Raw genomic sequence first — 144179 nt, 5'->3', positions numbered from 1 at the left:
TGTGTCCTTTGCTGGTGACAGGCCCATTCTGATTCCATTTGCACCCATTTGATGATTCTTTTTTAGATTTTATTTACTTATTTTTAAAGAGAAGGGAAGAGAGGGAGAAAGAGGAGACAAACATCAATGTGTGGTTGCCTCTCATGCAGCCCCTACTGGGGTCCTGGACTTCAACCTGGGCATGTGCCCTGACCGGAAATCGAACCGGCAACCCCTTGCTTCGCAGTCCAGTGCTCAATCCACTGAGGCACACCAGCCAGGGCTGATGATTCTTCAGGAGAATCAACAGTAAACAAGATGAACATGCCGACATCTCTGAGGTATGACACACTTTGCTGGGAGCTCCATTACTGAGAAATTCTCTGATAAAAAGAGAACTGGAATCCTCAGAACACCTGAGTTGTAGTCTTGGCTCTGTGGTCATAACACAGTACTCTTCCTCCCTCCTTATCTGTAAAAGTGATGATGACAATACCTAGTTACCAGAATCCATGTACACAAAAGTGTGTGTGAAAGCACTTTGTAAACAAAGAGATAGGTTGGCTTACTTGAAAGGTTTGTTACCACCAACAGAGGGGCCAGGGAAATAGCTCTCTGTGTGCCACTGGACTGCCTTGGCTTGGAAAGAAAAATAGCTCACAACATATTCTCAACAGCCATTAACCTCATTACTTCATGCATTCACTCTCCAATCAATTAAGCTAGAGTTGCCCCAGGGTTAGTCATTTGAGTGCTAGCTGCTTTCGCAATTTTTGCCATAGACAGCTGAATCTCACCTGTGCTACAATTTATCATATATTTCCCCCTACATCAAATTTAAGATAACTTTACTTCTGTACATTTTCATCTTGTTTTAAATGATAAATCACCGGTTTGACATGCGGGTAACATGTGCTTCTATGCTGCATCCCATATGTGGGGAAAATTTGTATTAAACCAAAAATCACTGTATCCCTTAATCCACATAGGAATAATTGGAGCCTGCCAAAAGATTGTGTGGGCTGGCACAAGGAATGACTTGGATGTCCCGAAAGCTGAGCAAAAGTACAGTACAAACATATTTAAAAGCAACATAGATAATTTAAACCCATTATCTAACCACATATAATAAGAATTATTTACACTCCTATAACACTTTATAGTTTTAACATATTCATGATCATTATTCAGTCTGGTCCTGACCACAACAATGGCAGCAGATGGGGTGGCTGATACCATCCTTTCACACATGGACCTCAGAGGTGTTAAGGGGTTTGTACAAGATCACATTAGAAATCAGGGCATTTCATTTCACTATACCTCCTCAGGGAATTTCCTTCTCCCTTTTTAGGACAACTCTCTCATGCTACCCTTTTATCCATCTAATTTTTTACTTACCTATCCATCATCTACCCATTCATTCACCAATTCATCCATCCATTTACCTATTTATCCACTTATCCATCCATCCATCCACCCATTCACCCATCTTTTCTTTTATCTGCCCTTCCAAATATGCGGCCATATCCATCCATTCATTTATTCCTCCACCCATTGATCTATCCATCCATCCACTCAACTTTGGAGAAACTTTTTTGTGCTTATCACTTTATAAAGCACTGAAACTACCTACCAGTTTTATTCATATAAAAAGAAAAGTTTTCATTTTCAACAGGAATGAAAATAAGACTAATATCTGTATCAGTTACTTCTCACTTGAAAATCTCCCATAGATTTTCCCTGATGATACAAAACAGTAATATGCTCTAATTCCTCCTGTCAAGTGAAATAAAATACTTGGGAGCCTGACAGAAGAATCAGAACAGAAGAATCAAGAAACGATCTGGTTAAAAGAAGTCCTTTCCTTCACAAGTACATTAGAAACATAATAATTATGGTTATGTTGCTGGATCAATTTAAAGGGCACGCTTCCAATTACTTCCAATAAATAACAAGTTCAAATAATTAGAACCATTACCTAACAAAGTCTTGAGACTTTCGGGAAAAACTAATTTAAGCATCTAGACGTTTTCTTAGACTACCATTCAGATCCACTTGTCTTCATGATTGCACTTGGGGTATTTTAATTCTTCAGTTTCCGGGTTGAGGGCAATGGACCAATTATCAATGATGAAAGTGGCCTCACATATTGAGACCTCAAAAAGGAATGTATTTTATAGTAAACAAAACTTCAAAAACCATCCAAAACAGAGTGAAACAAAATGTGAATCATTTATCAACTTGCATATAAAAGGAAAAAACTCAAGCATGCAGAAAAAAACATTTGAAACTTTTAAATAAAAAATAAAACAAAACTTTAACACCCCTATTAAAAATTTTCCCAAACAGGATGTAACCCCAATGAAATTACTGCCTTGTATGTAATTTCAAATTTACACTCCGTAAAAGGAGTGTAAGTTTCCCAGTCACTCAAGATTTCCTGTTCAATTAATTAATGCCTTAGATCAGTGGCTCTCCCACATTAGCATGTCTCAGAATAGCCCAAAGTCTTGTTAAAATAGACTGCTGGGTCCCATTCTCATGGTTTCCAAGGCAGATTCGGTGGTTCTGGGGTGGAGCCCAGGAATCTGTATTTGTCAGTTCCTGAGACCACTTCCGCTGCTGGTCTGGGGAGCCCACTTTGGGAAGCACAACAGTAGACCATTTCTTGTCCTCATCTTACGTAACTTCTCAGCTGCATGTGACACTGGAACCATTCCCTAAACTTTTGAAGACAATACTTTTCTTGCTTTCCCTGCCATCTGTGTATTTTTTTTTCTCTCCACTTTAGTATCATCCCAATGTTCCTCGGGGTTTGATCCCAGGTTTCTGCTCTTTCACTGAAATTGACTGAGCATCTACCTTCCCTCTGAAGCCTTTGGTCCCCCAGGCTACAGAGCCAGCTTGATAAAATGTGAGGTTCACAAGGGCACAGTTCATTTTCTCTTCACAATTGCACCTGAAGTGACCAGGGCAAGCCTGGCATGTAGAACGTGCTCCGCAGGTATTTGTTACAACTTTGTATTAGATATTTCTACCTAAATGTTCTACAAGCTAGCTGGCAACTGAAATTAAATGTGTTGGGAAAGGAATATATCAAAGAAGTATATTATATAAACTAGAGTCTTCCCACATGTTTCCAATGGTACCATCATCCACCCATTTTGTAAGATCTAATAAACCTAAGGGTCATCCACGAATCCTCACCTGTCAAACACCAAGTTGTGTTTTGAACTTTGAGGATTTTTTCAAGTCCATTCATTTTCCCCATTCCCACTGCCACTGCCTAGTCTCAGCTATCCGTCTCTCCCATGGATGACCATGGCAGACTTCCACCCAGTGCCTCATATAATCTACCCACCACACAGCAGTTAGTGGAGAAATCCGTTCTCATCCTGCCACACCCACCCTCGAAGTCTGGCCATTCTCCATGTCCTGAGAGCAAAGCTTCGGCCCTCGCTCTTCTCCTCCCGCCCTGTACTCCAATTGTTTCCTACACAATTTTGTTCTTCCACCCTCCATGCTCTTATTTCTGAGCGTGAATGAAAAAGGGGCCACATACTAAACCTGTGAAGCTCGGGGAGGCCTTCATGGTGGCCCTACAAACTCAGATACCTAAAGTAACTGTGGTAGGCAGTTAGACAGACATGAGCAGAGCAAGGACATGGGCCAAGTATGGAAGGTCACCAGGGCAGAAAGTTCCAGGTGCCTAGCAAAGGACAAAACTGGGAAAGCAAGGACCTCATACCCAGAGTGGTCTTTCCTCCCCTAGCTTAGCAATGGCCATACGGCTTAGACCCCCTAACCTTTCATAAACTCCAGTCAAGTGACTCGGACCCTCCCCTGACCTTTCTTCCCCTGGAATGCTGCTAGTCAGGTGGGTTAGGCTCCCCTCTTAGAGGTGCAACAAACGGGTGGAGCCAGAGAATAGCTCTTAAGCAATAAGCCTCACAGACAATGAGGTTCTGACCCATGTCAAACATATCTAGACCTCAGCTGAGTTTCAGCTCCAGGCCCCAGGCCCAGAAAAGCCGCACAACCAAACACACACCACTATGGCTGAGATCAGGACCAGCTGCGTTGACTAATGAACCCCTGCCCTGGCGCTGACAAATCATTAAAGTCCTTCACCCTAAAAGGGCACACTTGGGAAGCTGATGAACATTCTATTTGGATCCTCTCCTGAGACCTCCAGATAAATACCCTCAAGACAGAGGACCCAGTGTGGCTCTCCCTATGGAGCACACCTGTGCCCTTCCCCACCCCTTTCCCCCAAGTTCGTTTTCTTTGCCCCTCTCTTCCTACTAAGCTCCAGTGACCCTTCTTTTGCCTCTGTAACTTGCTTCCTGAGCCCATTTCCTCTACAGCTCACTTCTTCTACCTCTGTGACCTTCTAAATAAATTGTCCCTTATAGTCTGAGCCTTGACCGTAAATTCTTTCTTAGCCAGAACTCAAGTACCAAGGTTGCTAGACCAAGCTACAGTCTGACTCCCTCAATCTAACCCCTGCTGCCATTTCACCACCAACAGAAACACACAGGATGGTTTGAAATTAAAACTTTTCTAACTAAAAGCAAGTCATGGTGGGTAGTCATGTCCTAGGCTGGTATCTTCCCTGACAAAGGTCAACCTTTACCTTAACTGAACCTATTATCTTTTTTGCCTCTATGATTACATACCTTTGGAATGTCAGGGCAATTTCCCCCTCCCCACCCAATCCCCTTCCCTGTACCAGAACAGAGACCACAAAACCCCTCATTGCTATTGTTATTGTGTTAATTGTTAACTACTAACCTATATCCACAAATGTAAAAGTACTATGTGTCTACTCTTTTTGCCTTTTATCCATTTCCAGAGATTTCTTTGCTTGGCTTTCTCTTGGCTCCTAATCTACCACCAACAGATAACAAGTAACCTTCCTTATGCCCCCTCCTTTGATTGTGATGTATAATATAAGGTACAGCTCTGGCTGCTGTGGCTCAGTGGATTGAGTGCCAGCCTGCAAACCAAAGGATCACTGGTTCGAATCCCAGTCTGGGAGCATGCCTGGGTTGCAGGCCAGGTCCCTGGTTGAGGGCGCACGAGAGGCAACCACACATTGATGTTTCTCTCCCTCTGTTCTTCCTTTCCCCTCTAAAAATAGATAAATAAAATCTTTAAAAAATATATAAGGTACAAAACTGCCATTCTTCGGAGCATTTTCTTAATCTGTTGAGATTTTGCTTCCTGGCAATTGTCGTCAGTTTGGCTCCAATAAACTCATAAAAATTCTCTACAGGTTTAAACATTTCTTATGTTGACATGAGCTATGACTCATGTTACTTCCTGCTGGAATACTCTTTTTTTCCCTCCTACTACATGTCTTAGCTGACTACCTTCTACTCATTTTTCAGTTCCCAACTTAAAAATTCACATCCTCCAGGAAGCTTTCCTTTTCCCCTTCAAATAAACCAAACACCCTGCAAAACCAGGATACAGTCTGCCTTGAGTTTCTGGAACCCTCTGTATCTGCACATATGGTGATAACCATTTGTTTAATTACCTGCCTGACTTACCTCTTCAGGGGAAGGTTCATGTCTACATAGTGCTGGGCCCAGGACCTGGACTGTCATATTTGCTAAAGAAATAGGCCAACTAGTTTTAAGGGGAGCAAACTTTTTTAAAATTACTTAAGAACTACTATAAAAGAAATTATGTTTCTGTGTTGACAGCAGTCAGAGTAGCAGTTATATCCAGGAAGGAGCGTGAGGGAACACTTTGGAACAATGGAAATATCCTGTACCCTGTTCTGGGTGTTGGTTATATGGGGGTGCACATAGGTAAAAATTTATCAAGCTGTACATTGAAGAGCTGTAAATTTTATGTATGTAAATCATTCCTCAATAAAAAGAAATGAATTATTTTAAAATTATAATATAATTCATATGGAGATATACATATTTATATGGGTTAAAACATTTGTGTGGCATTAACAATAGAATTCAGTAACAAACAAAGACATCAAAGTTCCTTAAGATGTTAAGTATTTCCCAAAGATCCAAAATTACAAACATTGTGAAGTAATTCTTTAAGTCTTTGAAAACCTCATTTTGAAACTTATAGAGGTTTGAATGAATGTTGTACAGTTAAAATTGCAGTGTTTGCGGTATCTTAAACTATGGAAATGACAACTGCTGCTCAGCTGGGCCTGCATTATTGTTAATATTATCACTTTCTTTCTCAAACTGTAGCAATGAACCATAACATCTGGGAGATTCCTTCATTGCCCTATTTAAAAAGAAGTCCTGCTACCCTTACTTTGGGAAAAGAAAATTTTCCAAGCATGTGAAGAAATTTAGGATTGTCTAGTTGTCTTTCTCAGATGCGTTCAAAAGTTCAAGGTTCATTTTCTACCTAGTAGGCACAAAGGCAGAAGCCTTGGGAGCTTGTTTTCTGTAAATTACTTTTAACACGGTCCCTGTGCTCTCTCCTGCTTGGGCTTCCATCTAACCTGGCAGTCTCCGTCAGTGTGTATGTTCTGAGACAATTAAGACATTCTTCAGGTTGGGTGAAAAACACCCAAGGCACACCGTCTGCAACTAAAACAATGAAATTTAGAGCCACTAACAACTAAAACGACACTTTCTATACTTTAGAGTCATTGCCTCCCTCAGTCTGGTACCTGTTTTGCTTCTATTCTTGGTATTACTTTATCGAAGTTTCATGTTCTTCATGTCTCTATTTCCTACTGGTGTTTTGACACTCAAAAATCAAAGGAGAGAAAATTGCAAAATTGCTGATTCTCTAATTTAGTGAAAACATTACTCTATCATCATCATCATCATGACCAAGTGAAAGAAACATTTTAAAAAAATATATAAAACCCTTCCAGTAGCAGGGTTAGCAAAACCGAAAGCACCCGGTCCCTGTCTCTGTCCACTAGGAAGAATGAAACATCACCGTGCCCCTTTTTTTCTGATGGGAAAACTGAAGTAACCAGCTACTGCAAGATGTCAGAATGTCCCATAGCAGATGTACTTATTCCTAATGTGAGAGACTCTGTCGCTCTTTCAAAGTATAACCCGTGAAAAGGAAAAAATCTGATAAAGTTGGCGTGACACAGGAAAATGAGAAGGGAGGGGACGTCGGGGGAAGCCAGGATGGGCGACGGTCAGTGATGATGATGGAGATGGTCCGTGATGGTGGTGACGGTGGTGATGGTGGTGACGATGGTGATGATAGTGACGCCGGCCGCTCCCTCTCCCGCTTCTCCATCACTGACTGTTCTCTTTGCCTCTTCGGTCCCCGCGTGCCTTTGCCCGGAGAAACACAGCCGACAGGATTTGCATCCAAGCCGCAGAGCGCGAGAGCAAGGCTGCGGTGCCCTGGGAGCCGGCGCCCCTGCCCAAGCCCCGCAGCCCAGCGGCCCAGCGGCCCCGCGGCCCCGCAGCCCAGCGCTCCCCGCGACCACTGGGTGATAGCCCCTTTGCGCTGCCGGAGCCCCCGGCGCGGCCACTGTTAAGCCCCCACCACCCATCCGCCGGGGCCCTACGCGGTGGGATGACCTGGGGCCCAGCATCCCCCGCCCGGAGCGCCCCGACCCCGGCCCGTTCCCCACCGAGCTCCCCGCGCCCGGCCGCCGATCACTTACGCCTGCACTGGGCCCCGCCGCCTGCCAGCCTCGAGACAAAGGCTACGCGGCGCTGCGCCCCCGGCTGCTGCTGGAGCCGCGGCTGCCGGGACCCGGAGGAGGATGGGGGCGGGGTTGGGGGACCCACAGGGGGGGCCGGAGGAGGAGGAGGGGAGCGGGGGAGGGGCAGCGGCGGCGCCTGCCACCGGAGTCCTGCGGCCCAGGTTCGAATCACTCTCTCCTGCCCGCCATCCTCCAGGGCGCAGTCCTCCTGGGTCTTCAGTCCAGGAACCCCACCGGAGGGACCGGGGTACCTACCCGTGGCAGGGAAGGGGGTGGGGCGCGGAGTGAGAGGAAGAGGAAAAGAAGGAGGGAGGGCGATGTGTTTTCACGTGTTCACTTATTCCTTCTTCCTAATCAAGATCCTCTATATCCACCTCCGCACCCCTCCGAGCAATTTAGGAAAATGCCAGACTCTGCCTCACCTGCACAATCTGGAGATGCTCCTACCTCCTCTCCATCCACAGACACCTCTCCACCAGACTACCGACCATTATAGGACGAGCAGGACTGCCACCGGTACGGTCCAGTGCCAGACGCAGGGCTACTGTGAGGCAAGAGAGGAGAGAACGCCGGGATCCTGAGCCCTTGAAGAGGGGCCACGTCTTGCTTGTGTTCTTCCCTAGTGGGATAGGTCAAGAGTGGAGGGTGGGACACACCCATGCTGCCCTCCACAGTCCTGCGGGGAGTGACACGCCTGGTAGGCTTCCCTTTCCGGGAGAAGTAACATTTCTGCTTGGTTCAGTCATCCCACCTTGTTATGAAGAGTAGCTTTGATTTATTTATATTTTTACATTTTTTTATCATGGAATTTTAAAAGCTCAGAAGTAGAGAGAACAGTATGATGGACCCACAAGTGCCCAGCTACAGCTTCAAACTTTCTTCTTCCTTCCTTCTCTTTCTCCTTCCTTCCTTTTCTCCTTCCTTCCATCTTTCCTTCTTTTCTCTTTTTAAATTATATCTATTGAGGTAACACTGGTTAATGACATTACATAAACTTCAGGTGTATGACATTATAATTTGTATTCTGTATACTGTATTGATTGCTCACCACCTGAAGTCTACTCACCATATGTTGGCTTAGCCAAAAAGTTTGGCTTGTTTTGTTTTGTTTTTTTTTTCTGTAAGATGGCTCTAGTAGTGCTTAGTTGTCTTTAACTTCATTCAAAACAATTTTGCTAGATTATATTGTGACAGCTGTCATATCAGCGTGCATTTAGGAGAAAATACTTAGCTGAGTTCCAGCCAAGGTGGAGGCATAGGTAGAAATGTTTCGCTTCCTTGCACAACCAAAAGAAGGATAACAACCAATTTAAAAACAATAAACAACCAGAGCTACCAGAAAATCAAAATGCATGGAACTCTGACAACCAAGGAGTTAAAGAAACATTCATTCAGATTGGTAGGAGGGGCAGAGACAGACAGCCAGGCAGAGAGGACCAGCAGCAAGGTGCAAACCCTAGGTGAGGCCGGCACTGGCCGATGATGAAACTAAAGACTCAAAAACCTCTAGCTGTAAAATTCTGTGGGGGTTGCGAAGGCAGGAGAAACTCCCACAGGATTTCCTTGGAGAGGTCAGCTGGGATCCTAGAATGTACACAAACTCACCCGCCTGGGAATCAGCACCTAAAAAGGCACAATCCGCTTGTGGGGAGTGAGGGAAGAGACAGAAAGTGGGGCTAGACGGCAGTGAGCTAGCGTTAGCTCTCTGACCCCTCCCCCACATACAGCACCACAAGGCAGTAAAGAAGGTTGCCCCGCCTGGCAATACCTAAGGTTCCGCCCCTTATAACATAACACTTTCACCAAGGCAAAGAAATATGGCCCAAATGAAAGAACAGATCAAAACTCCAGAAAAAGAAATAAGCGATGGGGAGATAGACAACCTATCTGATGCAGAGTTCAAAACATGGGCAATCAGGACGCTTACAGAATGGATTGAGTTTGGTCACAAAATGAAGGAAGAAATGAAGGCTACACAAATCGGAAAAAAAAAAAGGAAAATATACAGGGAACCAACAGCGAAGGGAAGGAAACTAGGACTCTAATAAACCATTTGGAAGAAAATGAAGAAATAAACCTCCAACTGAAACAGAATGAAGAAACAAGAATTCAAAAAAATGAAGAGAGGCTTAGAAACCTCTGGGACAACTCTAAGTGTTCCAACATCCAAATCATAAGGGTGCCAGAAGGAGAAGAGGAAGAGCAAGAAATTGAAAAGTTATTTGAAAAAATAATGAAGGAAAACCTCCCCAATCTGGCAAAGGAAACAGACTTCCAGGAAGCCCAGAGAGTCCCAAAGAAAATGGACCCAAGGAGGAACACACCGAGGCACACAATAATTAAATTACCCAAGATTAAAGATAAGGACGGAATCTTAAAAGCAGAAAGGAGTTACCTACAAAGGAGTTCCGATAAGATTATCAGGTAATTTCTCAAAAGAAACATTACAGGCAAGAAAGGGCTGAAAGGAAGTATTTGACATCATGAAAGGCAAGGACCTATATCCCAGAGTACTCTGTCCAGCAAAGCTATCACTTAGAATGGAAGGGTAGATAAAGTGCTTCCCAGATAAGGTCAAGCTAAAGGAGTTCATCGTCACCAAGCCCTTATTATATGAAATGTTAAAGGAACTTATCTAAAAAATAGAAGAAGATAAAAAACTGTGAACAGTAAAATGACAACAAACTCACAACTATCAACAAGTGAACTTAAAAAAAAGACAAACTAAACAAACAACAGGAACAGAATCAAAGAAATGGAGATCACATGGAGGATTATCAGGTGGAGGGAGATGGGGAGAATGGGGGCGGGGAGTTACAGGGAATGAAAAGTCTAATTGGTAGGCATAACATAAACAGTGGGAGGTTAAGGATAGTATAGGAAATAGAGAAGCCAAAGAACTTATATGTAGGACCAACGGACAAGGGCTAAGAGGGGGTGGGAATGCTGGAGGGTGGGGAGATGCAGGGTGGAGAGGGGATAAAGGTGAGAAAAGAATTGGGACAACTGTAATAGCATAATTGATAAAATATACTTTAAACAATAAAATAAACTTATCAAAATTTGTGCATGTTTGTGTAGCCATTTTAATATTGAAGATGGAAGAAAATCCACAACACTTTTGGTATATTATGCTTTATAATTCAAGAAAGGTAAATATGCAACTGAAAAGTAGAAATAAAAAAAGAGATTTGTGCAATATATAGAGAAGGTGCTGTGATTGATTGAATGCGTCATAAGTGGTTTGGGAAGTTTCTGTGCTGGATGAAAAGACAAGAAAGCCCGTTAGGCCTCTCCACCAGTGCTAGCTATCTCTCTTTCCTAAAGTCTGTCAGGCATAATTAGCTGTTGTTTCTCTGAGCCTCTTCTCAGGATTGGGAAGATTACTAAAAGCATCCCCCAGGCAGGTGTTTGAAAACTTACACAAACAAGACATACCAGACTGAAGCACACAGACCCTTAACCCAAAGATAACAGAAAAACAAACTGAAGACTGTGATCTCAGCCTGAAACCTCCTGATTTACAACTAATTGCCATGACTACCCAGCTACCCCTCAGGGCTGGTGCATTTCTCCACACCTAACCCTTTCCCTCTCTTGGGAAGGTAAAAATAAAACTACTCTCTGCATATTCTTCTCTTTGTGAATTCTTTCACAGCCTTCGTCACTGCTGACCCTAACGCTGGAAATTTCTTGTTGGATGATGCTCCACAGTCAGGTAGCAATCAAATCGAGACATTAATTGAGAACAATCAAAAGTTATACCATGAGGGAAATGGCCAACATACTCTAAACATCCAAATCAATAAAGTTATTGTGAAAATGAAAAATGTGTCTTTTATTTTACGGAAAAAACCATCTGGACTTTTTGGCCGACCCGATATTTGACCTGCTTTACCTACTTTGCTCTCTCCTCTCTCCCCTCTTCCCCTCTGTCTAGTTACTTACCATTCTGTTGTCTATATCTGTGTTTGTTTTGTTAGTTCATTTGTTACTTTTTTGTTTTATATTCTACATATGAGTAAAATCATGTGGTTTTTGTCTGTTTTCATTTGACTTATTTCACTTAGCATAATATCCTTAATATCCATCCATATGGCAATATGTCACTTTACAGCTGTGTAATATTGCATTGATTTTATATTTAAAATGCAATACTACACAGCTGTAAGGTGACATATTGCCATATGGATGGATATAAATATATATATAATCAATGCAATATATATATAAAAATATGCCACCTATATATATGTATAATGTATATGCCACATTTTTTTTATCCATTCATCTGTCGATGGACCTTGGGTTGCTTCCATGTTCCATGCCTGGACTATTGTAAATAATACTGCAGTGAATATAGGGGTACATATAGGGTTCAGCAGAAGTAATGGTTTCTTGAGTGTGGTTGGTAAGGTAATAATATGGGTGTAATAATTTATAGTTTTAATTTGAACATTTCACCTAAAATGTCATGTGCTTGAGTGCGATATTGTTATGTTGCAGAATTATGTTTATGATTTTGTAATAAAAATTTTTTAATTAAAAAACACCATTATTTGTGCTGGACCCTATATATTTTTTAGAAATAAATGTTTTCATGTTTTCCAGCTAACAAGAGTGTCCAATCCACAGCCTGTAGGCATCATGCAGCCCAGGAGGACTATGAATGTGGCCCAACACAAAATCATAAATTTACTAAAAACATTATGAGGTTTTTTTGTATGATTTCATGTCATAATGTATTTAATGTGTGGCCCAAGACAACTCTTCTTCTTTCAGCATGGCCCAGAAATGCCAAAAGTTTGGATACCCCTGAAAACAAGGAATTGTTAAATCATATAGTAGTTCTATTCTTAATTTTAAAAGAAAACTCCAGACTGTTTTCCTTGGTGTCTGCATTCCACTCTTCTTTCTACTCCCCCTCCCTCCCTTTCAGAGAGGCTACCTAAAAACTCTTTAAAAACAATTGCAGTATCATTATTCCACCTTACAAAAATCGAGAATAATTCCTTACTGTCAGCTGATTATACTTATGAACAGCTGGTGGTTATTTCTTGAGCAGTAATTAATTTGTTTTTAGTGCTTTACCTATGTTGCTCAGCTTTGGTAGACAAGAATTGAATTGTTATTGGCCTGCAGTAGCTGACAGAGCATGAATTAGAGGACACTGATTCCTTCAAGGGCCAGACACTCTTGACCAAGTCCCAGGCCTCTTTGATTAAAGCCTGTCCTTCCAGAAAAATGCACGCACAGAATGTTGACTTCTATCCCAGGGGTTTCCCTCCAATCCTCACAGACTGTTTGAACCCAAGTGCAGGTTATGAACTACAGAGCTGGGCTGAGGTGTTTCTTGCAGCCCCTTGGAGCCCCACAAGTGGGAGCCTAAGGATTCTGATGGGCCTGCCCCCTCACCAAGAGAGCTGACTCCCTCTTACCTAGTGGGAGCCCTGGGGCCTGAGCACAGCAAGAGAGTAAAGCTAGAAAGTGGGCCTTCTTTTCCTAAGGGGGAGCTCTGTATTTAAGACCTGTGCAACTATGGGCTGGAAATGGATTTTCACTTGTATCCCAGAAGAAAATCTTTCCAGGATGAACCCTGTGCCCAAGGTACCTAGACACTCAGCTTATCTAAATTCCCTAATGGCAGAACTGAGTCATGCCCATCAGCATCAGGCTTTGGGAGCGCAGTTAAGAGGTAGCCCTGCAGAGCATTCAAGACGCAGGCTCTGGACTCAGATTGCCTGGCTTTGAATCCTTCACCTCTTGCTAGTCTTGTGACCTTAGGCTGGCTGCTTGATATCTCTGTACCTGTTTCCTCATCAGAAAAAACAAGGTTGTCATTCTAATCTTACTACTTCAGCTACTGGAAGGCATTTAGGCATGCCCAGTGCTTGGCACAGAGAGTTTGAAAAGGTGCCTGGAGCATCACACTGCTTATACCCTGTGGGGTCGTAGTGAACATGGCTCTTCAAACCCCATAATGGAAGGCTGGCCAGGGGCCCCTGGCCAGAAGGAATGTGTATTGTTTTGGAGATGGATTATAATTCCCTCATTATCTCCTTTAGAGAGTGGCTTTTCGTCCTGTGTGACTGCTTGACTTTTTCCCTCTGCATGTACACACTGAGGTAATGTAACCTACAGTCACATGCAAGGCATGTGCCCCCTTTGTCTGGGATCCCTTAAAACAAGTCTCAGACTCAGGGAGGTGCAGTCCTGCTTCACTAATCTGCCATCATTGGTGTTCCCTGTAACATGAGTAATAAAGGCTATGTCTGCTCCATCTAATCCTCCTTGTGTTTTTCTTGGCTTATCCAAATGAGCAGTCAAGATCTCTAGGCTTGACCTCCTGCATTCATCCCCTGTAAGTGGCTGATACCCAGAAGGACTGCTGCTTCAGAGGAGTCATAGTCTTACTTGAAGCAGACAGAAAGGGCCCGGCCTGCTGTCTAGTGCAGCAGAAGCAGAGCATACACATGACAGCGTGACTCTTCTCTCTGTGCCAGAGGGCTGGGGCAGGGGTGCAGGTGCCTCCTGGAAGCTGCAGGAGTTCCTAAATCCTGTGGGTTTCCTAACTGACACGGCTCCAGGAAGTGATCTCTGACATGCTGAAGGAAGAGTGTTCATTCTCTGTCCACCCAGCCCAGCTAGACTGATCTCAGTTAATGGAACATGACGGCCCCTCTCCAGCATCCCCAAGCCTTACCTTCTTGCTGAAGTTGCCCCTAAAGACCTCAGGCACAGGGAAGTCATTCAGTTTTAGCTCTCAGGCCTGCCCTGCATTAGTGGTTAGAGCTGTGGGTTGCTGTGTGTGCTGTGGCAGCCCAGCTAGGCCATAAATGTATTGAGAGTTTGGATCCTAATCAGCTGGATCAGCATCCCCGTAACATTCTGTGCATTGCCCAACCCAGCACTGGTGCAAAGAGTACTTCCTATAATGTCCACGCAGCTCACAGACAGTCCACCCAAGGGGGTTGGAGCCAGGTCAGGACTTCCATGTCTTGTAGCCAGCCCAGCAACTATCACAGGTGACTCAAACCTGCATATTTCTGGGCCTTTCCCAAGGGGCAGGGCAGGGCCTGAGGAGGCAGGAACACACCTTTTGGCTGAGGCGTCCCAGTCATCCTGAATATGATTCTGTGATTCTAACTTTTCACCTCCTGGTTGCTCCACATTCTCCTTCCTGGAATGGAAAACATTGTTTCTTCCCTGGTGTGACTCTGCATTTCAGAGACTTTTCTGAAGAAAATCAACCTTTCTCTTCCCTCTATACCTTCCCCCTTGCTCTCTCCCACTTCCCTTCGCTCACTCACAACTCTCTTTTCCTTTCCTTTCTCACAATATGAATTTTATTATTTTTTTTAACTGTTTGATGTACTCTGCTTGTATCAATTAAGGATGATGTATGTAAATAGAATCAACACAAAGGCTTTTGTAGAATGAGATGAACAGATGGAATATAGTGCCTAGTTCTACAGGGGAGAACTGTCAAACTGTAGATTTTCTTACAGAATGTAAAATATTCTAGGGATACTCTGACCTTATGGGTTTTGTGGAAATGAATTTACTAAAGAGCCCTAGGGTTAAGAGAAAACAAAATAAAGAACATTATTAGCATCCATTTGTTCTTTGTGGGCAATCTGACACTCTGTGCCAGCTTTAAGAAAGAACTCTGAACTATTAACATGACAAAGAACTTTAGCCATGATAAAGAAATAGAGTTTGGGTTAGCTACACAGAAGACCATACAAATGTGAAAGGAGAGCTTGCTGTGATAAATGGATTCAACAGCTATAAAGGTCAACTTACAGAAGATTAGTAGAAGGGGAGATGTATAATATCTGGGCTTCCAGCTGGTGAAGAATGCTAAACTTATTGGCATCAAAGATAAGCTGAGATAAAAGACATTCAGTCGAAATGGAAGACAAAATACTTTAAAATAAGCTTAATGCTGGCAACTAAATTAAGGCAGTAAATATATCTGTGATTCCAGCCCATTTGCAATTATAGAGTCTACAGATCATTATAATGAACAGAAGATTGTTAACCACAAAGTGCCCTATGCATCACAAGAAATTTGAGCTATTCACTCTTTCACATCAAAAGGAACCCAGTTATCCTGATAAGGATGTTTTCACAAACTAGTTGTAAACTAAGAAAATTGAGAATGTCATTTGGGATGGCTTTAAAATATCAAGAGAGGAAACCTATGTTCCTTCCCTTGAATCTGGATGGGCTTGAGATGGCTTCAGGCAACAGAGAATGGCAGAAGGGTAGATATATGTCTTCTGGGGCTAGATTATGAAAGGTCTGCAGCTTCCATCTGGCTCATTTGGAGCACTTACCCTCCATGGCTCCCTCTTGGAATAAACCCATTCAGAACCCAGCCACCAGGCTGGGAGAGGCCCAGGCCATATGTAAAAGTCATGGAGTGGAGCACAGGTTGACAGTCCCAGCCTTCGAGGCACCTCAGGCAAGCCACCAGATGTGTGAATGAAGATACCTCCAGATGATTCCAGGGTCCAGCCTTTAAGTTGCATCCAGCTGTTTAAGTCTTTCCAGCTGGGAATTCAGACATCATGGAGAAAATCATACCTTTGGTGCCCTGTTCAATTTTCTGACCCCAAAAATCTGTAAGCATAATAAAATGGGTGTTTAATGCTGTGAAGTCTGGGTCATTGTTGCATAGCAATAGATAACAGGAATATTAAATAATAAACAAAAGTAGGCCAGGTGCAGTGAGACAGAGATTGCTTTCAAAAAGCTTTCAGTCTCAGGAGGCATTAGTGAGATATCAATGAATAGGAAGGTTGGGCTTGCTGAATTCCAAGCTCTACTCTGCCCCTCCAAGTTTCATGGCCCTGGGAAAATTATCGTCTCTGTACTGGTGTTCTCACCTACAAAATAAGGATAGTAATAGTACCTGCTTTACAGGTCGGTTGCGAAGAGAGAACACATGTGAAGCACTTAGAGCAGGGGTCCCTATTAGGAACTGAGCCGCACAGTAGGATGTGAGTGGCAGGTAAGCATAGCTTCATCTGTATTTACAGCTTCTCCCTGTTGCTTACATTACCACCAGGACCCCTCCTCCTGTCAGATCAGTAGGGGCATTAGATTCTCATAAGGGTGTGAACCCTACTGTGAACTGTGCATGCAAGGGATCTCGGTTGCATGCTCCTTATGAGAATCTAATGCGTGATGTCTGAGGTGGAGCTGAGGTGTTGATGGTAGCACTGGGAGGCAGATGCAAATACAGATTATCATGAGCAGAGAGGTTTGACTGCACAGAGGCCATAATAAATCAATTGCTTGCAGATTCATATTAAAAACCCTATCAGCTAGCGACAAGTGACAATTAAGCTGCATCTGGTGACAGGTTTTATACTGGCAAGTGAGTTGATGTACTTCAATTGTAGGCTTCATCTAGTAGCAAGCTTTAAGTTAGAATCCAACACTTATTTGTGGCCCACCCATTATTTTATTCACCACTTCTGTCCCCGACTCTTTTCTGCACTGTGCTTAGCTCAGTCACAGTTATGGTAAGCCTACAAGTTAAGGTTACCCAAAATGAATAAAAAGCAAATGTCACTAGAGAGGTTTTTGAAAAGGGAGAAAGACCCACTGATGAGACAGCAGAAGATTCTAAGGCTGACAACAGAAAGAAAGCTGCATTTAAAAGAAAATACTAGAGTCCTACTCAAATTATGGATTCATTGCAATAGGTGATTCATATTCTCCAAGCCCACTTTGTATGATACGTGATAACCAGCTATCCAATGAAACCATGAAACCTTCAAAACTGCTTTGCCACATGGAGACCATACACCTTGCACTAAAAGACAAGCCTTTGGAGTTTTTCAATAGAAAAAAAAAATGTGAGCACAAAAGACAGAAGCAATTATTGAAGGCCACAACTTCATCAAATCTATCTGCCCTGAGAGCATCATTCTTCACGGCTAACTGCAGTGCTAAAGCTAAGTAGCCCTTTACTACTGATGAAGAGTTGATCCTGACTGCTACTAAGGACATTTGTTGCGAACTTTTAGAAGAGGCTGTGTTGGGGACCACTTTGTGTGGTATCAGGAATTGTAGCCCCACAAAGGCCCTTGAAAAAGGGCCTGTAAGTCTCGACTAGAAAACTGGGAATGCTGGGAGGCAGGCATGATCCATTGCTAACACTGAGTGTTCCCATGAGGGATCTGACCTAAAGAATGCGTTGTATCCACTGACACTTGTTCTGCTTTGCACTGCCCTGATAAGGAAAAACCAATGTTTAAGCTTCAAACAGAAGGAGTGAATTCCTGAATTCAGAAGCCATACCTCACAGTTCCTTTCACAGTCATCAATACTTGATATTACCAATATTTTTAATACTTAATCTGATTGTGACAATGATCTGTTATTTTAATTGTTACTTTATTATTTGTTGAAACTAAACCTGTTTTTGTATATTTCTTATCTATTTCTCTTGTTTCTAAAAAGCTTAAAATGACTGGTATTTATCAAGTTTTTGATTAAATGTTTGTAGAATATTTTTCCCTAAAAAACACAACTCCAAAAACTATTAACACTTTTTTAGATGTGTTGCAAATACTTTCCTATTCTATCACTTGTTCTTTAACTTTTTTTATATGTATATTAATATATATTCTTAAATGTTTAGTATGGTCATGTTGTCAATATCTTTCTTGATAGCTTCTGCGTTTGAGTATGTTACTTCAGGGTAAGAAAAATATTAGTTTGTATTTTCTCCTAAAACTCCTTAGATTTTACATATTGATTTTTAACTCACCTGAATATTTTTTGTGTAATGTGTGAAATAGGGCTCTCTATTTGTTATATTTCAAGTAATAGTGGTTCATGCGCCTTATTTGTTGAATAAGCCTTATTTTACCCATTGATTTGAAATATTGTAACGGGGCACAGCCAGGGCCCCCCCAAAGGGTATTTGTTATGGGGTCCAGAGATTGGGGTGTCCAAAAAAAAATATATTCTCCCCACCCCAGGGCAGGCTGCCATGGGGGATAGGAGCCTTGAGCAGGGCCATTGAGAATCATTTTGCATGTCGATAAATGGATAGCTTCATTCCTTATATGCAAAAAGGGTTATTTTGCATATTATCAAAGCTAATCAGGAAGGTTAAAAAAGACTTAATGCAGAATGTAGCTAGAGAGGAGGAGGGAGAGACAGGGGCCTGCAGGAGAAAACAAGGGACACAGTCTCTGGGAAACAGTGTGAAGACTACACGTGGGAAGAAAGAGGGGAGAAAGGACTCTTGCTAGTGGGCCATGAGAAGGTGCCACATGGTTATGGATTAAGAGCTGGAGAGCACCCCAACACAACGGATGGTGCTGAGAACTGTGAGAGGCCTGCGTAGCCAAGCCCTGGACTTCGGTTCTTTTTCTTCTGAAGGACTGTACCCCTGACAGACCTGATAGGCCTAACTGGGCAAAGGAGTGGAAGGCAAGACGATGTGTGTGCTGGTGATTGTTTTAAAGGGATTTTGAGGTTTGAGAGTGACATTTAGCCATTAATCAAACCTGTATACCTTTTGAATAAATAGCTCCTTTCCTTTTCACCAAACTCTGCTATTCAGAGCCATAATTCCAAGGGCGGTGGGCAAAGGACCCACAACTGAGGGACTCCGGGGAAGGGGGTGTTGTTGTTTCAGTAATAGCATCTGGGCACATACCCTCCCCTCCACGGGTCCATTTGTTCGGTAACAATATCGATTTCATCATATATTACATCGTTAGACAAATATATACATTTGTTTCTACAATGCTCATTTTATTTCATTGATCTACTTGATTATTTCTGTGCTGGTGTCATGTTGTTTGAATTGCTGAGAATTTATAATGGATTTAAATTTTTTTAATATTTTATAATGGATCTTGACATTAAAAAAAATCTGCATTAAAAAAAAAGAAAGAAGGAACTCTTACCTTTTGCGACAACATGGAGGGAAGTGGAGAATATTATGCTAAGAGAAATAAGCCAGTAGGTGAAAGACAAATACCATATGATCTTACCTATAAGTGGAATCTATTCAACAAAATAAATGAATGAACAAAATAAACCACAAGCACAGAAACATAGAGCAGGCTGAAAGTGACCAGAGGGGAAGGGGAAGGAGGACAATGGTGGAAAGAAGGAGAAGGGACTAGACAAAGAACATGGACATGGACAACAGAGTGGGAATTGACTGTGGGAAAAGGAGGAAGGGTAGGAAGAGTGTAGAGGGCAAAGGGGGAAAAATTGAGACAACTGTAATAGAATAAACATGATTTAAAAATAAAAATAAATAAAAAATTTTTTAAGAAAGGAGCGATACCTTAATGACCATCTGATGGCAGCAAGTCTAACAGACCCTGACCTGAGGAAAATCTCTGTGTTCCTTCAATGGTTATCTATGATTTCTGTTTTCTGTAAATATAGCCTTTAGGCATTGATTGATAAGCTTCTCATGCAGGCTGTATACTATACCCCTGTGCATATCATATCATTCTCAATAAAAGCCACTTCAGAGAAGGGCTCAGGGCACTCTCCACTAGAGGGAATTGCCTTCGCCTTTTCCTGACAGCACTTGGTGTCTGGAATGATTCTTTATTTCATCTGCAGAGAATTGGAGGACTCCACAGGACCGGGTCTGCCACAGGCTACAGTTCAAAAGGTGGCACGTGTTCCTCTCTCGGCTAGCACCATAACTAAATGAATTGATGAAACAGCAGAAGATATTGAGGCACAATTGTTAGAGATGATTAATGAGTCACTGTGGTATGCAATCCAGGTTGACAAGTCTACCAATGTTGACAACTAGGCAAGAATGCTTGTTTTTGTGCAATATATTTTTCAGGAGGATGTGCATGAGGATACGTCATGTGCACTTTTGTTGTCAACCAACACCTCAGCTGCAAAACTATTCAAGTCTTTGAATGATTACATGTCAGGAAAACTGAATTGGTCATTTTGTGTCAGTATATGCATGGATGGAGTGGCTGCCGTGGCTGGATGGCTTTCTGGTTTCACTACTCAGGTCAAAGAGGTTGTTTCTGAATGTGAGTCTATGCACTGTTTCATCCATAGAAAAATGCTGGCTAGCCAAAAAATGTCACCTGAACTTAACAACATTTTGCAGAATGTGATTAAAATTATCAACCACATTAAAGTACATGCCCTTAACTCACGTCTGTTTGTCCAGCTCTGTGAGGCCATGGATGCAGAGCACACATGTCTTGTCTTACATGCAGAGGTAAGATGGTTTTCTAAAGGTAGATCACTGGCCAGAGTTTCTGACTTACAAGAGCTGCTCCAGAGATTTCTTTTAGGAAAACAGTCACCAGCGGCAGCACATTTCAGTGACAAAGAATGGGTCGCAAAACTTGCTTATTTGTGTGACATATTCAACCTGCTCAGTGAACTCAATCCATCACTCTAGGGGATAATGAAAACTGTGTCCAAGTCAACAGATAAAGTGGCTGCATTCAAAACCAAACTGGAATTATGGGGACAATGAGTGAACATTGGGATTTTTGACATGTTTCAAACATTAGCAGGGATTCTGAAAGAGACTGAGCCAAGGCCTTCATTCTCCCAGCTGGTACATGATCACCTATATCAGCTTTCAAAAGAGTTTGAGCATTATTTCTCAACCACAAAACACCCCAAACTGGGAAGGGTGGATCCACGACCCATTTGTGAATAAACCAGGTGAATAGTCTTTGTCTGTGCTTGAGATCGCAAATGACGGTGGCCTTAAAAGTACGTTTGAGAAGACTTCAAATCTCTATATGTTCTAGATTAAAGTTAAAGCAGAGTATCCTGTGATTGCCATAAAAGCTCTGAAAAACCTGCTTCCATTTCCAACATCCCATCTTTGTGAAGTAGGGTTTTCTGCAGCAACCAAAACAAGATTGCAGAGCAAACTGGACATAAGCAACACATTTCAGGTGTCACCGTCTCTGATCACCCCTAGATGGGACCATCTAGTCATAGGAAAACAAGCTCATGGCTCCCACTGATTCTGCATTATGGACAGTTGTATAATTATTTAATTATTTATTATAATGTAAAAATAATAGAAATAAAGTTCACAATAAATATAATGCACTTGAATCATCCTGAAACCATGCCCCTCCCCTTTGTCCATGGAAAAATTGTCTTCCATGAAACTTGTCCCTGGTGCTAAAAAGGTTGGGGACTGCTGACTTAGAGCATGGTGAGCAGCCCATAAATGCATGATGTTATCATGCACCAGGGATGCCAAGCAGGAGAAATGGCTCCTGAACCTGGTCATATTACCAGCTGATGTCTGTTTCAAGAAAAGTAGATGCATATAATGGATTTGAGTAAGAAGCTCTATGGTTTTACAGTAAGTTCACAACAGATCCTTTATTTTATTATTTTTTAAAAGATTTTATTTATTTACTTTTAAAGGGAGGGAAAGGGAGGGCAAAAAGAGGACAAAAAACATCAATTTGCTAGAGAAACATTGATCAGCTTCCTCTCACACACCCCCAACAAGGGACTTGACCTGCAACCCAGACATGTGCCCTAACAGGGAATCAAACCACCGATCTTTCAGTTTCCTGGATGATGCCCAACCTACTGAGCCACACCACTCAGGATACAACAGCTTGCTTTAAATCAGAGTTTTACAATCTTTTTTGTACTGAGACCCTCATTAGGAAACACATTTCTCTTGTCACCTAGTATACACAGCATCTACCTCTATAAAAAGAACATTAAAAGTTTAATGAAACAACATTTGCCCTTATGATGTGTAATGCACTTTGATATTTTCTATTCTGTTTTATGTAATGTTTCAAAATCCACTGAATTGATTTTATAACCCACCAAATGGGTCAAATCTAAGCCTTAAATAATAGTTTTATATGGTTTCCTTGTCCTAGACTTTTTGCTCCTTTTTGCTTTGTTCATTTAACTCATTCTCCACTTCCTGGAAGCCACATCTTTCTGGAACACCCAGTCTGCTGCCTCCTGTCCTGTTGGGCAATTATTAGCTCTGGCAGAGTCTCGGTCCAGCACGATGATGCTGGGCCTTATGCAGCATGAGTCACTTGTTGCTCTCAGTGCAGTCCTACTGTCCCCACAGGTCCCAGCACTGTGTTGACATGTGGCAGATGTCAGACAAGGATTTTTTCATTGACCTTAGAACAAGGGTACTAGCCCTATTTTTCTGCTCATGTTTTACACGTGCTAAGCACTTAGTTAATTCTCACAGGATTTATAATTTGATGTTGTTTTGATAATGATGCCATGTGAGTGTCAGGGAGAAGGGATTCGGCTAGCATCCACATTTTGGGTGTCCTAAGCAAACACGTAAACACTTCTAAATCATCAATGGTGGTCATGCCTTTCTTGAAAGCTGTTTTTACTCTATAACCATAAAGCATTTAAAATCAGACTCCAGAAAGTATCTCACAATTAAAACTTTACACTGCCTGTTGCCACATGCCAGCTTCAATACTGCTTTTGTAGCTACCCATTATAAATGACTCTGGCATGCATTTTCTTATTAGAGCCATTAACCCAACACACTGTTCTGCTCACATGAAACAAGCTGGACATCTGCAAAGGTAACTCGTTGGATAGTTTCTCTCTCTCTCTCTCTTTTTTTGTTTTCAAGTTTTTCAGAACTTGATGATAATCAATAAAATGAACAAAGCAGAAATTTCAAGGAAATGCAAATTAGAACTATTGATCCTTGAGAGGTATCTACATTTGGCTCACAGTACAAAACAATTTTACCCACTCTTTGCACTGCTGTACCAAGAGCACATGATTGTATCTGCACAGGGGTGTCCTATCTTACCTCCATTTTATCTACAGATAAAGGATTTGCCTTCTCCTCAAGGGATCCATGATGGAGTAGGAAGAGGTAAATTTTGGTGTCACAGATCAAAGTGTTGAATCGCAGCTCTACTATTCATTAGCTGAGCAACTAGGAGCCAGTTGCCTTAGCTCTTTGAGCCTCAATTCCTCCATCTATAAAATGGGAGCTAATCATTTATCTCTCAGGGTCATGGTACTAGAGAAAAGTTCATGTCACACAAAGTGGTCAGAAGGTATTTCTTGTTCATGTGAGGGATGCATGTCTTGTACTATATCAGTCTCACTTCCTGAACATAATTGAAGGGCCAAGAACTGGTGGCCAGCCCCAGTGCAGCTCAGTACAGGCTGGCTGGTGATCATGCTGCAGCCAACTAGAAAGCCACTAGATAGTGATGAATAGGCCAATCAATTTAATTTTTTAAAATAGCTTTATAGTGTATGTGACAGAATAATATCAACCAAAGATGCCCATGTCCTAATCCCGGGTATTTGTTAATATGTTATGATACTTTAGCAAAAGGGGCTTTACAGATGTGATTAAATTAAAGATCTAGAGATGGGGAGACTTCTGGGTTATCTGGGTGGGCCCGTGTAATTCCTAGAGTTCTCAAAAGAGGGAGGGATGCAGGAGGGTCAGAGACAGGGAAGAAGATCTAAGGACAAACAGAGATGAGAGAGATAGCCTCCAGCAGCTGGAAAAGTCAAGAAAGTGATTTTCCCCAAGAGCACCTCAAAAGGAAGCTGCCCTGACAACACCTTGACTTTAGCCCATAGATTCCAGTTTTAGACTTTTGATTGCCAGAACTGTAAGCAAATACATTTGTGTTGTTTTAATCAACTAAATTGTAATTTTTTTTACAGCAGCAATAAAAACTAATCTCTGAATGGACAAAGGGGATTGTCGTGGGAAAAATATATAAGGTCAGGTGAGCTTCTGGAATGCTGGCACCTTCTTGTTGTTGTTTTTTATTAATCCTCACCTGAGGATATATTATATTTATTCATTTGAGAGAGAGAGGATGGGGAGGGGGCAGAAGAGAGAAAAAGGGACATCAATCAGTTGCCTCTTTACACACCCTGACTGGGGACAAAACCTTCAACCTACATATGTGCCCTGACTGGGAATCAAACCCTCAACCTTTTGGTTCATGGGATGATACTTCAACCAAATGAGCCACCCGGCCAGTGTGGCATGTTCTTGTTCTTGATTTGGGTGCTGGTAACATGGGTGTTTAATTTATAACTACATATCCAAGGGTTAGATAACTTTTCTTCATGGAAGTTGTATTTCACAAATTAAAAAAATAACTTCAACGATAGTTCTTATTTGGAAAAACCTGGAATGTAGCAAGAAGTAGAGGACACTCTCAAACTAAGTAATTAAGGAAAGTTTAAAGGAGTAGACATTTACATGGATGTTGCCAAGGGTTAGAGAAAGAAACAGAAGGTAGTCCAGTGTCCCGAGACTAACAGTAGATAGAAGTTATTACCACCGTCAGGGCTAGAGGAGCAATGGGAGAGGGTGATCATCAGGCCCCGAGGAACAGATCTGTGGTGGTTGCAATAGGAACTGCCAGTGGAGGGACCAGCAATAGGGTCCTTGGTGGCCTTGATTTTACCATAGATTTCTGTGCATGAGAACTGCTAGAAAGGAAGAATTGTACTGAGATTATAGTCTCCAGGAATCCCTTGGGCAGCCCACATATTCTTCCCTTGCCCCCATTGTGTAGCAATAACTGAGATTTTTCCCTGGTAATTAAGATCAATCACCCTGCTCAGTCCAGTGATCCTTTCTAGGTCTTTGGGTTCAACAGCATAAGAGGCCCTATATGACCTGGGGCCAGTCTCAACTTCTAATTTAATAGAAGTTGATGTTCCCTGGTGACATGTTCCTCTCTTGGGTTCTAGGCCTTCCAGACTGACCAATTCCAAGGTCACAGAATGAGAAACAAAATGTCCTCTAATGAGTTTTGGGATATAATACCCAGGGACACTGCTGCCTCTACCCTGTGGTTTCTAGACCCACGTATCTGGCTACTGGGAGAAGGAACCAAATATTGACCACTGGTTGCAGACATATGCTGAATCTTGTAGGAAAGCCTACAACAACTTTCAGGGTATTTCTTCCCATCCGTTACCATAACTGAGCCTTCAACCAGATATTTTACCATTCTAATAGAGCTGCTTCTGCGTGGTGGTGGAACATGGAGTCAGACTAGCACATTCCACGAACTTTCACCATCATAAAATGTGTCTCCTGTTTGGAATCAATGTTGTAAGAGATATCATGGCTATGAATAAGGAATTCTTCAAGCCCACAGTTGGTGGGTCTGGCAGAGCACTGAAAATAGAAAAGGCAAATTCATACCCAGTTTATGAGTTTATAATTTTAAAGACAGGTTGCTGCCTCCTCCATGATGAAAGAAGCCAATGTAAAATGAAACTCTTAAAAGGCAGTTGTCCATCCCCTTGAGAATGGTGCTATATCAGGGTCTTAGTGTTGTTGGAATTAGCCAAATCCATATTGGTGAGAAGGCCCTCTTGTTTAGTGATGCATAACTCCCATTTCTGCCACCAGGGCCAGTTGGTAATTGTATAGGGTGGTGGGGAAAGGGCTGGCTGACAACTACAAGACATGTCATCTTGTATAACTGATAATTGAGCACCTTGCTTTTGGTGCATCTCTCTTATGAGGATTTACATGGTATTTGAATTACTTCATATTCTGTGACCATTTAAAGAAATTGACCATATTCCTCTAAGAGCTCCTTGCCACCAGTTCTCCAGTTTTTATCTTTCCAAATCCCTTATCAGCAGCTGATTCTGAGCCACTACTCATGAATCAGTGTAGATTTGGAGCTCTTCTTCCACACAGTGGACAAACTGGGGTACCATCTGAGTTTAATCCACTAGAAAGAATTCCCCTCACCAATGACTTTCAGGACCATCCCTGAGTGTGACTGCAGTGTCATCTGCCTCTTACAGTCCAGGTCCCAATTATTACAAATAAGATTGGGGAATCTATGCCTTGGCATTATCTCCCACCCTTACCTTTTGCCTACAGAGGACGCCACCACAGAGTGCTTCAGTGGTTCTGATGGCCTATTCCTTAATGCCTTGGTGAGGGGAGTATCCTTTAGACCCTCCCAGGGGCTGTGCTGGAAAGGAAGGTATGCAGGTTGCACATATCTATCCTTTCTAACATACCCATTTCCTTAACTCTATGACCTTCTTCTTATATGGAATACCTGAAGCATTCTGAGAGTTTGACCTCATTAACTGCAAGTCATCACTGAGTCCAGATCTCAAGTTGCTAAGTATGTTGCTATTAATATATACTGTTAATAGGTGCCTGAGTGTGTGGTAGACACAAAAATGAGCTTCTTAGTTCCCACTTCAGGGAAGAACTTGCTGTTGAGCTCAGGACATGCAATCAGTAGACAGCCTCCAGAACTACCGCTTCTGGATCATAAATTTTCAAGCAGCCTCCATCCTGTGATTCAACAAGGTGAGGATGTGAAGGCCCAGTCATTTTGGGTTGCCATGGCACCAATCTGATAGGATATACTTTTTCCAAAACTCCCCACCAGATTGTATTAAAGTATTTTCTAATTTTGTATGTGATTTCTTCTTTCTTGTATAGGTTGATTAAAGTGTGTTGTTTAATTTTTTTCTTTTTTTATTAATAAAAGCATGTAATCCAACGTTACAAAGTCATCTTGGTAATTTATGTATTCTAATCTTCCACCTGAAGCAACTTTAGGGGGAGAATTCTAGGATCATGAGTCTCTAAAACTGTACTTTGTCTCTGCCCTCATGCTGGTTTCACAGTAAAGATAAAGCTCCACCTTTGCAGACTCCTGTGGTGCCTGACATTTCCCTGCCGAGCCAGTTACTGTGTCCTGGAGACTACATCAGGTAGATCTGGGAGAGTTTGTGGCTTTGGTGTCTAAACAAAGAACCATGCTTCCTTTCGCATGTCTCCTTGCCATTTTTTAGGAACAACAGCTTCCAGTGATTTCCTGTAATCTTGGTAAGGTAAATGCAGTTTTAAGAACTGCCTGGATATTCCCAAATTGCAAGTGTTATCTCTATGAGACAGTTGAGAACGGCATCACAATTAAAACAAAAACAGGCCTTTTTATATTGGATTACCAATTCCATAAGCAGACAATGTAATTGAGGAAAATATATGTGTGTTGTTTAATTTCCACATATTTGTGAACTTCCCAGTTTTCCTTTTTCTATTGGTTCTTAATTTCATTCCTTTGTGACCAAAAGATATTTTTTATAATTGAATTTAAAGAATTATTGACTTATTTTGTAGCCTAACATGCATATCTTCCTTATGCACTTGAGAAAATGTGTATGGTGCTATTGTTGGGTGGAGTGTTCTGTACATCTCTATTAGATGTAACTGGTTTCTAGTGTTTTCAAGACCTCTATTTCCTTATTGATTTTCTGTCTGGTTCCTCCCTCTTATTATTAAAAGTGAATATTGAAGTGTCCTGCTATTATTGCAGAAAAATTTTCCCTTCAAGTCTATTAATGTTTGCTTTGTATAGTTTGGGAGTCTGTTGTTTGGTGCATATATGTTTATAAGTATTATATCTTTTTGATATATTGACCCTATTAATAAATAGATAACAATCTTCTTTATCTCTCATAACAGTTTTGATCTAAAGTCTATTTTGTCTGATATTAATATAGACACTCCAGTTATCTTTTTGCTACTATTTGCATGAACTATCTTTTCTCATCTTTTTACTTTTAATCTATTTGTGCCTTTGGATCTAAAGTGAGTCTCCTATATACTGTATGTAGTTGGATTATGCTTATATTCATCGCCAATTTCTGCCAGTTGGTTATGGAGTTTAATCCATTTACATTTAAAGTAATTACTGATAATGAAAGACTTTCTTCTGCCATTTTGCTATTTGTTTTCTGTATGTCTTATATCTCTTTTCTACTTTACCACTATTACTGCCTTCTTTTATGTTCAGTTGATTTTTTTGTAGTAAATTTTGATGCTCTTCTCATTTTCTTTTGTGTATATTTTAAAAGACATTGTCTTTCTGGTTACTATGAGAATTACATTTAAAATCCTATATTTATAATACTCTAGCTTGATTTAAGTCCAACTTAACTTTAATAGTACATAAAAGTTCTCTTTCTATACTGTTTGTCTTCCTCATCTTTATGTTATTGTCACAAATTGCATTTTCAACAGCATGTGTCCAATAATAGAGACATAATTATTAGTATACATTTGTCTCTCAAATCCTATTGGAATAACAAGTAGAGTTACAAACAAAAATACAAGAATACCATAGATTTTTATTACTTCATATAGCTTTGAGTTACTATTTATATTCCTTTTATTTTAATATGATTTCCTTTAGTATTAATTGTAGAGGAGATTGAGTAGTAACAAACACTTTCAGCTTTTGTTTATCAGAGAATAACAACTTTTCTCTCATTTTTGGAGGACAGTTTATTAGACAATGGAATTCTTGGTTGACAGGTGTTTTTCTTTTCGCACTTTATCTATGTCATTCACTGCCCTCTGGCTTTCATGGTGTCTGATGAAAATTAGCTATTAAACTTGCTAAGAATACTTTATCTGTACATGATGAATAGCTTCTATCTTGAGACTTCCAAGGTTCTCTCTGTCTTTGGCTTTCAACAGTTTGGTGTGTGTCTTTTGAATTTATCCTACTTGAAATTTGTTAAGATTCTTGGATTTGTTGATGCATGTATTTCATCAAATTTGGGAAGTTTTGAAGCATTATTTCTTAAAATATTTTTTCTACCCACATTTTTCTAACTTCTCCTTCTGGGGTTCTCATAATGTGTGTGTCTATCTTCTTGATGGTGTCCAACAAATTCCTTGAACTCTATTTACTTTTTAAAATTATTTTTCCTTTCAATCCTTTACATTTGATCATTTAAATTGTCCTATCTAAAGTCAAGTGATTCTTTTCCCTGTGTGCTTGACTCTGATATTGAATTCCTCTAGTAAAATCTTCATTTTGGTTATTGTGCTTTGAGCTCTAGAATTTCTATTTGGTTTCTTTTTATATCTTAATTAATATTCTCATTTGTTCATACATCATTTTCCTGATTTCCATTAGTTCTTTGCCTATGATTTCCTTTAGCTCCGTAAATATATTTAAGACAGTTGGTTTTTTAAAAATAATTTTATTGTATATTTTTTTTCCCATTACCATTTTGTCCCCCTATAGTCTTTTTCTAGTAAGTTCAATGTCTAGATTTTTTCTAAGGATGGTTTTTGTTCATTTATTTTGTTTCTTTGAGCAGACAATATTGTTTTGTTTCTTTGCATGTCTTGTGACTTTGAGTTGAAAATTAGACATTTAAATATTATGGGGTAACTCTGCAAACCAGATTCTTCACATTTGTCAGAGATTTTTTTTTTAAATTGAAGGATGTAGCAGCCCAATAGTTTTGTCCTTCCTCAACTTATTTTCAAAAGTTATATTTCTTATTGTGTGTGTTCATTGAAGTGTCTGTTCCTTAACCTGTGTTCAGCTATGTTTGACAGAAATTTTCTGGAGTATCAGGAGCAAAAAACAAAATAAAACAAAACTGCAATACCTCTCCTAGTCATTGTAGATGTATTCTGTGCTGGGGCACTCCTTTAACACTTAGCTATATTTGCATTAAGGCTAAGGGTCAGGCAAAGGTAAAAGTTTAGGTCTTCTCAAGTTTTTTCTGAGCATTGATCTTGCCCAGGGGATATTTGTGGCTTCCTAATTTTTTCCATATACACAATTCTTTTGTCACTGGAAAAGGACCAGCCTGGAGCAGATTTGTTTCAGGCTGGCTTGTAGTGTGTGGGTTCTTGGCTTCCTGCAGGAAAGATCTCACAACATGAGTTCAGATAATTTTGAGAGTGTATTTATTAAAGCTGGGGACAGTGAAACAAAAGAAGGGCTTAGGGTAGAAGAAGTAGCAAGAGAGAGCATAGGCAGTGCTCTGCTTTGGCTCTCTAGAAATGTTACAGGAAAAAAGTGACCCATGCTGGGCTGTGTGTACTCACTGAGAAATAAAAGTCACAGTGAAAGAAGTGAGCTAAGTCAGGGCTGTTTTTAGCTCACTTAAAACTCTAGGTGAGAAGAGGCAGCAGAAGAGAGCCTAGACTGTGCACTGGTTTGGCTCTCTAAAAACACTATAGAAAGGAAGACACAGCAGAGCTGCTGTTATCTCATTGAAAAGTCAGAGAAAAGGGGCTTTGTAGACAGGTTCAGGGAGTAAGCTGGGGACAAGCTGCCACAGCCCATTGCTTCATGGTGGCACGTCTCATGGGGACCCTGAACATTTAGGAGAGAAAAGCAAAGATACATAACTTTAGAGGGAAGAAATGGGTAGGTCTGCTCTAGAGAGAGCCCCCGCTGGATCTTTGTCTTGAGGATTCTTCTGTTCTCTAAATGTGGGAATTTTATGGGAAGTGTTATGGGAGGGTTTCAATAGAATATTCATCAGCTTTATGTTGATACACCAAAATGAGACTTAATCCTCTCACTTTATCCATCCTTGGGTGTGGCTGGCACAAGTGGCACTGTTATATATCTTCTTGAGTAGGGTGATTTAAGCTATTTCCCTCTGATTGGGAAACAGAAGTATAAAACATTTACTTTTAAACATTCTTGGTTAGGGAGGATAAGATACTGAGATTTACTAAATGGCTCTGAACTGCTTGGATGTTTAACTGTCTCAGTTTCCCTATTCCACTTGTCCTGGCTTCCTAGCCTGTCTCACTTCTAAATACTCGAGTTTCCCAAAGAAACTCTCCAGCTTTTGTTCCCAGGCCTTAAGTCAGCGTTGTATGTTTTGACCATAAAATTTTGTCACAGGCATGTGCAAGTTATTTATTTGGCTTGCAGTGCTCTGAAAAATGTCTGTCATCTATCTGGTCTAAGCTCTGAGTTACGTAAAATTCAGCCAAGTTCTAATTATAGTTATTATGACCAAGAGGAAAAAGGGTGGGTCCTAAGGGACCTATATGTTATTTTGTTGAAGAAAGGTCTCTGTATTTTCTTCCATGTTATGGCTGAAAGGAGTGATATGGTTCTTTATGGAGAACTGGACCGTGACTGCAGGCTCACAAGTTTAAATGTGTCTATGAGTTATGTGTGGGCATTCACCTCCATGTTCTTATCCTGTTGTTACCAAACAATAAGTGGGGTCATGCTACATGACACCATCTTATAGGCAAAATTCTGGAGGCAAAGGTTTGTTGATAAAGGAGTCTTTATTCAAAAGCTGCAAAATTTGGCCATAAGCATTATTTATGTAAGCCAATCAATTAAGGCTAACCTCTTTAATTCTTTAAATACAGCTTCAATCACTTAAAGCCTATCAATTCAGGCTAAACTTTAAGTTCCATCATCATAACCAATGTTATTTTTTTATTTTTATTTTCATTTCTTTATTGTTCAAACACATTTCTCTCTGTTTTCCTGCCACGGCTTTCCCCTGCCCCACCCACCCCCACTGCCTACCTTCAATCCTTTCCCATTTTGGCTTTGTCCATGGTCCTTTATACATGTTCCTTGATCACCATTCCCCTTCTTTCCCCTGTTAACCCCCTCCCCAGTCCCTTCAGGTTACTGTCAGTTTGTTCTTTATTTCCATGTCTCTGGTTCTATTTTGCTCTCTTGTTTGTTTTGTTGATTAGGTTCTACTTATAAGGGAGATCACATGGTATTTGTCTTTCACCCCCTGGCTTATTTCGATCAGCATAATGCTCTCCAGTTCCATCTATGCTGTCACCAAGGCTAGGAGTTCCTTCTTTCTGCTGTATAGCATCCCATTGTGTAAATGTACCACAGCATTTTGATCCACTCGTTTATCTATGGGCACTTAGGTTTCTTCCAGCACTTGGCTATTGTAAATTGTACTGCTATGAACATTGGGGTGCATAGGTTCTTTTGAATAGGTGTTTCAGGATTCTTAGGATATAATCCAAGCAGTGGAATTACTAGATCAAAAGGCAGTTCCATTTTTAGTTTTCTGAGGAAATCCCATACTGTTTCCACAGTGGCTGCAGCAGTCTGCATTTCCACCAATGGTGTACTCGGGTTCCCTTTTCTCTACAACCTTTCCAACGCTTGTTTGTTGATTTGTTTATGTTGGCCATTCTGACCAGTGTGAAGTGGTATCTCATTGTGGTTTTAATTTGTATCTCTCTGATGGCATGTGATGCTGAGCATCCTTTCATATATCTCTGGGCCCTGTGTATGTTCTCCTTGGAGAAGTGTCTTGTCTGTTCAGGTCCTTTGCTCATTTTTTTAACTTCATTGTTTGTCTTCCTGGTGTCGAGTCATGTGAATTATTTATGTATTTTGGAGATCAAACCCTTGTCTGAGGTATCATTGACAAATATATTTTCCCATATGGTTGGTTCCCTTTTCATTTTGCTGATGTTTTCTTTAACCATGCAGGCGCTTTTTAACTTGATCACGTCCCATTTTTTCATTGTTTCCTTTATGTCCCTTGCTCTAGGGGACATTTTAGTGAAAATATTGATGCATGGAATATCTGGAATTTGCCTGCCTATGTTCCCCTCTAGGACTTTTATGGTGTCATGACTTACATTTAAGTCTTTTATCCATCTTGAGTTTGTTTTTGTGTATGGTGTAAGTTGGTGGTCAAATTTCATTTTCTGAGAAAGAGAAAAACGCAGGTCCAAAGGGAAAAATATGAATAAGTACCTATCAGTAATAACTTAAAATGTAAATGGTTAAGTGCTCCAATCAAAAGACATAAGGTGGATGAATGAATTAGAAAACATGACCTACACATATGTTGCCTACAAGAGACCCACCTGAGAACAAACAACCTACACCAACTAAAAGTGAAGGGTTGAAAAAAAAACATTCCAAGCAAATGGTCAGGAACAAAGAGCTAGGGTAGCAATACTTATATCAGAGAAAATAGACTGCAAAACAAAGACCATAAAAAAAGACAAAGAAGGAGACTTCATAATTTTGAAAGAAAGAATCCATCAAGAAGACATAAACATTATAAACTTATATGTACCCAACATAGGATCACCCAAATATAAAAAGAAAATCTTGGAGGACTTCAAGAAAGATATAGACAGCAACACACTGATACTAGGGGATTTTAACATCCCACTGTCAACAACAGATAGATCTTCCAAACAAAATATCAACAAAGATATTGCGGCATTGAACAATGCCCTAGATTATATGGACTTAACTGACATATATAGAACCTTTCATCCAAAGAAGCAAAATACACATTCTTTTCAAATGCACATAGAATATTTTCAAAGACAGACCGCATGACAGGACACAAAACAAGCATCAAGAAATTCAAGAAAATTGAAATTATATTAAGTATTTTCTCAGACCACAAGGACCTAAAACTAGAAACCAACCTCAAGGAAAAAACTAAAAAAAATTCAAATTCATAGAGATTGAATAGCATGCTACTAAACAATAAATGAGTTAATAATGAGATCAAGGAAGAAATCAAAAATTTTCTGGAAACAAATGAAAATGAACAAAGGACAGTCCAAAACTTATGGAACATAGCGAAGGCAGTCCTGAGAGGGAAGTTCATAGCAATACAGGCCTACCTAAAAAATATAGAAACATTTAAAATAAACAACTTAACCCTACATCTTCAAGAACTGGAGAAACAACAACAAAGTTCAGAGCGAGTAGAAGAAGGAAATAATCAAGATCAGAGCAGAGTTCAATGACATAGAGACTAAAAGAACAATTCAAAGGGTCAACAAATCCAGGAGATGGTTTTTTGAAAAGATAAATTAAATCAACAGGCCTTTAAGCAGACTCATCAAAAAAAAAATAAAATGGGAGAGGACCCAAATAAATAATATCAGAAGTGAAAGAGGAGAAATTACAACTGATACCACAGAAATACAAAGGATTGTAAAAAATTACTATGAACAACTATATGCCAAGAAATTTGAAAACCTTGGTGAAATGGACAAATTTCTAGAAAAATATAACCTTCCAGCACTGAATGAAGAAACAGCAGAAAGCCTGAACAGGCCGTTAACAGCTGGTGAAATGGAAGCAGTAATCAGAAAACTCCCGGCTCACAAAAACCCTGGATGGGACGGTTTCAAAGGAGAATTTTAAAAAATATTTAAGGAAGATCTAACCCCTGTCCTTCTCAGACTATTCCAAAAAATCCAAGAAGAGGGAAAACTCCCAAACTCTTCTTATGAGGCCAGCATCATCCTAATCCTCAAAACAGGTAAAGACACAACAAAAAAAACTACAGGCCAATATCGCTGATGAGTACAGGAGCTAAAATTCTCAACAACATATTGGCAATCTGCATCAAGCAATACATTAAGAAGATCATCCACCCTGATCAAGTGGGGTTCATCTCAAGGATGCAACATGGTTTAATATTTGTAAATCAATAAATGTAATATATCACATAAACAAAAGTAAAGACAAAAAATCATGCTATCATATCAATAGATTCAGAAAAAACATTTGATAAGGTACATCATCCATTTATGATAAAACACTCAGCAAAGTGGGAATAAAGGGAGAATAACTCAACATAATAAAGGCCATATATGGAAAACCTATAGCCAACATCATACTCAAGGGGCAAAAACTAAAAGCTTTCCAACTAAGATCGGGAATAAGACAAGGATGTCCACTTTCACCACTTCTGTTCAATATAGTATTGGAAGTCCTAGCCACAGAGATCAGACAAGAAAAAGAAATAAAAGGCATCCAGATCAGAAAGGAGCATATAAAACTGTCATTGTTTGCAGATGATATGATAGTGTACATAGAAAACCCTATAGACTCCACCAAAAAATTCTTGCACTGCACAGCGTTGAGATGAGGTGCACTGCTGCAGGGAGCCCAGAGCGGCTGGGCCCAGGCCCGAGCAGCAACTGCCACGTCGAGGGGACGGAGCGTGCCGTGAGAGTGCAGCTCTCCTGGGATCTGAGGGATACTGTCAGGAGCCAGCTGAGATGGGACCAGGGGCTCTCAATCCCACAGAGCCTGTCCCAGGGTTGTCATGGGTGAGGGGAATAAACACCAGTCATCACAAACACTTCTCTGTTTCCCAGGAAAAGGGACGTAGCACATCCCGGTAGTGGGGAAGGCCCCATGACCCTTTGTTCAAAGGCTTTTATTGAAAAGGTTATCAGTGGGGCTAGGTTAACAGGAATGCACAGGTTATTTCATTACATTCCTATGTTAATATTCACAGAGAATGGGTGGTGTTTTGAAGAAAACAAATGGCAGGAACACACTGATTTACGAGGGACTTACATGGGTCCGAGAGAAGACTAGTGAACAAGAGAGACAACTAAACAGGAGAGCAAAGTAAATATAAGAGTGCCTAAGGGTATAGGGTTAGAACCTGTGAATAAGGTAAATTTCATTCCCAGCATGAGCTGGCTAGAGCTTTTGAGGGAAGAACAAAGCACACTTTAAAGAATTTACTTTTAGGTCTGAATTCCCTGGGAACCGCCAGATCTGGTTCAGAACTTATTGAGCCAGGCAGGGGTAGGGAGCCACCAAGAGACAGGGAGACTTCCTTCAGATGGAATGAGGACTGCAGCCATGTTCTAGCCGAGCCGAGGGGTCTGGGTCTTTTTGCACTTTCTCCATGTCCCCCAATTTCTTGTCTGCTACCAATATTCGATAGGCATCTGTCTTAGTTTGTATACCTCATCTTGAGATAACTTACCCATCATTGATCACCATTCATCCATGGTAAAGCAGAGAGGCAGGAGCTATGTCTCTGCCAGGGAGGACAGGTTATGTCTCCTCAGCAGCCTGTTTATCCAGGACCTCCTGGTTATTTCCAGCCTTGGGGCTCTCCAGCCTGTCAGCAGGGTTACAGTTCCTGAAACCAGACACAGCATCTCCCAACAAAGAACTACTGAATTTAATAAGTGAATTTGGCAAAACAGCAGGATACAAAGTCAATATTCAGAAATCAAAGACATTTTTGTACATCAAAAATGAAATATAAGAATCAGAAATCAGGAAAACAATCCCATTTGCTATAACAACAAGAAAAATAAAGTACCTAAATAAACTTAACCAAGGAGGTAAAAGACTTGTACTCAGAGAACTACACAACATTGAAGAAGAAATTAAGGAAGACACAAATAAATGGAAGCATATAGCATATTCATGGATTGGAAAAATTAACATCATCAAAATGTCCACACTACCCAAAGCAATTTATAGATTCAATGCAACCCCTGTTAAAATACTGATGATGTATTTCAAAAATATAGAACAGACATTTCAAAAATTTATATGGAACTATAAACAACTCCTAATAGCTGCAGCAATTTTGAACAAAAAGACCAAAGTAGGAGGGTTCACAATACCTGACATCTAACTATAGTACAAGGCAAGTGTAATCAAAACAGTCTGGTACTGGCATAAGAACAAACACATTGATCAGTGGAACAGAATAGAGAGCCCAGAAATAAACCCATGTCTCTATGGTCAAGTAATATTCAACAAAGGGAGCAGAAGCATAAAATGGAGTAAAAATAGCCTCTTCAACAAATGGTGTTGGGAGAGCTGGACAACTACATGCAAAAAAAAAAAAAAGAAAGAAAGAAATTTGACCACCAACTTACACCATACACAAAAACAAACTCAAGATGGATAAAAGACTTAAATGTAAGTCATGACACCATAAAAGTCCTAGAGGGGAACATAGGCAGGCAAATTCCAGATATTCCATGCATCAATATTTTCACTAAAATGTCCCCTAGAGCAAGGGACATAAAGGAAACAATGAAAAAATGGGACGTGATCAAGTTAAAAAGCGCCTGCATGGTTAAAGAAAACATCAGCAAAATGAAAAGGGAACCAACCATATGGGAAAATATATTTGTCAATGATACCTCAGACAAGGGTTTGATCTCCAAAATACATAAATAATTCACATGACTCGACACCAGGAAGACAAACAATGAAGTTAAAAAAATGAGCAAAGGACCTGAACAGACAAGACACTTCTCCAAGGAGAACATACACAGGGCCCAGAGATATATGAAAGGATGCTCAGCATCACATGCCATCAGAGAGATACAAATTAAAACCACAATGAGATACCACTTCACACTGGTCAGAATGGCCAACATAAACAAATCAACAAACAAGCGTTGGAAAGGTTGTAGAGAAAAGGGAACCCGAGTACACCATTGGTGGAAATGCAGACTGCTGCAGCCACTGTGGAAACAGTATGGGATTTCCTCAGAAAACTAAAAATGGAACTGCCTTTTGATCTAGTAATTCCACTGCTTGGATTATATCCTAAGAATCCTGAAACACCTATTCAAAAGAACCTATGCACCCCAATGTTCATAGCAGTACAATTTACAATAGCCAAGTGCTGGAAGAAACCTAAGTGCCCATAGATAAACGAGTGGATCAAAATGCTGTGGTACATTTACACAATGGGATGCTATACAGCAGAAAGAAGGAACTCCTAGCCTTGGTGACAGCATAGATGGAACTGGAGAGCATTATGCTGATCGAAATAAGCCAGGGGGTGAAAGACAAATACCATGTGATCTCCCTTATAAGTAGAACCTAATCAACAAAACAAACAAGAGAGCAAAATAGAACCAGAGACATGGAAATAAAGAACAAACTGACAGTAACCTGAAGGGACTGGGGAGGGGGTTAACAGGGGAAAGAAGGGGAATGGTGATCAAGGAACATGTATAAAGGACCATGGACAAAGACAACGGGGTGAGAGAGGATTGAATGTGGGAGGTGGGGGTAGGTGGTGTGGGAGAGAGTAACAGTAATTGAATAACAATAAAAAAGCTTAAACTAAGAAAAATAAATAAAGAAAGAAAACCTACTGTTAACTAGCTTGGGTTTGCTCGTAAGTTTGTTTGGTAGATGGAGCCTCAGGGAATCACCAGCGTGGGGCAATTAGTTTAACCAGATTGATGGAGTCTCAGATATGGCACCCACCTGCTGACTCTGTGGCTGTGCTAGGGGAAGGTTTGATGCGCGAGTCATGAGTTGGAAATTTTTAGTGTTAGGTAATAGCCAAAAAACTTAGTAATTAATGTATGTAAAAAGCTATCGTTTCAGGAATTGAAGTTATGACTCACGCTGACTCCAGGAGACCACAAGTAGTTCCACCTTCATGCCTCAGGAGGACTGCAAACAATCAAGATGGTATCTGGGCCATTGTATTCTAGGGTGATATGTCCACAGTCCAGAACACAGATAATCTCCAGTCAACAGATGAAAGAATGCTGTAGCTTTTTATCTGGTTCTCCTTTTCCCTGAATTCCAAACCCTTTACCTACACTTTCCTTCTCCTTATAGAAAGGGTGAGTCTGAAATGGAATGTGAGATGGTCTGTTAAGATGCATAACCCACCATCTTCTGAGATCACTGGCCATCTGAATAAAGTGCCCATAAAGATTCAATCTCTGTCTCTGCTTATTGGTTCTGATATGAATGCCAGCATTTTTGGTTTCAGGTTCAGGAAAAGAACAATGACCTCTGCCCTGCATTCTGTCTGGGAGAAAGCTGTCCCCCAGCACCCACGCCCCTTGATGCCAGACACTTTAGTTTCTCCTTGTTTGCCACTGCTACCACAGTGCTGGAGCTCAGAGGAAGTGAGTCTGAGTAAGTTTGTGTGTGGGCCCTTTAAGAGGAACTGCTTGGGAATCCAGAAGTTTCTTCCACTGATCAATCCCTACTGGTTTTTACAGACAGAAGTTATGGGGTCTTATTTCCTGGCACTGGAACCCTCATCTGGGTGGCCTGGTCATCAGGGCCCTCAGGGCACTCATCAGGGGCTGAGGCCCCTGGCCCCTGAGATATCCCTCCCAATTTTTATCCACCACATGTGGGTGTAGGACCAGGCCCTTTTGCATTTCTGCTTCTCCGTATCTCCACATCTCCACCTCTCCTACCAGTGTGTGTAGATGTGATTTCTTTAATTCCATAATTGTACATCCATTTAATTTGATTTCTGATGTTCTCTATGATGGTTGTTCTGTAGCTTAGTTCTAATTTTGATGTGGTTGTGCAAGGAGTTGAGCCATGCTTACCTATGCCTCCATCTTGACCAGAAGTCCTCTGTATATCTTCTTTTTTTTTTATTGTTATCCCATTACAATTGTCCCAATTTTCCCCTGTTGCTCTCCCCTGCCCCAACCCCTCCACCCCCATAGTCTATCCCTACCTTGTTGTCCATGTCCAAGGGCCATTTATACTTGTTCTTTAACTAGCCTCTTTCTCTTCCCTCCCTTGTCTTCCCTCCCCCCAACCCCTCTGGTCCCTGTCAGTTTGTTCCTTGTTTCCATGTCTCTGGTTCTATTTTTCTTACTTGTTTGTTTTGTTCATTAGGTTCCTGTTATAGGTAAGATCATATAATATTTGTGTTTCACTGCCTTAAATCTTTTGTGTGGTGTCTGCTGAGGTCTTTGGCTTATTTTAAAATTGGGTTAATTTCTTTTTGTTGAGCTTTAAGACTTCTTTGTATATTTTAGATAACAGTCTTTTAACAGGTGTGTCTTTTGCAAACATATTCTCCCAGTCTTTGCTGAGCCAGTTTTCAGACCTGTACCTCAATGACTGAAGAGATAACCAGGTTCCTAAAAGAAATGCTACAGTATCACAGTAAGTATACAGAGTAATGTCCCTCCCCAAAGGAATCTACAGTTATTCACTCAGGTATAGTTACAGTTGTACACTAGGAAAAAAGGAATACTCGGTCATTCTGAGGACTCTTGGAAACAGGTTCTAAATTAATATTGATAATTGGAAGATCAAAGCATTATCATGACCCTGTGTTGTGATGGAGTCATATGGAGGCCAGGTAATAAACAAAGTCCTGGCCAACGTTCATCTTTCAGAGGGCCCACTGGGCCTGCAGACCCACCCTGCAGTCCTTTCAGCATTCCTCAAATGTATGATTGGTTTGATACATTTGGCAGTTGATGTCACCTTCACACTTGGTTCTTGGCCTGTGGTGTGTGAATCATGGTGTGGATGGCCAAGTGGAAACCTCTGAAACTGCTCACCTCTATCTACCCCAGTCAAGATAGTCTATTAAAAATAATACTGCATGAGGTGGTGGTGATGGTGAAATTAGTGCCACTTCTTTACATATAAAGGATACAGGAATCATATTCTCTGTCATATCTCCTTTCACTCACCAGTTAAACTGAGTAGATTCTGGAGGAAAACTACAGACTATAAAAGGATGAATCAAGTAGTTACCGTATTTGCAGCTACTGTGCCAGATGTGTTGGCTTTACAAACATTGAATATTACAACTTGAGGCACACACTAGGCAACCATTGTTTCCTATCATAATTGGAGAGTAGCAGAAATAGTTTGCCTTCACATGGAATAGACAGCAATATGAATATAAAATTTTCCCCAAGAGTATGTTAACTCATTTACCTTCTGTCATAATATTGTTTAAAGATATGAGGATCATTTATACATTCCATATTGATCTATGATATAGATGACATGTTGATTGATAGATAAGCAAGGTATGGCTAGTTCACGGGGGACCATGGTAGGGCACATATTAAAAACCCTACAAATGTCAAGGGCTAGCCTCATCAGTAGAAATTTTAGGGGTTCGGTGAATAAGGATATACTCACACATCTTCAAAATGAAAGACAAGTTATTCCATCTTGCACCTCTTACAATGAAGAAGAAAGCACAATGCATGGCACACTTCTTAGTCTTTGGAGACAGCATATTTCATAGCATACTCCATACTGCTTTTGTCATTGTGCTGGGTGACAAAAATGTCTCCCATCTTTGTCATCAGCCTCTATCACTAACCACCCCAGTGTTGGCATGGTGGGAGTACCATGACAACAGGGATAAATGCGACACAAGGGTACAAAAACATGGATTCCAACTTACCAAGGTTAATCATCTTGCTACTACTCTTCCTACAAATATCTGACCTGCCAGCAGGGGAAACTAACACTAAACTCCCAATGCGCCACCGTTCCTCAAAGAGCCCAACTAGTCTCCTGGTGGTTAAATGACTATCTTAGACCTCTTTCTGGAAGGGCCAGTGGTTCATTTTCAAAGAAGACATACATTCTTTCTTTTTTTTTGTTAAGTCGAAATCATTTTATTTATTTATTTTTATTTTTTTATTGTTGTGCAGTTACAGTTGTCCCCACTTTCTTCCCATTCTGAATAAGTGTTTGTCTTTTCTGCTGATAGAGCTATAGCACCACAATCCAATGTCTTACATAGTATTTGATTCACTGGTGTGTGAACCTGTATTATGCATGACTTTAATTCTGATGTTTTGACATCTGGAGCCTTTATAACTCTGGAAAGACGCCATTTCCAGAGTTGGCTAATTCTTAGAGAAAATAAATACTTTCAGCATGCTTTTCACATGCAAGCTGACCTATCCAGAACCCATCCCGCAACCATCTCCACTATCAGTTCTTACACTGAGCCACTGTTCCCGTGCTCTAATCACCTCAGTGACAGGAACCAGACAACTTAGGACAGCTCTTACACCACAGAGCCCATTGAAATTATTCAAATTAGTCCACTTTAAGCCTGGTTACCCAGTCTCACCTATTCTTTTTCACAGTAACGACCTTTACTCACATCTCCCAAACCTGTCCCTGTCCCCTGCCTCCTGACCATCCCTGGTGCCCCCTGCATGGTGGTGTAGCATGCCCCCTATGCTTGGGAAATATGAATGAAAAATTATCTTTCCAATGTCCATTTCCTAATTTATTGGTCTCAATAGACTTAAATAATAATAAACCCTACATTTGAAACCATATCCCACATAGCATCAGACTAGAGGACATACTTTACAACAAAGGAGGTGTGGAGTGAGTCCATGACCATGAACTCCACCAATTGTATCACAAAGCACATCACCCAGAAGCTGCCAGATGGTTGAAGAAGTAACCAAAGCACCAGCTCTAAGACAATATTCTGTGAAGGTGAAGTGCCATCCTCCAGCCTATAGATTATTTATTGAACACCTTATATGGTGCTGTGTCCTCAATGGAAATAACATATTACAGCAACTTCATTTCTGTAATATGACTTTTTTCTTGATTCAAACTAGCCTTGTCCAGTCTAATAGGACCAGGGCTTACTTGCCTCCTTTCAAGCAGATTTCTCCAGCTTTTGCACACACTGCATGTCTACTCCTTTAATCATTAAACCCTTAGGATATCAGGTTCTGTTCAGCATCAAACTGCCTTAAGAATAAAGCCTCAGGTCTGTTGATCATGAGAACAGAGTTTTAGTGAAACTGAAAATAACACTTTGACCTCAGTTGTAGTTCAGCCTCATGCCCATGAAAGCAGAATGACCCTCCTGACCACATCCTTACAAAGCCAGACATCACAATGCCATGGCTGACCTCAGGACCAGATGCAATGATAACTACTTCCTACGCAGTTCCCAACCGATCAGTAGAGTCCAGGACCCTAACTCCCTTAGAGATCATAATTAAGACTTTTTCCTGTATATGGTTTGTTCTTATGCAGGACACTGGGGAGCCAGGTCTTAGTCAATAGCTCACATGTGTCTCTGGGCTTGATACCATTTCCTTAAATAAGCCTTAATTTTTTTGCTGTAAACTCTTGTTTGCATTTAATTGGGTTTGATATGTGCAGGCAAACGAACCCCTTTAGTTCAGTAACAAATATATAGGTCCAAGAATTAAGTGGGAGAAATAGAAATAGTCCCATTGACCGTCCTTCAAATAACTTACAGAGGGACTTTGTGCTTCCTGTTCTTACAACTCTAAGCTCAGCAGGGTTATAGGTCCTGTTCTCCAAGTGGACAGCAAAGGTCCCATTGAATTACAAGCTGTGTCTGCTGCTTTAGGTTCTCTGTTTGCAAGGACCACAGAAAAAGAAGATAAGTTACATTTTTGGCAAAAGTAATTAATCATGGTCATAGGAAGCTGTAGGGTGGCTCTTACACAATAAAGACAGAGAAGAATGTCCAAGCAATCCAGGTGACCCACGTGGATACCACTTGGTACTCCTTTGCCTAACTTAGACTGTAAATGGACAGGTACAGCCACCTTGGCCTGAGAAAGTCATGGAAGCCAGGGGCCACTGAGGGCAGCGGAGGTGGTAGCTGAAGGTGAGAGAAGTTTGAGTGCTATGAATTGAATGTTTGTGTCCTTAAAATTCATATGCTGAAGTCCTAATCCCCAATGTGATGGTATTTAAAGATGGGACATTTAGGGTGAAGCCCTCTTTGCGGGATTAGTACCTTTTCAAGAAGATACATGAAAGATCTTTCTTTCTTTCTCTGTATCTCTCTCTGTCTTTGTCTTCCATGTGAGAAATAAATATTGTTACACCATACAATCTATGGTATTTTTGTTATAGCAACCCAAACAGACTAAGACACTAGATAAATGATAAGTATTCGCTGTGACTCTGACACCAATTGCAATAGTATAGTTTTTCTCAATCACTTCCCTCTTCTAAGCTTCTTCTCAGGGATGGAGGTCCACTGGACTCTTGGAAGAGCTGCTCCCTGAACATGTATGGAAAGCTTGTATCTGAGCAGGGCAAGGGGTAGACTGTGACAGACTTGGAGATGTGTCCCTTGCTTCATGGCAACACCCGTGCCTAGTGTGGAAAACACAGGACGAGGAGAGACCCTGCTCATCAGCCCCTCCAGGTCCACCTCAGCTGCAGAGAGCCACCTTGCCTGAGGTCATGCCCCTAGGAGGGCAGCCTTTGCCTGGTGACTGAGGGAGGGGGGAGTATGAAAGCAGAGCTACTTTGTGATTCTGATGAATTGTTCCTGCTCCAGAGTTCCCTGCCAGGTCAGCTAAGTCTTTGCAGTTCAATTTCTTTCTCTGCCCAATCTGCCCCATCCTTTCTCCTCCCTTTCACACGTGTTAATATCTGTATTAGTCAGTTAGGGGTGCCATAACAGTGTACCAGAGGCTGAGGGGCCTTAAACATATGAAATGTATTTTCTCATAGTCTTGGAGGCTGGAAGGCTAAGGCAAGGTGTTGGCAGCATCATTTTTTTTCTGAGACCTCTCTTTTTGGTTCATATATGGGCATCTTCTTCCTGTGTCTTCATATTGTCTTCCCTCTGTATGTATCTGTGTCCTAATCTCCTGTTCTTATAAGAATACCAGTCATGTTGGACTCAGGACCACCCTATAACTTCATTTTAACTTAGTCATCTCTTTAAAGCCCCTATCTCCAAGTATAGTCACATTCCGAGGTACTAGAGATTAGGGTTTCAACCTATGAATTATTGGGGGGGACACATTTCAGCCTATAAAAATCTCTGATGAGCATTCAGTGCCCCATCTCAGCATCTGTTTCTGGAAAATCTAGTCCTTGCACTGAGCCAACACAGTAAGCCCTGATTCCCAATGTTGATAGGATTTGCCTGATGGAGCTAATATTTCTACTCTTCAATCTACTGCTTCTGCCCCTGCCCTTCACTCTTCCAGTACAAAAACTGCCTCTTCCTAAAACAAACAATCATGGGTGAAGCCTTACTGACTCAATCTTAATATTTTAATATTAATTAAATTCTTTAATTTCTAGTCTAGCACCACTGCCTTTGTTAAATCTTTTGCCATCCTTTGCTCTGTGTTTTGCCACGGCATCCTAAATAGCCTCACTGCCTCCTGTCTTGTCCATGTTTAATTCATTCCCTGTGCTGTAGTCTAGGTGATCTTTCTGAAGAATCTACAGGCATAATATTTATAGGATATTAAACAGATGTGTTTTTCCTTCCATTTAATTTGTGGCATTTAGAGCTTGAGGGGAAGGCTGAAAAATACCCAGGAAAAAGGGTATCTACTTAGGTCTGCATGACAAATGAGAGAGATGTCTTAAACACATGGCAAGAATGTACTTATAAACCTAGCTGGAGTGAGAAAGAAAAGCATTATTTATTATTTCCTTCTATGTTTCAAAATTATTCCACTGTATATCACGAGCCAAGCTGAGAGTCCTGAGCAGTTTGTTGAGAACAGAGAGTAGCAGCAATGTAGGTGCTGACATGGGAGATTCCCTGATGGGGGACCCCGGGGAGCATTTCTGGAATTGGGAGAGAGCGGAGCAGTTCAGATGTGGGGATTCCCCTTAAGCGTGAAGTTAGTCCCACTTGTCCCCACCCCATCCCCACCAGATATGTCTAGACTGCTTTGGAGGAGACCAGTGGACAGAGAGAGCATCTTCTCCTTCCTTTGGGCACAGTTTTGTGAACAGCAGAACTCTTCCTGGAGAGGATTGGCTCCTGGTTTGCATTCATGGCACATGGGGGGAAGAAGGTGGCTGAGGGAAAGGAGGACTGGAAGAGCCCCAGGGTCAAGGGGAGAAGGTCTCTGAATGAGAGGGCCTCATGGGAGTGGCTGAGTCAGGCTGTGCAGTTGGACAGCTGCTGCCAGCCTGGTATCCATAGTGCAGAGCAGGGAGGCCTGTGCTGGTGACCCTCAACCTGCACCACTGGTTGCAGTGAGAGACTCGAGAGACTTGCAGGACTCACAGGGATACATCCGAGTCTTAGGGCTCTCTTACAAACTGGGGGAAAAGTTGAGCTTCTCCCTGTACCCAAACCCCATGTGGGAAGAAAGGGTAAGGGAGCTGCCCTAAGAGGAGAAGCTGCTGGAAGGGCACTTTCAACTTGGGCAAGTGTTTCTGGTGCCCTCCTCTCCCGCATAGTCAGCTCACCAAGGGAAGCCAGAAGACAATGAAAGGTCAGTTACAGAAAAGGCCCTTTTCAGTCCCTCCCTCTCTCCGACCTCTCCCTCCCGCCCTTCCTCCTCTGCCCCTCCCTCTCCCTCTTTCTCCTGCCACCTTCTTCCCCTTCCTTTCTTTCCTTTTTGTCTCTCAAACTGTAATTTTGCATGTTAAATTTGACCCCTCTGTGATACATGACTGATCGTGTCCCTTTCTTGCCAATATCCTCCAGTGCTCTCCCAGTGGTGAAACCCCAGCACATACCTTTGCTACAGAGAGAGCTGGGAAAGTGAGTACTGGCTTTGAAGTTCCTAGAACAGAAAGTGCAAGGGAGAAGGAAGCTGGGAAGGACTGTGGTGAGTGTCTGCCACAGAGATACTGGTCTACCAGACAGGACCAGGGGTATAGCATGACTATGAAATAGAAACATGCAGGTTCAGCTGCCTAAAACGACAAAGGCCAAACTCATAAGACAGGTGCTCATGAAAAAAAAAGGTTTATTCAGGTGCTGCCACCTGGGAGAATGTTGGCCTCCCATCTTGAAGACCATCTTTCTTGCTCAGGAGTTTTTGTTCCTACCAAATCATCTTGCTAGGTTTTGGCATGCTCAGGCCCTATCCATTCATCTTTCTAGCCTTTGGCAGGCCAAGGTCCCGTTCATTTCTCTTTCTAGCTTAAAAATCTCTCCCTGCACCATGTTGGCCAATGGGGAACACCCCCTGCCCCCCCCCCCCCATTCTCCCTGTCTATACTACCAAGGTCAGTGGAGGTGGGTGCTGCAGGACCTAACATCAGGAAATGCCGCAGCCCTCCCAATATTAGACACAGTGGTGGTGGCGGAAGTGGTGCCGGTGCTGGTGCCAGGACATCCAGGGAAGTCAGTCACCCCCCCTCTACATGGGTGCTCGGCCTGCCCCTCTGACTGACTGTCTACGGTAACAGACTCTCAGAAGGAAGACCCAGAGGTGCGGACTCAGAGCAGGATGCTTCAAATAGTTTTGACTGCCCCTATGATTGTTTCATCTGATTTGCTCACTATGGGGAGAGACTAGTTGTAAATATTGTCATTGTGGTAAACAGACTCCAGGGAGTTATTCCATGATCCCCGCCTGCTGGTGTACAATCTGCTCCTCTTAAATGTAGGTGGGACCTGTTCCAACAACTGAAACTCAGGGTTGGCTAGGAAGGAAAGACTAAAAAAAGAATTAATTATTTGGACCAGGGAAAAGCAAGCTTCTCAGTGGCAAAGCCCTCTTCCCAGAGAGTATCAGCAAGTATTATACTTCCTCTCAGATGATTAGCAGTACTTGGGGTGCACAGAGCCCCTAGGATGCCCTGGGGAGCACCAATGGTTGCCCTTGATTCAGAGAGGACAACAAGAAGTCCACGGGCTAGAGGGGTTCTTTATCTCTTCTTCTGTCAGGAGTAATACTCCTGTGCCCTGGAGTTAGGTGATGGCTAAGGAGGGGGTCTTTGGACCCAGGGGAGCAAGCTGCTCACAATTTTTCCATTAGACGCTTATCCTGTGTCTTATTTGTCTAAATTGAATCCCCACACTATTAAACATAAGTATAATCAAATGTAAGTACAAGCCCATGTTTGAAAGTCAAATATAAAAGGTTTCTGGATTTATATCATTTTGCATTATCCAGGCTTCTTCTTTCATCCACCAGGATGAATAAATAAGACTTGTCTGAGACCAAAATAATTTCCTGGGCAAAGAGGAATAAATGTTAAAATGGAGAAAAAAAATATGCTCCGGAGACAAATGGGTTTTCGCCCAAGATTGCGTTGGGATAGATGGAATCTGCCTGTTATTTTCAATTGTTATCATCTGGTCTTTTGTTATCCTGGTAATGATAAGGGTGTACAAAACAAGATGGGGGGGGGGCGGGGCGGACGGGAAAGGAGGAAGGCAGAAGCGAACAATGGCGTTCATCAATTAGCCCCAAGCAGACGCTGCTGGAGCCCCATGTGAACCTCAGAATGCGTTAGACACTAGTCAGTTCTCCTCAAGATCCTAGTCAAATTCCTTTTTTATGAAAATCAAATTTATTTTGATAACTTAGTTATATTTTTTTCCAGAGGTAGCTTGGGAAAGCAACCCATTTCAGACTCTAAGTTAGCTGGATAATTAAAACAGATGAAAATGATTCTTTATTCTGTTTCCTCTTCCTCTTCCAAAAAAGACAAGACATTTTATAGCCTGAGGAATTTTTGATGCCTTCTAAAGAGAGGAGAAACTATAAAGCTATTTCTCTTCTGACAACTTGATTATTTCTCATCTTAGATTATCTGAGAAGCCCTACCTGTATTTTAAAAAATGGTTTGCTCAGTAACATTTATGTAAAAATTAGTTCTATTTTAAATTACATATATGTCTCTTTTTGTCAAATTTAATAGGCACTTTAATTAGAGAAATGGAATCCATGGACTGAACTAGTATTTTTAAATAGGCTACTTGGGTTTTTGCCGCTTCTCAGAACATAGAAGGTATACTTTTTACTGTAAAATATAACATCCATACAGACATATGAAGCTTAACAGGTAATTTGAAAGTGAATAGTAGATATAACTATTGCCTGGATCAAGAAATAGAACATTATCAACCCCTTAAAAGCCCTCTCTGGGCTTGCTCTCTGACCATGACCGATGACTTCACTAATAGTCATTTCCTTATGAAAGGGTTCAGAACAGACCCCTCCAAGATCTGCCAATTCAGCATGTGGATTATTTTGAGCTGAAGGCTATCAAGACCTTACAGGCTCAGGAGAAACTTCTTTTCCCTCTTTCTTAAATAGTTTAAATCAGGGGACTTGCCCATAATAAGATATTACCACAAATAAGTTTTTAAGACCTATCTATAGGGCAGGGCAAACATCTAATTACTGACATCTGCTTTTCTTATTGACCTGCAACAACCTTCCTCCCCTCTGAAGCCCCACCCCCAACGCCTACCCCCCACCCTGCACTCCATGCCTTACCTAATCCTGAGCTCAGAATGTCATATATACCTCATTTTCCCTTTCTGTCTCTAAACTTTTCTGTCTCTAAACCTTTCAGGTATGTGGGGTTCCCATACCTAGTTAGGAAATTAAATGTGGTTATTCTCTTATTAATCTGCCTCATGTAGATTTCATTATTAAACCAGCTTAAAGAACTTTGAGAGTAAAGTTTCTCCCTCCCCCCACCCCACATTTTCCTACTACACATGGATTCCTGAATAAAGACGATCTCCCCTCTATTTCTCTCTCTCCTTTAAATGCTAGTGGACCTTGGTTCTACACCTTTTCTTTTTCACTCAACATACTCTCCTCTCCTAGTAGGTATCATTTGCTCTCATGGCTTCAAAGACCACCTATATGTGTATATCTGGCTCTAACCTTTCCCCTGGCCTCCAGACCCTTCCTCCTCTGTCTTCATAAAGACGGCTCAGTGAGTGGCCTCAAAAGAAACACTGGCACCTATCTTTGATTCCTCTCTCTTTCTCCCATTCTAATCTCCAATCAAATTGACATAATCATTGGATTCTTTCTCCCAAACCATCTCTCCAGCCCATCCAGTCCTTTCTATGGTTGCTACTCTAGTCTATTCTATTTCCTTCAGGATAACTGTGACACTGTGATTTGTAATAAGAAATGTGCATTTGCTTTTCATTCCTGTTTCCGGCGCAGAGGTCCTAAAATCATGGGATTTCCTAAGTGATGAGAGCCATGAGGGTGTCTTTTGTTACTCATAAGGAGCTCCCTTTTGAGCACACCTGAGCTATGCTAATGAGGTTGTAACAGTAGGAAATTGTAACCCACCCCACTATTCTTTTGACGTTTTTTCTGTGAGTGCTGAAGCTGACTAAGATGTAGCTTGTAGATGAACAACATGCTTGTATAAGAATCCTAGGAACTAGCTTCAAAAGATACAGACCCCAACCTTTAGGCTCTGGAAGATTTGCTGACTTTCATCCATAGAGCCAGGGTGACTAAACCAGGGTGATGCACACTGATCAATCACCTGCCTTATCGGAATGGACCATGCCAGTCTGCACACAGAGAACTTTCCAACCCCCACCATGGATCTCTTTGTTCTGTTCCCCTCTCCCTCCTTATAAAAACCTCTGCCCCCACTGAGAGGAGATGGGCTTTGAGACATGAATCCCTGGTCTTCCCAGGAGATGGGCTTGGGGACGTGAGTCAGCCATCTTCCAGGTGGCTGGCATCTGAATAAACCACTTTCCCTTACATCAGCATCTGCCTCTTGAGGATTGGTTTTCGTAGGGGCAGGCAGCCAGACCTGTGTTTAGTTACAAGGTGACTTAGATTGGAGCTGGTCACCAGAAGGAGCAAGTAATTTAAGGATTAAAACTTCCAGCCCCACCCACCAACCTCTGGGAAGGGGGTAGAGGGAAGGGGTTGAGGATTTGGCTTTATAAAGACTTTTGAACAGTGAGATTTGATGAGCTTCTGGATTAATGTATCAACATACCTGGAAGGTGGTGTACTCCCATTTCATGGGGACAGAAACTCCTGTGCTTGGGACCCTTCCGGACCTTATCCTATGTACCCCTCCATCTGGCTGTTCATCTGTACTCTTGATAATAGACTGGCAAATGTATGTAAATGTTTTCCTAGGCTTTGTTAGCCATCCTAGCAAATTATCAAACCTGAGAAAAAGGTTGTAGAAATTCTGATTTTAATCAGCCATTTGGAAGTACAAGTGACAACTTGGACTTGTGATTAGTATCTGAAGCAGGGACAGTCTGTGGAACTGAGCCCTTCACCTTTGGGAACTGATGCAGTCTTCAGGAAGATACTGTCAGAATTGAGTTACATTTGTGGGACACCCACTCTGTCCATTGAGAACAGAAGAATTCTTTGGTGGTGTTGGATGACACGTCAGAATATGCTAAATCTTCATAAATGCTACTGATTATAGTACTTACTATTATTTGTAATTACTGTATTTATTCACAAGCTCTTTTAATAAGTGTTGATTATTTATCTCCATTATTAAAATATAAGCACCATGAGAGAAAGACCTTTCCTGATTTATTGACCTAGTCTTAGAACCAAGAACATTGCCTGGCAAGGAAGGAAGGGAGGGAAGAAGGGACAAAAGGAGGAGGAAGCACAGAACGATGTGGGACTGAGTTTCTTAGGAAAAAGAGGAAAAGCTAAAAGTTTTCTCCATTATGATACAGAAGAGTCTAGACAAGATTGAGGAAGTTAAGTGTGGAAACTGAGTGAAGGGCTTTGAGTGGCCAGGCCCTGAGCGCAAGATTTAGGCTATAATCACCTAAATCTTTGAAGGACAGAATAGGGAACTTATGTGCCCTCTATTACAGTAAGTGTGTTCCCTGCCCCCACTCCATTAATTACACCCAAGTCAATACCTACTCAGCCCCCTGGTTTTAGCTTTTTCCACTTTTTCCCAGGTGATACGTTCCATAGCACTTACCACTCTCATGATAACTGCCTGCATCCCATTAGCCTGTAAGCTCTTTGAACAACAGATCACACTCCATTGTTCACAATATCTGACTGCAGGTCCTGAGCTTGGCACTGGGTGAATGCTAAATAAAGTTGGAGAAACTGAAGGTCAGAGATTGATGTACTTTCCCAAGTCATAATGGCTATAGGGATTTGAACTTTTATTTTAAAAACTACATTCCTCTCTACATGGCTACCTGTTCTGTGCACTAAATTTTAGATATTCACCCATTCACATTTTCACCAGGCCTACCTCTGATGGACTCATTGCTACCACCTGTTTGTAGTCCTGTCTTATGAATGAATGCTACTAGGGAAATCATGTAAAAATAAAATTTGCATTATTTGGAATTCTCTTACTCTTTTTCTTTCTTTGGTTCAAGATGTGAGATATCAAGGCAAAACTGAAGTCGTTACCCAGATTTCTCTGAGAGACTGCTTCTGGCTTTGTTGAATTTGCTTCTGGCTTTATTGAATTACTCTTTATGTGAGATTGCACTGTTTTTCAGAATGTTCACCATCCCTTCCTGTGGGAGAGTTATGCTTTCCCATCCTACTGAGGTCTGACTTGGCAAGGGACTTGCTTGGGCCCCTGAAACTTTAACGGAGTCATGTGCCATACTTCTCTAAGCAGGAGCACAAAGCCATGGTGTGGTCCTGCCATTTTCTTTTCCCTCTGCCACAAAACCAGCAATGTCTCAGACAGGAGCTGCTCTGTCAGCTGGCATCTGAAGCAAAGAAGCCTTGGAACAGAGATATGGCTGATCCATTAATGATACATGGTGTGAGTTTCTGTAAACCACTGAGATTTATGCCTGTTACTGTAGCATAATTTAGTCTATGCTTACTGATAATCCTTTTAAAATTCATCTTATTTGTAGTCAGCAAACATGAATTTTGTCAAATGCCCCTTGCCTCCTGTCTGAAAGCTTTTTAGTTAGACAACGGGATAGGAAAACAACTTGGCACCCATGACTTTCAACAGCATCAGTTAATTGGGTATTTTTTGTTTGTTAATGTCAATGGGTGCTGTGGTACAGAGGAAGGATTTGAGGTTCAGATTCAAAATCTTTCATTTAACATATAATATGACTTTGATATTGCTCTATATGTTTGTTTTTATGCAAATACCATGCTGTCTTGATTATCATGGTCTTGTAGTACAGTTTGGTATCAGGTAGTATGATTCCTCAAACTTTGCTCTTCTTTCTCAAGATTGCTTTGCTAATTGGGGGCTTTTGTGGTTCCATATAAATTTTTGGAATATTTGTTTCAGTTCTTTGAAATATGCCATCAGTATCTGGAATGGAATTGCATTGAACCTATAGATTGCTTTGGGTAGTATAGACATTTTAATGATGTTAATTCTTCCTATCCATGAATATGGTATGTGCATCCACTTATTTGTATTTTCTTCAATTTCTTTCTTTAATGTCTTATAATTTTCCCAGTACTGGTCTTTACATCCTTGGTTAAATTTATTCCTAGGTATTTTTTTGAAGAAATTGTAAATGGGATTGTTTTCTTTGTTTTCCTTTCTGTTAGTTCATTATTGGTGTACAAAAATGCAACTGATTTCTAGATATTTAAATTGTATCCTTCTATTTTACTGAATTCATTGATTGATTCTAGTAGTTCTTTTTTTGGTAGAATCTTTAGGGTTCTCTCTACACATTAATGTCATCTGCAAATAATGACAGTTTTACTTCTTCCTTTCTGATTTGGATGCCTTTTATTTCTTCTTTTTGTCTGATTGTTGTGCCTAGAACTTCAAGTACTCCGTTGAGTAACAGTTGTGAAAGTGAACATCTCTGTCTTGTTCCCAATCTTAAAGAAAATGCTCTTAGCTTTTGTCCATTGAGTATGATGTTGGCTGTGTATTTGTCATATATGGTCTTTATTATGTAAAAGTATGTTTCTTCTATTTCCATTTTGCTCAGTGTTTTAAACATTAATGGTGTAGATTTTAGCAAATGCTTTTTCTACATCTATTGATAGGATCATGTGATTTTTATCTCTCCTTTTGTTTATGTGGTGTATCACATTAATTGGTTTGTGGATATTGTACCAACCTTGCATCCCTAGAATAAATCCCCTTCGATGATGGTCTATGACCTTTTTAATATATTGCTAGATCAGGTCTGCTAATATTTTGTTGAGGATTTTAGCATCTATATTCATCAGAGATGTTGGCCTATAATTTTCTTTCTTTTTTGCAGTATCTTTATCTGGTTTTGGAATTATGATGATACTGGCTTCATAAAATGAGCTGGAGAGTTGTTCCTCCATTTGAATTATTTTGAGAATAGTTTGAGAAGGAGAGGTGGTAGTTCTTCTCTAAATGTTTGATAAAATTCACCTGTGAAGCCATTCAGCCCAGGATTTTTGTTCATTGAGAGTTTTAAAATTATTGCTCGAATTTCACTAGTTGTAATCTGTCTATTCAGATTCTCTGACTCTTCCTGATTTAGTTTTGGAAGATTATATGCTTCTAGAAATTTATCCATTTTGTTCAGATTGTCCAATTTTTTGGCATATAGTTGTCCATAATATTTTCTTAAAATCCTTTGTATTTCTTTGGTGTCAGTTGCTACTTCTGCTCTTCCATTTCTGATTTTATTTATATGGGTCCTCTCTCTTTTTTTTCTTTTCTTCTTTTAAAGACTTATTTTATTTCTTAGAGAGAGAGGAGGGAGGGAGAAATGGAAGGAGAGAAACATCGATGTGAGAGAGAAACATCGATGTGCGAGGGAAACATTGATGTGCGAGAGAAACATTCATTGGTTGCCTCTCACATGCCCCCAGCTGGGGACCTGGCCCACAATCCAGGCATGTGCTCTGACTGGAAATCGAACCAGCAACCTTTTGGTTCATAGGCTGGCTCTCAACCCACTGAGCCATACAAGTCATGGCCTCTCTTTGTCTTACGAGTCTGGCTAAAGATTTGTCAACTTTGTTTATCTTTTCAAAGAACCAAATTTTGGATCCATTTTGTATTTTTAAAAATTTTTTTATTATATTTATTTCAGCTCTGATCTTTATTATTTCCTTCCTTCTACTCTCTTTGGGCTTGTTTATTGTTCTTTTTCTAGTTTCTTTATGTACAAAGTTAAATTTTTTATTTGAGTTTTTTTGTTGTTTGTTTCTTAAGGTAGGCTTGTAATGCTATGAATTTCCCTCTTAGGACTGCTTTCACTGTGTCCCATAGATTTTGAGTTTTTGTGCTCTCATTTTCCTTTGTTTCAAGGTATCTTTTGATTTCTTCCTTGATCTCATTGTTAATCCATTGACTGTTTAGTAACATGTTATTTAGCCTCTGTGTCTTTGTGTGTTTTCAATTATTTTTCTTGTGATTCATTTCTAGCTTCATTCTACTAAAGTTAGAGAATATTCTTGATATGATTAAGTCTTCTTAAATTTACTGAGACTTGTTTTGTGTTTTAACATGTGGTCTATCCTAGAAAATGTTCCATGTGCACTTGAAAAGAATGTATACTGTGCTACTTTGGGATGAAACAGTCTAAAGGTATCAATTAAATCCTTCTGATCTAGTGTGTTCTTTAAGGCCACCATTTCTTTGTTGATTTTTCTGTCTGAAAAATGTATCCATTGATGTCAACGGGGTGTTAAAATCCCCTACCATGACTGTATTACTGTTAATCTTTTTTTATCTCCATCAAGATTTGCTTTACATATTTAGGTGCTCCTACGTTGGGTATATAAATGTTTACAAAGGTTACATTCTCTTGTTGAATTGTTCCCTTTATCATTATGTATTATCTTTCTTAGTCTCTTACTATAGCATTTGTTTTAAAGTGTATTTTGTGAGATATAAGTATTGCTACCCCAGCTTTTTTCCTTTCCTTTTGCACAAAAGAATTTTTTCATTCTTTTTTATTTTATTTAATTTTTAAATTTTTATTTACTTATTTTTTTAGAGAGAGGGGAAGGGAGGAAGAAGATAGAGAGAAACATCCATAAAAGAGAGAAACATCGATCAGTTGCCTTTCGTACATGCCTCAACTGGGGACTGAACCTGCAACCCAAGCATGTTCCCTGACTGTCAATCAAACCAGCAACGTTTTGCTTTGTGGAATGATACCCAACCAACTGAGCTACATCAGTCAGGGCCATCCTGTTGAGAATCATCCCGCCTGGTTTCAGGGACTGTAGCCTCACCAACAGGCAAGAGGGCCCCAAGGCTGGAGCTGAGCCACGAGGCCTTGGGAAATTGGCCACTTAGGAGACAAAACCTGTCCCCTTGGCAGAGGTGCAGTCCCTGCCTCCCTCTCATCACCATGCCTGGCCTTGGAGTATGGCTGGTTAGTCAACGACGGGTAAGATCACTCCATACCAGGGACAACTTAAGACAGGCACAGTTGCATAGGGGCTATCAGGGAAGGACTTGGGGGACACAGAGAAGGAGGAAAAGACCCTTACCCCTTGGCTTTATCATGGCCAGAGTTCTCATTCTATCAGAAAGAAGTCTTATTTCTTGGCTGCTCTGCTCCCCGCTCCTGAGTCAGACTTGAAACAATGCTAGAGGCAGGTGCGGTCCTAAACTGGATCAGGCAGTTCCTGGGGGCAATTAGGATTGGAAAAGGAATGCATTAAATCCTATGAAATCTGCTTTGCTAAGAATGCCCTCAAGTTAATGAGTACTGGTATTTGGGATCTGAGCAGAGGATGAGTTTATTTTCTCAGGTTTTAAGGCTGAATGGGCATCACTCTATCTATCAGACCCTGACTCAGATTCTTGCAATCCCTTTACTGTTATCCTGAAACCATATCTCCTTTCTTTAATCATTACTGTTTAACTTTGACTGATGAGCTTTACATGCATGTTTTGTATCCCTATATGAGCTAAACTCAGTAAAAGCCCAAGGAGAAAGCTGCTCAAGGCTTTTCTCTTCTGAGAGATTATCCAGCCTTCCCTCTCCAAGCAGATCTTGTATTGAGCATTTTCATTTCATCTGCGACACTGGGAGACACCGTGGGACAGAGCTCCCCCTTCACCATCATTTCATTGTTTAGCCTGTGTGCATATTTTTGTTCTGGAATGGGTCTCTTGTAGACAGCATATATATGAATCTTGCTTTCTTATCTATTCAGTTACCCTGTGTCTTTTGATTGGAACATTTAAGCTATTTAGATTTAAAGTGATTATTGATAGGTGCGTACCCACTGCCATTCTATTCTTTTAACTATGTTCCTGGGTTTTTTTCTTCTTTTCCTCATTCTTAATTCAGCCCTTTAACATTTTTTGTAATACTGGTTTTGCGGTAAGAATCTCCTTTACTTTTTTACTTATCTGGAAAGCTCTTTATTTCTCCTTCAGTTTTCTTTCTTTCTTTCTTTCTTTCTTTCTTTCTTTCTTTCTTTCTTTCTTTCTTTCTTTCTTTCTTTCTTTAGAGCCTATAAATTTATTGAGTAAAAACAAAATCGAAGACAGACGTACTAAATTTGGTTTGGTTCAAATTTGGCTGTCCATTTGCAGCAGATATGAACTGAGGTGAAGAGAAGACACAGCGATGCTGGCAAGGGGACACTGAATGAAACAATCTTCCATTTATTATAAAAGCAGGCATCACGCAGCAGTGCGAGTCAGTTAGCAAAGGCAGAGCGCACAACATTTAACGAGTAGAGATAAAACCAGAGTAAGCAAGAACTTCCAAGAGAGGAGAGGGCCAGAGCATGGAGAGAATAAGTAGCAACAGGAGCTACTTGGAGAAGAGGGTTCCGCGCAGATCTGCTGGTTCACTTGGGGAACACAGTGACCACGTCGTAGCCTTCAGGTGGGGTGACCCACTCTCGGGTGTGCTTTTCACAGTAGATCTGATCTTCCACAAAGAAATGGCCCTTCTGTTTCAGGTTTGTACCACAGTCGGTGCATACATAGCACTCGGGGTGGCGGTAATGGTTCCGCAGCTTCACAAACACACCAACAATGCTGGTGCCACATTTGTCACACATGGGCAGCTTCTGAGCATTTCCAATTGATGCGGCCACTTTGGTGACCGGAGCCTTAACACTCCTAAATCCCGAGGGCTTGTTGGGATCCCCTTTCTCCTCAGATTCCAGGATTTCCTGAAAAACCAGGAATGAAGTGGACTGTTTTGGGGGCTCATTTAATTCCTGCTTCTCCTGAAGCATCTTGTAAACTTCAGATTCTTTGTCGATAACCAGTCCACTTGGAGACTGAAAATGCTCTAAGACTCTGCCATTTGTCTCTGGCCCACTGGCCATCGTCTTTGACTCCAAGGCACTGTTGAAGTTGGAAATGTTTTCAGAAGAGTAGAGGCCGGAGGGGTGGTTGTACTGGTTTGTGATGATCCTGGCGCCAGAGCTGGAGGCAGGCGAGACAGTGAAGGGCATGGCACTCTGGTTGTGGGCGCTTCCTATGTGTTGGACTTCTTGTGGCTCAGGGGCTAAATTCATCTTGTACGGATGACATTTCTCTTCCTCTGTCACTAGAGACCAGACTTTATTTTCAGATCTGGATACTGTGAGAGTCGTGTTGTCTACACAGCCCTTGATTTTGTTCTGAGCTTCCAAGTGCGTCATATTACTGGTGTTTTCCCCATTGATGGCTATGATTGTATCTCCAATATACAAATTAGCTATAGCAGCCTTGCTTCTAGGAGTGACCTGGGAAATGGCAAGAGGCTGCTCGAAGTCCTTGTCCCCAACGAGGCAGAAGCCCCATGGCCCTGGGCCCTGGAGGACTATTTGCTGGATGGTCATGGCACAGCAATGGCAAGGGGCGACCCACTGGGACAGACACAGCAAGACCCAGCTGGGCTCTCTGGGCTTCCCAGTCAGCTATCCCAGTTTTCAATGATAGCCTTGCTGGGTAAAGCAGTCTTGGTTGTAGGTTCTTGCTTTTTATCACTTTGAATATTTCATGCCAATCTCTTTTGGCCTGAAATGTTTCTGGTGAGAAATCAACTGACAGTCTAATGGGAGCCCCCTTGTAGGTAACTGTCTTTCTGTTGCAGCTTTTAAGATTCTCTCTTCGCTTTTAACTTTTGCATTTTAATTATTATGTGTCTTGTGGGTCTCTTTGGGTTTATCTTGTTTGGGACTCTCTATGCTTCCTGGACTTGTGTGTCTTCTACCGACACTAGGTTAGAAGTTTTTGGTCATTATTTCTTCAAATAGGTTCTTGATCCCTTGCTCTCTCTTCTGTTACTCCTATGATGTAAATGTTAATACACTTCATGTTGTCCCAAAGGTCCTTTAAACTATCTTCATTCTTTTTAATATTTTTCTTTTTGCTGCTCTGATTGTTTAGTTTTCTACCTTGTTTTCCAAATCACTGATTTGATCCTCTGCCACATCCAACCTACTGTTTATTCCTTCCAGTGTATTATTGATGTCAGATATTGTATTCTTCACTTATGACTCATCCTTTTTCATGGTTTCTATGCCCCTTTAATGCTATTGCAGTTCTCACAAAGTTCTTTGAGCATCCTTATAACCATTACTTTGAACTTCATATCTGATAAATTGCTTCTTTCCATTTTATCTAGCTGTTTTTCTGAAGAGTCTTCCTGTTTTTTCATTTGGAGCCTGTTTATTTGTCTCCCTATGTTGGCTGCCTCTTTGTGTTTGTTTCTGTGTATTTGGTAGATCTGCTATGACTCTCATTCCTTGTAGTGTGGCCTTACATATTAGGTGTCCTGTGGGATCTAGTGGCACATTCCCTTTGATCATTTGAACTGGGTGCTCTATGAAGTCCCTTGTGTGGGTGATGTGGGCCCTTCTGTTGTGACTGAGTGTTGATTTATAGTCACCTCTTTGCACATGGGACTGACCCTCAAGCTGGCCGACTGTGAGGCTCAACCCTGAATGCAATGTGTGAGCTGCTGTGTAGGTGCTGACCACACAAAGTAGAATTAACTTCACCAGGGGTTTGTGCCTTCTGAGATTTCCTTTTGGATATACTGCTTGTGAAGCTTATTGGATCCTGCTCTGATGTTTTCTAACACTGGCCTCGTGGTGCGTCAGTTCTGGGCCTCTTGGGAGGGACTCTGGAACAAACCAGTGTCAGACACTATCTGTGTCTAGCCCTTGGCCATCTATTTGGAGTTACAAGTGATCCACAGTTTGTGGCTGCCTCTTCTGAGTTTGGATGCTCATGGGAAGACCACACTGTGCACCAAGGCTGGCTTTTTCCAGCTCCAAGCTTAGTGGCGTGTCAGCAAAAGCCCAAGTCACCCTGAGATCTGCCTCCATCTGTGGGCTACGTATTAGGTTCAGTCATTAAAAGAGCCTCTGGAGTTGGGTAGATGGGGCTAGTGGATCTCCCATGAGAGGGAAGTGCTGCTGGTCAAGCTTCAGGGAAGGTGGTGAGTGTAGTCCCCACCCCAGAGCCCCAGGACTCTGTCCCAAATTTTGTCCTGACTTTGGCAGAGTGGAACCACTAGGGGTCAGGCAAGTGGTACATCTGAGGCCCAGATGTTGGGTCTGCCAGAACACAGGAAAATGGTCCTATCAGATCTCCCATGAAGGGGAAGCACCAGTCAGGATCAAAGGAACGTAGGGGAACTGGCCCCTATCACAACACCAGAGAACTCAGTCACTGAGAGTCCCTGAGTCTGCCCAGACCTCTGCACCCAAGCTAAGGCAGCTGACTCCTCATCGGGGCTTAAACTTTGCAAGGTTGGGAGGAGAGGGGTCCAGAGGGTGGGACAATTCCTTTCCCTGAGTCTGATGCTGCTTGGAAGATCATGCTCCACCCAAGAAAGATGGCATCTGCCGTCTGGAAGAGGGCCTAAGCACAGAGGTCCTGGTAGCTGTCCCCTTAGCTCCCTTCCTAGAGCCACAAACCCTAGACTCTCCTCACACAACTCTAAGTCTTCTCCGCCAGAGCCCAGGGTGAGTGACTGCAAACAAAATTTTATACGTTGGGCTTTTAAGAGGGTGATCTGTGGAGCCAGATATTATGTGGGTACCTCTTCCTGGCTCTTGTGCCCTGGGCCCCACACTTCTCAGGGGAAATTCCCACTGAAGTATTACTCTGCAACATCAACTGCCACTGTGGGAGTAGAGCCAGCCCTTGTCACATCTTTGTCCTTTCTACCAGTCTCAATGTGGCTTCTTTAGTAAAACCTTGGTTATAAGACTCCTCCTCAGTTAGACTTCAGTTGGTTATTCAGGATGGTTGTTCTTTAATTTAACTGTAAATCCAGTTTGGTCCTGGGAGGAGGTAAGTATAGCTTCCACCTACTTGCTGCCATGTTGAAAAACCCATAGAATAATTTCTAATATTCCCCAATTCTATGTTTTGATTTGTCTAAGTGAAAGTCCAGAAGTACAGGAAGTAGGTGTGAATCAAGTCTCCTAGATATGGAAGGCAAGGAATTTGAGCCCTTTGCAGAGTTTTAGTGTTGTCAAAGTTCATAGCCTGAGTGGTATCATGAGAGATACCACTGTATATCTCTCAGGGAGAGGTAGGAAAAGATGCCAGAACAGATGAACTGAGACAGAGCCTCAGGGCTTAGACCACTTTCTTTGGTGTTGCAACTTTGTAGGCAATGGAGACACACTGAAAGGCTTTTTTGTATTTTTTTTGTTATGGTAAAAATTACATAAATTTTACCCTTTTCACTATTTTTACTTGTAAATTTTAATGGCATTGAGTACACTCACACTGTTGTGCAACCACCAACACCATCCATCTCTGGAACTTACTCTTCTTCCCAAAATGAAATTGTGTCACCATTCAACACTAAATCCCCATTCGCTTTCCCCCAGCCCCTGGCAACTCCCATTCTACTCTCTGACTCTATGAATTTGACTATTCTACGTACTTCATATAGGCATAATCACACAGTATTTTTCCTTTGTGATTGGCTTACTTTACTCATTATAATGTCCTCAAGGCTTATCCATATTGTAGCATGTGTCAGAATGTCCTTCCTTCCTGAATAATATTCTGTTGTATGTATAGACCATATTTTGTTTATCCACTCTTTTGTCAATGGACACTTGGGTTGTTTTTACATTTTAACTATTCAGAATAATACTGCTGTGAACATGGGCATACAAAATATCTGCTTGAACTGAATGGTTTTGAGTAGAATCCTGGTTAGACCAGATTTTTCTTTTAGAAAGACCCTCTAATAGTGCAGAAAATGATGGTGGTGGTGATGGTGATGATGATGATGATGATAATGATGATAACAAGAAACATTTAATGGGTGCTTAATAAGTGTCAGGTACTGTCCCAAGTGCTTGACCTATATTAACTCTTGTAATCCTCATCCCACCCTCAGTCTTACTCCTCTGAGGTAGATACTGTTATAGCCTCCACTTTACTTATGAACAAATGGAGAGCAGTTAAAGAACCTGCCCGAAGTTGCACAGATAGCTGAAGACAGAGTGTAATCGAGCCCAGAAAGTCTGCCTGCAGTCCCTGGCCACTCATACTGCAGCCCTTTACCTCTATAGACTGGGAGAGATGAGTTATGTAATGGAAACCATATGCAAGGCAGCTGGAAAAATCTAGGCAGGGGCTGACAAGAGCTGTGAGGTGAACTCAGGAATCAGTGAAGGATGAGCATGAGGGGAGAGACTGGAGGGGTTGGGCAGAGCAAGCTCCAGGGAGAGAATGACCACAGAGGTAAAGATGGCAAAGGAATGTGAAGTAATGGACAGCTTTTGAACTTGATATCGAAGAGTGGTGCCATTCACTAGGAGAGCATGGGTAAACCAGAAAGTTAAAGGGAAACTAATGCTTTTATTTGGGATCTGCTGAATCTGAGTTGCCCATAGCACATTCATATAGAGGTATCCAATAAGCCGTCCAATTCCGTTCAGTTTGAGGCACGGACGGGGAAGTCATTAGCGTGTCTGTGGATCATGTGTGTAAAATGAAAAGAAGGTGGAAACTGAAACCAAGGGACTGGAGAGCCACAAAGCCAGGGCAGAGGGCATCCATTTGACATGACAACATGGAGAGAGGGGATGAGACTTCATTGCATTGCCCCATGTGCCATTTACCACCATGTTCCTATTTGGGGGAACTGCAGTGATTGGGGGCTGGGTTAACAAGGAAGAGATGGCAGACATTTGGAGAGGAGTGTCAGAAGGGTAGGAAGACATGGAAGCAAGGTAGGAGAAAATTTCTGGGAGGATGGTGTCAAATGCATCACAGAGATCAAACAAAAAGGGCCTGAAAGATGTCCACTGACTTTTGCGTTACAAAGAGCCATTCTGCAGAAGAGGTAGAAGCAGGAATCAGATTGCCTTGCACTGGGGCATGACAAAGAGGTGCAGAGAGTACATGCGTGCAGCGTGTGGAGAAGCACACTGGGAGGAGTGGGAACAGCCAGTATTCTGTGGGGCCCAGGGCCTCTGGAGGGTTACTGGGGAACACAGAGCACGATCGCCACTGAGGGCAAGGAACTGGTGCCGAGAGAAACCAGGCCAGCCAGCGGGACCAGGCCTGGGAGGTCAGGGAATGTGGCAATGAGTTGCATGGTGCAAGCATGAGCCTTCTGTGGAGGGACACCCTGGGGCAGAAGAGCTGGGAAGCATGGCCATCTGTTCACTGGGCAGAGATAGTGGGAAAGTTTTTTTGTTTTTTGTTTTTCTTTTTCCTGAGACATTATAGCAAAGGTGAGTGGCAGCTGCAGGTATTACACTGACCTGAGCTGTCAAAGTCTCTCCAGGTTGCTCTCGCATACAGTTGGAGATCCCGTGGCTACAACCAGCCACAGCCCTTGGAAACATGCTGCAAAAAGTCTGGAAATGAAAATGCTCAACGTTAATCTAGACACAGTGAAGCTGGTACAGTCACACCTTGGAAATGGCAAATTGCTTTTGGAAGTCATTTGACAATAGGTTTAAAGTCATAGGTCATACCCATTGATTCAATGAAGTTAGTTCTGGGAATTTACCCTCGGGATAAGTTAATGAAAAAGCATACATACATACCATGTGCTTGTGGCATATTATTTACAATGTTATTTTTAAAAGCACATGCAGCTAATGGTATGGAAACTAGTTAAGTAAATTATGGAACATATGCTCAATGGATGGAATATTATGAGGTCATTAAAATTATAATTATGAACCTTATAGCTACACAGAAAGATGATTATGATAGTAAATGGGGAATCAATTTTAAAATTGTACACGTACTCTAATTACAATGATGTGAAACATGCTTTTCCATATAAATTCACTACAATATAATTCCTAAAAATGATACTCACTATTGGTTGGGGATAATGGTAAGATTATGGGCGATTTTTTTTTTCTTTCTTCATTTGTAAAACTCCCTTTGATTCCTGGCACTGTCATTCTGATTAGAACAACAAACAAGTAGACTTATGTGTTATTAATTATTGTTCTACTGTAAAAAGAACAAAATGAATTTTTCCCCTCAGCACTAGAGTCCAGTAAGATGGATTTTACGTGATGCAGTGATTCCATTAGAAGCCCCTCCCATATTATGTGGAGACTGAGTGTCAACAGTAATGGGTGCCTCTTCCTGATCACTATTCTTCCCATGTGGATGCAGCACATGGCCAGTGTAGCTTTCCTTCCACTGGGCACGTCTCCAGCAGAGCCCACCAACACACTCTCATTTGCTACCACAGCCTTCTCATCCAACTCTCAGAGTGGAACAGTCCTGAACATGCTGTTTGGGGGTCTATCTCTTAATGTTTGTCTTCCTCTATTTTGAGTTAAATTTTTTTTTAATAACATTTAGAGAGTTTAATAATGGTTGTTAAAAAATATTTTCATGGTTGAAAGCTTTTCTGAACAAAAGGGTTTTTTGAGCCATATGCTAGCCAGAGAAGGAGCGGGTTCTGGGGTGTGCAGTCTAAACCCCCAGGAGCAGGGATAATGAAGAAGGCATGCCTCCCATTCTGGGGTTGAGAGGCTCTTTTAACATTCTGCAGACAAAAGATGTAAGCCATTTTGAAAGAAGTTACATTGGCTTAGACATGGGGGTGGGAGAAGGTGAAGGGGTGCTAGTTCTGGGACAGGAACCGTGTCTGTGAGGAAGAAGTGTGTGCTCCCTTGGAGTAGTTGTGAGCAACAGTCCAGAAAGTTTACTTTGTAACCAGGAAGTGGAGGCGCCTGGTGATAGGTGGCACCTGGGTATTCTATTTAGCTAATTGCAAAAATAGCCCCCTTAAAGTTGATTCAAAGTTCTAGCATTCACTTAGAAATGTGAGCAGTCTTCTTGGCGTTCCCCTGCAGTTGTTAACTGATTAACCCCTCTTGTCTCTTCCTTTCACCCTCTGGCCTGCTGTACTTTTATTTAGGGCATATCAGAATTTTTTCCTTGTTAGGGTTCACAACATTAATATAAATGTTCATTTTGACGTGGCAACTGGAAGTCAAATAGTAGCCATTCTATATTAGGGGCAGGGCAGCGTGAGGTGTAAGCAATGGATACCATACTTTTTTATGCAAGAATTTTCCTTCATTAGAAGCTGTTGCTAAGACAGGGTGTATTATGACTTCGGTGTCTAGTCTTCTCAAACAACTTACCCTTGATTAACAGGAACTAACTTAATGTGTAAGGTAATTAATGGTAAGTTGAAATATACATATAAAAAAGTTGGAATTCAAAGACTGGCTCCAATAGATGGATTTAAAGATACAGTCAATATGTCAGATGCTTTCAAGATGCATTACAATGTACATGAATTCCCAAACTGAATTTAAGAAAGGGGCAGGAATCCCATCCTCTTCTGCCTTTCTTTTCATTTAGTTGCTTATTCAGTTGTAAACTGCTCCATCTTGTGGTTAAACAGAAAACTAATCACTAGAATCTGGACGCTGTCATTTTCACAGAGGAAACTTTGTATTCTCTCCTGTTATAAAAGTTATGAATAAGTTTTAAGCAACTCAAGCCATATATAAAAGAATAAAGTAAAAAATTATCAATAATTTCATTGTGTAGAGAGATCTATGTACATGTAAATTTTAAAAGTCAAATATAAGCACATTTTATGTGCATTTCTTTTACGTAAAAGAAAGTTATCATAGGCCCTTTTTCACTTCAAATGAATCACTGTCTCAACACAATTCAGGAATGAGAGCCACTCAGTTTTACATTATGTTAGCAGATTAGAATAAAAACTCAAAACATTTTCAAAGAAATTAGGGTAACCACAATCTCCTTGGGCCTTAGCTTCTTGATCTGTTCAAGGGGGTGGATGTCAGGGGTGGATGCACACCAGTGGGACCCTGAAACCCACTACCAGACCTTCTATGGTCTTACACTAGTTCACATCCTTATGTGGCCTCCCTGGGGAAACATTTGGTTTGCAAAGTTTGATTACATGTTCCTAAGTTCTCCACTTGAGACAGTAAGATTCCTACTGATGCTTTTCTCAGGATGAAAGGCCCGATAAAACAGGAGGTGAGGTGAAATGAATGTGCCTCTTTAAACACTACCTGAGGGTCAGGACTCACTTTCTCCTCCAAGAGGTTTTGACTTTGTGGGTCAACACTGGTAAGACCTATTCACCAAGGATCTGTCCCTTTCAGAAACTCCGCTAGGTATTTCACCTAAGTTCTCTAAGTGATCCACAGAACTCTGCAAAGTAGGGATACTGTCTCCATTTTTCAGACCAGAAAGCAGAGGCCCGGTGAAAGCAGTCATGCTTTCCTGAGCACGTGTCAGGCCTCCCCAACCTCAGAGCCCTGTGAGATGTGAGCAGGGACGCTCCCCTGGCCAAGTTTCGGCTCTGAGCCCAACCTCACAGGTGAGGTCCCTGCCTCTGCCCGGGTCGTGCCCTCAGCTCTGAGTCATTATCACACTTACAGCCACTTTCCAGCGGGACTTAACTGCCTTCTAATTGTTTTTTGTGTTTGTTACAGTTCTCTATTTAGACTGTAAGCATGATGGTGAAAAAACTATTTTTTGTAACCCTTAGGGGAAATGCAGTCAGGTTTCCTCACCCGGATGTCTGGGTAACTGTGACTTGGCAGTATTCACTTAGCCTTCAGAATGGGCCTCCATGTGCAGAATCACACTCCCTTACAGATACCTGGGAACCCTGCCGGCTTTGTGTACATTGAGTATGCAAGGGAGTCAGGACTTCCCGCAGTGGGACACGTGGCTTGCGGTAAGGGCGGACTGCCCCACCCCTGAATAAAAGCGTGTCAGTCATCCCCATGGCTCTGTGTGTTTGAGGTCAGCCATCTGGTTTCAGTGGAAGCTTCTGGAATCCAATGTGGTCCCAGCTGTCAAGAACCAGTTTGAGACAGAGGAGTGAGTTCCTGGCATGTTTTGGAAGAACACTGAGAGATGGAGTGAGTTGCGAAGTGGGGCTGATGTGGAGTGTTTCCTTCTGAGCAGAGGGCAGAAGCAGAGGCCTGCATAAAAGTGAAGGAAGCAGAGGGCGCTGAGTTGGGAGTGTCTCATCCTTGACACCCAAGGCACTGCTACCTTCCTCCAGGGTGGCTCTTGAACTCTTTCCTCTGTAGGTTAGATGCCCATCCAAGAAATTCCCTTTTTCAGTTTAAAAATAGTGCAAGTTTTGGGCTTTTGCTACTTGCAACCAAGAGAGTTCTCTTATAATTTAATACCACTGACTGACATGAAATACTCAGCTTCATTTACTTTATTAAACACCACTATGGAAAAAAAATCTTCCTTCCACCATTTCCTCCCCTCACTTCAAAGAAGTAATATTCTGAAATTATGAGAGAAATTCCACTTACTAGTGGGGAAACAGTTTGCTCCACAAGTTATGATGGTGTCCTCCGTGGAGAGGATATGCAGTGCTGCTACTAGGAAGTTTGGTATTAACCTTTCATTCTTGGCAAGGAAAGACCTCACCCTGAAGCTGGACGCCTGGGGAGGTTTCAGTCTTGCTTAGAAGTACAATTAAGTCTTGGGAAAATGAAAAGAATAAATTTGAAGTTCTCACGAACAATTTTCATAGAAGACCCAGAAGTGGCCCTAACTTTTGTTAGAGCTTAAGTAGCAGGGAATTAAGGAAAAGTAATACATAAATTTACCACTTTCACAACAGGGTCTCCTACCTTCCTTAAAAAAAAAAAAAAAAATTCCTAGAAGGAACTCTTCTGGTCTATGTTAATAACCTTGGTAAATGTTTCATGACTAAAAATCAAGTAACAAAAGGCACTAACACAGCAAAGTTACATTATGATCTTTGTATTTTATTGTGGTAACAGTGCCTGTCTGAAAGGTGAGGCCTTGTTTAAAATGTTGGTTTTATTACACTATTATTCAGGTATGGTGCAGCCAACAGATCAGGAGACAACTGCCACTGAAAAGTTCTTCACAGTGGAGGAGCCCACCACACGTGCAGGGCCACACAAGAAGCACCAGGGCTGGCGAGGAGGCAGAGGGAGCACGCAGAAAACTCTGGGGAGACCTTCGGCTGTTGGTTCCAAGGCATGAGACACAGAAGGCAGGACAAGCAGGCTCAGAACAGCTAGTGTGAATAATTTCAGTGGGCTCTGGGGCACGGGCGCTGTCCCAAGCTGTCTGGAACCAGGCCTTGAGGTGATTGGAGTAGATGGATGGTGGCCTGGAGTGTAAAAGTCTGATAAAGGAAGTAGTTTGGGCTCTGGACACTGCAGTAGTTGGTTTGCACGTGAAAGGCACACCAGCAGCCATCTCTAGGAAGTGACTAACCCTGAGAGGGCCACTCCCTCACGAGTCAGCCAGAGACACATGGTCAACACAGGCCTTCACTCCATAAATCATGACCTTTGTTTTCTAATTCTAAAGAAATACTACCTGTGGTTCCCTTGTTTTTGATATAACATTAATTGTATTGATTAGTTTTAAAAGCTAATGGCCTGTGTTGAAGGAAAAGTAACAGCGATATGAAGTGAATTCTTTTAAAAATTTTATCACATTTTGCACCTCAGTAATTTATATTTTCTGTGAAATGCTAGAAAAAATACTTTTGCTAGAAAAAAGATTTTGCTCAGTGTTGAAGTTCAGTAGTTTTTACAGCTTGGTGTTCAAAGATTACTTGCAATTTTTAGGAATGAATTTATTGTATTTAACCAAAGGCTTAGAATAAATTCTGCAGCCCACAAGTTGTTCACCAAAGAAGGTGGCAGTAATTGTTGCAAGATGATTTGATGATAGCAATTTTTATTTTTATGGTTCTTTTCCTGTTAATTTCATGGAATGTTACAGCCTTTCTGTTAATGGCACTTGACTTCAATTTTTATAAAATACCACATACTGATCCTTCCTTATGTTTGTAAGTTCCTCACTGGTTGCTGCCTACTGTGGTTCCGATGGCTTTGTGAGAGGCTGAGTGCATTCAGTGTCTGGGGGGCTTCCTGAATTGAGTCTACCCTACGTGTTTTACTAGATATGGAAACACTTAGTCTACAACATTAAATTACTCAAAAATTTTTATCATGTTTTGTTTTTTCTGTAGTCAAGTCAATGAACAGTGCTAAAAGAGGAGGAAAAACATGGAACAGCTGTCATTCTTTCAAGGAAACCACCTTTTACATCATCATCTCTATTTCTTCCCTAACTTTTGGATTACTGTCTGCTTTTGTTTAACCAAATGACAGAGGTCAAGGAAAGATTTTTGATGAGAATCAAAACCAACATTTACAGAGCACTTCCTATGGGCTACATTGCTCACATGGACTTCAGCGGACCCCTGTCGTCCTTGGAGAGGCACGGCCATTCTCCTCATTTTCACATGAGCAATCAAGGTGTAAGGAGGTCAGCTTGCCCAAGGTCACACATAAACTCCAGAGACTGTGTTCTGAAACCTACATATGGTCTTCAGGATGGCCTTTTATTTATCATGTAATAGATTAAACGTCATGTGTACCACCTCTGGAAGGTATAATAAAGTAGACACTCATTACCCACCTGCCAACTGAAGATACAGCCCTTGACTACCTGCTCCCACCTGGTGCAGACCCTCTCACCTGAGCATCCTACCAACACCTGCTCTACTTCACCTGCTGGGTACAGTGTTGTACACAAAAGACTGGGCTTATTTTCCTTAAGAAAAGCAAAAAACCCTCCTTATGCCAGGGTTCTTAATATCATCAGGATGGACCCTTCTGGGCATCTATGAGAGCAATGACTCAATAGAGCCCAGAAAGAAACACATACACGAGACTTTGGAAATATTTCAAAGTTTCATCACAGATCTCCTAAATCTACAAGTGACCATATAACTTACACTTCGACCAGCACACCAGGAGAGTAAAAAGGGGAACTCTTCAGTAGCTACACTGAGATAACAGGAGGCGGCTGCGGCCACGTGGGCAACCTGATGGCGTAATCACCTTACTGACTCCATCACTGGACTCTCACAGCTGTTCCTACCTCACCCAGAACCTCCTGCTCCAGTCACATAGTCCACATCTTGTCCTTATAATGACCCCATCTTGATGGCATGGCCTGCTTTCTTTTTCTAGCCTCACTGAAGTATAATTGACAAATGAAATTGTAATATATTTAAAGTGTACAATGTGATAATCTGACATACGTATAAATTGTGAAAGGAGTCCCGACATCAAGTTAAATAACACAACCATCATTTCATATAGTTATTTATTTATTTTGGTTGAAAATGCTTAAAGACTTATCCTTTTAACAAATTTTAATGATACAATATAGTATTACCAACCAGTAACCACTCTGTATTAGATCCTCCAATCTAATTTACCTTATAACTGAAACTGTGTACCCAACTTGAAGGGTATTATGTTACATAAAGTAAGCAAGACAGAAGACATATACTGCAAGGCATCAATTATATGCAGAAAAATAGAAACAGGAGAGTGGTAGCTGCCAGGGGCTGAGGGAAGCAAGGCTGGCTTGTTATCATAATCAGCTCTCTGGCAGTTCAGCCCTCTCCAGCTTTGCTGAGCTCCTGACAAAGGCACTCAACTTAGTTCATCCTTCTGAGCAAGCACTCTCATTTCTCAATGGTGAAAACTGTGTTGTAAACAATTACCATGTGGGCAAACAACAGAATCAAGATAAATGAGTTCAAGTCCAGCTCAATCATTAAATTAGCAATGTGGCTTGTCTACAAAATGACATTACTTGACTGGGTTTTGCTCAATGTTCTCTTCAGGCCTAGGATGCCAACATTCTATGAATTATTCTTTTAAAACTATCTTCTGAGAAAGTTTCAAAAATAAAACAGCAGATTGAAGCTAAACATTTAAAAAAATTATTTTTATAAAGTAACCTCTACAAAGTAGCATTTAAAAATAAATAATCTCAGAGCTCAAGTGTCTGACAGTGTTGCCCTCACGCTGTGTGTTCACCACATGCAGGCACACGCACAGCATGCCTCTCCTCTCTTGAGCAAACACTCAGCGCTTCTTCCAGGTGAACTTCCTGCGGGCTCCCTCTTGGCCTGGTTTCTTCCGTTCTCTGATGCGTGGATCAGCAGTAAGTAGTCCGGCTGCAGCATGAAAAGAGAAGCCGTTACAAACCATGGAAAACGCATGGTGCCAGGTAGAAAAGGAGTGAACTCCACGAATTTATAGGTACTGTTAGAGAAAAAAAAATAGAGGAAAGCAAGCAGACCTACAAGGATTTACCAGCCTGGTATAAATCTCATGACAACAGTTTGCTTTCACTCTTTTAGGATATGTTTCCAATTTATGAGACAAACACCAGGTACGTTATGGTCTACTTTCCTTATCCTGTGAGGACTGATTCCTTTTTGGTTTTTAAACTTATTCAACTTCAGATAAAGCTGTTCTTGTGTGGGCAGTCACTCTTCACTCCAATGGAATTCATCCTGCATAATTATCATTACTTATGTGAAAGTTGTAATGAAGAGGCAGAGAAGAAACACCTCTATGGTGACGTAGGAGAAAGTATACAGATATCATATATTAACAGTATATATGAATATTACATATACTTAAAATATGACTTACTGAATATATTTGAGAAAAAATCTTATTATTCTAATTTGTGTGATAATATCCCTGGTATTTTGTTTCAGAATCTAAAAAGTAAGTTTTAGGGTTGTAACCTCAGCATAAGCTGTTTATTCTAGAAGAATAAAGTCAGTTTAAAATAGAAGCTTCCATTCTCCTAATCAATCACCGGGAGCAATTATGATTTCTGGGCAATTAAGGCATTACTTTCAGTATACAGCTCAAATGAAGCATCCCAGTTGTGGATGGAGTCACAGTAATTAGTAAAAACTACAGATTTCAAAAATACCAGTGATGAGAAAGCTCTTAAAATTGATTTTATAAAGATGTAAATAGACCACAGTTTTTCATTTTTTTTTTGTAACTTTTCCAACTCTAGCACATCTTTTTATTGTGTACAAGGTTAGAGTAGTTCATCAGGGGTCATATAATGGCCATACAGCAAAGGAAAACTTCAAGTGCTTATTATATACCCATAGCTTTTGCAATTTACTTGTAGTTAAATGGCATGGAATAAAACAAATAATATTTTGAACAAAATGAAGACAAGACCTGTCTAAATTCTACTTTAAATTACAAGTAATTATGCTTTATTAATTTTCAATATGCACAGTAACTCAAACTAGCAGAATTGTTAAGATCCTATCAAATTATTTTAATGATGAAATATGAACCCCACAAAATGGGGTTGTAAACAAATGGATTAAGAGGCTTAAAAATTAACCATCTTAAGCCATAGGCAGCACTAATCTGCGGCACAGCATCAGGACCCAGTGGCTGGGGGAAACAGCAGGGGAACGGGGAGGAGCTGCAGCTAATGTGTAAGAGACAGGTCCAGACCACACAGCACCCAGCCCTAATGAACAAGTCGACTGCATATTTATTCTCACACTTGTATCCACAATCAGGTCATGGGGTCACACAAAGTGAGACAACATAAAATTTGAACTAATATCACAATGGAAAAATGGAAATCTCCAATAATTCTGAAAAGAAATACCTTAAGGACTTTACCATTAAATCAAATAATTATTGTAACTTCATGATTAAAAAAATCAACCTGTTAAACATAATTGAGCAATGTTTAAACTGTTCTGTTAAACTGGCTCTGCCTTAAGATCAAAATTAACCTCCCCTCCGCCCCCAATGCGGACAGTATCTCCCTTTTCCTGTACTAAATCAAGTGCACTTTGTAGAAATGGAAACTGAAAAATGTGATGGTTCTAGAGCATGAAAAGAGAAGGCAGCAAATTGCAATACTGCATATTTAACTGAGTGTTTTCTCACTAATTTCAGATAAGTAGCACAACAATAAAAGAAATACTTATAGACAATATGGGACGACTGGGTCCCCTCCCACCACAACCCATACCTTGTCTCATCCACTCGACCTCTTCCTCGGTGACAAAACTGCACAAAGCTCTGGCCACTGCCAAGCGTATGGCTCCAGCTTGCGCCGACCTCCCACCCCCTGAGACTGTGCAGGTCACGTCGTGTTTTCCAAGTCGGTCAAGGAAGTGGAAAGGGAACATCAATTGTTCTCTAAAGCACATCACCAGAAATGCAGTTAAGTTTATTGTAAAATACATAATTTTAAAAATGGTTCACATTGTGACCATTTAGAACCAGAAATGCAGTTAAGTTTATTATCAAATACACGACTTTATAAATGGTTCACATTTTGACCACTTAGAATGTTTTGCTGAGAGCAAGGTTTATTTCTCCAGGATATAGCGATATACTTACTATCTCTCCATTGATTTCTTATATCTTCATAAGAACTTTTTGAGGCTTGAAAATAACCTTGTAAAGAAATCTTAAATTTGGGAAACTCCATTCATCAACTGAATCTAACTCTCTGGAATCAGTGATCAGGTATAACATCAATAGGCTGTCCTACACAGTTATCAATTGTCATCTGGACTCACTAAATAAAGTATATTGTAATTCATTTGTATAATGTATATATAATGCTCATCCTGACATGGTTGGTTTTTAAAGTTACTGAAATCACATTCCACTTTTTTCTCCCCACCGAAACACATGTTGCTATTAATAGTTCTCTGAGCTGCAGGGTCCTGCTACCTGCCTGACTGCACGTGACACACTGTATAACTCCTGTCAGGCCTGCTTCCCTCAATAGTGAGTGCCTATGTGGTCTCAGGATGAGAGAAGGAGACACAGACTGTGGCCCTGGACCTTCTCTTGCTCAAGTGAACAAGGATTTGTTGAATACCACTTATGTGCCAGGCACCACCTTTGTCAAGCACTTTGATTTTGCTACTTTGCCTTAATCTCTCTGCTGAGTGTTTATTTAGAAAGTTGACTGATACTGCATTTTGCTTGCTTTTTCTGACACTGTAGCTTTCTAGACCCCAAACAGAGCTTATTATAACACAGTGAGGTCGAAAGATGGATACAGATGGAACATTCAAGTGTCACTCCTTGGATTACAGTATGAAAATAATGACGTGCAGAAAGATGTACTGAACAGGACCTTCAAAGGCAAAGGTGATGGGAATTTGCAGTAATATTGTGTCAATATTGATGTTGTTTTAATAAGGAAACAACATAAATCTTTATTGTTTTTTTTGAACAAATGTTTCAAAGCAACCACATAAAAAATAAGAATGTCATAAAAATAGGACAGTTATAAGTAATAGCCACATTATCATAATAACTAAAGAGAATTTAGAGACTGATTATCTAGTCCCACCATTTCATTTATTCCAGCAAGGAAATAGAGGCCAAGATAAAATCTGTGGGACTGCAATGTGCACATGTCACGGGAGGTCTCTGCATTGCCTAACACAGTTAAGTGAGTTACTGGCTAGTAACATTACAGAAAGAAACTCTGGTCACCCACTTGTTTGGGACTTTAAACATTTATCTGTGTTAGTTTCTAAAATTTTAAGACTCCCCAACACAAGTTTATTAAAGAAACTTAGACTAAAATTCAGGAAAAAATACTTAATATATTTATATCAATTATATTTATAATTAATTTTCATTTTATATTTTACATATTTAAATTATATTTTATAATGAGTTAACATTTTAGAATTTATTTTATATATATTTATATATGCACACACACTCACAATATATCATTATGGCAGTCAAGGTAAGAAAGAACTATTTAGAAAAAGAAAGAACCATTAAGAAAAGTCTAGATAGTTGAGAAGTTGGTGTACACTGAGGTACAACACTAAATTTATAAATATGAAAAAATACCCAAAGGGTAATAATAAAAAGTAATTATATTGTTATTGATTTTAATTAATCTGACTACAAACGGGCAAGTGCAAAAATAGTTACATGGCTTGAAAATATTTCACAATTCATCTTCTCTACTTTCAGGGATCCCAGATAAAATCCTGAGTTAAAAGAATCAAATCTATTTTGTTCCTTGTTATATAATGAAAGCTATTTTGAAAAAAAAAACAAAAACAAAAAAATTTGTTATTTCTATCTTCTCTGAATGCTACTCCAAGGGTACCAATTCTATTATTAGTGTGTAACTTAAAATACATATAATCGCATAGTTTCTTTTATTTTTCTGTAATTGCTTAAAATGATAACATTTCTTCTGCTGCATGGTTAGTGCTGTGTAAGGAATGTATTTCTTTAATACAGGTGATTAATTAGAGTTTCTTTCTAGGTTGACTGACAGAGCAAAGGCCTTTCCAAACCAGAAAGGTTATTAATCTTTGTATTTCATAGTACCAGACACATAGTAATAATTGGCTGTTGTTTAAGTGAGTAAATGAATAAAACATTTCTGAAGATGTTAGGAAAGCAACATAGTCAATATTCCCAATATCTGTTGCTGTTTATGTAAAAGCAGCCCAAAGAAAGGTCCCTGGAAAGATAAGTAAGTAGTTCAGTTGACTTTCAGGCAAGCATCTTGGAGATCAAGGTCAACTCCCACCTACCAATTAGAAGTGACCTTTAAGCATCTTGGCTATGGTCACACAGCTAGGAAACAGAGCTAGAACCAAGATCACCCGAATTTTGGTTCAGTAGTCTTCCTACTGGTCAGTGTCACCTTACTGGTGAACCTGTAAGCTCCTGAGCTGCTCCTACAAGAGGAAAGGAGTCCACAGCTACTATGGCTGCCCTAAATCCCTACAGCTTCTTAAAGATGATGAGACAGTTTAGCCACCCATTCCCATGAAGACTACACTTAGGGTTCCCAATCAAGCAGAAAGTTTCTTGATAGAAGTCAGATGATAAATAGCTGTGATATCTTCACAATACCAAGAACAAGACTGGATCACAGACATTCCCTATTAAATGTCTGTTGAATCCAAAATGAAGAGTTTGTTCTAAGAATATATTTTAATTGCAAAATCAAGCCAAAATTGAGACTTTGTGTTAAATCATCAGAGTTGTATCTGAAAACAAATTAACAGGCAAGTATCGGTCAAATGCCATTCCTCCTCGCAGTCCCCAATGCTGAAGCTATGTGTCTCTTGGGCTTTTCATAAGGCAAAGAACTTCCTCCATCTGTTCCCTATGAAGATGATCGTACAATTACTTTTAACTGAATGGAGTTAGAGTGGACTACTTCCTGACACAAAAAAACACACAAAAATAAAATAAACGATCCTTTTCTGAAGTAATGATTCTGTACAGGAGCTTACACTACATTAGCAGGGTCCCCTTTCCCTTACATAAGCACTGGGAACATAAGAATAACAACAGTAAATACTGGAAAAATAACAACTGTCTCAAGAATAGGCCTTTGCATGGGACTCGAGATGAGTATATGTAGACCTAAGGCGAGTATATGTAGGGGATATGAATTATAACACCGATTTATGATTCATATCTGTTTCCATATGGGATACACAGTTCAAAAAAATAAAACTGTCCATATTTAGCACTGGGAACTAAGCAAAGGTTGATGAGCTCTTATTTTAAGGCATAAATGGCAGGTTTCTTTGGTTGATTATATAGATATCTCTACTTCCTCTGAATAGGAAAAAATCCAAAGTGAGAGCAGATTTTTTCTAATATTTGTGATGGCAAAGGCTGGTTTTTGTTGTTGTTTTGTTTGGCGCATGACCAACCCTAGAAATCTACTTTTTTTACGTTTTTGCAGTCTGCATTTTAGAACATAAGATGTATCTGAAACACCCAAATTCCAGTAGGAGCTAATGAAAAGAAGAGGAAGATTCAAGTAAGGAAAAATTTTTAGAAATACTTTTTAAAAATCTGAAAACCACATAAAAAAAGAGTGGTAGTTTCCCCCTCTAGCTAGTTTGATAAATTATACTGGTAAAGAGAAATAGTCATTGGTAAAGACAATCAGAAGATCAAAAGCCTTAATGAACTGATCATGAGGTATAATGAAATATTTTCTTTAAAAACAAAAGCAAAACCAGACACTAACCTGTCCTGTGTCACAGGGAAGTAAAGCAGGTAATCGATTCCATTAACTTTTATTCTTCCACTTCCATGTTCATAAACAACTGCCTCTGCTTTTGCACTCTTTCTTTTACCTTTGAAAATATAAAACTTCTATTAGTAAAAAGTCAGAAAAACCAGGGCTTTGAGACAATAAAACTATATTAAAAGTGTTTTCTTCTGAATAACAGTATATAGCAGTGTATACAGAAAAAAGTTCTAGGACTTCTACAAGTCAAATAAAAATAAAGCAGGTAAACTACACCATAATCAATGTAATAAAGCTTATTATAAGGTAATTTTTTTCTGCCATTTGAGTAACATTACAGTAACTTTGAGTTAGTTTTCACAAGCAACAAAGTAATTAACATTTATAGAACTTAAAAAAAAAATCAACCAATTAACAGTGTTTTTATATTCACTAAGAATATATGTAATCATACAATTTTTTTAAATATTTGCAAAGTATGATAAAATATAATTGATAGAAATGACAGAAATCCTTAAAAAAGGTCACATTCCTCTGAGAACATTAGTTAAAAATGACAAAGCAATGATGTTAAATTTTTAAGAGCTGCAGATAGCTCATTTAATACTTTAATTTTTAGGTTATGCCATGTTAAATGTCTTTGCACACCTACATGAGAAATGTGAGTGAAGATCTAAAGTTTTCACGTTTCACAGTTTTAGCATCTGATAATGCAGACTCTGAAAATGCTGAGCATTTTCATTTTATAAGAAAACTTTATTATATTTTTTCCATCAGTTGAAATGTGAAAATAAAAATAATTAACATAAATAAGTGAAAATAAAAAGGTTTCAGATGATTGTGTAGGAATGTGTCCAAATTTTTTCTTGGGACATTCTAAGGTTCTATTTTTAAAAACTTCCAAAAGAATCTTTGAATAGAATCTTTACAATGAGGAAATCCAATGTTATAGTAGCTAAAATAAACCAATAGAATGGACAGAGTAACTGTAACTTCTCAATCATCACGGAATCTATTTTTCCTCCATGGAATGTCATTACCTTCACTTGTGCTGAAGGCCATTCCCTGCTTGTCATACCGCACTGGCTCAATCAGCTGTTTCTTTGATTGAATAGTTACACTCCTACGAAAGCTCTGCAAAAATTCTTCTTCAGCAGCACCACACTGCAGTGTCAATAATCTTTCCAGCAGCCGAATGAACTGCTCATACTGCAGACAATAAAAATTCATTAGAAGATGCAAGTGTAATTGCATTTGCTAAATTTCTTCTATTTTTATAGACCTGATCTTTCCAATGTTTCTCATTTTGATGAATTTTGACAGGATGACACTTCAGCACCTTCATGCTGCTTTTAGAATATCATGAAGATGCAGCACTTGCCCCTTGGATCTTTAGTGCTCAATCTTTTCTTCTGAGAAATAAAGAGATTTATCATTCATAGAAAAGTCAATTTCTCCACATATTGATGACATGAAATTGAGATTTAAATTCATTTCCCCCCCAAAATTTAGATGATCTTCAAGTGTAATTTCTACTCTTTTATTAGAACCGTATCTAGAGAAGCTTCATAAATAATTTCTAGTAAGTTATGTATAGCAAAATGGGAAGAGTTTGATTTTGAGAAAATGTACCTCTTAAATTATATCTCATAATATATTTGGCAAATATATCTTTAGCTGTTCAAGCTGTGTTACTTTAATGTTTATGATTTCCTTTAAAACTGAACAATCAAGCTATTTAAAAATTCAAGAGATACTTGACTTAAAGGGCAACCTCTTGAAATAAATTATCCTTGCTACTCTGCATTTTTTTTAATAGTTCTTGAACATGTGATTAGAAAGTAAACAACTTGGTATTAACCCCTTAAAATTAGAAGCCAGAATAATCATTCTAAAGTGTTTATGCAGAAGGAAACAACTAATACTCGAAATCCTTAGTTAATATGAAGTGTGAAACCTAATTTTGATAACCTTATTTATGTTTTTTGCCAACCCTACAAATCATATTCACCTTTGTTACCACTGCCTTTAGTGTGCAAATTTGCCATTAAATATATAAGAATCTCACCAGTAAGACTAAAAGGGCTACTTCAATTATTGTTTCCTGTGAAATTACAATAAAAGAGAAAGAAATTGCCCTGACTGTTATGGCTCAGTGGGTTGGGTGTTATTCTCGCAAACTGAAAGGTTGCTGGTTTGATTCTCAGTCAGGACACATGCCTGGGTTGCAGGCCAAGTCCCTGGCTGCGGCACGTGAGGCGCAACTGGTCAATGTTTCTCTAGCATGTTGATGTTTCTCTACCCCTCTTCTTCCTTTCCCCTCTCTCTAAACCTAAGTAAATAAAATCTTAAAAAAAAAAAAAAAAAGAGAGAGAGAGAGAGAGGGAAGGCAATTTTATAAGCAAGGGTGAACTACTTAGCCACCTATGGTACCAGCCTTACAAAGCTTCATATTTCCCCTCCCTTTCAGTCCTATATCCTTTGTTCTCAGGTATTCTCTCAATTCCATCGCACACATTGTGACTACCAGTGAACCTACTAAGGAGTAACTACAGGTATAACAGAGCCTCGCTATTAACTAAGAAGTTATTGCCTGCTCTGCCTCCTGCATCTTGATACCAGTCTTCAGCTTCAGGGTTTCTTCTAATGGCCAGTACCCCAAATGTACAGAAGACATACATACATATGCACACCTGTGATAAAGTCTTTGGGATGTTTTCAAAATGAAAACAAACAAACCTGTATTATAAAAATCAAAGTGGCCAGGAAACAGAGGAAACAATAAAATGATGTATGTGTTCAATGAAAAAGGAAAGAGAGATTTTTCAGTTAGATCCAAGGGCAGCAATACTGATTTCAAGGTTAGTGTGTTAGAAATTAACTCTAGACCTATCATTCATTCACCAAATGCCTGACACCTTTGTTAAGCAAATTGCAACTTTTCCAAATCATTAATTTATCCAATATGTTAAATGAGAAAAAGGGCAATTTCAATACATAACTTAAAATACACAGGGTGGCAACATATTAACATGTTAGCCACTGCCAAGGGAGAAAAAAACTCTTGGGGCAATTTTGAAATTAATCTACACTGAAGTCTTCCAAAAATAATCTAAATTTAGAACATCAAAATATTTAAACATCAAATTTCCTCTGATGATACTGGCATATATTACAACATTTCACAAAATAAGAATCTGAGCCCTAAAGAGGACGTTAACATTCACCTGGCGAGCTTGTTAAAAACACTGATTTCTGGATGACAACCCTAGAAACTGAGCTACATCTGAACCTCAAAACTGTATTTTGTAACCAGCATTCCAAGTGATTCTGACACAGGTGGTTCTGCAGATTCCAGGATGAAAAATAGTGGCCTCAGAGATACTGCACATAGGTAAGCCAAAAAGCAGTAAATTATATGAAGGTAACCATCTGCTTTATTCCTTTTCTACTTAACCTGTAATAATAGCTCCTTACACTTATCATTAGCTTGTAAAATCAGCTATCTGCTTTACTGAAGGAGATGAAAAATGATGTCTACCATGCTTCCCTAGAACAACTAGCAGAGGACACCACGGCACTTACATAAGGAGGGTCTGGAGAGCAGGCATGTCACCTTCCTGACCACAAGTAAGGTCCTTCCATGGCTGAAATCAACTATAAATATGTTTTAAAAAGAAAAATTATCTAAGGAACAACTGCCTCTGAGGAACATTACTATTAGGATCCTAAATACAGCCATAGTCTGCATTGCTATGGCACAGGTCCCCTTGAATTTAAAAACATTAATTACTCACATCTTGATCTGACAGTTTTTCCACTAACATTTCTTCTAGTTCCTCCTTAATCAGCCATCTGCTGCCAATCAGGTCTCTGTTAAAATATCACATAGATTCTCTTTTAAATTAACCATGCAGTTCCAGTTATATCACAAAAGATCTCAGATGTAGTAGCAATTCTTGATTGGGGAAAGAAATTTTTATACTATATTATATAGCTATAAAATTTCACTCAAGTAAACTACTTTTCAGATATAATATTTCATGTCCACAATCTACTCTAGAAAAAATATCAAATATAGCAAATGTTTTGTCTGGAGAGTTAACATGTCTTTATGGAAATCATTTGATATTAAAAGCCACAAGATTTCTTAAAAATTAAAATTTCACTTGTTTTTCATAATTTACTTCAAAGGGGATGTTATGGACGCAAAGTTAATCTGTCAATGGACTAAAGTAGTAATGAAGTCCAAAGAAAGGGCAAGGGGTAGTACTTCCAAGGTAAACAAGTTATATTCAAAGACTTGTGTTTTTGCATAAGAAGATATATATGAATAAACTGGCCAAAATTTAAAACTGGTTGCTCAAGAAGATAGATCTAATCTATCACTGTTTGCAAAATGATAGTATAACCCTTGAACTACTGACAAAACAAACAAACAAAACCCCTCCCCCAAAACAAAAACCTACGACCATGTAAAAGTTAAGTAAATGTGTAGCTATATAGCTATATAAGGCCTGTCCAGAAAGTATCCAGCCACGTACTATGAAAATTAGACATTTACTGAAGATACAACATACAAGAAACACTATATATCGGACAATGACACCTAAGTCCCCTTCAAAATAGGCACCTCGGGACCTCAAACAGTTCTCCCAATTATCATCAGCTGCTCCATCATATTTCCCTGAATCTCATCAATGGTCTGAAACCTCTTTCCTTTCAAAGGTGATTTTAGTTTTAGGAAAAGCCAGAAGTCACAGGGCGCCAAATCTGGGCTTTGGGGATGCTGAGTCACCTGGGTGATTTGATGTTTCACCAAAAAACTGCACGAGATATGATGCATGAGTGGGTATGTTGTGATGAAGCTGCCAATCACCAGTTGCCCATAGCTGTGGCATTCTAATCATCTGAACAGTTTCTGTGGAGGAGTTCAAGCTTAATGCAAAATCTGATGGAGATTCATTGCTCTACTTGCTCAGTCCTTTTGAATGCGACAGTCACACAGTACACATGATCATTCAACACTGTCTATTACCCCCACTGACTAGTACAGTGATGTTGTCATTGTTCACGCATGCACATTCCAGTCCACTCTCATTGGCTGCCAGGTTACATTGATGTGGCTCAGTGGACTGAGTGCTGGCCAGAAAACCAAAGGGTTCGTTCTAAAAGAAGTGTTCCTTTGTCTTTTATTCACATGATTACAAGTCAGGGTACATGCCTGGGTTGCAGGCCAGGTCCCCAGCTCGGGGCATGCAAGAGGCTACCACACACTGATGTTTCTCTCCCTCTCTTTTTCCCCTCTTTTCCCCTCTCTCTAGAAATAAATAAATAAAATCTTAAACAAACAAACAAACAATGGTTGGACTTTTTTCAGACAGACCTCATATAAACAAAAATTCTAAGGATGATACTCAAATATAGTTATTAAATACCATTTAGTATAAGTATGGAGTGAAGTAACATAAAAATAATAACCTTTTTACTTCCTCTCAAACAAAAAAAATCACCTATTATTTTGACCTCTAACTTTACCAATTTTTAGGCATAAGCTATGCTTAAAAAACATCAATGATAACTGCCATGATTTTAGTCCAAATTTTTCATATATTTTAATGCAAGAAAAGAACTTACTTGGTTTTAGCTTCTTCTGAAAATAGACCTTTGGCTTGCAACTCATTTTTATGTTTTTCTAAATTGAGTAGCTTTCCGTATGCGTCCTATAGCAAATAAAATACACATGCTAAAATAAGAGAGATGGTACATTACTACTTCTACTTTATATTTTCCTTGAGCACCCCCTTACTTTGAAAGTGACCTCCTGAAATTACACAGCTGCACAGCAAATAATACTGAAGATACTTTTTAATTATACAATTTGCATTCGAACTAAAAATGGGAGAGTAATTTCAATGAGAATCTAATATAATGCATACATTAACTGATTTTTAAGTAACTCTATAAGAAACAACTCCGGTGCAGTAGATCAAAACAAAACAAAGCTATAAAATATTTTATTTGGAGTTCCACAAATAGAAACAAAAATTTCCAATAGAAAACAATCTTAATTTATATAGCAACATCCACTTTAAACTTAGAGACTTAACCAGTAAAAGTTATGGTGTTTACACCTGAACTACTTATCTAATATATATTTACATAATATTTAAGTCCTCACTATATAGTGTGTATCTTAAAAAGTTTTATAGTATTTATTTTTAATTATCTGATTTGTTAATATACTTTTTAATGAAGTATGTGAATATATAACACTTGTTAAACTGTAATGCAAGTAGGGGATAATTTGCCATTTTGTTAGAACTTGGCAATAAAGATTATCAGTGAAATATTTTCCAGAAAATGAGTCTACAACAAACAGAATGCAATTGTCTCCCATTTCATTTTTGTTTGAACAAACTTAAGTATTTGAAGACTCACATCCAATATGTGAGTATTCATTTATTATTTACCATGATAATATCTAATGATAAAATAGGTAGTTTCAAAGAAAGAATTAGACATGATATAAATGACATTTTTTCTCGCTAATCATGACACTTTCCAATGTCATTAGCTAATGTCAGAAGACACAACTTATTACTGATATGTTCATCCATATCTCAGCCTTAATCATTTCAAATTTGAGGGGCAGTTTGTTAAGGGCTCTGATTAGACTGCCATATCACATCTATGTTGTTAATAAAGAGTTCGTTCTAATAGAAGTGTCCCTTTGCCACTGTCTTTTATTCACCAGTACTTGCATTTTATTATCTCCATTCCATAACCTCTTTTCAGGACTTCATCTCTCTCGTGGGGAAAAAATGTTAAAGAAAGAAAAAAGAATGTAAACACTGAGCCTTTGAGTTTCATAAATATAGGTGACAAAAGCTGAGACTATACTCAATGGGCTAAAAATTCTCAGTGGTAAGGCTGTAAAAGTTCATTTCTTGTGGCTGAGGAGACTCAGAAGAGCATTTTTTTGTTTTGTTTTATTTTGTCTTTCAGTAAGGCTAGTAGAATTGATTGGTGAGTAAAGACAAAGAAAAGAAACAGAAAGGAGCAGCAGCAGTCAGAAGTTGTAAAACTGGGCCTGAGCTACATATTCTAATGTGGGTATGAGTATTTCAAACAAACTAAAGCAATCACTAGTTCAGGAACCATAAAGGTTAACTCCCAGGACAGCAGCGGCGGCGGCGGCGGCGGCAGCAGCAGCAGCATCCAAGCCTAAATCTGGTATGTGTGAATTTGCAGGTCCCACACCAGACTTTCTGATAAGGACCCTCTGTGGAGGGATCCATTTCAATGATGCCTCCAAGAGATGTGCACTAAAGTTTGCATTTGCACATTAGAACTAGGGAGAGCTGAGTTCAATGCGAGAGCAAAGGAAAAATTAAGTCAATTTGATTCTAGTGCCCTTATTAAGGATAACTATCTCTAGAACTATATTCAAGGTACCAATCCATCAGCTGTAGCATTAGAAGGTACGTGACAATTTAAAACAAATACCTGTCCACCTTGAAGAAAGCAAGAACTAATGTCAACAATCCATATAAAGCATGTACCTGCTATTCAACTTAAAATTTTACAGCTTGTCTCCGAAGAACTAGTAAGCCTCATTTGACTGGTTGCAGTTAGGGTACTTCTCAATCATTTCTAAAGGCGCAGATAGTAGTTTGTGACTCTCAACTAAACAGCGTATCAGAAAAATTTCTAGGCACCTCTGTTCTGAGAAAGCAATTTTCAAGTGCTCTGAATAGGCAAAATAAAGGGGGAAAACCCACAAAATAAATCCTGGTATGAAATGGAGAGACACAGTGCAAACAGCATCTACTGTGTACCAGACCCCAGCCAGAGACTGCTATGTCTGGGGACTCCAGTAAAGGCATGGTGCCAGTAAGATTCTGAGCACATAATTCAGAGATGTTGTGTCTTTCAAATTTAGCTAAGAAAATATAAATCCAAGAGAACATCAGCAACAGTAATAAGATACCCTCCCCTGCTTGTAAGGGTCTATTTAATTTTCAGGAATAATAAGGCGACTTAAAATAACTAACCTGCTTCACAGGCAAGTTTCAAGTCAAAGTCTGGGCTGCTAAATTCATCTTCATTTTCCAGTGACATCTGAGCAATTTTACCTTCAGTCCATTGTTTTTCTTAAAATTTTCTTTCACTATGCTATTACCATCCAGTGTTATATTTAACTCCATAATAATTTATAAATAGTGTAAGTAAAATAATCAGGAAAAGTGCAGGGTGTGAGAAAACAACCCATGAAAAGTACATGTGAAATTTCAAACATGGCAAATTCTATGCATTTATGACAAATGTAATTAACACTTTGATGGTTGTAATCCTTCAAATTAAATAATGCTCATTAAACCACCCCTTATACTTCTTTAAATAGGAAAATATACACAAACTACTTAGCACAGTGCCTGACCTACGCTAATGGTCAACAAATGACAGCAGGGGTAAGGTATGGCATTCAAGAGTCTAATAATCGAGAAGCAATTTTATTGGTGCACCATTTCTATTTTCCTTTATTTTCTACATAATAAAATCACTCTTCAGATTCTATCTTGGTTAGAAACAACAGTTCTCTGGAAAGCAGATTCTATAGCTTCCATTCCCTGAAGAAATATATACTAATTTACATCAAAAAATCCTTGAGGGTATAAAATATGCCAGGAACTGTCAACATCACAGGTTATCACTGGTAGTTTTCGTTATACTGTTAAATTTCCACTTACTTCTTAAGGGACACTAGAGAATTGGTATGACCCACCTACGCTAAGTTTATATACTATATTTAATAGTATAATTTTCAAATATGACAGGAATAACCCAGATGTGAAATGCTGAATCATTAATCACAGTGATGATTAATATTTCATAAAATCAAAGTGAGCCTACCCACCCTTGTGTCATCAGATTTCCATAATGTATGAGTCAAATTTAGAAGGTGCTTAATTTGAAAATACCAGATGCTCAGGTTGCAGAAAAGAAGTGCTTAAACTAAACCCTTCCAAAAGTGTGAGCAATATGATTTTTGGTCTAAAGATCTGATTTCAGTCTTCTAAAATCAGTTTTGGTTATTTTAATCCTGTAGAAATTCCATTTTCAGAAGGGTAAAAGAATGACATTTCTTGGGAGCGTAGTACAGGAAAGTCAACTGTATTCCGATATACAATTATACATATCCTACTAATACTTATCATCTTAAGACACTAGATCAAAAACAGAAAAATAACACACAAAATATTGTTTTTACAGAATCACAGAAAGTCAATTTCCTAAATAACAGTCTTCTTAATTTTTTGGCTACTGGCATATACAAAATCAAATGAAAAAATATAAATATAATTCATTTTCATGGTTTCTGTTATTTATCCAAAGATTCAAGGGACATATTTCTATTGTAGACCCTTGTTATCACTTTGTAAAAATAATATACTACATAGTTTACATATCATATAATGCTACTCAACATAAAAAGGAAATAGTCTCATATGTAGGTCATACAGAAAAGTACTCTGGGAAAGTACACACCTACGAGAATTACATAAAAATGCTTGTAACTCAGACACCATGTATTTTTACTACTCAAAGTAATATCTCACCATATATTAGAACAATTATACCATTATAAAAATAACCTGATTAAAACAAGAGGCGATAAGTTGCATGTTTTTAAAAATTATTTTTGAAAATTATTACTTTTAGTACATGCAAGATATACAATGGTAATTATTCCTATGTGACGAAATGTATATTAGAAGATACTTCTGTAACAGCATTTTTTATTGCTGAATTAATTCCTAAATTAGCTCCTCTGTCAAGACAAGTCTGAAAACAGCACACAGATATGTCAGTATTAGTCTGTAGCTTTATAAAACTAGGCACTTTACATAGCTGTAGTTATTTCACAATTCTTAACTGTGAGAAGGGTCACTATTTTAATTCCATTTTGACAGATAAAAGCACTACATCAAGAGCTTCAAATGTTCACCACAGGTTACTGAGGAGTCACGAAGAAGTGAGAACTCTGTGACTCCCAAGTCCTGGACTTGTGCTGGGGCTTCTCTCCTAAGTCATTTAAAACAAACTGGAGATTTTCTAAATGAGCCAGGAGCTTCTTTCAAAAGGCAAATTAATCCTGTTTATGCATAAGTTATTAGAATTAAAATTACTTGGTTTTGTTTCATATTTTAATTCAGCAGAGTAGTTGAATAATCATCTTCATCCTCTAATTTTATACACATTTTTTGGTAAAAATTTCATCTGTGGCCATGTTATTCTTTCAATTTATAAAAATTCTTTGAAAATAGTCCACTGTTTACTGTAAAACTTGCCCTAAAATATAAATGAGATTTCTATAAGATGCTAAATTCCACTGCAGTTTTTAGCGCTAACCTTATCTTAAAGATTGGGGAGAGGGAGCTTGTGTAAAATTTCAATAAACACTTCTTTGACAACTTACAGTGTTTTCAGTATGTTGCACAGCCTTTCCCAAGCACTAGTTTCATGGGATTTTTAAAAAGGTGTTCTGGGTAGAAAGGGCTCCATGATCTAGTATGTTTGAGCAGTGGGTTAATGCAACAGGTTTCTTTACTGAAGGACTTTGCAGAGCTTTTTAATGCTAATAAATATCTCCATATTTGAGTTTCCCAGTCCACAATAAGCAGCATTCCCAAACTAACTTAATTACAGAGACCCTTTCTTGAACTCTGGGAAAGACTGCATTATAGACATGCTCTGACTTAACGAGTAATATTTTACAAAAGGTTCTCACTTCGGAGTGAAATAATCACCTCCCATAATGAGTTTTAAATAATTTTCAACTCATTTTTCATGAGGGAATTAAAAAAATTTCAGAAACACATATATTAATAAAATGAGTCAATCTGAGTTAATATTTTGCTAAAAATTAAAGGACCTGCACAAACTCAACCATGACTACCCAGGTTGTCAATGCCTTGCTCGTGAAAGCAGCCCACGCTCCCCTTCAGCACCAGCTTTACTGGCCTGGCAGGCTGGCGGACCAAAGGGCACATCTTTCTGGCCTATCCTTCACTTGTCCCTCATGTAGACCTAGGCATGTTCTTTATTGCACAGACATTTCTCTTTTAATTTAAAAAGTCTTCCCTTTCCTTTGTACTTCAGCTCAGCTATTTCAGGACACTTCTTTTATTCTTTATTTCTTCATTCTGTCCCTGAAACCCTAAACTGACACTGTAAATTGTCTGAAAAGTACACAAATTCTACTGGTTAAGTTGCTGTTAAAGAAATGGAAAACCACCCATTTCGGGTGAAAAAAGATGAGATAGCGCCATCCAGCACAGAGCTCCCTTTTCAGTACTCATCTATCCTTTGAGAAACTCCTTAAGTCTCTTATTTCTTCTCAAATTACTTTTCACTGCTTAAGAAATTAGTTGTTAGTACTGTTTTATACTTTTTTTAATTACATATGTACGTCATATTCAGTATAAGTGGTTTGTTACTGACTTTCCCAGGAACATGAAGAAGGAACACTGTCCATAGGAAAATGTTCTAACTCCCTGCCTACTGAACCTTCAGAATGTAACACATTTACAAAGTCTGAGACCCCATGGATCAGCAAATTTTTCTTCACTTTATTCTTTCCTATCACATTTCATTTCTGGGCAGGGACAATAAATTGCTTCTTCCTTCTCATCTTCATCTTCTCTCAAAAATCTTCTTGCTTCTCTACAAAAATTAGATGGGTCAATTGGAAAGTGTTCACTAAAGCATTATATAGTATCCAAAACTGTAAGCTGCATCAGGACTATCTTTTGTTAGTTGCTATCATGTAATACATAAGGTTAATATGCAAACAGTGACCAAATAATAAAAAGAAGATCTGGCATAGAAGACAAAAAGGGTAACTGATATCAGAAGGATCTGGCAGAAATGCCCACATGCTCTACATCTGTGTATTTTTGTCAAAATGCCTGGTTGATGAGTGCCACATCTCAATTACAGTTAATCAACGACATGGGGAAAACTGATTTGGCTCAGTGTCTTTTATCCTGTCACAAGGGAAGAAATTTTATTAACAAAAAGAAATGATAACAACAACCATTCACTTCCAAGTATTTAAAGGCCACCACAGTCTTTGGGGGCCAATTTCCTTGCTGCAGTGGAAGGACAGTAGTGGATTCATTGTCACATATATAAGGAAACAGCAGCCCCCACCACCAAGAAAAAGGAGAGAACACACACATGAAGCACTTTCAATTTTTACCATTTTACTTTATATCCAATGCTTGATTTCACTACAAAACCACTTTTGTGAGTCACATACTATGTCAAAGTAAACAATCTAGGATGATGGTTTGCATGATCTAGGAAATGAGACTGGTACGACTATAGTTATAATTAATAACAATTGAAAACTGAAGCTAAAGTTATTGGCAAATATTTAGGAAAACATTTATCCTTTCCCCCACACATATAATTATTTTAAAATCCTATAAAACACATTTTTGAAAATACAAGGTTTTATTAATTATCTGAATTAAAATACTCAAATGAACCCTAAATAGCTGTAATTCCTATTTGTAAACTGTTCTGATGAGGAATAAAACAAATGCTAAACCCCATATAGTTTGTGGAGTCAAAACACCCAGCAAAATAAACTGACCTAAATTTCTAAATTTTAGCTAAAACATAAAAGCCCAAAGAACAGTCCTATATAGAAGAAAAACTGTATTACTCAAAAAGAACGAACGTTTATTCATGAGATATAACGGTTTTTCAGTCAGAGTACACTAATATTTTATTCACTGAGAAACCGACCATTTTTTTGAGCAATACCTTTTAAAAGACATAAACAAACTAAAAATAAAGTTAGGTCTCTCCTGCAATGTGTAATTTCTTCATTATGATGGAATGCAACAAAATATCATGCCCTTGGGTTGCTCAGTTTCAGCCAAAACAAATGCAAATGGCTTGTCAGATGACAGCTGTTTGATAAGGCTCCTCTACAAGACCTGCATGCTTTCCTTTTTCCGTGAAACTTGGGATGAAAGGCAGAAGGCAGGAAGGGAATTAATGTAGCATACAGTCTAAAGGCAATGCTACAACCGTGATTAAGTAGAAAAGTTAACAGGCACAGATTTTCCATGGCTTCGCTGCGTGCAACCCATCCGTGTAACAAGTTGACAGGCCTAGCGCGTCAGCTCCATCATCCCCTCCGACAGCTAAAACAGAAGCACTGCATCCCTTTTCGGAGAAAATTTGCGTTTGCACCATGAAGCGTTGTACATTATTTCTTGGCACTGCAGGGTGCTTAGGTCCATATGGAACCTTCACAAATACTACCACAGATCAAACCAGCAGCGTTTGCAGGCAGATTTGACATACCTATTTAAATGAACAGCAGGGGTCCTTGGGCAGCCTCGGGCTGTGCAGAGAAAACCTCGGTGGAAAGCTTGAACCTCAGCTCCATTACTCAGCAAAGACACACACTCTACATTTATCATTCATTTCATTTCTGCCAGGGCAAGAAGCTCATTTGCCCAAGGTCAACAAAAACAAAAAGAAGGTTTTCTTTTTTTTCCCTCCCCTCAAGAAATAAATGCACCTGACAAATGGGCATTTTGTCCCTTTGGGTTTGTGGAGCACCAACAAACATCAGACAGTTCTAAAACACAGAGGAAATGTGTGTGTATGGGGTTCAAACAACCTGAAATCTGACTGTGAATGAGGAAACCCAGTGAATATTTTAAAAATTATACAATGAATAAAATAAAACTTGACACATTTAAGAATAAAATGGGTTCTGTTGCTTAAAACTGGATATTAGCATCCAGGTTTTTCTCCCATAGTTACAACAGGAAACTCCCATATTTGCGCACTATCAAATACTTTAAGAGTTCTGAAACTGAAACTTCCCAGTACACCCAATTGCAGTTGGAAGTCTACATGTAATAAAATCATTTCTTAGGTGTTTTTTCTAGACTTTCTAGACTCAAACACTGCACTGGCCTATAAAAAGTTAACAACTGTATCTGCATAACAGAAAGTACAGTTAACTATCTAACTCTCTCCCAAGGTGCCTTACAACCCCTGACAGGAAATAAACTGGGCCCCTCCCTGCTTCATGTTTTACCTGGATTGCACATACACGAACTATGCTTGAGTATCTCTATCTGCTAACATGATTTCAATTTGTAAGAAAAAGCATTTTCAGGACAAACCATTCTGTTATAAATTCTGTTTACCTTTAGAAAAATGGACTAATAAAATATAAAGCCGTTCGACATATTGTCTCACCTCCAGAAGTTTTATTTTTGTCCATTATGAAACATACTAGGTAAATTGTGTAGTTTAGCAAAATCTCTGGTAAACTCAGTTACTTAGCTTATAGTTCATATTATTTATCATAAAATATAATATACTTACATGCATTAATGAATAATATGACTGCTTGCCAGTATAAAAGAGAAAATGAAATGGACGACCATCTTCTCCCCACTGGATTGCTAATAAAAAGCCAGATGAAAACAAATAAACAAAAATAAAATATACAGAGAGAGACCAAACAGATGTATTTAACTGGAGTTATGAGACATTTATAATTCTGATTAACTTTTAAAATAACAAAAAAGCATTAACATTTAGAATTTCAATATTTAGTTTTTAGCATGTAACAAGGGTACTTAATACTCACTGACATAAAACAATGTTTATATTTAAGAAACTATTCCTAAATATCTCACCATGAGAATTTCTATAACTTGTTTTAAATAAATACTCATAAAACAGACAAAATCATCCTCTTAGGGCAAAAAAATTTAGTTTTGGCTGTAAATACAATGCACTCCCATATTCTTAAAAACAAAAACTGATAAAGTCAATTATGTAATTTATTCAGAAAATTAGAAACAGGCATAACATAGTAAAGAAAAACACTAAAGGGCTTTTCCCATGACACATTATTTGTTTCAACTCTGTGATGACATATATCCGAATTTAAAACATCTAAAACAGAAGGGTCCCCTAAAAGGTGTTATGTGTAATTCCTTTTGAAATACAGATGGTCATTCACATCTAATAAACACCAAATAAACTGAGAAATGGAGTCTCTAGTAAGTAGACCAAACACTAACTCCAAGCCCTTTGCCTATATTTCTACTGAGCTGTTTCTCTGTAAACAATTTGTAGGAACTCTAATTTGTTAAAAGATAACATTCCTTTGTCTATCACATAAATTGTAAATTCTTTTCTCCCCATCTGTCACTTACTTTTTAAATTTTGTTTAGGGTGTCTTTCATAATCAAGAGTTTAACATATGTTTTTGTAGAATCTCTCACTTTTCTTCTATTGCAGTGTTTCTCAACTGTTTTTTTTTTCATTATCTATCCTATAAAGGAGCCTTTTAGAGATTTTTTTCCCCCGAATTGCCTCCTTCCCCATGAAATTTTAATACCTCAGACATACTGCATATGGGTTGAGGGCCAAAACACTGTAATAGTTGAAATTTTTTCACTTCTTCTGCATCAGTTTATGCCCTCTTGGACACAACATCACTGCATTGAGAAAGCATGCCTGAAAGGCCTTGTGCTTTATGAAAATTATTTTCCTATGTTTTCTTCTACATTTTTGTTTTCATGTTCAGAAATTTAATATCTGGAATTTATATTTTTGAGGCAGAAATCCACGTATTTTCTCCAGGAAAGTGAGTTGTTACCCATTAGTTTTTTAAGTACTACATTCTTTCTGTTATACCACCTGCACAATATGTAGGTAATCTTTCCCTTCTGAGGATAACTGGCATTAACCATGGGCCATTTTAAGTAACCATACTTAAAGGAAAAAAGACCAAAACTTCATAGTAACTGGCAGGGGGCAGGAGGGAGCACTGATAGGGAGTTTAGCTTGAAAAAGCAAAACAAGATTCTTATTTGCCAATGACTTATGGAAGAATTAAATACTTCTCCAACATCATTTTCCTAGACTTCATGAAATCCTGCATATTTTCCAATATTTATAACTTTACTATACAATCAATTTTCACTGTATTATTAAAGCTGTCAGTTAGAAAGTGACCAAGGAAGACAAACATCGTTGTTGCAGATAAGAGTTTACTGTAAAGCTTAGAGGAATTTTTGAGTTTGGTCTCATTTCATGTGAAGTGTGTGTTTGTGTATACTTGATTTCTAAAGTATGCATGTATATGCATATATATACATATATACACACATTTGATTTCATTAAATCTAAGGTGTCACAGACTTTAAGATGCCCCATCATGTATCTTTTACAAAGAAAAAGCTGACAGCACACTTCATAGCTGACATTAATTGTATAATGAATCCTGTTGTCAAAGATGTTAAAATTTGAAAAACCATGTCTTAGAATTTACAAAATATGGCATAAACAAATGTTGACACTGAATACTCTAATTTGATCTATTCTGCACCACCACTGCCATTTAATTAAAATCAGCTTTTTGCTGCATTTTGATATCTAGTAGGCTATGCTTCCTTCATTATTCTTATTTCTTTTAAAAAACTTCTTGCTGCTTCTTGCACATTTACTCTTTCAAACTTTAAAAATTTCTCCCAAAAGACCTACCAGGACTTTGACTGAAATAATATTAAAGTAGCTTTCAATCTTTCCTCATACAATCATGAAATCACTTTCCAGCTATTTAATTTTTACTTATGATTAAATTTTAAATTTTATAATTTTCTATATAAATCACGTACATATTTTTATGAGTTTTATTTGTATTTTTAGCTCTTCTCTCTTGATAATGCCTCCTTGGTTATCTGTTTTTTTAGAACATTAATTACACTAGTAATACACTCTTATTATTGTTTAAATAGACTTTATTTTTTAGAGCAATTTTAGGTTCACAGCAAAACTGAGAGAAAGATACGCAGATGTACCATATACCACCTGCTCCCTCACATGCAGAGCCTCACCCATTACCAACACCCCCGTCAGAGTGGTACATTTGTTGTAACTGATGAGCCTACAATGACATATCATAATTACCCAAAGTCCATGGTTTACATAAGGTTCACTCATGGTCTTGTACATTCTCGGGTTTGGACAAATTTATACAGACATGTGTCTACCATTATAGTATCACACAGAGCAGTTTCACTGCCCTAAAAATTCTCTCTGCTCCACCGATTCATCCATCCCTCCCCACCTAATTCTTGGTGACCAGTGACTTTTTACTGTCTGCATAGTTTTGTCTTTTCCAGGAAGTCCTATAGTTGGAACCATATATGTAACCTTTTCAGAATGGATTTTTTCCCTCATAGTAACAGGCATTCAAGTTTCCTCCATGTCTTTTTGTGACTTGAGAGCTCACTGTGAACAATATTCCATTATCTGGATATACCCATTTAATTATCTACTCACCAACTAAAGGACAGCTTCCAAGTTTTGACAATTATGAATAAAGCTGCTATAAACATCAGTGTGCAAGTTTCTGTGCAGACTTAAGTTTTCAACTCCTCTGGGTAAATGCCAAAGAGCACAACTGGTGGACTGTATGGTAAGATATGCTTAGTTTTATAAAACTGCCAAGCTGTCTTCCAAAGTGGCTGCACCATTTTGCGTTTCCACCAGCAATATATTCCTGTTGTTACATAACCTTGCCAGAACAGTGTTCTGGATTTTGGCCATTCTAACAGGTGTGTAGTGGTATCTCACTGTTGCTTTAATTTGGATTTCCCTGATGTGGAGCATCTCTTCATATGTATATAGCCTCTCTAGAGAGGTGTCTGTTAAGGTCTTTGGCCTATTTTTAAATTGGATTGTTTTCTATTGCTGAATTTTAAGAGTTCCTTGTATATTTTGGATAACGGTCCTTTATTAGATAGTTCTTCCCCAAATATCTTCTACCACTCTGTGGCCTGTTTTTTTCATTCTCTTGACAGCATCTTTTGCAGAACAGAGATTTTTAATTCTCTCCAGCATATCTGTACCAAACTCTTCCTCACAAAGGCACATTAGAATGCAAATAAATTAGTGTGACATTAGTATAAGCATAACCTCTAACCTGATCTAATTTTAATATTTTAATTAAAAAAAATTAGTCATAAAATCTATTATAAAAAACTTTTTTACCTTCTACATGACCATCATGATATGAGAGTTCATCTCTATATGTGAATGACTGCTAATATATAACAGTACAGCAAAAAAAAACCTGTTTACTTCTTTCTTGAGCAAACTTACCTTTTTGTTTAGGAAAAATCTGTTCAGGATGCTGTAAAAGAAATTAAAAGTGCATCAGATAATTATTGTAACATATAAAACTAAGTGAAATTTTTAAAAATATTAATTTAGATAATTACCTTCATTATTGGCCTGGCTCGCTTCTCAAATAAACCACTGGGGAAAAGATAAGCAATAGCTCTCTGAAAACATACATAAAGGGTCATTAACAATTGTTATAAAAACTAGTTAATCTTATGATTAACAGTTATTAAGTGCTTACTATGTGCCAGACATCACACTAAGAGTTTCATATACATTATCTCATTTCAAAATTTTCTAAAAGAGTAAGTTACCACATACAATTCCTCTGGAAGAAAAAAAAAATTGTTAACAAAAGTAGTCCCTAGTTCTATGACTCTCAGTAGATGACTGAAACCACTGAGAGTACCCAATCCTACATATGTTATGTTTTCCCCTATACATACATACCTATGATGAAGTTTATAGCTTCTCTTTGGCATATCTGAACTGCCAGCATCACTGTTCTTGTGCTTTGGGGCCATAACTAAGTAAAATAAGGATTACTTGAATACAAGCACTGTGATACCTCAACAATGGATCTGATATTAAGGGACTAATGAGTGGGAGCAAATACAGTGTGGACAAAGGGATGATGAATATGCTGGATGAGATGAGGCAGGACAGCAATTTCTGGAATTTTCCATTTAATATTTTCAGACTGAGTCTACAGGTAACTGAAGTGTGGAAAGCAAAAATGCAGATAAAGGGGAACTACTGTCATGTCAAATGTGAAAGTGATACCACACACAAAATAATCCCTCTTTTTTTAAAGGAACACTAGAGCTGCTCCTATCCAACTTCTGTGGTATCCAGAGCAATCGTTCTAACTCCGAGCTGGGAGTGCAAATATCAAAGACAGAAGAGTGAAAAGAGCAGCTCTAAGACTCACCCACAGTGACACCCACCAATTTTTCTGGCTGCTCTCTGAAATTTTCCTCAAGTTGTGAGAGGTTTTTAAACTATTTTCCCAAACAGTTCTCACAAATGTCTGTTTCTCAGTGGGGATGCTACTGGCACTCTGAGTATCAGAGCTCCATTGCAGGAAACTTTCCCCTATACTGCAGGGCATTAAACATCCTTAGCTCTTTTCTACAATAAAAATCTGTGCCAGTGATATCCCCAGTGCTTCTGACAAATCTCTCTCTCTCTCCCCCCCCTTCTCTCTCTCTCTCCCTCTCTCTCTCCCTCCCTCCCTCTCTCCCTCCCTCCCTCTCTCTCTGTCTCTCCCCCCCAAATGTCCTTCCTTTATTTACCTCTTAAGGAGCACCACTGCTGCCACCTGAGGACTGCTTTAGCCCTTTGTCTTTTCCAATAGCCCTTCTCACAATTAAAAGCAAAAATATAAAACAAACAAACAAAAAGACACCTACCCACCCACCCACCCAAACTAAGTAAATGCTCATTTTTGTTGAACAATGTCAGATGAAAAGTCTGTGGCCTTGAGGTAAGGGAACTGGCACCTCCAGTGAACACTGCGCTGTCTTCCGGAGAGCCTGTTCCCAGCCAGGGTTTGCTCTCTCCTTCACACGGTAAGTGTGCTGGACCCCGTTCTGCTCCTGAAAGTAGTGCCTATAATTTGGGGGGATTCAAATTCAATTATATTAGGAGCCCAGCTGTGTCTCTAGGTCAAGCTTCATTCCCACTGAAGCTTTGGCCAATAAAATTGACACTAGAAAAGTTAAATATCAGAGTGTTAATTTTGTGAACTTTTTCTTTCTAAAACCAGGGATACCTCTCCCTTTCTTCTCTGAAGGAGACAAGGTGGACTTTTTAATAAGTGATGTGAGTAAACACCATGGGAAAAAGATAAAACTGGATCTAACCCTCAAACCATACACTAGAATAAGCTCTACATGAGTCAGAGAACTAAACAAAGAAGATGGAAACAAACCAAGTACTAGAAGACAACATGGTGAATTCCTTTATAATGTAAATATGCAGTCTTTCTTAACTATGACTCAAAATTCAGAAGCAAAAAAAATCGACCAATTAAACTACATTAAAAATGAAAAACTATGGCTCAAATGTATTTATAATAAGAAAGGTACAATTAAAACCACTGAGATAACACTTTTCATCTAACAGAAGTAGCAAAAATGCTAAAGCTTGAGAGCACACTGCTGGAGTGGTTAAGAGACACTGGCGGTGCCATGCTGGTGGGAGTGTCAAATGGCACCACCCTCAGGTTGGAAGATTGACACTAACAAAATGACATGTTTTCCCCAGCAATCCCACTTCTATAAAATTACTCTGAAGATACCGCCCCCCCAAATACAAAACAACATAAGCACAGGTTATTTATGGATTTATAGGAGCAAAATATTAGATACAACTAAATCCCCATACACAGAAGTTTTATTTGAATCAATGATGGTACATTTATGTGATCAAGTATTTTATACCCATAAAAAAAATTGAGAAAGGCAAGATGCAAAAGAAATATATAAGAATGAAACCATTGGTGCCAGAAAGAGAAACAGAAATAAAAGAATACGTATTGGAATAGGAGAAAAGTATACATAGGTTTCTTTTTGCAAACATAAACACAGGAAGAATAAAGTGGAAAATAATAAAAAACAATTACCTATTAAGGGCTGGGTGGGAGCAGGGTGAGAGGTCCAAGGAGAAAGACTTCTCTGAGTATAATTTTTTGTATACTTGAACTGCCATTGTTTTATATATTAAAGGCTAAAAATTTCAAAAGAAACTCTGAAACTTAATACAAAAAAAGGAAATAAACCTAATTTCTAACAACAAAAATAACTGCAAACAAATCTTCAGCTTTCCTTGGTGTTCCTATTGTTAGTAGTAATATTATTATAATTCTGAAACATTTTGTTTATATTGCAGCATAAAGGAAATGAGTAAATATATTAATTTTATAACTACCAAAATGTTATTGTAGAAGAGATACTAATATGTTAAGTAATGTTCAATTTGATTTAGACAAATCAATATAAACTCATGATCCTCAAAAAACATTATTTCCTATATTATTTCTGTAATATTTTTTAAGTTCTGTCCCTTGAATGAGCACAGAAGCAACAGAACTCCTGGAGCAATGGGTGACCAAGCTAAACCTTGGTTTCTAAGTTTTCTATTATAAAGAACAGAGTACCTTGAGGAAATGGCTGGTTCTAGAACTAAGGCAGAGAAAGTAAAAAAACAAGCCTGAGGCATCCATCTTCCTAAGCCAGAAAACAAGCAAGTGCTCAAAAGGTCACAGAGGCCAACTTCCAGAAACCTCCCAATGGCCAGAGCTGGGAAAATCTGAACATAAAAGAACAATGACAAGGCCTTATAACCTTCTATATGTGAGTATGTGTATGTTCAAGAGTGTGCACACACACCCCTTGAAGGGGGCGGGGGGAGAAAAGGAAAGCCTCTTTATAAAACAATACCAGTTAGTAAAAGTAGAAGGAATGACAGAAGTAGAAAACCATTGTTTTACAACTTCCAAGGTAATCATTAATTCCTGACAAGGATCATCAATGGATGCTAAAGTCATTTGATGAAAGGTTTATGGGGAATAGAATATTCTCATGGACTCAAAATATCCTACAGATTACCAGTTAGTTACAGAAGGAAAAACTTCCTTTCACAATAAAGAGGTTTCATGGTCACCGCCTTCACCAAGGGATCAGGCATACTGCTCAATCCACAGTGGCACAAACTAACTGTGCTTACCGGTGTGAGGCAATGTCAAGGCTATAATATCATGTAAGTAGTATCATTTGTACATCCTATATCTGATCATGAGGAAGCGATTAATTAGAATGCCAGAATGCCAGAAACTGTATAAGACAAATGGTCTGAATTCTACAAAACCCCAAGCTAGTTATAACGACATTTTGGGAAAAACTGGGGAAATCTACATATAGACTATCCATGACATTATAGAATTATAACTGCTTTATATGTAATAGTGGTATTGTATAAGACAATAGTATAAGGGTTTTTATGCATTTAGGATTTAAATAAATACTGATATATTTAGGGGTTAACCATTATGATATCCGCATTTTGAATGGCTTACTCAAAAATATTTTATACATACATACCCATCTACATACAACTTTATATTACATACCCATGGTATGTAATAATTATATCCATGTATAATGTGCATCTTTCTTTTTCCCTCAAAAATTTGGGCAAAAAGTACACATTATATATGGCAAAATACAGCAAGTTCAACTCTTCGACTTGGAGTGAGATCACCAGGAGGAAAATCTAAATGACTTTTAAATCAGTTTCAAACCATCACTGGCAAAGCTTTCAAATATGAAAATGATTACTACCTTCAGTGACCACCAGATAGTATCCTAGAAGGAAATAAAAATGTGAAGAATTCTATCCCACAGATTTCTAATGAAAATGAAGACTTAGAAAAGTCACAAAGAAGTTAACAGGTAGAATTTGAGAATAACCATAAATTCCAAAAGATGGTATTACAGGCCATGTGTTCCCCCCTCCCCAACAAAAAAAGGAAACAATCTAACAAAGAATTTGTTGGAAGTATTCTGAAATTCCACTCAAAGGATCAAGAAATGTGGCTTTGCCTTTTAAAAAACCCTCAGCTAAAAGTAAATTAACACATATTTACTAATTTATATTTCCTCACTATATTAGGTTGTAATAAATATACAGCAACTCTACTGTATTATATCATACTATTTCAGTAATTAGTAATGGAGTATGTATAATCTAATATGGTATACTGTACCAACTATATAATATTACATTTGTACCTAACTATATTAGGTTCTGTCCCAAGTACTATGGAGAAGGTCCACAGAGCAAAAGATTATCACGTCAGATAAAAAGCAAATTCACAAGCTCAGTAAAAACAATTAAAAATGAAAGATGAAAGAGAGGGAACAATAAACAATATAAATCAGTTCTTTTTTAACCAAATCAAATACACAAAATAGAAAAGACACATCCTCAACAGGGAGTAGCACTAACATGACCTAACCTATTGTTTCCATTTGTCTCATATGGACATTCTAAACTAACTTTCTTCTCTTTCTTTTCTTCTTTTCTTTTTTTTCTTTTCTTTTCTTTTTTCTTTTCTTTCCTTTCCTTTCTTTTCCTTCCTTCCTTCCTTCCCTCCCTCCCTTCTTTCCTTTCTTCCTTCCTTCCTTCCTTTCTTTCTTTCTTTTTCTTCCTTTTTTTTAACAAATTCTAAAGCAAAGAACTATCTGGATTTTATGGAAAAAAAATTTGTGGTGTTTTCTGTATGTTCTAAACTCCCACACAGCTGCACACACAGCTGTTAAAACCCAAGTCAGTGGCTACCCTGTTGAAATACATAGTAAATATTTTTAAGAACAAGAAAACTTTGAGTATTGGTATTGAGCTGAACAGCCTATAGATATGTTTTGGGCAAAGGATTCTATGCTATAAACCCTTACTTTCACTGCATTTCAGAATTCTGAAGAAAGGGAGTGGTGAACATGAAAACAGGAAGAATGTGTGAACAACATAATCTTTACTGTGTCTATAACCATCAAAATATTTTTCAAGTACCATGTATATTAAACACCTGTATTTGTACAAAATTCAACCTAGCAAAGTTCTAAATGTTTTAAACTAATCTCACATGGAGGGTGGGGGTAATTATATATGGCTTCAGTTCAAGGTTGGTTGTCACAAAAACAAAAAACAAAAATCCCTGCTTCTTTTGGAAAAATAAAAAAGTTGAAGTACAGGTGGTCCCCAGCTTATGATGGTTCAACTTACAATTTTGGGCTTTACAATGGTGCAAAAGCAACACACATTCAATAGAACCATACTTTGAATTTTGATATTTTCCCAGGCTAGCAGTATGTGGTATGATACTCTCTCCTGATGCTGGACAGTGGCAGTGCCCACAGCTCCCAGTCAGCCACACGATCACGAGGGTAAACGACCAGCACACTCTACAGAGTGTTCATTTTGTGAGATGATTTTTTCCAACTGTAGGCTAAAGTAAGTGTTCTGAGCACATTTTAGGTTGGCTAGGCTAAGTTATGATGTTCAGTAAGTTAGGTGTAGTAAATGTCTTTTTTTAAAACACTATTTCTGACTTACGATATTTTCAACTTAACAGTAGGTTTATTAAGATGTAACATTATCTCAAGTCGAGAAGCATCTATATACATTTAAGGATAAGTACAGATAGAATCCTACTTACTTACCTGCTATACATTTAAGGATAAGTATAGTTAGAAATTTATTTGACCACAACAAAGCTTACCTGAATCCAAAACAAACAAAAAAAAGTACTGACAAATTTAAAGAATGAAAATTTAAAAAATTAATCCAAATGAGTCATCGAGGACAGTAATGCTCAATTGAATATCGATATTCAATTGAATATTGGTATTGAAGAGTTCCCTGAAATGAAAGCAAAGTACTTTCAACTATATTCTTAGGTTTATGTCAAATATAAAAAGATTGCGGACTCAACGCAGGGAGAAGCATTGGGTCAGGAATGCAATCTCAATTAATTAGGTATCCCAGCTGGGCAGTGGTTTTGCAGCTGTTAACTTGATCAATGACTTATCCAAATGTCATCTCTACTGATTCGCTTATAAATTACCAGCAAGTGAAACTAATGTACAGGTGCTAATTTATTTAAACTGTTCTCCACATTTTTACATAGCTTTATAAACTGCATCTGGCACCTAATGTTAGCTGTCAGTTGTACTTAGATATGCCTGTCCTAACGACTCTGTTCATTAGAAGTGAGCACAAATTATGAAATATTGTGAAAAATGATACATCAAATGGAATGGGCACAACAAATCAATTAGAGAAACTTCATACAGCATATTCACACTTAGGAGAATAAAACATTCTGCTTTCAGAATGAGGTCTATAATACCAATTAAAAAGTAATTGGTAGACTTCAGCAGTGTTATATATCAATTTGCTGGCTTTTTTCCTGAAATTCTATATAATGTAGAAGTTAACTTTTAATTCCCAAAAAAAGGCATTAGCAAATCTAAGTATAATACTGTATTCCTATTATTTAATATAATGTCTCCAAAAATTTTATAACCAATATTGCTTAATTCAAAAAAGAAAATGCATATTATCAGTGGTCCTCAACTTTTTTGTTTACAGCATGAGTTTGAGAAAAATAATTTTTGATGGTGCATGTGAAAGGATTTAAAGACTCAGCGATACTAAACATATTAACGATAACTGTAACCCAGTGTCCATTCTAGCATAACAATGAGTTATAACGTTATTAAATTATATGGGCACGGACTGCACTATTCACCTGCCAGCCATTAGCCTTGGGTCACCATTTGAGGACAATTGTTTTCTGCCTTGCCTCTGTTACAGACTATGAGGTCTATTTCTTTATAGTTTTCACACATAAGATCTTCTTTTGACCAATGTGTAACTGCTTTACATTGAATTACAAAACCTACTCAGCTCAAAATTCAGTTGCCAGGTTCCTCCTCACCGTGTAACATATATTGTTACAGTCAAAAATACTCCTTATATATACACTGACTGATCAGCATTTGGCAGTTACCAGTGAAAGATCTATGAACTAGGAGTTGAGAGTCACAGCATTAAGACCTATTTTCAAAATATTTAGTATGCATTTTAGGTACTTTGAGCAAGACACCATATATACTACTGATTGTTAGAGGGACCTGTTTTTCCTCCTATTAGATATTCTGAAGGTAATCAGTAGCAAGAGAGTGGTTCAGTAGGAAAGAGCAATAGGAGATTTCTTTCTTTTCAACATACTTTAAAAAATCAGGAAAAAATTAAACTTTTTGAAATGGAGAAAATCTATCCCTGTCAATGACTGACTTCTATTGTTACCTTGATATTTTACCAACTAAAAATAATTTTTCATATAAATTTAATACCAAAATTGAGCATTAAATACAGCATAGTAATTTTTGGGGAAAAAAAAATCCACCTGATAGACAGTCTGTAGCTTTAATAATTAAAAAGCTTCTAAATAATTTAACTTTAAAGTTATCAGCTGTTACAAGCAGAATTATTTTTATTCATAAAATTTTATCTGATTTTTAAAAAGAAATTACCAACCCACATCTGACCTCTTTTTAAAGTCTTTTTACATTAAGAAAACACTAGCATGTAAGATCAGGTAAGTATAACTTTCACAAATAAATTACATATGCTACACTCAGTAAGGCCAGAGGCCATATTTCTACTCAAGCTCAACCTTGAATGAAGTTGTAAACCTAGAAAACAACAAAAAAGGACTGTGAAGTGCAGAAATAGCTGACATATTGATAAATTCATGATTTTTCTTAGTAGGAAGGGCACATAGGTCCTCATACTAAGTCCAATGGCCCTTCATTTTAATTCACATGCCTAATAAGTTTAGTTATGCCAGAAGGTTGGAAGTCATGAGAGAGAGGCTAGAGGCAGAAACTTACACAAAAAAACACGCTGAAAGGAAAGAAAATGGCAGGAATCAGAAAAAAGCATAGCCAGGCCATTCAGTACTAGGACAAACATCCACTAGGAGCCACAGTTGGGAATCACAGTTTTACAACCATAATAAAAAGGAAAATCCTGAGGCACTGCAAGGTTAAGTTAAACTTACTATACTCTACTATGTAAGACTGGGAGACTAGACTACAACTTATTTTAGAAAACATTACCCAAAAAAATAATCTTTGGAAGCATAGAAAAACAGACTCGAAGTACTGGAAGACCTTGTACAGCCCTGGTTTCTTCAACAATAAATACTACCCTGTAAGATTTTCATAAACATTAAATGGGGTAATGTGTGTCAAGTTCCCAGAGATCATCCTGCGCTTGTGCATGCACGCGCGCGCACACACACACGTGTATGTATATATACATGTGTGTATGCATATATGTATGTGTATGTACACATACATATATGTGTACACATACATATACGTGTGTATATATAGATATACGTGTGTGTGTGTGTGTATATGAGGTGTTTAGTAAGTGGTGGTATTTTTCATTACAAATAACAAAAAACAGGTTTCCCTCATCTGGAAAATTCCCTTTTGTGGAATATCTATTTTCCTGATTATATTAAATAAAATTACCGTACATTGTTTTCATTTATATACCAAAAAACACACTATAAAAAGAATGATAACTTCTGAATATAAAACAGCAATCACAATGTTCTTCCAAAGATTATCTGGATTAAAACATTTTCCTGATTTTGGATATCAAATTATTTATTTTTGTCTTTAGAAATAATTAAGCATTCTGTCAGCATAGAAATACTACATATGACCTATCAGCTATAATGTCTCTTTCAAGTTATGCACACAGCTAACTCTTACAAAAATAATAGTTTCAAACACAAATGAAAACAGGAACCATAATGGGTCAATTATTTTAATGCCCTGATAACGGTGATCATTGTCCTCTTTGTTTTTATATCTGCTACGATGCCAAAAGGAGCCCACTAAATTTAATAAAATGCCAAGGAGCCCACTAAATTTAATAAAATGCCGAAAGAGTTCATTGATATGAGACAGTGAAGCAGATCAATCACTTGCAGGAAAGTCTAGCACACCACAATTACATCACTGGTATCAGGAAAATGGCTAACACTCCAAAGAGAAGGAGACAAAACACCAACCTACTATACAATGTAGCCTCCGGTTTAAATCACTCAGTGATAAATCAATGTAATCAACAGTATTTCAGATTATTCTCCCCAACATCCAGTCTCAGATGACATGAAAGATTTATGTGATGAAGACAATTAGAAAACTAGTAAGTGATTCAAGCTATGGTAGATTTTATTTATTACAATTAATTGTAATGAGAATAACAGTGCATTAAACTCACGTTCTTTAGTTATATTCTTAAATAGGCAAGCAGCTGTTATTATTTTAGAGATGAGAAATTCAAGTGACAGTGCTGTGACCTGCTCAACATTACAATGTTAATTACACTGCAAAATTTCTTATCCCAGGTTCTGCTATGACACATTTTTTTAAAAGACCCATTTACCAACCAGGTACTAAATGTTCTGCATCTATAATCTGCACAACACAAGAAACTGAGCTTCATTTTAGAAGATTCTACATACTTTAAACAATTGGAGCAGCTGGAGACTTTTTAAATATTAGTTCATGAGTTCATTACTATTTTTGTGTGTGTGAAATCTAAGGAAGATTTTTTATTATTTTCTATTAGTACAATGACACAAAATAACATCAGCTTACTTTCACCACACATACACTGTTTTAATACAGAAAAACAACCTGACTGGTGTGGTTCAGTTGACTGGGCATCAATACGTAAGATGAAAGGTCACCAGTTTGATTCCCAATCAGGGCACATGCTTGGGTTGCGGGCTGGTCCCTCGTTGTGGTGTGCATGCAAAAGGGAACCTATCAATGCTTCTCTCACACACAGATATTTCTCTCCCTCTCTTTCTCCCTCTCTTCGTCTCTAAAAATAAATATTCTGGGAAAATTCACTGGCAAGTAGAATGGGAAAAGTGAGAGAGACAGCTGAACAAACTAGCAGAGCAATTTACAGCCAGATACAGAAAGACACCCCCTTAGATATAACATCTAGGTCTCAGTTGTATTCAGATCCAGGCAGAGAAAAGCAGCAAAACCAGGTAGGCAATGGCAGAACTTATCTGGGTGAAATGACTAATGGCCCCCCTGCCCTGGCACTGACCAATCAGTGGAGACCATGACCCTGAAAGAGCTCACCTGGAAAACTGATGAATATTCTGCTAAAACCCTCCCCTGAAACCTCCCCCCAAGATTTCCACCTGCAAGAGAAAGATAAAAGCCTTAAGACAAAGGACCCAGCTTGCTCTTTCCCTCTGGGGAGCAGCCTGCACCATTCCCTTTCCCCTCTTATTCCACCACAGGAATGCATCTCCAAAAGTCTAGGGGTCCCCAGGAGACTTGCAACCAGGGAAGCAATGGGCAGTGGGAGCTTGTCCCAGGCTAACCCCCTGAACCTGGCCCCCAGGCCCTCTTTTCTCTGACTCCCCAGTGAGTTAAGGCAGCCCAGCCTGGGCTCTCCTGTTGCTTTTTCTATGCTAGCCTCTTCCTTGTTTTACTGTCCCCAAATTTACTGTCCCCTGGACTCATGCTGTGAAATCTTTCCTACACGAAACCAAGAACTTACAAATTACCAGATGGCCCTAGGCAAACCCGTCCTGGGTCAGCTTTCCTGTCCGTAACATTCTCAAATCACTGAGAACATGCCCTCACTTTGAAAATTCAAATATATAGTTAAGTTGATAAAAACTCTGGGTTTAGGTTTACTTATGGGATTTCCTATAAACCTGACTATATTTTCATTAGCATTTGTTTTATCATTTTGTAAGAAAGCCAAATTTAAGTCTACACTACAATATAAATAGTTCCAAATTGTGCATAAGCATTCATAGTGGCTTCTATGACCTTAAATCAAAGAAAGTATCCATTTCAAGTAAAAATCTAAAACTCACCATACTTTATTATGCTTCAAATACAGAGTAGCATCTCTCTTTGAAACCACAGTACAGTGGCATTTTCCTTATTCTGACTGTTTCATTAAAGTTTACAAAGAGCTAAAGGGCTCAGGCTGGAGAACAGTGTTTTCAATATCTAAAACTCTAGCAGGGTTGCCCAACCTGCGTCCTGCAGGCTGCATGTGGCCCAGGATGGCTGTGAATGCAGCCCAACACAAAATCATAAATGTACTTGAAACATTATGATTTTTTTTGTGATTACATGTTGCAATGTATTTAATGTGTAGCCCAAGACAACTCTTCCTCCAGTGTGGCCCCAAGACACCAAAATGTTGGACACCCCTGCAGTAATCACATTTCAACAGAGTACTGTACTCACATCAATATCCTCCTGCGTAAAAGTTTCTGGATCTTCTCCCATCATGTTGGCTAAATGTCTTTTTCCTATGTTGAACTCATCAATCTGCTTTTTAATAAAATCCACTGTGTAGGTTTCACGTCTTAAGGCCGCAACATTTTTCTTTGTTGTTAAAACTGTAGTATGTCTTAGCCTTGATATCTAGCAGAAAATACAAAAGAAAAGAAAAAAGTTACATTAAACAATGAATGATTTTGTAGGCCACTGTGCTAAAGAAAACAGGATATTCAAACAGTTGTCTTTTTTATGGTATTCAGTTGGAAGGAGTCTGCAGACAAAGTAAAAGGCCTGTTAAGAAAGCTCTTAGAATTGTCCCCAGCTCAAAAGCTTGCTTTTTAAAGCTTGTGCTTACAAAGTAGTTTAAACTACTAGCATTTCAACACATGAAAAACATAAATACTTGTAAGAGATATGCCACTTCCTTTCTACTACAAACATGCATATTTGATACCCATTGAGCGACTTCAGCTAGTTGTGATATCTGACACACATGGAATGAAGAGTGCCTGTGCCACTCCCTTAAAAGGAGACAGGTACTTGCAGACAGAAACTAGCAAGCAGAAGTGAGAGTAAAGGGACAAGTACTTGGACAGAACCCTTAAAATACACGGCACTCACCTTGTATAGGGTACAAATGCAGCCCATTTTTAAATGTCTTAAAGCAAAAGGTGTAGCTTAGTTTGAAACTTTATTACATGGTCCTTATTTTAGGCTGACACAATGAAGAAACTGTTTCACTAAGCAGTAAGACAATTTCTTGGTATTAATTTGGTTCAATTATGCTATGTAGAAATAAGGGCTTTCACATCCTTTTAAACTATCTGTAATGATATCACACTTGCTGCTATAGATCCTTTTATACTGTGGCACTAGGAATACCCCTCCAAGGCACTAATACTTCACCTGCAATAAAAGAAAAAACCAGAAAAATGTTTCCAAATGACCATTCAGTTGTATTCAGCAGCTTGAGAGAACCAGAACAGGTCTTTCTGGTCCTGGCTTTTCTTAAAATTTTAAATCTTGTGGTTCTCAACCTGATCCCTGCCTCAGCAATTTTAAAACTCTTAAGCAATATTCAGACTTAGTAACTCATTCATTTCCCTTTTCATAAACATAAATCTCTCCCTCACACACACCACCACCAGCGCCATCCCTCCCTCATCCATTCCCTACCCCTTTTAGAATCAAGAAATTCAAATAACTCTACAGTAATTTGTAACCAGTTACACTAGAAAATGGAAGAAAAAATACAAGACAAATATTAAAATATCCAGTTAATAGTAAAAATTATATTGTTAAACTCTTCTAAAATAGTGATGAAATAGTTTTTTGCTACTCTTTGATGAGTAAGAAAGGGCAATTTAAAATGCCATGAAACCTCACAGTTTGCTTTTCCTCAGGAAAGCACAGAGAAGTTCCTCTTTATATTATGAATCCACAATTATTAATAATAAGTAAAACCATGACCAGAACTGGCTTATGTATATAGTTAGCCTGCCTTTTATAGAAACTGTTTTTACACTCCTGCTACTTTTCCCCACAGCCAAGTGCCACCAACACCAATTCCCCATCTCAATAGTTTTACCCTCTTGTTTTCACCTTTTCCAGGCTTTTCTTTGTATTTTTTATGATTCCTTATCTTCTTTGAACAATGGAGAAAGTTTCTTCCCATACTTAAACTGAAAATGTTTTTCCGCCCCAAGAAACATGGCAAAGGTATGAACCTGGGAAAGAAAAGCAGCAGCCATAGAGTAGAGGTAATTCTCCTAAATGTTCCATTGCCAAAACGATGATTACACTACTGGTTTTGTAAATAATGACAAACGTTTCTGTACATAGCTAAAACAATCCATTCATAATACAGGTAAATCCACTACATCTCCCACCAATCATCAACCCCAGCCCCTACAGGGTGAAAATGAGTATTCCCGTGAACACTGCTCCCATTCCCTGAACTAATGAATTCTAGAGGAAGAGGGACATTAGGCAGGAAAGCCATGTGTTCACTTTTGGTATGATGAGTCTGAGGTGCCTTACAGGCATCTCAGGAGAGGGGTCTAGGAGTGTGTGAGGTACAGGAGAGATCTGAGCTAGAGATACAGTCAGTCAGTCTCAGAGGACACAATATTGACACCACAAGAAAAGGGGAAATGGTAGGCATTAGTGCTAGAATGAGAGACATATCTTCTATGCAAAGAAGCAAAAACAGTTTGTTAGGCAGAATCGGTGGAAGAGTAAGGAAACTTAGGTCTTTCGCCACTAATTTGTGAAACAGAACATGAGATGGTCTGAAGGTTAAGGAATGACAGGTTTGATAGACTGAATACTTCATATCCAAAGAGTGGCTGTAAAGGGCAGACAGAATAATTAAAGAAAAAAATTAATTAAAAAAATTTAAGTAGCTATTTATCTGGACAAAGAGAATAATACCAAAGAAACAGGAATCTATACTTATACACTATCTGTAATATTTTCTTTGTCAATTATCTTTTTGCTTCCTATATATTTCCTTTGTATATTTCAGTGGGATACTGAATGCACTGTTGAGTTCAGGAGTTCTACCTGAAGACAGACTGTATCCTTCAGCATTATAAAGTGTTCCATTTAAATGCAATACTTTTTATCCTGAACTTAATTCTGCTGGATAATAATATTGCAACACTTTTAAACTCCCATCTGCACTTCCCTGGAATATCACTGCCCATTTTTTTCTTATTTAAATTGAGTCACTTTAGGTTTTGTTCTTTTGACCCAATTTGAGGGGTTTTTAAAAAATAAATTCATGAGAATATCCCAAATAAATGGACTTTAATATATATTGTCTAATTTTTAATTGTATTTTATCTTTAATATTTTTATGCTTCCTTCCTGTTTTCTTTCTTTTGTTATATGGCCTGTACTTTTTAAAATTAATCTTTTGATTTGGGAATTTAGACAACATACAGCCTGCTTTTATTTTACTAATGATTATCCATGTCTCTGGTAAAATGTTTACATGTATTTCTCCTACCATTTAGCAATAAAGCAATACACACTGATGAACTTACTCAGTTCTCTTTTTCAACCACAGTAATTATCTATTATTCTGTTCTCCATATATACATCTCCCTCTCTCTCTCTCTCTCTCTCTCTCTCTCTGCCTCTCTTAGTCTTATTTCTTGACCCTTTTTTCCTGCTAAGTATGATTTTTAAACCTTTACTCCATGGTTTTATTATTCCTTTTTGTGCAGTGTCAATTCTGCAGTCACCCTGAGTTTTTTGCGCCATATATCACTGATCTATCTTCAAAATTCTTTCCTTAACAGTTTCTTTTAATCATATCTTCTTGTCTTATCCCATTTCACAGAATGCTCCCTCATCCGACCTTTTTATAAAATATTTTTGATAGTGTGAAGTAATTAAAATAATTATTCCTTTTTGTTGAGTAAATTGTATTTTCTCAACAAAATGGAATAATTGTATTTTCTTCATCTTCATTGTATTTTCTTCATCTCTCTTTTACACACTGCTCCTTTTCTTTTGTTCCTACAACATTTTAGCATCATCTCAAATAAAAGAGTTGATTATTGGCTTGAAAACATTTCTTTACTTGATTTAAAATTACTTTTTGTCTATCTATATTCTCTGGAGTTTGTAACATGAGGTGGCAGCTTTTGTACGTTTAACATAAATGAGATTTTTAAAAAATCTGTAAAATGTTTATTTTCATAAAGGCTTAAAAAAACATGTTCCTAATTTGCTATTTTTCAGACAATATCTTTAGTTAGGATCTTTAGAATCTTTTCAAAGACATCTGTACATACTGTGGAAGAATAGGCCATTCTGGAAATTAGTAATATTTATTAAAGTTACAAAGCCATCAAAGCATCAGTATCAGACTACTGAATATATTAAATGTTATGAATTACTTCAGAAGTGAATTCACACAAAAATATTTACATTTAAAGGAGTCCATTATTCATTAGTAGAAACCACCAAGTAAGATGAGGCTGCATGTGAAACAACCAGACGTTTAGCTGAGAACAGTAATAATTCCTGGAGAGAATCTCTTTGCCACTGTTAAGTACAACTCCTAACAAAATTTCCAGCAGGTTCTATTTCCAACTGAGAAGCTGTGACAGAGAATTTTCCTCAGACTTTGTTTTTGTGGAATTGTACATATACAACTTGACAGATTTTTTTTTTTTGAAGATAATCAGTGGGTCAGACAACTATAATTTCAATCAAGCAGGTTGTCAAAGAAGCAGACACCTGCTGACAAAGGTCCCAAATCTGGCTAAATGCCAGTGCTACACATGACTTTAAAGGTATTAAGAGAAGTATTAAGGAGTTTTCTTTTGATCAATTGGATAAAAAAAAATGGAACAAAAAGAATCTCCTGCTAATTTGAATAGAAGAGGAAAAAATAGTTTGAGGAATAAAAGAAAAGGTTAAGACAGATGTGAGATTAAAGAAAATGTAGATAAACACAGGATATTACAACATCCAGGAGCCCATAAGATGAGAGATAAGAATAGATACTTAAGACAAAGACAGCAATGTTTTTACAGTACAACCAAAATATACAAGGGCTAAGTCACCAAACGCCATCAATCATTTTTCTCTGGCAGACAGTCAAATTCAACAAGGACATATTAGCTCAGTAAAAATGGAAAATTTAAGCACTAAGAAAGTGCTTAGTAGAAAATAAAGTTAAGAGGACATATTATCAAGATTGTGTGGCAATACCTTTCAAAATAGAAATTTTTGCTTTCCCTTAGTGTAAGTCATAAATATTACAGAAAGCTAAATTAGCATTCCTACATTAAATATATAGATATATGATTTAAGAATTCATGGGTAACCTTTGTAGTACATCATGACTGTAAAATGCTAGTAACATACACAATAATCTAGTTTGTGAGAGATTAAAAAATTCAAGTTCCTTAGCATAGCAAAACAGACCATAACCTGAATCCGGTCAAACTTTCCAATCTCATCTCTCACCAATTATTATACCAATTAGAACTGCTATAACCAGTTATTTGTTGTTACCCGAACCCACAGACTCTGTACATTTATGTCCCTCATGTACCTATTGCATCTTTCTAGAAGAGAATATGTCTTTTTTCACATAACTCCTACTTGTTCCTATCGATGACACTATCACTTCCTCTGAGAAGCTGTCCACCACTCTACCTATTACAACTCCTCTGAACTACGCATTGCACTCTGTGCTCTTCTGTATTCACCTCTGTAAATCTCACAGTCCACTGTATGTAGATCCTTGATAGTCATGGGTTTATAATCTGAAAAGCTGGCCATTCACAAGCAAGATGCACTCTTCCACCCAAATTTAGAACACTCAGATATTTGCAATTATATGTCAGCATTAATATGACACATTTGCCACAAAACTAGTATGCAAGAGGATACCTGCTAAGGAGGGTCCTAGCTGAGCACCCGAAGTCATTGCTTAACAAAACTTGTTTCTTTTTCCTTGTTACATGTTTCTCACTGTGACCTACAGTACTATCTACGGTTTATATCTCCACCTAGTACTTACACATATAAAAAAATGCAAAAATACTTACTCTGTATGAAACACACTTTATTATTATTCTGATTCCTTTGTTTCTAAGCTATGAAGAAATTTCATAAATAATGGATTATGATCACCCCATCCCCCAGAAAAACACAGACATAGTGTTTTAGCCACTCATAAAAACTTTGTTTTATGAAACATGGCCCTTGAGAGAGATATAACTATGTATTAAGGTTAGAGATGGAAGTGAAGAAGCACTAATATTTAAGAATCATTAAGGGCCTGATTGGGTCAGTTAAGTCTTTCACTTATATCTGAACTGTACCTCATTTGGTTAAACACGTGCTGTGGTGGTATTCAGGAATTTGGGATTGCTAAGGGTTGATACTGCCTGGTGATTATTTGTTTGACTATGATTTGTTTACTTCACAGTGTCTGGCTCAAGTAAATTGCTCAGTAAACACTTGCCATATGGTTTTAAAAAAGCTTTATTTCAGGAATGGTAAGGGAGATGAAAATTACAGTAACAAAGAAATCGTTTTTCATCCATCTTATTGAAAGAAATAATACCTAATGCAGGTAGCAAAAGGGGTACACTCATACACCAATGATGGAATATGAATTTCTACAGCCTTTTTTGGAAAGCTATATAAGAATATCTATTAAAATTTAAGATGTACACATCTTTTGCAGCAATAACCTCAAAACTGGAACTCTCTCCCACAGAAATAAAACTATCAGTACCTAAAAACTATAGCAGGATGTTTACTGAGAACTTATTAGTGGGAAGAAAATGGAAACAAAGCAAATTCCCATCAACTGTTAATTAACTTTGATACAGTCATACCATAGAATATTAGACAGCAGTCAGATACATAATAGGTGACTTGGAGGGATTTCTACTGTTTATGTAATTAGAGAAGCAAAAAAATACAATGGGATCCATTTTTTAAAAAGTATGCATATGCATGTATTTTTGTGTATGACTAAAAGAAAGATAGAGAAAGACATGGAGGATACAGATTCAGGAGTTCCAGGAAGGGAAAGTTAGCAACTCCTCACACTGGCACACACTTAAACATAAAAATATTCTAATATTCTGTATGCTATAGTCCCTTTTATAGATAACTGTGTGTATACAGGTAAGCTATTCATGAGATCCAAAAAATTTTTCTAGAATATTTTCAATAAAAAATAATGACAAGAAAAGTTTGATAAATGAAAGGATTGGTCGATTTAGGTTAAAATATTTAAGAAATAGAAAAATGACAGTGTTCTTTTTTTTCAACGTAGTTTTTAGATCCTAGTATTTGACTTCACAATATTTGGTAATACTTATCACTTTCCCTCCTTGAAACATTTTCCTGTTTTCCATGACACCAGTTTTTTCACTTCTGCTCATTCTCGATCTCTTGGGGGGCTCTTCGTCCTTGACTGTTTGTCCTTAGCGCCCTGTCCCTCTGCTCGTTCCTCACTCAGCAGTACACCCTCCCCTAAGTGACCTAACTCATTCCCAAGGCCTCAATTATCACCTACAAGGTAACACTGGACTTGTTAATCAGTTATCTTCTTAAACTACAAGTCTTTCTTAACTATGGACCTACTGGAAATCTCCACTTGGACATCCCACATATGCCTGAAATATAATTATATCTAAAATTAAACTCGTTTTCTACCATCTCAAATATGTTCCTCCTTTTGAGATCCCACGTCAGTGAACTGCATGCATGGCATCAACCCACCATAGGAGAAGGCAGCTTCCCACTGCCTTCAGGATTAAATGAAATGCTCAGGTCGCGGTCCCCATCTCTCCACAAAGTTTTGAGAAAATTAAAACAGAAACTACACAGAAGCAAGACACTTTAAAAAGTCACTGTCTGTCTTTTCCAATGTGTGACTTCTCCGCTAAGTCTCCAAGCCACTGTAAAAGTCCAAGTCTCATTCACTCCCTATAGCGCGGTCCTTGCTCCCTCCTGGACGGCTGCGGAGGCGGGAAGGACTGGACCCAACACCACACCTACGCAGCCGCTCCTGGCAGCCAGTCAACAAAGGGGTCGCTCTAGTCCCTCCTGCACCCTGCAAACCCTCGAAACAACCTCCAGAGTGGCCATTCAAAACCAATACCCTCTTCTCCGCTCTCAACCTCAGAACTCTACTAAGTATCTGTTACCGAAGGGTACATATCTGAGGGCTGGCGAGACAGCAGGGGAAGGTGGTGGCGCCTGCTCCATATCCTCGCACTACAGGGACCAGCACTTTCCCTTCTCTCAGGCCTTACCTGGGATCCGGAAACTGTCGGCAACTCTGCAGCCGCGGCTTTCCAGAGGACTTGTCTCGGAGCCAAGTTAACCTTGCCCCGGAAAAAGAGACGATAGGAAAGTAAGGCGCAGCAGGAGACACAGGGGGCCGCCATCTTGGCTGTGGAAAGCCCGGGCCGGAGGGCAGCGAGGCGGGGCTTGGGAACTGCGCAGGCGCTGGTAGGCTGGGTTCCGAGATCTGGAAGTTCTAACGAGAACTTTGAAGCAGGGGGCGGGTACTGCGGTCCGAGGCGGCTGATAGAGCTCCTGAGCCTGTGGTTTGTGTCCGATCCACCCCTTGGCACCCATTGACAGCCTGCTGGAGAAGTAGGGTCTTTCATTCATCTTGGCCACTTTTCTCTTGTGCGCCACTTGAATTAAGTCGCTCTCCAATCCCCCTTGTTACCGACTTCCACGTGACTCTACGAGCAATCCCTTCCCACAACTGCTGCAGCGCCTTCTTCACCTGGCTCTCCCTGGACCGGGGAGTCTGTGAAGCCCGCCCGCACCTCCTTCTCCATTCTGTCTGCCTCACGCTCGCGCACTCTTGTTCTCCTCACACAAGGTTTCCTGTCTGCCTTCGTATCATGGGGTTTCCCTCCTCTGCCTTTCCACATTTTTCAGGGTCAACCGACCTCCAGCAACTGCTAAACCACTGGGTTCCAACCATTCACTCTTACTTTGTTTTATTAAATTTTATTTATTTTAGGGGGGCGAGGGAGGGAGAAAGAGAGGAAGAGAAATACCCATGTGAGAGAGAAACATTGATAGATCGGTGGCCTCTCGCATGTGCAACCCAGGAATGTGCCCTGAGAATCCATCCGGCGACCTTTCGCTTTGTAGAATGACGCCCAACTGAGCCACACTGGTTAGGGCTCTTAAGATATTTTATAACTGTATAGTGCTAACAGGATAAACCGAGAACCCGTGTGGACAAAATGCTGTCTTAACTTATCTTTGCATGTCACTCCCCATAGTGTTAGTACTAAGCCTTACTTGAAAACCAATCAGAACTAAATAAATAGGTGTTAAATAGAGATGACTATACTTTGCCTTCTGAGACTTGTGTCCTCCTGAAAATAACTCCCAAGTTGCTTTACATGGAATACATGTTAAATGAAGTGGTAAGGAGCTCTGAAAGGATTTCTGAACATTTAGATTTGAAGGATCAGTAAAATTAAAACACAAACATAAAGAAAATTTGAGGCTATATAGAGTTGTCAAATAAATGCCATGTACTATCACCATCATTTCTTAAAACATAAACCATTTTAACATTAAAAAGGTAGAACTAACATAGTCTCAGAATAAAGAGCAGTACTTTAAATGGATGCATTTAGTTGTACAAAAATCTCACTCTGTTGTTTTCTGTTAATACCTTTCAGGCTAATGAAGCTTTCGTCAGAAATTGACAGAGGTCCATGAACTAGCATTTGGGAATGAAACTTTATAGGTTATTAAAATAGATGTCTTTAAACAACAGCTCCTATATATTGTAATAAAAATTTTGAACTTAATTGTGGAAATTTAACCAAGTAGAAAACAATCAGATAAGTATGTAGAATATATAGAAGCAGAGTTTATACCATTTTTATTCCATTGGAAACTGAGATTTATTTAAATGATAAAGTCAACAGGAACAAGAAGTGATTCGACAGCCCTAGTACCAGGTTTCTCAAGTGTGGGATGGAGTGGTAGGTGAGACCTGGCCTTCACTCAGGAAACTAAGCATAATAGCTTTGAGAAGATCAGTGGCTGCAGTTTCTTGCTCAGCAGGAGCCTTGAGCAGATTCGCAAGTGATCTCCTTCAAACTTAGCTCCCCTTCCTCTGCTAGTAGTCCAGCAGAGGTAATAATGCTACATAAGCTGCTCCAGAAGCTCCATTTCATCTAGGAACTCAAGGGGCTCGGTTCTGCTGTACAATTCCATTATATTCGTGGCTGATGCTGTTTCCTACCCATTCAACAGGAGCCTTTTTTTCCTGAGGTTTCCTTCTCTGCCAGGTCACAGTGTCATCTCTGCTGGCTTTCAGTCTTGACCTGCCCAAACCAGTCATCCATGTTCATCTGTTTGTAGTTATAAAAGTGGCAGTCCCAAAAGTGTTGGCTGTCTACCTGATAAGGTTTACAGACTATTCTGGAGTCCTGTAGACCAGCACACTGTCAGTTATCAAGAGTGTCGCAATTGTGTATTCATGTTACTTTTCTTTAGTTTCCCTTCCAATTAAGGTAAATCTTGAAGATCTGCTCCAGTTATGGCATATCTCTGAATCTGTGTGCCCATTGATTTGAAATGTGTCCTCTGAATGTAATTCTAAAATGGGTTTGATAGGAGAGGCTTGAATTTGATGTTGTGCAGCCTTCCTGTGACTATCATTGGAAAGTCAATTTCAGAATATTTACTTGGGAGAAGATATTGATTCTTTAATATTCAGAAGGTGGTGTCCATCCTTGCCCCAAGGTTTAAAATGTGACAGTGACATTCTATCATCTGTAGAAATGGCTCTGTAAACTGACCAATGCCATGGACTTGGGCAAAATATTCTCTGTTAATTTCTGGGGCCTATCTTTTAGACAGACAGTCTCACAAGATGCTGGATGTGGGGTCATCCTAGTAGCCAATGCTCACTGCAGACCTCTTGCATGTAAAAACATCTTCACAGGTACTCACACCGCTGCCGCCCCCCCCCCTTGTCTGTTTTGATCAAGGAAGAAGGATAGGAGTTGAAAGTGGGCCTCCTCAGGCTCCTGGCTATGGGTGTGCAGGTTCTAGGGGTGCCATGCCCACCTGGGACGTAAAAGTGGGGTGGGTAGCCACTGGGGGAATGTTATAACATTTTAAAAATAAGTATGTTGGAACATACAAGAACTATGTAAGTACTGATATTAGGTTAGAAATTGTGGAGGTTTTATTCTTTTTTTTCCCTCTAAAATTCATCTTACAGTCTTTTATTGGATTACAGAAAAGCAAATGTGATACATTTCCCACTTCTAGGGTCAACACCTGGACTGCTGCATTAAATTTTCTGTGTAGCTTGAGTTTGGGAACAAATACACCATTATAGGTTGACATTGGGTACATAACTTGTAGACAGAAGGAATGATTAGAATCAGGAATGTGCTGATAAACATTTAAACATAAAAGATCTGTAATTTCACCAAACATCTATGGCTTAGATTCATTTCATTTTCCTCTAATATACTGAGCACCTACTATGGCATATGCATCAAGCATCCTAGGTATCGTGATCATCAAATCCCAAAAGTCCAATATGGTAGAGTCACATCTAATGTGAGAGTTTGGTTCTAAAGTCAGATTGTAAGGTAAACATAAGGAGAATCAAAATGTTGGAATGACAACAAGTGTTGCTAAGATGTGAGACAGCAGGAACTATTAGATGCTGCTGGTGGGAGTGTATGTTGGCACAGCCATCTTGAAATCAACCTACTAATCAATGATCTAAAGTTAAGGTGAGCACACCCTACAATCCATCAGTTACATTCCTAGGTATATACCTGTCGAAATTTTTGCAGTGTACCTGGAGACATATATAAGACTTTTTGTAACAACAAGTATCTATCTATTGATAAGAAGATGGATGGTTAAGAGCTCTATAGAGAAATGACAGTGAATAAACCACAACTACTCAGATGAATATGGATGAGTCTCACCAAGAGGAAGGAAAACAGTCACATATACTTCCATGGCATGATTCCACTTACATAACGTTCAAAACCTAGCAAAACTAAACAAGATGTTGTTTAAGGGTTTATTTATATGCAGTAAAACAATAAAGAAAAGCAAGAGAATGACAACCCCAAACTTCAGGATAGTAAATATCCAGGGAGGAGGATATTTATATCTATGAACAAGGCACACAGGAACATCAATACCCTTGCCAGTGCTCTTATCTTTAGAAGACCAGTGAACACAGAGGTGCTTGTTTTATTGTTATTATTGAATTTCTAAACATGTTATAGATAATCATAACAGGAAGATTTGGTTTTCATCTGCCATCCCACCTTGACTCCCATTGAAGGAAGTGGCAAGCGATGGCAATAGTATATATAAATTGGTATAACTTCTTTCTTTTTCCTGTGTTTCTCATCTCATTTTCTCTTCTGTTCTTTATTATCCTTTATCCGCCCTCTCCTCTCTCTCTTTTCCTACCAGTTCGTTAGCTTAAATGCTGAATGATATAGTCCCCATAAAATACACACACACATACACACACACACCCTTTAAAGGATTCCTAGAAAACATCACTATCTGCAGAGCTTTGTGGATCAATATGAAGAATCTTAGCCTAGAAAAAACAAAAAGGCCTAATGGATTTCACATATAACTGAGATCTTCAGAGGACTTTTGATCAAAGATGACCCAACACTGTGTGGTTCATGTAAAATGCACTAAATGTGGATTTAAAAAACAGTGTTCTTACCTGAACCCTGCCATAAACTTACTCTTTGATGCTCAATAGTTCCTTTAGTTGCTGGAAAACTTACATTTCTCATTAGTGTAAGGGTTCCAGGAGTGGGGGTTAGACCTGAGGTTCTCAAAAGTATAGTCCCTGCAGCAGAGGACATCAATGTTACCTGACTGAATTGTGGGTTGAATTGTGTCCCCCAAAATATGTCTAAATCCTCCCAGTGCCTCATAATGTGACCCTATTTGGAATAAGGTCTTCACAGAAGTAATTGGGTTAAAATGAGGTCATTAGGGGTGGTCCTAATTCATGTGACAATAGTTCTTGTAAAAAAGGGAAATTTGGATAAGGACACAGATATGTACAGAGGGAAACAATATAAAGACACAGAGAAAAGATGGGCATCTACAAGCCATGGGCCAACTGAGGCCACCAGGAGCAAGGAAAGAGAACTGGAACAAATTCTGCCTCACAGGCCTCAGGAGAGGCCAACTCTATTGATAAGTTGATCTTGACCTTCCAGTCTCTAGAACTATAAAACAATAAATTTCTGTTGTTTAAGCCCTCTGACTTATGGGTTTTTTCTTACAGCAGTACTAGTAATACACCCAGTGTATTGGCTGTAAAATGTACGCAATTGTTTGATACTCCTTCCACCAAGAGTTGGGGCCCCTCCCCTTAAGTGTGAACCGGATTTGATGACCTGCCTCTGAAGAGTAGAATAAAATAGAAGTCATGGTGTATACCTTTGGGCAGTAGTCACAAAAGGTACTGTGGCTTCCTGTTTGCTTTCTGTTGAAGTGTCCACACTGGGGGAACTCAGATGTGATATCATGGATCAGCCCTATGCAGACGTCTGCCGAGTGATAAACTAAAGCCTCTTGCTAACAGCCCTGGAAGGGGACATACAGGAAGTCTTCAAATGACTACAGCCCCCGTCAACGTCTTGACTGCTACCTCATGAGAGATTCTGAGCCAGAACTGCTGATCTCAGACTCCTGAGCCACTGAAATGTGGGGGAATTTGTTAAACTGCAATAGACAACTACTACACCTGAAAATTTGTTAGAAATGCAAATTCTTGTGTCCCAATCCAGATCTATTATATCTGCAGGCTAGGTACAGCATAAAGTCCTTTACATAATTCAGAATTCTCATTTTGTTTGGTTTAATTTTTTGAGTTTACAATCTGTTAGTTCGTAGTAGGTCAGATTGCATTACACTTAATCCGGTGGCAATGCCCTTTTCCATCCTGATAATCTGACAGATTCCTACATACCTTTTGTGCATGAGTGTGTGGTTAAAAATATATAACATAAAATTTAATATTTTAACTTTTTATAAGTATATAGTTCAGCAGCATTAAATACATTCACAGTTTTGTACAACCATCTCCACCCTCCAGCTCCAGAACTTGCTCATTTCCTTAAACTGAAACTCTGAACACATTAAGCAAGAAGTCTCATTTTCCTTCCCCTGGCCCCTGGTAACCACCTTTCTACTTTCTGTCTCTGTGAATTTGACTATTACAGGAAACTCATAAAAGAGAAATCATCATTATTTGTCCTTTTTGTGCCTAGCTTATTTTACTTAGCATGTTTTCAAGGTTCATCCACACAGTAGTAGCATGTATTAGAATTTCATTGCTTTTTAAAGCTAATTTTTTCATTGTTTCTGCATCATTGTGTGTGTGTGTGTGTGTGTGTATCACATTTTGTTTATCCATCCGTCTAGAGAGAACATGAGTTGTTTCCACATTTAGGCTATTATGAATATTACTGCTATGGACATGGGTATACAAGTATCTTTTCAAGTCTCTGCATTCAATTCTTTTGGCCCTATGCCTACAAGTGACATTGCAGAATTCTTGTTTTTAATGTGACAAGATTTTTAACTTAATCTACACACGCAGGTGCCCATAAAAGATAACTTGAATGGAATTTAAATCTGCAATTTGAAAAGTCTTTAATTATTTAGACTACTCCCAGCTAAATAACAGTATACATGGGGCATGAAAAAGAGTAATGTAAATTTCACTCAAGTTTGAAAATATTTATGAGAAGTAATTTTAGTACATAATTACTATATATCAAGCATCCATAACAGAAAGACTGGATCTGTCTCAGCCTACAAACTAAATCCGTTCTCCCAAGATGCATCTACTTTACCATATTAATTGAATTTTAATAAATAACAAATGGAATAAATATCTTCTTTGTTTTTTCTCCCAGTATGGACCCAATCCATCTACATATGCTCTTTACCTATGAGCTGGGCAAGAGATAGCACTTAGGGAGCTGTCAGCCAGTGCAGTTATTATGCCTCAAGAATCATTTCTCCAGGCTTCATTATCAAAAATAAAACATATTTACATGGAACATAAAGATGGATTGATAACACCATTTGCTGTGCATTGAAAATAACTTTAAACATGCACAGTTCAGGGGCAGTATGCTTGGGGCCACTCTCTTCCTGACCAAGTTTATAATTGCTTTCCATAGATTCTGTCATTTAAAAAAAATTGCATGTAGGCAGTGAAAGTAGTTATTTCAGTAGGGCAGTTGGATTATGAGTGGTCCTGCTTTTTGAAATAATAATGTGTGGAAAATATTCTGTGGCATTATAGCTGTTTCTTTCACTCATGCCCTAAACATGGATTTGGGCTCAATCTAGGACTCCCCTGTGATGGATGCTGAGTGGAAGTAAAGAAGATCTAGAAAAGGGAACTAAATGAACAAAATACAGACAGGATATGGTCAATATGTTACCGAACAAAAGGACCCATGGGGTGGGGGGCAGATGCTATTACCGAAACAACGACACCCTCCTTCCTCAAGGCCCCTTGGTTGTGGGTCCTTTGCTCCCCGCCCTTGGAATTATGGCTCTGAATGGCAGAGTTTGGTGAAAAGGAAAAGGAACTATTTATTCAAAAGTAATAAAGGTTTGATTAATGGCTAAATGTCACCCTTAAACCTCAAAATCCCTTCAAAACAACCACCAGCACACACACCATCCTGCCTTCCTCCCTTTACCCAGTTAGGCCAGTCAGGCCAGTCGGGGTACCGTCCTTCAGAAGAAAAAAAGAACAGCAGTCGGGGGCTCGGCTAGGCAGGCCTCTCGCGGGTCTCAGCACCATCCACTGCGTCGCCGCGCTCTCCAGCTCTTAATCTATAACCATGTGGCACCTTCTCCTGGCCCACTAGCAAGAGTCCTTTCTCCCCTCTTTCTTCCCGCGTGGTCTTCACACTGTTCCCCAGAGTCTGTGTCCCTTTGTCTTTCCTGCGGGCCCCTGTCCCTCTCTCTCTCTCTCTCTCTCTCTCCCCCAGTTACATTCTGTATAAAGTCTTTGAAACCTTTCTGATTAGCTTTGGTGATATGCAAAATAACCCTCTTTGCATATGAGGAATGAAACTATCCTGTTATTGACAAACAAAAATGACTCTCAATGGCCCTGCTCGAGGCTCTCATCCCCCATGGCAGCCTGCCCTGGGGTGGGGAGAATATATTTTTCTTGGACACCCCAATCTCTGGACCCCGTTACAAATACACTTTGGGAGGGCCCTGGCTGTGCCCCGTTACAAATACACTAGGTCTTTCAGGATGAAAAATATATAATGGAAATCAATGTAATCACAAAGAGCATGGATAACATAAATACAGACTTAATAATCAAATTCCATAAAGTAGACCAAATTTAACTTCTGGGGGCATAAAAGAGACTATTTAGGACAGAGAAAATACCACTTTACACAGTAGGCAGGTAACCTAGAAAGTGCTTTGCTCCTAAGAAGTTGATGCAGCCTGAAAATGTAAATAAGTAAAAGAAAAAAAAAAAGATTGTGATATGGACCCAAAAAAAATAAATGTTATAAATGTTTTGAAGTGTAATTTTCATTCTGATTCTTTTGTGGATGGAAGGTAAGAACAACATACCTCTAGTGTCTCTCCAGTGTCTCTATAAGAGAAAGAATATGGATTTAGATGGACCATGGGCTACAATTCTAAGAAATATAAAAGAGAATTACATAAATTCCACATCCTTATACACAAAATATACATATAAAACTAAAAAATTTTAAAAGAATTATATAACATGTGGCATTTACTGAGCACTGTTCTAAGTTTTATTTCATTGAATCATAAGGACCCTATGAGGAAGACACTATTATTAGAAGCTGCATCATGGAGATGTGAAATAACTTACTAAGGTCCCACAGGAAGGAGAGATAGAGCCAGGCAACAAGACTCAGGAGCACACGCACAACGCCCCTACTCTACATTATGTCCAGTCCTACATAGAATTGCTAGTTAGGCAGGGGTATACTAAAAGCCTTCAGTCTTGCCTGTGTCCATGACGTCTGCTCACTGTTACCATTCACTTCAGGAACCCAGGTCACTTGTCCTCTTGCTTTAGCGCCCAATCCCATTTAACTCTGTCTGCTGCTCTTACTCTAAGGACATGAGATTCTATCTGTCTAGCTTACTTTTCAGAGGGCAAAAAACTGTCCTTTGGATATGTTTTTCTTGGCCTACATTGTGCGTGCGTGCGTGTGTGTGTGTGTGTGTGTGCGCGCGCGCGCGCGCGCGCGCGCTCAATTTAAAAATGAATGTGAGAGGGGAACTCAGGGTTAAAGATTTTAGCTGTAGTTATTAGAGTTGATAGGCTTAAGTGACTAATGCATGTGGAAAGCTGTTATTCCATGAGCTGGAATACTGACTCCAGGAGGCTGACAAGCAATTCAACCTTTGTGCCCCAGGGGCTCCATAAGCCCTGGGGATGGTATCCGAGCCATTGTGTTGCAAGAAGGGAAGTCTGTGATGCAGATAAAGAGTCTTTGATCAGCAGATACACACTAGGAAAACTGCTGCTGGACTGCAATTCTTATCTGATTAACCAAATCCCTTGCCTACCCTTTTCTTCTTATTATTAAAAGTTTGGCTGAGATGAAATGTTAAGACAATTTTTAGGCTACATAGTCTGCCATCTTCTCAGAACACTGGCATCTGAATAAAGTCCCCATAAAATTTCAATCCTTGTCTCTACTCATTGGCAGTACGAACACCATCTTTCCAGTTTTATATACTTTAGGTTGTTTACACCTCTGTTTTATCACATCCCCACCACTGTTGGTGTCTTACTTCTGGTTGTTCGCACATTTGTGTTAATCACAGCTTTCTATGGTGTCCACTCTGGGTGCTACACTATGCATTAGGTGAACACTTTCTGATACAAACACGAACCCCCAAATATTCAGATTTTGCCTACTCAAAGATGGTTAGGAAATGCTGGGGCTCTAGAAACCAAGAGATTCTTTGAGAAGGACCAATCAGGGAACTGGATATTTCAGGATTCAGAGACTTGGATAAATCTACTCAACATCTCTGTTGACTTTGGTCCCAGCTGGAAAGAGGAATTTTGATACTTTAGGAATTAAAGAATTTAATCTACACAAAGATTATTTTATCTTTATCACCTAATATTTATTGATACATATCTTACCAAGGCTCTGTGATAGGACACCTAGGTATAAAAATGGTACCTGTCTTTCAGAGTTTATAATCTTATGGAGGGAAAAGATATTTACACAAATATGATTATTCTAGAAAGACTGTGATATAGTCATAAAAGAATTATAAAGTGATTTGGGAGTTTGAAAGGAAAAAAATGACTTCCTGTCAAATGGATCAAGATTTCCTAATGTTTTATAGAACGGCACATCAAAATAAGGAAACCATTTAACTCATTTCTTTACATTATGCAGAACCATTTCTAAACTTGCTCTGAAAGCAATTAACCTACCTCATTTTATAATACCTACAAAGTAGAATTTTTAATCTCAATTTATCAAATCAGACGATTAACAATTATTCTTAAACATCCTGCAATGACTTAAGCATTTGCATACCACCTTTCCTATTTCACTGAAGAAACTTTCCTGGCCCATTTTCCAAGTGTTTTCTAAAATCAAATATCATATCTGAAATCTGAAATTGTGTCCAATTTCAACAAGCATATTACTGCCTAGTGTGTGATTAAACTGTCTTATTTCTTTATGAATAAAATGATTAGATTGTAAACACCTGCATGGGCTTGTTTTAACTTTAGACTCAAAGGAACATTTTATCCTGGGAAATATAGGTTCCTGAAATAAGAATATTGGTTTCCAAATGAAGCTACATTCTTAATGACCTTTGAAATTTAGAAAGATTTATGTTTATATGGTAAATCCATGATTTCTTGTCATTTTATTTTTATATCCAGCACTTAAAAAAAAAAACCTCACCCAAGAATATATGTATTGATTTTGAGGGGGGGGGGGGGGAAGGAAAGGAGAGAAACAATGACCAGTTGCCTTCCATATATGCTTCAACTGGCGATTGAGCCTGTAACCTAGGTATGCGCCATGACCAAGGATGGAACCCACAACCTTTCGGTGCATGGTACGATGTTCTAACCAAATGAGCCACCCAGCCAAGGCTCCAGCACTCTTTCAATGAAGGTTACTTACCTCAGGGTATACACTTGTCAAATATTCATATTCTTTATAACTGTATCTAATCAGAGCAATGTGTTTCTTTATGTCAGAATCAAGGGTTCAGTTTAAGAATTCAATTATTCATGAAATTTATAACTGGGAAGATAAAATTGATAGTATGAGTTAGCATAACTTCCAGATTTTAAAAATACATTTGGCCCATGTTGGAAAGAGAGAACCTAAGGAAAAAAATGGGAATTTAGTTTTCATCTTTTGTTTTTGTTATGTAAGTAATCAGACTTGTAGGTTCATACCTTCCTGTCAGCAGAGCACAAACTTTTGTTAGTAACATTGTATTTGTTTGTGCTCAATTGCAGGTCGTTTTTTTTTAAAACCAGGTATTAACTAATTTACAAAATGATTGAAAGGGATGGTGGGTCAAGCTGTACTGAATTTGGAGGAACAAGTGGATGCCTCATGCTCTGCCCATCTATCCCCACTTAATCCAGTTACAAATTTAAGTCTCACATGAGTGCCTCTGATTGGCAGAAGCTGTATTATGTATGGAACTCTAGCTGCAAGGAAATCTTTAACTTTCCAGCGTTAGGAGTCAGAAGGGAAGTAATTTTTTAATTGTTTTGTTTGCTGTTCTCTTCCTATCAGTTTTCTGAACAGTGCCCATTACCTAGAAGCTGGGCCATATATGTTTATTGAAAGTAAGAATTAGAAGGGATGTTGAGCAAGCTAATCCATGGTTTTTGCAACAGCCACTTAATGGGGATATCACTTTAAATGGAGCTTAAGCATCTAGTAGAAGCTTAGAGGAGATAAATTTAAAGTCCTTTTCTGATCCCATGAGGGCAAGATCCATGTCTGTATTATTCATATTGTATCCCAGCTCAACTGTGCCTGGCACGATACTAGACAATCAATAAACACTTGTTGGTTGCATGAATGATTACATAAAATGTAAGTTTTCTTTTTCTCCTATCTCTACCTTTCTTCCATGGTCAAGATTCATATACTGATTGTTCTACAATTTTTTAATACTACATAGCTATTATATTTAATAATTTTGTCCTTTGATTTCCCTTTCAGAAGTTGAGAATGTGTACAAATGGGGATGTGTATGTTTGCTTGAACATTCTCTCTATACTGACAGCTAAATTTATTTTGATGCTTAGTTAACTCTTTGTAAAGCTGGTCATTACACATAATGGCATAGTTGTCTAATGGGTCCATTTCTATTTTTATTGCACGGAAAGTACCATTGAAGAGTTTTATTCCTGCAGAAAATGATTTCCTTCTAAACTATACAAAATAGCATGTTAGCTTTTAAAGCAAGGCAAATGCAAAATTATTAATCAGAAAATAATGAATATCATATCAGTTTTCCAAACAGCATGTTCTTGATGTGTCTTTATTTCTGTGATTTGGGGTGAAGGATAATAAGGAGAACTAATAGTGTTTAGCAAATGCCTCCTTCTCTTCTTTCTGTATTCATAATAGCGTTTTTTCTACTTATTTTTTATTCCTTATTTTTTAAATTCCGGTTTTTCCTTTCCTAAAGTAAAACATTGATGTTTCATTTTCTGTACAGAATTTGGGAAACCTCAATTTCATTTTATGTGCAGACCCAACACCTGCATGTTTCTATAAATGAATTATTGTAATTATTTACCTGAAATACCCAAATTTCAGCACCTTTAGGAATTAAAGTTAATTTATTGCACATTATATACAACTCCATGTTTTATTTTACAAATTTGCACTATGTAAGGCTTTTTTCTTCAAAATTAAGCTTAGAACTATATCTAGAACAAAATGTGTATCTTATATTTATTCAATAATTTATGTTTTTCAAAGTGTATTTACGTGTTTTACCTCATTTGATTCTCATGACAACCTAATTAGATTTTAACCATACTAGAAACTGTGTCAAGTTTGGATACACTGGCTTGCATTTTTAAATGCTAAAAGCACATATTAACAATGAAACAATGTTATTTTATCTTTAGAAGTATAAAATCTATTAATACCATAAAAATAAAATACTTCAAGGGAAAAATAAAACAGATTGGTTTTGAAAACAGAAAAACCTCTTAAATTTCTTAGATGTTTTTAGTTCCTTCATACATACGTATGACACACACATACATGCCATAAATAAAGTTACCCTGAATAACATGAAATAAAGATCCCTTAATGATTTTTGAAATAGTCTCAGTACCACAAACACATATTTGCCCTAAATATTTATATACAGGTTTCATGAAGTTTTCCTTTGACCAGTGGGTCAAGTTTATTCTCTAAATTCCAAGAGAGATTTCTGGTCAAGAGGGAGGCATAGGTAAACACACTTCACATCTTTGCACAACTATAGCAAAAATTACAACCAGACTACAAAACAAATATCACCCAGAATTGTTAGAAAATTGAGCTATATGAAAGTCTGAAAACCAGCGACTTCAAGAAGCCATATTCATCCAGATGGATATGAGGGGCTGAGATGTGGAGATGAGCAGAGAAGTGTGGAGAGGTGGAGAGGTGCAGACAGGTGCACAGACACAGAATAGGCGGTTCCACATCCATGTGTGGTGTAAAAATTGGGAGGGATATCAGCCCCAGCCTAGACCACCGAGTCCAGGGTTCCAGCACCAGGAAGATAAATCCCCATAAATTCTGGCTGTGAAAACCAGTGGGGGTTGTGGCAGCCGAAAAAACTGCAGGAGGAGACCTCTCCTAAAGGGTCCACAACAGACTTAGGACTGACACAGACCCAACCCTCTGGGACTCAGAACCAGAGCAACAACTGGAAGGGCACCAGTGGTATGTGGGAAGAAAGTGAAGTGACTGGCAACAGGGCAAGTGCTGGGAGACAGGTACCTCCTGGGCAAAATCCCAGAGGCCAGGAAGTGGCATTGTCCCTCCTCTGAGCCCTCCTCCACACAGAGCTACTGAGCAGTGACACGGGTTGTCCCACCCAGATGATACCTAAGGCTCCACCCCATACAACTCACAGGTGTGCTTTTCTACAATTAACCATGATACTAAGACAGGGAGTCAAAGCTGCTCTACCAAATATACAGAAAGAAATACAGGAAGGCTGCCAAAATGAGGAGACAAAGAAATATGGCCCAAATAAAAAAACAGAACAAAACTTCAGAAAAAGAGCTAAATGAAATGGAGATAAGCAACCTATCAGATGAAGAGTTCAAGACACTGGTTATCAGGATGCTCAAGGAGCTCATTGGGTACTTCAACAGCATAAAAAGACCCAGGAGGAAATAAAGTTTAAGTTAAATAAAGAAAAATATACAGGGAACCAACAGTGGAGGGGATGAAGTTAAGAATCAAATCAATGATTTGAAACGCAAGGAAGAAAAAAACATTCAATCAGAACAGCAAGAAGAAAAAAAGAATTCAGAAAAATGAGGATAGGCTAAGTGGCCTCTGGGACATCTTAAACACACCAACATCTGAATCATAGGGGTGTCAGAAGGATAAGAGGAAGAGCAAGAAATTGAAAACTTATTTGAGAAAACAATGAAAGAAAACATTCCCAATTTGGTGAAGAAAATAGACATACAAGTCCAGAAAGCACAGAGTCCCAAACAAGATGGACCCAAAGAGGACAACACCAAGACACATCACAATTCAATTAAATGCCCAAAGTTACAGAAAAAGAGTCTTAAAGGCACCAAGAGAAAAGCAGATGATTACCTACAAAGGAGTTCCCATAAGACTGTCAACTGATTTCTCAAAAAGGAACTTTGCAGGCTAGAAGGAGCTAGCAAGAAGTATTTGAAGTGATGAAAAGCAAGGACCAACAACCTGGATCACTCTATCCAGCAAAGCTGTCATTTAGAATTGAAGGGCAGATAAAGTGCTTCTCAGACAAGGTAAGGCTAAAGGAGTTCATCATCACCAAGCCATTATTATAAAAATTGCTAAAGGGAATTATATAAGGAAAAGAAGATCAAGTCTATGGACATTAAAATGGCAATAAATTCACAACTTTTAGTAATTGAATCTAATAACAAACTATGCAAACAAGGAGAGCAGGTATGGAATCATAGATATGGAGATCATTTGGAAGGTTGTCAGTTGGGAGAGGGAAGGGGGAGAATGGTAGGGAGAGGTTCAGGGATTAAGAAGCAAAAATTGGTAGATACAAAATAGACAGGGGGATGTCAAGAGCAGTGTAGGAAATGAAGTAGCCAAAGAACTTATATGCATAACTCATGGACATGAACTAAGGGAGAGAGGGTTGATGGAGGCAGTGGGGGGTACCAGGTGGAGGAGACCAAAAGGGGAAAAATTCAGACAACTGTAAAAGTAAAATCAATAAAATAGATTAAAAAAAGAAATTCCATGTAAGAGTGACTAAAAATAAGGATTTACCAAAAAAATTGGCTAAGATATCCCTTCCATCAAATTCTTGCTATTTCTTGCAAATTCTTCATTGATTTTATACTCTCCACATAAACCTTTTCTTTTGTAACTTTATGGTGATGTCTATTTTTCTTTTTTGATTTTTTGTGAGTTTATTTGAGCCAAATTGGCAATTGCCAGAAGCAAAATCTCAACGGCGGAGAAAATGCTCCAGAGAATGGCATTTCTGTAGCTTACCAATTAGAATAAAAGGAGGAGAGAGACATAAGAAGGGTGGGTTACGTGGAATCTGTTAGTGGTAGATTAAGGAATTGGGAGAAAACAAAGTGGGGGTGGGGGCTCTCAGATTGGATAAAAAATAAAATGGAGAGACATATTTTTAATTTGTGTGTACAGTATTGTTAATAACATTTACAGCATACAGAGATGGTGTGTGGGAAACAAGATAACAATGAAGTCTTTTGTGGTTACATCCTCTGATGCTGTGGTTGTGCACTGAGGGTCTGGAAAAAGATACTACTCTGATATTACAAACGTATGTTGTCTTATGCAAAAAGAGAGCAGACAGGCTTACTTAAGGTAAAAATTGACCTTTCTCAAGAAAGCTACAAGCCTAGGACTTGACTACCCACTGTGACTTCCTTTTAGTTAGGAACCTTTTTTATTTTTTAAAGATTTTCTTTATTAATTTTGAGATGGGGAGGGAGGAAGAGAAGGAGAGAAACATCAATGTGTGGTTGCCTCTTGAGCACCCCCTACTGGGAGCCTACTCCACAACCCAGGCATGTGCCCTGACTGGGAATCAGATGGGTGACCCTTTGGTTTGCAGGCCGACGTGCTCAATGCAGTGAGTCACACCAGCCAGGGCTAGTTAGGAATTTTTATGTTGAGACCATCCTACATAGGCCTTCCTTGACTTTGTCAGGTTTAGTATGTGGCCCCTTTTTCATCTGCAGTATGGTTACAATTTGTGTTCTGTTTTCCCATAGGTTCTTTGTTCTCCTCTCACCCTCTTTTTTACCCTCTTCTGGATTAACCAGAAATATTTATGATTCAGTTTAAGGTATTCATGATTCCTTCTCATTGCTAGCTTATTAGACATACTTCTTTGCTTACTTTTTTAAGGTGTTGCTTTAGGGTTTACAGTACACATCTTTAATTCATCACAGTCTACCCTTAAGTAAAAATGTACCATTTTTTGTATAATATAAAATATCTTAGAGCCCTGGCTGGTGTGGCTCAGTTGGTTGAAGCATCATCCTGTACACTGAACGACTGCAGATTTCATTCCCCATCAGGGCACATACTGAGCTTGTGGGTTCAGTCTCTGATTGGGGTGCATTCAAAAGGCAACCAATAGATGTTTCTCTCTCACAGCAATGTCCCCCCGCCACACCCACTCTTTCTCCTTCCTCCCTCTCTAAAAACAATGAAAAACAATGTCTTCAGGTGAGGTTAAAAAAAAGACCTTACAAAAGTATACAATACTTCCATTTTCCCTCTCTTCAACATTGTGCTATTGTTGCCACACATCTTCTACCTAGGTTATAAATGTACAATATACTGTTATTATTGCTTTGATCAGTTATTTTTCAAAATATTTTTAAATAAAAATATGTTTACCAACATATTTACCATTTCCACTGTCTCCATATCTTTGAGTAGATCTGGATTTCTGTCTAGTAAAATTCTTTCTATTTTTAAACGCAGGTTGATTTTATTTATTTTTTAAATGTCAAATCCATTATAAAATATTAAAAAATTTAAATCCACTGTAAAGTCTCAGCAATTAAAACACCATGACACCAACACAGAAATAATCAAATAGATCAATGAAATAAAATGAACATTCTAGAAACAAATGTAAATATCTGTCTAACAATGTAATATATGATTAAGTTGATATTTCAGATCAATGGTGAAAAAAAGGCTTATTCAACAAATAAAGTGCATGGACCACTATTACTTGCAATAAAACAAATATAAAGCTCTATTCCTCACATTATACAAAATATATTCGGGTGAGTTAAAAATCAATATACAGAATCTAAGGAGTTTTAGGAGAAAATACACAAAAATGTTTTTCTTACCCTGAAGTAAAATATTCAAACCCAGAAGCTATAAAGTAAAATATTGACTATATGAATATATTAAACATTTAAGACTATATATTAACATACATATAAAAAAATTAAAAACAAGTAATAGAATAGAAAAGTATTTGCAACACATCTAAAAAAGGGTTAATAGTTTTTTTGGGGTTTTTTTAGGGAGAAAATTTATACAAACATTTAATCAAAAAAATGGATAAAGAATACCAAAAAGTCATTCAAAGCTTTTTAAATGTAATAGAAATAGGCAAGAAATATACAAAAACAGGTTTAGTTTCAACCAATAATAAAGTAGCAACTAAAATAGCATATCATTGTCACAGATAAATAAGTATTAAAAATATTGATAATATCAAGTATTGGTGACTGTGAAAGGAACTGGGTATTCATAGAAACTTTTTCTTCATACTCTTAAAGCAGTCCCTTCAGCATATTTTGCAGAGAGTGCTGGTTTGGTGGAGGTGTATTCTTTTAGCCTTCTTTTGTCTGGGAAACTCCTTATTTTGCCTTCTGTTTTAATTGAGAGCATTGCTGGGTAAAGCAGTCTTGGTTGCAGCCCTTTGCTTTTCACGACTTGGAATATTTCTTGCCATTCACTTCTGGTTTGCAGTGTTTCTGTTGAGAAGTCAAGTGCTAGCCGTATCAGGGATTCCTTATATTTTACTATCTCTTTCTCTCTTGCTGCATTTAGGATTTTCTGTTTGCCTTTGATATTTGTCATTTTAATTATGATGTGTCTTGGAGTGGGCCTCATTGGATTCCTCTTGAATGGGACCCTCTGTGCTTCCTGGACTTGTATGACTTTTTCTCTCCTCCAATTGGGAAAGTTTTCCATCATTACTTTTTCAAACAAATTCTCTATCCCTTGCTCCTCTTCTCCTTCTGATATCCCTATTATATGGATATTATTACATTTCGGGTTGTCCTGCATTTCCCTAAAAACTTCTTCATTTTTTTTGAGTCTTTTTTCATTCTCTTGCTCTTTCTGGGAGAATTTTTTTCTACCTCATCCTCCAGCTCACAGAGTCAGTCCTCAGCTTCATCTAGCCTGTTTTTGATTCCTTCTACTGTGTTCTTCAATTCAGAAATTGTATTCTTCATTTCCTCTTGTCTCTTATTGATAGTTTCTATGTCCTTTTTCATGCCGATATAGTTTGTAGTAAGTTCCTTGCAGTGTCCCTGTAGTTTTTGGTAATTCTCTCTGAGCTCACTGAGCTCATTGAGCTTCCCTAGAACTACTGTTTTGAACTCAGTATCTGATAGTCTACTTGCCTCTATTTCATTTAGTTCTCTTGCAAGGGATTCTTCCTTTCCCTTCGGTTGGGGATGTTTCTTTGTCTTCTCATTATTTGCGAGATTCTTCCTTTTTGCTTCTGCTTCTTAAATTAATCTGTCTCGACCTCGTGACTTTGTGGTGTGAACTTCTATGGTAGAAGATCTGTGAGATTCATTGGTGCAGTCTCCTTGATCTCCTGAACTTGCTGCTCTATGGATGCCTTTTATGCCATTTAGGTTGGTTCTCTGGAAATAATTCAGTTTTGATTGTTGTCTGGTCATCCTTTGGTGGGTCTTTCCCTCCAGCTGGCTGACTGAGGATCACTCTTCCCATCACATCTGGTGTGTTTTTGTGCAGGTGCTGCCAGAACAAAACCACAAAGCCCAGGAAACAATCCCACATCTGCAAAAATAACTGCCCCCTGCAATCCCACTATCAACAGCAAATGTACCTGTATTAATAAGGCTGTAAAGAGATTAAGGTCATTATAAGAAAGGAGAAAAATAAATTTTAGTATAAAATCTAATGACTTAATATGCACAAACTTGATGGACCTGAAATAAATGTTGAAAAGGTATGCAATAAAGAAAATATCACCAATTATGAAGAAGGCCACAGTGGATTTTGTCTCGGTAGCTTCCAGTATTATTATCACTGTTTTTTCTTTCTAGATCTGCCTCTTATGATGTCAGGTTTTGACCCCATGTGAACTTTGGCAGTCTGTCTGGGGCTTTCAGGAATCTTCTGTCTGTGGCTGTCTTGTTCAATTGTTAATCTAGTCACTCTGCACTCAACAGTCAGGCTTAGACACTATAGGGCAAGAGTCCCTCTTGGGGCTGGGGCTATTGTTTCCTCTTAGGTTACTGCCACTCAGAGGAGTAGTCTGCTTGAGCAAGACACCTGCTGCAGTATGGGGGGATGCCTCAGCACTGGGATCCCACCTGCTACTCTCTCAATTCTCTCCCCCAAAACCTCTGTCCCCAGTCTTTCCTTGGGCTTTTTGAGCCCACCCTGCCCTACCTTTGCTGGATCCCAGGGTACATGGCTGCGAATGATAATTTATGCATTGGCCCTTTAAACAGCTCTTTGATTCTCTAGCTGCTGGCTCTGGTGGAGAGCAATCCTGCCTCTTTTTGCAGTTGGCTATTAGCTGTGTACTTTTTGGGCTCTGGTGCTGTAAGCTGGGGATCCCCACTTATGGTTTAGACCCCACTGTTCTTAGGGGGATCCAACTAGCTGTTTAAATCCCAGCCAGCCTTCTCAAGTCTCTGCTGCACTCCTTTCCAGTTAGGTTGTGCTAAAGCTGATTCTTCTCTCTGTCCGAGGTTATAAGGCTCCTCTCTCGCTATTGTTCAGTTGTTTGTTCTGGGTGATTTCTCCACAATTTAGTTGTAATTCCGGATTGGGCCTTGGAGGAGGTCAGTGTGACTTCTATTCACTCCTCTGCCTTTTGTCCCTGTCCCCATTTTATTATTTTACAAAATTACGTTTTTATACATTATATTGAAAAACATAGACTAAAAATGTTTATGCATTAGTCTTTTAAATTATGTAGTAAACAAAAATGTGGAATTAGAAACCAAAGTTAAGAAAACACTAGCTTTTGGACTAATAATTTTTGAGGTAATAGTCTGTTAAGTCATGCAGAAAACAAAAAGTAGAATAACAAACTGCAATTACAATAGCACTAGCTTTTGTAATTGCCCATGTATTTAACTTCACTGAGCTCTTTATTTTTTCCTATGGCTTTAAGTTATTGTCTAGTGTCCTTCATTTCAACCTGTAGGACCCCTTTTAGCATTTCTTGTGGGACATTTCTAACAGGACAAACTTCCTCAGCTTTTGTTTATTAGAAATGTCTTAATTTTTCCCTTACTTTTGAAGGAGAATCTTGCCAAGTATAGGATTCTTGATGGACATTTTCTTTTCCTTTAAGCATTTTGAATATATCAGCCCACTCCCTTTTGGCTTCAAAGTTTCTGATGAGAAATCTGCTGATTATTTTATTGAGTATCATTGTGAAGAGTCACTTCTCTCTTGCTGCTTTCAAAATTCTCTCCTTGTATTAACTATAATGTGTCTAGGTGTGAATTTCTTCGAGTTCATCTTGCTTAGAGTTCTTTGAACCTGTTAGATGTTTACAGTCATGTCTTTTATCAAGTTTGGGGGGGTTTTGGCATTATTTCCTCAAATTATCTCTCTGTCTCTTTCTCCTCTGTTCTTCTGGCACTCCCACATGCATATGTTGATCTCCTTTATGGTGTTTCTCTAGTCCCTTAGACTGTTCATGTTTCTTCAATGCTTTTTCTTTCCTTAGACTTAATATTTTCAATAGCCCCATCTTTAAGTTTACTGATTCTTTCTTCTTCCTGCTCAAAACTGCCTTTAAATTTCTCTAGTGAAATTTTTATTTTTGTTATTGTACTTTACAGTTCCAGGATTATTCTCCTTTTTCTTTGGTTTTTCTATCTCTTCTTTGTTATTTTCATTTTGCTTGTACATAATCTTCTTGATTCTCTTCACATCCTTCTTCAATTCCTTGAGCATCTTTAAAACAAGTGTTTTAAGCTATTTGTTTAGGAATTCCTCCAAGTGGTCTTTCTCAGGGATAGCTTTGTTGGGTTTATCTATTTATTTTTCTGCTTTGAATGGGCCATAGTTTTCTGTTTCATTGCATTCCTTGCAAAGCTTTTTGTTGAAAACTGGACATTTGAAGCTAATAATGGTAACTCTGGGAATCAGATTCTTCATCTTCCCTAGATTTGCTGATTTTTGTGTTTATTGTTTTTTATTTTTAGATTGTTATACACTGTCCTTGTGTTGGGGACATAATCAGTCTAAGGTGTAAACTTAAAGTCATTTCAGGTCTTTTCTGAACCTGTGCCTTTCCCTGGGCATACATGATGACTTCCTAAATTCCTCCATATATGTGTTTGATTTTGAATGTCCTAGAACTTAAATGCCTGGCTTTTAAAAGAGAAAGAAAAAGAGACTGAGAGGGAAATAAAAACAAAATAAGTTTTAAAAAGACATTGGCCCTTTAAAACCCCTGAAAGACATTTCAGCCTGAAGAGCAGAGGCTTGTAATGGTGGAGGGAGCAAAACAATGATTCTGTGTCATACTTTGTGTCTATAACTTTGTGATCAGAAGTAGCAATCAGAGATTTGAGCACAGATCCCTGATATTTGGAAGCAGGGACTGTATTACCCACCCTGGCTCCCTCAAGCTGAGTGCAAGCTGCTCCTGAAATATGTGCACAGCTGCCTGTCATGGGGCCAGGGATAAAAGATGGATAGTTGCTACCATGAAATTGATGAAAATTATGTGCAATTTCAGTCTTTCCCTGGAAGTTGCTAGCCTTCAGTTGATTCCAGAGTTAAGAAAATTGTTGCATCAGACAAATTCTGCCAGAGCAATTGTGTCTAGGTGGGGAGATAGATTCCTCCTTCTTCCTATTCTGCCACGTTTCAAGAATCCCCTTTTTCTTATAAGATAAAAGGGAACTTATTATTTCTTGAAATAATCCTCTTTATTTTGTATTTTAAAACAATAAAAAAAATCCCTGTAGATTTCAGCAAATCTCTTAATAGCTTGTCCCTGCACCTGTTAAACATTTTAAATAAATGCTAAATAATATATTAATGGAAAAAAGACTAATGTTTTTGCCAAAAGCAAGATATTTTCCCATTAACATGTTAGTATATCAAGGAACAGAATGTTTTGTTTACAAACAAAAACTATTTTAAGAAAGGTAGTCCCAACCTTTTGGGAGTATCATCAATATTGGGTTTGTAGTCTATGTCAAAGGTTTTTAACACTGGATTCATGTTGAAAAAACACTGATGTCTGGTTCCAGGTGCAGAAGTTCTGACTGAATGGTCACGGGTATTGAATGAACTGGGCTTTGGGATTTCTAAACACTCCCCAGGTGATTCTAATGATCATGGGGATCTCTGTTGTATGCTTTTTTTATCTCATGACAATGAAATGCTATAAAAATATGACTGCCTAGACATTTCATACTCTTCTAGGACAGAGTTCATGATTTCTGAGTGAGCATTTATCCTTACTTTACAATTCCAGATACATTGTCTAACATTCCTACATATATTGGACACTGTTGGGGCTTCACCAGATTCAGCTGGGTCACTTTTATTCTTATGCTTCCCTACCTTGGTTTCTGTATTCTTTTGCTTCTATACCATACCTGTGTCTTTTTTAGGAGGTCCACTCAAGGGTCTGAGGCCACTGTGGGCACAGTTCAGAAAGCAGGCAATTCCTAGGAGTTCAGGTCTCCTCATAGAAGCCCTTAGCCAATGGCTGACTAATACGGCCAATGAAAACCCAGCTCTCTTGCCTCCAGTTGGTATAAACTGAGGCAAAACTAAATAATCTAGTTCCCCTGCCAGATTAGGCTAGTTCTTCTCTCCAATTAACCTTTCCTGAAATCATAACCTTGTTTGCCTTTCCCCCTTCCTTGTTTTGTTTCCTCCTGTCCCTTATTGATTTCTCCTACAAGCGCTTCTGAATAAATCATTTGCATATCTATCTTTGTCTTGGGATCTACTTCTGGGGAACCCAAATTGGTCCATGGCTCCATGGTGAACCCACTGAGTAAGTAACCCTAGAACTTAGCTAGTTAAAGGAGAAAAGAGAAAATAATAACTAAACTTTAACTGGAAACAAACAAACAAACCAACTTATTCAGAAGTCAATAAAAAGGACTTTGTATTTTTACAAAGTTAAAAATTTTTGAAAGTTAAAAGGTTTCTTCTTTGTGTTTTAAAAATACTGCATGGGGGTATCATACCATGGCTATTGATGTTTCCATCTATTAGAGAACAACACCAACATCAAAATATTTTCATTTACTTGATTATCAGTATCATATTTGCAGAGATAAGTACACATACTCTGCCAGCATGACTTAACCAGGAAGACTTTTCCAAACTATACACACTAATTAATTCATTTGATTACTGGCACGGACTTTGACAAAGAAGGCACTTATTAAGAAGAGCTCCTGGTGGCTAACTAGACTCAAATTTTTTTTTTTTTAAAAAGAGCCTAATGGCCATTTCTATGTTCATGCAAATTGTACTTAAGGAAGAAGTCTACACTGAACTACCTGCCTCCACACTGAACTGCTTGTCTGCACTGTTTCTTCCATATGAGCCATGCTTTATAAAAACATTCCTGGAAGACTGATGCTTTCTCCATCCAGAGTTGTGCAGCTGTATCCCCATCAACATCTTCACTGACCAATCACAGCAGCTCATTTCCAACCAATCAGGACAGTACCTTTTAGACCAGTAAACTTGCAAGGATTTGGAGTTCTTATTTGAATGAAGATGGACCTATCAGGGACCTGGGGTGGGGATTTCTGTCTGTGTAAACCAGCTCTACTCTACCTTCAGGAGGCTTTCCCATGAAGAATACCTTTCCCGGGGTTGGAACACTGAAGATGTCTCATGGAAGCAGGTCGCTGCTGGAGCAGAAAGGCAAACTGGCACAGAATGAGGCAGAGCATAGCAGAGCTACCTCCCTGAAGAGGGACCTGGCCCCAGGCCTGCCTCACAACTGCACTGTGTCACAATTGAGTTCCACAGATGTACTGTATCGCAACTGAGTTGTCATGCATTGAATAAAATTCCTTTCTTTACTGCACCAAATTGGGGATTCCTGTTGGCATTGAATTGGCACCAACAACTATCACTTGACACTGGCACAAAACAAATTATGACAGCCCATTCAGGAACATGGTGACATGTAAAGTCAGAGGAGACAGGGGTTTTCCTCCATTCTCACAAAGAAAATGTTGGGTTACTTTTACATAGGTCATGGTAGCTCAAGAATCATTCTTGGGCTACTTGCAGATGGAAAGACATAGTGGGTTCAATCTAAATTCTGATACACTAGGATCCAGAAAGCACTACTATGAGTTGCACGTTTTCACTCTCAAGACTGACTGCAACCCAAGCAAAGATGCAAATGCTGGATTAAGGTTAAACTGACCTTTTCTTAAGAAGGTTAAAAGTGAAGCTTTTCTTAAGAAGTTGTCTCTCTAGTACAGAATTGAGGCTAATAGTAGCATGAAGGCAGTTTTTTTCTGAACACAGAGATTATGGACTGAATAAGAGGCTTCATTTTCCAGAACTGTCAGTTTGATGCCTTTCTCAACAATTAGATTTACTAAAGAATTTTATAGAGAAAAAAAGAGAGGAATTAAGCAAAATGTCCAGATGTCATCTGTTAAACATGTTTTATTGAGACAATAAACAAATAACATCAAGTGCTAAAATTTTAATTAAAATATGATTTACAATGTTGCTATACACCACTAGAAGCATTCTTATTGATGGCAAATAAGATTTCACTGCTTGTATCCTTAGGACACTAGAACGTTCCATTTGACTTTGTGGCCTTCCCTGCCAGTAGTGTGCTCTTATAATGTCTTTTCCATGCCCATGAGCATGAAAATTTTCAGCACTTTAAAACACAATGGCAATATCAGGCATTGCATTTCATTGCTGGCTATATCACTAAATAGACGTTTATTATGTTTCGTTGCCTTCTGCTCAGAAAAATCTAAGTATTGCATTTCTGTCAATTCATTGATTGAAGAGCTTCCCCCTCAGAATGTTGACAGCTGTTTCAGATGTTTATAAAATAACTTTGCTAACAGCTGAAAATGGATTGGCTAAAGAAGATTTGGAACCATTTAATTAGCATACATCATATGCACACATTTCCTTGAAAAACCTCTTCAGCCCCAAAATGGACTATCAGGAAGCTGATAATTCTTGTTAAGTCTCCAAACAGGCCTTGCTCATGCTTGTTCTCCATTAGCTAATTTAAAATGGAGCATATTAATATGGTTACCATTGAATAAGTTATTAGTATATGCTATCTATAACTAATATTACCTTAATTTTTGTCCATTAATCATCAAACAGCCATGTGGGAATGGTGGACTATCGCTTAATGATGCAATGCACTAATAAATCCCTTGTATTTGATGAGATGTAATTCTCAAATATAAAGTGGAAATAAACGCAATAACCTAATTACTTATCTTTATGGACACAAAAATATTCTTATGGACGCAAAAAACAAAGTGTACTTGTAGTCACCACTGTGTTAAGAAGTACATTAAAACCCTTGAAGTAAATGCCAGGATGTTAACAGTGGATGCTTAGTGTCATGTGACTATGGGGACTTTTTCCTTCTTCCTGTATATTGTAAATGTTTTATTTGAACATATCATCCTTATATAATTGAAAAATGTAACTTTATGTTAAAAATGCTTTGAGTACTTAAAGGGTGCTCTTATTAAGTGTATCCAAAATCAAATGGGATCACTAGTCTTACTTATCTTGAAAGCTTCAATTTAAAAAGAACTTCCCAGGAACTAGGTTGCTATGGATAGGTGAATTGATACTACTGTGTGTACAGCATAAACATTGCAGTACCAACAAAGGGATCTTCAATTTTTTCCCCATTTTGTTTTCTAGATTTATTTCATTAAATAGACTATCCAATTAGTATTGAATAATATAATGAGCACACTTGTCTTGTTCCTGATGTTAGTCAGAATGTCTTTAAATTTCCACAATTGTTCACTATTGATTTCTGATAAATCATTTTAAATGTTTAAAGAAAAATTTTATTTTATTAAGCACTTTTAATAAATGGATACAGAATTTTATTAAATATTTTACATCCGTTTAAAAAGTAAAATTACCACAAGTTATTTGGCTTTTATTTTTGGTTTATTAACATAATGTTTTTATTTTTCTAATGCTGCTGAGTTAAAATGGAGTCATTTGGGTCAGGTCTCATCCAATATGTCTGGTGTCCATATAAGAAAATTGATTAGAACACAGGCCTGGAGGGAAGACCACATGGAAACGCAGGAAGAAGGAGGCCATTTGCAAACCAAGCAGAGAGGCCTTGGAAGAAACCAACCCTGCTGACACCTCGACCATTGTGTGTCAACAGGGTTGACTTCCAGACTCCAGAATTTTGAGAAAATAAATTTCTGTTAAGTCACCCAGTCTGTGGTACTTTGTTATGGTTGCCCTGGTAAAATGATACATATCCCAAAATCTGGTGTGGCTAGTTTGGTGAGTGCATAAATCAGCAAATAGTTTATATGCATAAATCAGGGCAGACCAAGTGCAAAAGAGGCAACCCATGCAAAAGCAGAAGTCAAGAGCTAAACTTTACTTCGAGAAATCTTGAAAACTGTAAAAACTGGGAGGGATCAGATATCTAAAAGAAGAGCAGGCCAGTGTTCCCCATATGCAGCCTTCTGTAGGCCTTCACTATACTTCATATCCTAGGAGACTGGTATTCATTTCGGCCAGTGCTTGTCTAGAGCACACTAGGGCCTGTGGGCCAAACCTTTCTCACTGCCAATTTTTGTAAATAAAATGTTACTGAACCACAGCCACAACTGTTTGTTTAAACATTGCTATTTCACACAAATTGGCAGAACTAAGTAGTTGGGACAGAGACCACGTGGTCTGTAATACGACTTAAAATAGTTACAAAGTTTCAAAAGTTTGAAATGAAGTGAATAGTATAAGAAAGTATCCCTAGTTTCCAAACACATGATGGATTTGCAGATGTTCAGGCACCTTGAGTTCAAGGTAATTCATGTACAGTATACTTAAAATGAAACTGTGTAAGCAGTGGTTCTGAGGTGGCCTCACGAATCAATGAGCTGGGAAAATCTGAAGAGCTGTGATTGGGGAACTTTTGGAAAATGCTGAATTTGACAAAAGGAAGGAAATAAAGGCATCCTAATAACAATTAGAGGCTGACTACAGGTGATTAACCGAGGAAGGTCTGAGAACCCAGACTAGAGATATTTGTCAAGTGATTCCTACAGAAAAAGCCAAGGCACAGGAACCTTTGTGGGGAGCTTCGTTCTGGAAGTGGAAATACTACATAAACTAGAATTCAGAGAAAATGAAGTCTCCCAGGGTCTGGTTATCTAGACAGGCTTGGCTTGAAACTCTGAGAAAATTAACTCTGTGAAAATCCTCCCCTCTTTCCCTTTAAGATTTCTAAAGTTTCCTAGAAATTTATATCTTTTTGATCACTTCTGACTCCAAGTTCCTCATTTAAGTTAGGCTGTCATATCTATTATACATCAATCCAGAAATTTTAACCTTTTCCTATAGTTCTGTGCCCATGAGTGCACGCGCGCGTTCACACACACACACACACACACACACACATACACACACACTGATACTCATTCACTTATAGAAAGCATTTAGGAGAGTGATATATTTTACTATAGGTTTCTGAAGTGAGGGGGGTGGCAATGTAAATTACCTTAAGTTAACTCTTGAAAATTGTTGTTCTTAAATATTCTTTGGCTAATTCACCAACTGGAAAATTTCTTCTGGCTGCATCTCACTGCATCCTCTTCAGCCTCAGACCATTTCACTTGCCACCACTATCTTCTCTCTCTACAACTTTCCTCTCTTCTCTTTCTGCCCTTTCAGAAGCAAAATGAAATTTCTTCCTATGGTTTATGCAGACCCATTTAGCTATCCTCTTTGCATCTCTTCAAAGTCTCACCACTGTCTTCCCAATGCCAATAATATTGTCTGACATTTTGCTTCTTCGTATGTGATTTGCTTTTTCTATGCAAGTTTTTTTAATAGTTTAGTTTTTATGTATTTTTCTCATTACTAATCCTCGTATACCCTCTTATACCTGTAATCTTCCCCCTCCTTACTGCTAGCACCACCCTCTTTTCTGTATCCATCGGTTCTTCTTTTTTGCTGATCCCTTCACCCGCCAACACCCTTGCCCCAGAGCTGTCTGCATGTTCTCTGTCTCTATTTTGCTTATTCAATTTGTTCATTAGATTCCACATATGATTGAAATAATACAGTATTTGTCTTTCTCTGACTGGCTTATTTCACTTGCCATAATGTTCTGTGGGTCCATTTACAGGGTAAAGTTTTCTTCTTTTTTAAGGCTGAGGAGTATTCCATTGTGTAAATGTACCATAGCTATTTTGTCCACTCATCCACTGATGGACACTTGGGCTGCTTCCAAATCTTGGCGATTGTAAATAACTCTGCAACAGACATAGAGGTGCACATAATTCTTTTGAATTAGTGTTTTGGGATTCTTTGAATAAATTCCCAGAAGTGGAATTCCTGGGTCAAAAGGGAGTTTAATTTTTAATACTGTGAGACTATTCCATACTATTTTCCACAGTGGCTGTACTAGTCTGCATTCTGACCAAGAGTGCATGAGAGTTCCATTTTCTCAGCATCCTTGACAACACTTGTTTCTTTGTTAATTTATTGATGATAGTCATTCTGACAGGTGTGAGATAATATCTCATTCTGGTTTTAATTTGCATTTCTTTGATGATTAGTGACATTGAGCATTTTTTCATATGTCTATTGGCCATCT

At 38.8% G+C, this 144179-nt stretch overlaps 2 protein-coding genes, 1 non-coding gene and 1 pseudogene across 3 annotated transcripts; all 4 read right to left on the bottom strand.

The window, feature by feature from the left end:
• Window positions 1-57500: 57500 nt before the first annotated feature.
• LOC129080113 (PDZ and LIM domain protein 1-like) lies at window positions 57501-58487 on the bottom strand. Its single transcript, XM_054585357.1, has one exon. The coding sequence runs from the start codon at window positions 58485-58487 to the stop codon at window positions 57501-57503; it is 987 nt and encodes a 328-aa protein (XP_054441332.1).
• Window positions 58488-63355: 4868 nt separating this feature from the next.
• Window positions 63356-63486, bottom strand: LOC129081001 (small nucleolar RNA SNORA44). Its single transcript, XR_008530253.1, has one exon. It is a non-coding gene; the product is annotated as a small nucleolar RNA SNORA44 (small nucleolar RNA).
• A 6796-nt stretch (window positions 63487-70282) lies between these two features.
• On the bottom strand, window positions 70283-115192 carry MRPS9 (mitochondrial ribosomal protein S9). The gene is made up of 11 exons (XM_054585738.1): window positions 115028-115192; window positions 107187-107366; window positions 95397-95459; window positions 95278-95308; window positions 91480-91559; window positions 82687-82772; window positions 80847-80922; window positions 78090-78258; window positions 77047-77155; window positions 73021-73190; window positions 70283-71161 (listed from the first exon to the last, which is right to left on the bottom strand). Exons 1-11 carry the CDS (start codon window positions 115160-115162, stop codon window positions 71070-71072), a joined length of 1191 nt encoding a protein of 396 aa, XP_054441713.1. The 5' UTR covers window positions 115163-115192; the 3' UTR covers window positions 70283-71069.
• Window positions 115193-116815: 1623 nt separating this feature from the next.
• LOC129080322 (leucine carboxyl methyltransferase 1-like) lies at window positions 116816-134772 on the bottom strand (annotated as a pseudogene).
• Between the last annotated feature and the right edge of the window lie 9407 nt (window positions 134773-144179).

This window comes from Pteronotus mesoamericanus, unplaced genomic scaffold (genome assembly GCF_021234165.1).
Source record: "Pteronotus mesoamericanus isolate MK-2021 breed Mesoamerican mustached bat unplaced genomic scaffold, CSHL_Meso_final contig_121, whole genome shotgun sequence".
Lineage (NCBI taxonomy): Eukaryota > Metazoa > Chordata > Mammalia > Chiroptera > Mormoopidae > Pteronotus > Pteronotus mesoamericanus.
This window is presented reverse-complemented; position numbering and strand designations above follow the sequence as displayed.

Excerpts from the sequence above, each read along its gene's own strand:
- LOC129080113 (XM_054585357.1), bottom strand. The coding sequence starts at position 58,487 with ATGACCATCCAGCAAATAGTCCTCCAGGGCCCAGGGCCATGGGGCTTC.
- MRPS9 (XM_054585738.1), bottom strand. The coding sequence starts at position 115,162 with ATGGCGGCCCCCTGTGTCTCCTGCTGCGCCTTACTTTCCTATCGTCTC. Across the intron at positions 95,309-95,396 it reads GAGCCAGGCCAATAATGAAG|CATCCTGAACAGATTTTTCC; the intron begins GTAATTATCTAA and ends TTTCTTTTACAG. Across the intron at positions 78,259-80,846 it reads AAAAACTGTCAGATCAAGAT|TATGAGCAGTTCATTCGGCT; the intron begins GTGAGTAATTAA and ends TATTGTCTGCAG.